At 38.8% G+C, this 144179-nt stretch overlaps 2 protein-coding genes across 4 annotated transcripts; one reads left to right on the top strand and one right to left on the bottom strand.

Annotated features, from left to right (window-relative positions):
- Positions 1-14295: 14295 nt before the first annotated feature.
- Positions 14296-22207, bottom strand: GPR65 (G protein-coupled receptor 65). Its single transcript, XM_025392342.1, has 2 exons — positions 22120-22207; positions 14296-15977 (listed from the first exon to the last, which is right to left on the bottom strand). Exon 2 carries the CDS (start codon positions 15521-15523, stop codon positions 14510-14512), a length of 1014 nt encoding a protein of 337 aa, XP_025248127.1. The 5' UTR covers positions 15524-15977; positions 22120-22207; the 3' UTR covers positions 14296-14509.
- A 10353-nt stretch (positions 22208-32560) lies between these two features.
- On the top strand, positions 32561-90241 carry GALC (galactosylceramidase). Of its 3 annotated transcripts, none has more exons than XM_025391549.1 (17): positions 32561-33304; positions 37836-37904; positions 38151-38214; positions 39771-39884; positions 41875-42014; positions 44171-44209; positions 49943-50073; positions 57869-58024; positions 61049-61173; positions 63075-63202; positions 72544-72633; positions 73361-73447; positions 75435-75585; positions 77575-77755; positions 81742-81905; positions 83314-83390; positions 88381-90241. In XM_025391549.1, the coding sequence occupies exons 1-17, from the start codon at positions 33110-33112 to the stop codon at positions 88525-88527; spliced, it is 2058 nt and encodes a 685-aa protein (XP_025247334.1). In that variant the 5' UTR covers positions 32561-33109; the 3' UTR covers positions 88528-90241. The 3 variants fall into 3 exon arrangements, with proteins under 3 accessions (XP_025247334.1, XP_025247335.1, XP_025247337.1); XM_025391552.1 differs by lacking the exon at positions 32561-33304 and adding an exon at positions 33388-33952 and having other exon boundaries at positions 89249-90241; XM_025391550.1 differs by lacking the exon at positions 37836-37904.
- The last annotated feature ends 53938 nt before the right edge of the window (positions 90242-144179 follow it).

Genomic DNA, 144179 nt, shown 5'->3' with positions numbered 1-144179 from the left:
CACACCAAATGGCCAAAGAAATATTCAATGTCTACCAGAAGTAAAATGTGGTGCTAGTATTGTGACTGTTAGCATTCCATCTTTATGTCTATCCTCCTTGAAAGGGACTCAAAAAACCCTTCCAAGCCCTCCAAGTTTCCACCAAGTAATATCTTCCTTCATGCACTGTGGCTTTTTGATACTTTCCTCTGGCATCCATTTGATGAAAATTATTTTCATCAAAGAATGCCAGAAAAACAAATGCAAATGAGTTTTAAAGTAAAGATGAAGAAAAATTTTGTAAAGTACTTAATTTCCTTGTTATTCATACATTCATTGTTCCACTATCCAATGACCAAGACACTGTTTCTGGGTTGTTCACAATAGCTCTATTTTCTGCTATTGTTTTTTAGTTGATGAAAATTCAGCTTAAGTAAACTAGGCTTATGTAAAATCAATGTAATGGTACAGTCCTGCATAATTTGCCAAGCATTTGATGAAAGGTCACATATTTGCACAGTACATTTAGATGTGGGAAAGAAACTATCGTCATAGTGCCCTGAAAACCTCATTCCCGCCAATGGTGGGGGGCGGAAAAACCCTAAATTTGTGCATAGAAGATATTTCCGTGTCTGATGGCTTAACTAGTCTTTTAAAGACTTGTTTAATATCTTCTGGATAAAGACTCAATCAAGTTTAAGGTCCACACCCCTCTTAGTACTATTTCTCATCTTGGACATCCACTCACTAGATGGCACTTACCACAAGAGGTGCCTCTCACAAGATATAGTCTTCCATAAGATGGCACCTGGATGGAGGCGAAAGCTTACCTGTCCTCTTTGCTGTGAGGATGTCCACCTGCTGTGCCTCATACTGTCTTCTGGTCCCCTCTGGCCTTTGAAAAGGTCCTGTCTGTCCATTAGGCATACCCCTGACAGAAGCTGCTGAGACCTCAGCCAGTGTAATTGCTGATCTGGTAGCCTGCTGGGGGTCTACTGTGTCCCCTCCTGTTATACTCCCTTACCTTGGTTCTTGCTAGAGCAGCATCTCCCCATGGTCTCAGTTGCCTCCTCCATGCACCCCGGGCCTTGGTTGTCCACCCAGCAGCCCGGAGACTGCTTGACCATGGGGTCAAGTTTCCCTCCCACAGGGATCCATGGGAGGCCCACTGGCCCTCATCTCTCTTCCTTACTCTTCTTCTTCTGGGAGCAAGTGACAGTGTTTGGATTCCTTCCCTATCCCACAGCAGAGGACCTATTTCCCAGTTATCTTTTCTTCTTAAGTATCACCACCATGGTATACCACCATGTCGATTTTTCTGTTCTGTTGCAATTTTACTGATGCAGGGGTTCCCTAAAAGGTGATCTCTTCCCTGAACCCCAAAAAAGGCGTGAGTTCCGTCTGCCGCTCTGCTTCTGGGTTTCCTTGCTGATCTCTCTTGATATGAATCAAGAAATATGTCTTATCCCTTGCTCTCGCTTTCTGTACCTCATGGCTTCTTCGCAGAATCAGAAGGTATATCTACTTCATCTTTCTCTTGTTAAAAGAAAAACTTTAGCCGAATTAAATTTAAGAGAGTTTGATTGAGCAAAGAAAATTTGCAAATTGAGCAGCCTCCTGAGCCAGAGTAGGCTCAGGGACTCCAGCGCAGCCACATGGTGGAAGATTTACAGATAGAAGAAAGAGACATACAGAAAATGGTGTGAGGTACAGAAACAACCAGATGGGTTACTACTTGATGTTTGCGTCGTTTGAGCACAGTTTGAACAGTTGGTCACCTTTGAATGGCCAAGACTCAGTGATGACACAAGAGTAGACTACAGTCTGAGTGCAACTCCATTGAGGTTACAGTTCATGATGTACACAGAAACCTTTAGGCTGAACTTAAAATACGTAAGGAGGCAACTTTTAGCTAAACTTGATTTAACACTGTCCAGCGGGGCATCACCAGGTAATATCTTCCTTCATGCTCTGTGGCATTTTGATACTTTCCTCCTTTTCCCTGGGCAATAAACTGGGCTTTCATGATGGAAAACCTCTGGGAGAACAATCACTTATATGGGAATGGAAAATTTAACAATTTAATATCTTCTAAACAGGATTTCTGTGACATCTAGAATACTTAAAACTCTGCTAGTTTCTAGGAAGGGAGCTGAGGATAGGCTCAAAGGGGATTAAAACGTGAATTAAACATGATTTCTGTTCTTAAATAGCTTTTAACTTGGAGGAAGAGATGGACATGAACACCATTGGCCAAGGCATGGCATAGGAACCAAATGTGGCCTGCACCACTGGGTGATGAGATCAGACAGGGGTGAAAGATCACTTAGATCCCTTAAAAAGCTGGCTGCTTTCAGTTTGCTTCTTCTAAATTCTGTAGGTTAGGGACCACAGCCTGAAACCTGATTAGCTGCAGTCTTTGAGCCTAGACATTGGCTTGAGAATTTCTGTCTCAGCAAACATCAGGTTGGGCCTGAACTTGGAGGTGGGAAGGATCCGTCTCTTTACTGGTTGGGACTGTACCTTTTTTCTGGTAGATGGCAATTAATAGGAGGTACTTAGGAAAGGGCTGCCCTCTATTTGAGAGCAGTAGTTCTCAAAGTGTGTCCCACCCACATTTGTGTTACCAGGAAACTTGTCAAAAACACAAATTCTCAGGTCCCACCCCAGGCCTGCTGAATCAAAATATCTGGGGATGAAGCCCAGCACTCTGTCTGAACAAGCTCTCCAGGTGATTCTCATCCATGCTAAAGTTTGAGAACCTCTTCTCTAGACTCTAAAATTATGTAACTCCACACCTGCACCCAGGGCCCAGCAGCACTGGCATTACATGGGAATTTCTTAGAAATGTAGACTCTCAGGCTCCACTTCAGATGTATTGAATAAGAATCTTTTCAGCTAAGATTCCTAGTTAATTCTTATAAACATTAAAGTTTGAGAAACACTGCACTAGGTGATTGGACCTATATTCAACCTGGATTCTAGATCATAGGTGGACAGTATCATTTTTTAAATTATTATTGTACTTTAAGTTCTGGGGTACATGAGCAGAATGTGCAGGTTTGTTACATAGGTATACATATGCCATGGTGGTTTACTGCACCCATCAACCCGTCATCTACATTAGGTATTTCTCCTAATGCTATCCCTCCCCTAGCCCTCCAACCCCCAACAGGCTCCAGTGTGTGATGTTCCCCTCCCTGTGTCCATGTGTTCTCATTGTTCAACTCCCACTTATGAGTGAGAACATGCGGTGTTTGTTTTTCTGTTTCTGTGTTAGTTTGCTGAGAATGATGGTTTCCAGCTTCATCCATGTCCCTGCAAAGGACATGAACTCATCCTTTTGTTAAAAGGTATGTTTTCTTCTCTCTGTTCCAGAAAGGCCACCTCCTGTCAAGGCTGGGACATCTGAGAGACAGCGGTCACACCACAACTCAACTGCGAGCACACCTAAAACAGTAGCTTATTTTCTCTGACTGTTTATTCTTCTTTCTGATTTACCAACCTACTGGGTATCGGTGCAAAAAATTATTTTATTTGCGAAATTAATGATATCACCACCTTTTCGTGCTTAAACTGTCTTTTTAGGTTAGCTCAGCTACTTTGGGCTAAATATTCAGTCTTTCAGATATACTGCACTTACCCTAGCTCCTCCCATGATGGCTCAGGGTGGGAGAGGCTTACATGACCTTGTGGTAGCAGGGCAAGGGCAGGGCTATGCTGCTTATGGGGCATTCTGTGAAAACAAGATGTGTCTTCCTTATGATACCTTCCTTCCAGATGCTGGAAAGTTGTTATACTGCTTTTATTAGAACAAGCACCTTGTTGCCATATGCTTTAAAATCGACATAACAAATGTGCAAATCTTCAATGTCTGTTAAATGAATGGTGCCCTCTGAGACATGGATTTCTTGTGCAATACTCAACCTGCACAACTGTATGCCAGTCTCTATTTTTGTACCACAGTAAAGTGCATGCACAAGGCAGAATATGGAGTTTTCCCCAGAGGCTTGCAGCTATCTTCAGGAAAAGCAGACTGTTGGCATTGACTGTCCTGGCCACTCTGAAAATTCTATTGCCCTCAGGCCATGAGGATCAACATTGGTCCCTGACATCCTCATTTTAACTATTCCTTGCCTCCCCCTTTTAGACCCCTGGGGTCGGGAGCCCAGGCTTTTTCATTTCCCTGAATAATAGAAGCTTTGTTTATGTCGTGACTACTTCTCATTACCCACTGGCATACAGAGAACTCCAAGTTTCAGTCAGCCAGGCCTGCTTCCTGAAATGATATGGGAGCCTAAGAAGTCTAAAAAATTCTTTTTTTTTTTTTTTTTTTGAGGGGGAGTCTTGCTCTGTTGACCAGGCTGGAGTGCAGTGGCCGGATCTCAGCTCACTGCAAGCTCTGCCTCCTGGGTTTACACCATTCTCCTGCCTCAGCCTCCCGAGTAGCTGGGACTACAGGCGCCCACCACCTCGCCCGGCTAGTTTTTTGTATTTTTAGTAGAGACGGGGTTTCACCATGTTAGCCAGGATGGTCTCCATCTCCTGACCTTGTGATCCGCCCGTCTCGGCCTCCCAAAGTGCTGGGATTACAGGCTTGAGCCACCGCGCCCGGCCTAAAAAATTCTTCCATTTCCCCATAATGTCTGGCTTTTGAGAGTGCACTCACTAGTGACTCACAAACAATGCTAACTTGCTTTTTCTAGCTAAAATTTACCCTTTTCCTGAAGCATAAAACACACTGTTTCTGTGTGTAGGCCCCAAAGGGCAGCAGTGTTTTCTGGATTTGAAAATTTAACAGAAAAGCTCTCACAAAAATTGTATTATGTTATCTGTCTCTTGTGCGACTTTATCGAAGGCTACAAGAAGAAGCCAAAAGCCACCAACATTTTGAATTTTTCCTTCCAGTGTGTTGATTCCAGACCCTTGGTGGACATTATCTGAGTCTCGGGATATAGCAGGCAATAGTTTAACCAGCGATGGGCTGCTAACATCACAACTAGCTCTATCTTCATTGCCCTCTCTACTGCAACTCTTTAGCTCTGCCTATTCAACAGTCTGGAGTCTGTAACATCACCCTGACTTCCATGTTCCAAATTCCATTAAGATCCTTTAGGATTCAAGGAAGAAAAATACCAGATTCACACTAAAATAATAAGGAAGTGTATTTGGTTCATGTAACTGCAATATTCAAGACTCTCCGTATCTTTAGGCTGTAGCTCCAGTGTTGTGTGATTCCCTGAGCTCTCCTTTCTCCCATGCATTGGCTATTTCATGTTAATAAAATGGCCACAAAGATTCCAGGCATCTCATTCACATACCACAACATCCAGATTAAAAGAAAGGGTCTTTGTCCCAGAATCTAAGCAGGTTCAGTAGCATGCGCACCACTGAACCAATCATTGTGGTTTTGATTGACTTATTTAGGTACTACATGTTCCATTCCTAAAGCCAAGAACCATGTAGGTCTGGAAGTCAGGCATTCCTAAAAAGAGGCAACTCTGAAGCGTCAACTGAAACATCATGAGATGTTACATTTAGAATGGAGACTTTATATCTCATAAAGGGTTACAGCCTGCAGGGTGGTCATTTTGACAGGCTGGGAAACATAGCCCCTGGTAGAAGCCAGAAGGCAGGTACTTTGAGGGAGGGGAGGATGGAACAGGCATTTATGCTGAACAGATTGGCCAAGTATACATATTTAGCAGGTTATAAAAGTAGCTATGAATATTCATGAAGGGTGTCCTAAGGCATGTGCACTGAATAAACAGGCATGTTGCATGTTCACTTTGGGGTGGAGACTTAACATACAAATGCATTACAGTTAGGCCTTGTATGTCAAAAGGTGAAGCAGAGACACAAAGGCACTCAAGTGCACAGCCTCTGCAAACCAGCCAGAGCCAGTCCATGGTTGGTGGTCTTTTATCAAGAGAAAGTTACCAAAATCAACTTCTTGTCTAATCAAAGCTGTAGTGATGGCTTGTGGAACAGAGGGGTGAAATCAGGCTGCATCTGGCAATTGGTGAGCTGTAATCGTTGCAATATTTCTTATCTTGAGGCCAGTGCTTGTTTAGCTGCTAGAGAAAAAGAAAAATTTTGTGGCAGGTGGAACATAGTTTATTCTTTAAGTACAGGGGATACATGACTTAACTCTTGCTTGGCGTGGCCTTAGGTCTTGTTCATAATTTAGTATCTATTGCCATAAAGAGTCCATTTTGTCAGTCTTATGATCTCCATTTTAACATTAATACTGGTCAGTTATTGTGTCTAAGTTGTAAAACGGAGTGGGTACAATAAGGTGTGTACAAGCTCCCATTCTGTCATGGCTAGGAACTCAGTTTTTCGGGTTTCTCTGGGGTCCCCCAGCCAAGAGGGGTCTTTTCAGTCAGTTGGGGGGCTTAGAATTTTAGGATTTTATTTTTAGTTCTCGTGAGGATATACAACATTTTGAAGGAAACTCTACCTGATGCACAAGAATCTGGGCCATTAACTGAGCTTCTACCAAGTCCTGCCCTGTGTCCCAAGAGATTCAGTAAAGGAATCAAGCAACCACTAAAAGGTTAGGCAATACTACCGTCACTGGTGACTATAAATCAAAGACCCCTTTCATTTTCTTGTTTTTTTTTCTGAGAAATTTCTTACACTTTTTTATTTATTTATTTATTTAATTTATTTTTTTTATTATACTTTAAGTTCTAGGGTACATGTGCACAACGTGCAGGTTTGTTATGTATGTATACATGTGCCATGTTGGTGTGCTGCACCCATCAACTCGTCTGCACCCATCAACTCGTCATTTACGTCAGTTATAACTCCCAATGCCATCCCTCCCCCCTCCTCTCTCCCCATAATAGGCCCTGGTATGTGATGTTCCCCTTCCCATGTCCAAGTGATCTCATTGTTCAATTCCCACCTATGAGTGAGAACATGCGGTGTTTGGTTTTCTGTTCTTGCAAAAGTTTGCTGAGAATGATGGTTTCCAGCTGCACCCATGTCCCTACAAAGGACACGAACTCATCCTTTTTTATGGCTGCATAGTATTCCATGGTGTATATGTGCCACATTTTCTCAATCCTATCTGTCACTGATGGACATTTGGGTTGATTCCAAGTCTTTGCTATTGTGAACCTCCCCGATTCTGGTGTAAACCAAAAAGAGGAAGACAATCCCATAATGCCTAAGATGGAATTTCCTATAGCTTGGTGGTATGTGGGTTGGGAGTTACAATTAAGCTGACAAAGAAAATGTAGCGATGTTTTTTTGCAGCACTGATTCCATGAACAGAGATTCATGCCACTGTGTAGTCTGCAACAAAAGTAAGTCAACTGATGAACAGCTTACTAAAAATTTAGGGAAGGGATATCCTAAACACATTTCTCGTGAGCAAGGAATGATAGCTGGAAATTAACATGACAATTCTTGTTACTACTAATTTAAGATGGATAAAATGTCAATTGCTAATGTTTGTTCCTACTATTTTAGTTCAGCAAATGTAAAAATTATTAATAATGGCTTTCCTAATGGGAGACTCTTTCTCTTTAACCTTACTTTCCAATATAATCTTAAAGTTTTTCAACCAGGAATACAAATATCCCCAAAGGTTTTAGGAACTGAATACAGTTAGGACAAACTGTAAAATTGCAGCATTTTTAGTTTGTTTGATTAATTACCTTATTATTTATTTATCCAACAAACAATTGTGATTACCAGTGGGAATACCCTTAAAAAAACATTGTCCTTTCTGGGGATCAGAACAAGAATTGTTTCTAAATTTTCATTTGAGGTTTCCAAGTTAAATTTTTTGTTAGTGTCAACAGTCTTGGAGGAAATACCAGAAATTTTAGAGTAATTCTGAAAATATTTCTTTTAGAAAGATGTTTACAAGCTCAAGCAAATATCTACGAGCTTTCAATGAAATGCTGAGAACTGAAGTTAACATTTTTAACAGCATTGGCAAACTGAGTCATTGCAGAGCAAGATTTCTTGCTTGTGTTAGATTTGAGAACACACATTTCCTAGATACAGAAATTTATACTTTTATTCTAGAGCTCACACTGAATAATAATATGGAGACCTCTCCAGCTCATTCCTTTATGGCTATGTACACGGATTGCTTTTTGAACATCGAATTGTAACATTATCTGAGGAGTCACAACCCATTTTTTAAATAAAAATGCACCGGTGCTTCATAAAGAGCTTCAGAAAATTATAGGCGGAAGAAAAGTAAATTACTGGCCATTATATTTTTAAGATACGCAAATGCTAGTAAATTAAAACATGATTGTATTACTGTTCTTTGCAGGGAACAGATTTAAACAATTCAAAATACTAGATGTAATTTTTTAAGTGCTGAGATCTAACAGTAAATTAGAAATTAAAATTATACATACGTTGAGTTACATCTTGAATTTCATAGATAATAATTTCATAATAGTAGACAAAAATGCAAACTGCATATAGCTTAAATGTTCTGTTTCTATTTATATGAAAGTTGGCCACTCTTTTCTTACATGGGTAAGATAACTATACAAAGACATATTTTTAATGCTATACCCACATTTCTGCAAGAATTAGACAACTTAGCCTATGCTCTCTTACACATGGGTGGAACAATTTTCACAAACTTTTAAGTTTGGAAAGACGGCCGGGCGCGGTGACTCAAGCCTGTAATCCCAGCACTTTGGGAGGCCGAGATAGGCGGATCACGAGGTCAGGAGATCGAGACCATCCTGGCTAACACAGTGAAACCCCGTCTCTACTCAAAAGAATACAAAAAACTAGCTGGGCGAGGTGGCGGGCGCCTGTAGTCCCAGCTACTCGGGAGGCTGAGGCAGGAGAATGGCGTGAACCCGGGAGGCGGAGCTTGCAGTGAGCCCAGATCTTGCCACTGCACTCCAGCCTGGGTGACAGAGCCAGACTCCGTCTCAAAAAAAAAAAAAAAAAAAAAAGTTTGGAAAGATATATGGAATCTAAGCCAAATGAAATGCCCTGATGATTGCTGAGCTTTCCAGAGAGAAGATAAAGAATAGTGCAAATGAGATTTCAGCATTTCCCCATTCATTTCCAGTTCCTGGGAGGTACTTCTTGTTTCTTGGTTGACAAAATATCATCCTGGGTTCCTCCTCTCTTCTAGAGTGGCTGGTGGTGAACTATTAGTAAGAGGTCCCATACAGAACACGATCGCCACCTAGTGGCCACAAACAAAACTCCTGCATGGCTTTTCCTGGCCAGCCCCAAGTGATGCAGTAAGAACAGCATCTTTGGAAGAGAAAAGAGGTGACTTAACCCCCACATCACTTCCCCCTCACCCCAGATTTGATCCGTTTTCCCATTGCAGGCTTATGCCTTCAACCTAGGTGCATAATGTAAGTAATAACACAAAACTAACGATGCTGCACTCCATCTTTAAGCTGTTTGAAACGTCAAAGAATGAAAGAGAAGACAGTGGTCAAATACGTTTTTTTTTTTTCACTTGAGTCGAATCAGGTTTTTATATTATAAATGAAAACTAATTTCAAAATAGTAAATGTCTACTTTCTTTTCTTTTCTTTTCGACAGAGTTTCACTCTTGTTGCCCAGGCTGGAGTGCAATGGCACCATCTCGGCTCACCGCAACCTCCACCTCCCAGGTTCAAGCGATTTTCCTCCCTCAGCCTCCCAGGGAGCTGGGACTACAGGTGTAGCTGGGATTACAGGCATGCGCCACCATGCCCAACTAATTTTTGTATTTTTAGTAGAGATGGGGTTTCACCGTGTTGGCCAGGCTAGTCTCAAACTCCTGACCTCAGGTGATCCACCTGCCTCAGCCTCCCAAAGTGCTGGGATTACAGGCGTGAGCCACCATGCCCGGCCCTACCTTCCTTTAAATTAAATTTCTATTATTTCTCCCCAAAGGTGTCTACCTAGTAGATGTAAATAAAACGCAGTCAGAACTGGATTTTTCCAGTACAGTAGTGTAAAAATGCAGTTAGAAGTTTTCTTACCATAACTCCCTTGGCAGACCCTTCTGGTTGCGGGAGAAAGACGGAAGGAGGGACTGAGAGAGAGAATCTTAAAAATGCCCCCCAGATGCTGATTTTGCAAACGAGAAAATAAAAGCAACCTGATGGTGCATTATTTCAGAAGTTAAGGAGGTGATGTGTGTTCTACTAGTTGGTATTAGGACACCTTAGAGGACGTGCTGAAAGGACCCAGGGATTTTTGTTTGTTTTTGTGAGATGGGCAAGTTGTTTGTAAGTATACTTTCTGTCTGTGCATCGGCTGCCGGAAGTTTTCTGATTCCATGGCCGGTCACCCCATAGACCAAGACAAAGGAGTCTATCATTACAAAAGCTTCCTGGGTTAGGGTGCTATAGTAGCCATTGTGTTTCCATAGCAACCTACGGATGGGTTTATCCACGAAAGCACAGGGGCCCGCCCATGCATAGCTAGCAGAATGATGAACATGAGGATTGGACGAAAAGAAGCATAGAGCAAGATAAACGTGTTGTAAAAAGAATGTGTGTTCTGTATTACAAATTCTATTCTAAAATCAGTGCTAATTAAAAAGAAATAAATCAACAAAGTCCACAGAGGCCTTTGGTAAGTAATTATTTATTTGATCATCACATTAAAGAATAGAAATCTAATGTCTTGGGGAGTCTCATTAGCTTAGCTTGAGACAGAAAAAGGAATAAATCAGGCTGGGTGAGCAGATTTGCTCAGGATGCTCTGGGGGAGATAACGTTACATAATTTGAACCAAATGAGTTTGTTCTTTTGGGTGTTTTTAAGTTCCTCTTCATCCATGAAGCCTCCCCGGACTAGGTAGAGAAAATGGAAGTTTTAAAAACTTATAATCAGTCCTTTCTCTGGCCTGTCCAAGAGGTTTATTTTCAGTTCATTATATTAGAAAATAACATTTTGAATGAGAAAACAAAAAGTCAACAATTTTTAAACAAGTGATAAATGGACGTCAACCTGTATATTGATGTCCACAGTGTATGTCTCCTCAGAATCACGAACTCCTAAGAGCAGGAAGGTACTAGGGGTGAGAATGGTACACAGAAAAAGAAAAATGAAGGTCTTTAAATGACCTTAATGGATGTATTTAACCCCTTGGAGAAAGTCGCTATAGCAGTGGTGCCCTACAGCCAGCTCCTGCCAGCTGCCATTGCTACATTCCTACCCCAGTGTTGCTCCAGGGACTTTTTATCTCTTGGGTTGCTGTCCATTAATCCTAATAAAGATGAGAATAACTAATAATTACGAACATTTTGACAAACTCACCACAGATCCACAGATTACAAAGTGTTTTCACATCTGTTGATTAAAAGCAGGTATTACTACTGTCCCTGCATTTTGTAAAAACTGAGTGTTGGGAAAAATCACAAAAATGTTTGGAGGTCAAACAGCTAGTAAGTGGGTGTTCTGGTCCTCTAATCCAGGTCTTCTGACAATAAATCCCAGGTAATAACAGCTAGAAGGTCTTATCCCTTCCGGAAGTACTTTCAGTTTACTGGGAAAGTTTAATAAAAAACCTAAAAAGCCTTTAAAAATTAAATAATAACTCTCGAATGCTGAAATTTTGGATAATTTTAGGTTGCTGCTAGAATGTTTTGTCTGAAATCATATAAGTATCCGGTCAACATGGATTCTCCATGATAGACTCCCATAGGAAAGATAGGCTGCTAGAAGGCATGGGAAGCTGGTTCATCTGGGAACTCATCTCACAACATCCCAAGTCCATGTATTGCTGTTAATCATGAAGTACAACGTTCTGATTAAGGGTGCCACAAATACGTATTTGCTACGTCTCTTTGTATAACCAGCTGAGGAAAAGTCCTAATAGATTCTCTATTACAGACCACTTTAATTACTATCTACATGATATATTGCCTTTCCAGACATATTAATTAAGGAAATAACTCTCCTTTTTCCTTTATCATGACCTAAACCTCATGACTACACTGAACAGCTTTCCATGCATATGTCTTTATCAAGCCTGAAGAAAGAAATGGTAGAAATGAGCAAAAAAGATCACAAAGAGGGAGAAACAACTCTGGAGGGAAGTCAGCATTCCTGGGTTCCAGGCCTGGCTCTGTTTGCAACCAACTGTGTGATCTTAGAGAAGACACTTAATCTGCACCTGAGTTTCCAGATGTGGGCAACACTGGTTTTGGATCTTTTACAAGTATGCGACTCACAGGCTGCCAGTAATGTATCAGTAACTAATCAGTCAGCCCAAACTATTTTCATTATTTTTCATTTTAATGAATATTTAGTCTTTAAACATATGTGTGTCTCAGAGTGCCCAGAGGAAATATTAACTAATTCTCTAAAAAGGTTATGATCTGAAGAATGCAAAGAACAGAGAATGTGCGTATGTCCTCGAAGTAAGGTGGTTTTCTATTATGTACACACACACCATCATGGAAGACTTTCATGGGTAATGGAGTCAGTTTGTGCACTCACTGATTTTTCAGTATGTGTCTAGATGTTAACTATTGAAAAAAATTGATCTTTCTTATTATCACTATATATTTTTGAGATGGAGTTTCACTCTTGTGCCACAGGCTGGAGTGCAGTGGTGCAATCTCGGCTCACTGCAACCTTTGCCTCCCGGGTTCAGGCGATTTTCCTGCCTCAGCCTCCCAAGCAGCTGTGATTACAGGCACATGCCGCCAGGCCTGGCTAATTTTTGAATTTTTAGTAGAGACGGGGTTTCATCATATGGGTCAACCTGGTCTTGAACTCCTGACCCAAGGTGATCTGCCCGCCTCAGCCTCCCAGAGTGCTGGGATTACAGACATGAGCCACTGTGCCCAGCCCAGTATTTTGTTTTTTAATGTGAGGGCACCACATGTTATCAAGGTATTTGCTATCTGATCATTTTGGGGGCAGTGGAAAGAACAGGCAAGAAAAGGAAAGGAAAGAAGAGGAGAAGGGTAGAAAAATCCTTAAAAATATTTTGGTGAGGAAAATGTTTGCTGAGTATCTACTTACAACTAGGCAATTTCCACAATGAGGATTCAAAAGAATATGTTGTATCAAGACTCTCTTGGCCAGGCATGGTGGCTCACGCCTGTAATCTCAGCATTTTGGGAGGCCTAGGTGGGACGATCACTTGAAGTCAGGAGTTCAATCGAGACCAGCCTGTGCAACACAGTGAAATCCCATCTCTACCAAAAATACAAAAATTAGCTGGGTGTGGTGGCAGGTGCCTGTAACCCCAGCTACTTGGGAGGCTGAGGCAGGAGAATCGCTTGAACCTGGGAGGTGGAGTTTGCAGTGAGTGGAGATTGCACCACTCCACTCCAGCCTGGACAACAGAGTGAGACTCTGACTCAAAAAAAAAAAAAGAACTCTCAAAATATTCAAATATTCTAAGATTCTAAGTCCAAAAAGAAAGATACAATAGAACTATTTATTTGTCTATACATTAAACTTCTGGTAATTTCAACTATGTTATACCCAGTTATAAATTAAAAAGAGATCAAAATAAAACTCAGAGCCTATTTCCTTTTCCTTTATATAGAAATCTTTCAAGCTCAGAGACTAGACTTTTGAACTAATGTAAACTTCGTGAGGCTTCATGAGACCATTTCCTTCATAGTTCCAGCACTTAACTCAAAACCTAGTTTATGGAATGGATTCAGTAAATATTTGTTAATGAAGCCAAGTGGATTAGATAAACAAAATGTAGTATAACCATGCAGCAGAATCCTATCAGGCCATAAAATGAAATGAAGTGCTGATACATTCTACACATGGCTAAAACTTGAAACCATTATACTAATTGACATACGTCACAATAGGCCACAAATTGTATAATTCTATTTATACGAAATGTTCAGAATATGAAAATCCTTAGAGACAGAAAGTAAATTAATAACTGGCATGGACGGGAGAACAGGGAGTGACTCCTAAGACTATAAGATTTCTTTGGTGGAGGATGAAAATTTTCTGAGTGTGGTGATGGTTGCACAGCTCTGTAAATATACTAAAAATCACCAGATTGTACACATTACAAAGTTGAATTTTAAGTTATGTAAATTTTGTGTCAATAAAGCAGCTATTTTATACAAGATAAAAAAATAAAGATTTGTTAATGAATGAGGAGATTAGAAGCAGTATTCAGTAGCTGGGGTTGTTGAAGACTGGTACAAAAAATTAGGAGAACTGATGGCTGACACCCTGGAATCCAAAGAAAGAGTGAGAAAAATCATAAAACCCAGACACAAAGGAAGAAACAGTCCTACATACTTTACTGACTCTGAGGGATTATAGCACAGATACAAAAACAATTGGCATTAGCAAATGTCCCTGAGTCATTAAGAAAATATTGAACTTTGTTCAATATATGTCATTTAATAAAACTCAGGGAGGGAGCTGTACAAGGCACTCTTAAGATATTTTTATTGGACAGGATTAAAATATCATTCTGAGAACCCTTAGTCCCCTCATATGCTAGATTTCCTTTTCAAAACATAATCTTGATGATATAATAATACGTAACTTAAACCTCCCTTCCCTTCAAAACACCCTTGGTTCTACTCAAGGACCTCTAATTCCATAGTATCTTTTGTAGACACAGAAAGTATGCGTTTTCTTTGTCTTTGTGATGTATTACACCTCTCAGTGCAGAATTTTAATATATTCCACATATCATATCTTCCTGTTTCGGTTACAAAACAGTACAGAATTGGATCAGCAACACAATTTAAACTTGTTAATGCAACCGTGATTCTATACATTGTGTAAGTTTGCTTCCCAGACTTGCTGTGGTCTTTGAAGTACACATCATGCTCTAAAATGCAGCGAATCAGCAACATCACATGAAAGGGAGTAAAGCATAAGACAAAAGTAACTGTGATGCTGACCAGTAGTTTTATGATTCTCTTCTTCTCCTTGTTTTCCGTGGCTTTATTGTGCTGCACAGCTTGGTAGACTTTCCGGTTGCAGATCAGGATGGTGACCAAGGGTACTGCATAGCCTGTACACGTCCTGAACAAGTTGAGGTTGATTTGCCATTTCTCTAAAGGGTATCTGTCATAGCATAAAGTAAAATTAGATTTTTTGTCATCGCAATATTCAACAACTGTTTCATCTTCCCACAACATGACAGCATTGAAGATGGTTTCCAGTGTCCAGATGGACAGGCTGACCATGAGTGCAAATTTTCTTGTCCTTAGGAAGAAAAACTTCAAAGGGTAGACAACAGCCAAATACCTATCAATGGCAATGCAGGTGAGGAATGCTGTGCTGCTGTAAAAATTCATGTACATGAGAAAAGCACTCCCTTTGCACAAGGCAGGAGAGAAAGTCCAGTTGTCCTTATTCCAAGTGTAATCAATCCATAAAGGGAGAGTTAATGCATAGAGCAAATCTGATAGGGACAAACTGAAGAGGTAAATTCCTAGTTCACTTTCCTTCTTTGCTTGCAGGAAAGACACACACAGAGATCCAATATTGGCCGGAATGCTGACTATAATCACAAAGATGTAAACAATGGGAAACAAATAGTGATCCAGGTCATGCTGTTCTTCAATACATGTGCTGTTCATTTTTTTTTAAGGTAGCAATTATATTAGTTCTTAGAAAGTAAACAGAAAAGTCTTGTCTCGTTATAGTTCGTTTTGAACATTGAATTCTCTTTTACGGAGAATTCTTTTTCAATTTTTCTTTGTTGTCTAAAGTTCTAATTAATTCATCGATGCTTTTAAAGGGTGGACGTAGATCAATTTTTACACAGATATCAGCAGTTGGAAGTCAAAATCCAGGCTCCTCGCAGTTGGCTAAAGAGGTCAGTTGAATTTAATAAACAGAAGTCCGTGTGTTCATTATCACAGAATGCTGACAAGCAGCCCACAAGGATCAACTGAAGCATTTGTAAGTGTACGTGGAGAGTTGTCCGCAATTTGTTTTTCTTCATAAATCTCACAGTAGATTGGTGCAAACATAATATACAAGGCTTTGTTTTCACAGAGATTGGTATTTCCTTTTAAAATTCCTTTCTTTCTGTAATGAAAGATGAATTAAAATTGTTTAGATGTTTAAGATACATAAGTTCATTACAATCATGATTTTGAAATAGTCCCTTTTTGTTTCATTTATTGAAGATATTGAAAATGCATTAAGTTACAGTGAAGGTGTTTAAAATGGGAAGATTATCTTAGTGACTTCAGTAAATAAAGTCAAGCCAAGATATTTTACTTATTTCAAATAAGAATTACCTGAGGCATGCTACATTAGAGTGAATTATGTTTCTCAATGGACATAACCCAATAACACAAAACTCAAGTTAAAAAGCCATTTTAGCAGCTAAAGATAAAAAAAATCTGTTATTGACACTTCTCAAAAGAAGACATTCATACAGCCAACAGACACATGAAAAAATGTTCATCATCACTCGCCATCAGAGAAATGCAAATCAAAACCACAATGACATACCATCTCACACCAGTTACAATGGCAATCATTTAAAAATCAGGAAACACCAGGTGCTGGAGAGGATGTGGAGAAATAGGAACATTTTTACACTGTTGGTGGGACTGTAAACTAGTTCAACCATTGTAGAAAACAGTGTGGTGATTCCTCAAGGATCTAGAACTAGAAATACCATTCGACCCAGCCATCCCATTACTGGGGATATACTCAAAGGATTATAAGTCATGCTGCTATAAAGACACATGCACATGTATGTTTATTGTGGCACTATTCACAATAGCAAAGACTTGGAATCAACCCAAATGTCCATCAGTGACAGACTGGATTAAGAAAATGTGGCACATACACACCATGGAATACTATGCAGCCATAAAAAAGGATGAGTTTGTGTCCTTTGTAGGGACATGGATGCAGCTGGAAACCATCATTCTCAGCAAACTATCGCAAGAACAGAAAACCAAACACCGGATGTTCTCACTCATAGGTGGGAATTGAACAATGAGATCACTTGGACACAGGAAGGGCAGCATCACACACTGGGTCCTATTGTGGGGAGGGGGTAGTGGGGATGGATAGCATTAGGAGATATACCTAATGTAAATGACGAGTTAATGGGTGCAGCACACCAACGTGGCACATGTATACATATGTAACAAACCTGCACGTTGTGCACATGTACCCTAGAACTTAAAGTATAATAAAAGAAAAAAAAATCTGTTATTTGTCTGTGATTGATAAATACTTTTGCATGTATGATCAACTGTATGGTTATATGATTTCAAATTTCTAATTTCATATGCAATCTAGGTGTATGGCATTTTCAAAACTCACCTTATTATCCAAAGAAATACTATAATAGAAATACAATAAAGTTTTAGAATTTTAAAATGTAGCAGTTTGTTAAATCTTAGCATATAATTAGACAATCCTACTTCTGTTTTCTTTTTGTTTCCTCTGTAGACTAACTCACTTTATTTTTCTTATACTTTTATAAATGAGAGGACAGAATGTTCACAATTCTGGGTAAAATCTTAGAATCATTAATTTCCATCTTTATATCTGATGGTTTATTAGGTTAGTGTCTTTTTTAAAGCTCTGATGTTATAGATTCACATAAAAGTAAAGGTTCTATCCTTCTCTCCATACTGGAGTAGAGAAATATTTTGTCCATATCCCTTCGCTGCTGAGGCTTACTGGTGGCTTAGATTATTCACCTGGTGAATACCTTCACAGAAAGCTTTGTAGAAACACTATTCAGGGCACTAGAATCACTCCGTCTCAACTGTTGATTAATCCTGAGCACAAAAAGACCTGCCATCACAAGTCACAAGAATCCTACTAGCAGAGTAAACCATATGGGAGAATATATCATATTTCACTCTTAAGCAGAGAACTAAAACTCCTGAAACCTTTTAGCTTTATCAATCTGAAAAACAGGAATAAAATGTGAAAAACAGCCTTCTAAATAAATAGGGAAGCTTCCAAAGGGGGGGAAAATTCATGATGGAAGAAAGGAGGTGGGAGCTGCTATCAGGGAGGTGAGTGAGCAATGGAGCTCTGGATGGCCTGAAGGCATATAAATCACCAGGGATCCAATCACTAGGGATCAGAGAAACTAGAGACAAAGCTTGGGCCTATGCAGGTAAGAAGGGGTCCTTGACCATCCCAAACACATGGGATCCAGGAACCTCTGCTGTCAGGGAAAGGGTGAACTAGAAAATAAACAAAATAACAAATTCCACAGAGATTTGCAGACAGTAGAGAAAAGATGGCAATTTCTCTGCCTGGGCTTGGTTTCTGTGAGGAGTTACAATAAAAAATTCTACCCTAAGTAGTTGTGGCCTGTGGGGTCCTCACTTGGAAACTGGGTCTGGGTCTACATTATTAGTTTGGTCCTGCAAACTTCAGGCCAACCTACATGTTCAACTTCATTAGTCATCAGAGGAATTCAAACTAAAATTAAAATGATATACCATTACACACCCAACAGAATAAATAAAATGAAAATAAGACAAAATATCAAGTGTTAGGGAGGAAATAGAACGCCTTGACTCATATGCTGTTGATTAAAAAATCATTTGGCACTTATGCACACCATATGATCCAGCATTTCCACCTCTAGGTATGTGGTCAACATAAATGCATATGTTAACCAAAAGACAGATACGAGAATTAGAATATTCACAGTAACACTACTTGTAATATCCCCTAAATAGAATGCCCATTAGCAGTATAATAGATGAGTAAATTGGGATATAGTAACACCGTTGAAATCTACACCTCAATGAATAAATTATTGCTACATGCAATCACATGGTTGAAAATCACAAATATAATGCTGAGTGATAAAAAATGACACAAAACAGTATGCGTTACCTGATACAAACCAGGCTAAGTTAATCTATGCTGTTAGGAGTCTGGGTAGTGGCTATCTTTGGGGAAAGGCTGGGTGCTGCTGGAAGAGGGCATGAGGAGGACTTCTGAGATTTGGTAATGTTCTATTTCTTGATAGGTGTGGCTGGTTCCATGAGCATGTTCAGTTTGTAGAAATGCATCAAGTTGTACACTTAGGATATGTGCATTTTGCTGCATGTGTATTGTATTGCAATGAAAACATTAAAGAGTGGAATCGAAAGGCTGTGTGAGATGGCATGTAGAGCATCTTGACAAACAAACATCTGTTTTACCTGCAGATGGAACATACGTGCCTTCCTAAGAAATTTGATTTTATTTATATCCTCATATATAAAATGTAATTGAGAGAAACAAAACAATAAATAAATAATTTACATAATTATGAAAATACATTCACCAAAAATAAAGGTTAACTGTATATGAAAAAACAAATTCTAGGCTCCTGGAAGTAGACACAGATCCCCCCTTGAACAAGTCCTCTTTAACTCAGGCCTCAAAGAATCCTACAGATAAGAGTTCCAACAAATATGACCTTATTCACACACACACACACACACACACACACACACACACACACACAGAGAAATAAGTAACTACGTGTGAGATTGAGCAGAAACAGCAAAGTAAACCAAATCCACAAAATTTTAGAGATAAAATTAATATAACACAAAATAAGTATGTTTAATAAATAGGGAAGTATGTTAAATAAATAGGGAAGCTTCCAAAGGGGGAAAAATTCGTGGTGGAAGAAAGGAGGTGGGAGCTGCTATCAGGGAGGTGAGTGAGCGCTGGAGCTCTGCATGGCCTGAAGGCATATGAAGGAACTCACTAGGGATCAGAGAAACTAGAGACTAGGTTTAAAGAAACAAAATAAGGGATTTAAAAACATGAGTAAGGAGGAAGAGATTATTAAAAAATGACATGCCATATTTTTAGAAAGACTGAAAAAGACTTTCTAAAAATGAAAAATACAATAATTTAAATTTAAAACTCAACACAGGGACTAACCAACTGATTAGATCCAGCTGAAGAGAAAATCAGTATTTTGCAGGATAGAGATAAAGAAGTAACACAAAATTATCAGCATGTTAAGGACGGGAAAACATAAAAGAGATATGGAGAAAAGGTGAAAAGGGTAACATATACACAATTGGAATTCCATAAAGATTGAAAAGAGAGAATGTTGAAAAGGCAATATTCACAAAGATGATGAGCTTTCTAGAACTGATGAAGGAATCCTGAGGATGGATGAAGAATCCTCATATATCTTCAATCCTCATGGAATCCACAGATTAATGAAGCTTAGAAAATCTCAAATAGCATTAAAAACACAAAAAATGGAAACCTATACTGAGACACATCACAATAAAATTGCAGTTCGCCAAAGACTAAGGAAAAAAGAGCCAGAGAGGAAAGATGGACTACCTATGAAGGATGGAATTGAGATGGACAAAGGACTTCTCAACCGCGATAATAGACAGCAGAAGATTAAAAGTTCCAAATTGCTAAGAAAACATATGTCATCCTATAATTATATACTCAACAGAACTAAATTTCAAGGACCAGAGGAAGAATTAGGACATTTTCAGATAAACTACCACTGAGAACATTTACATCCAAAATCCCCACTAAAGAAACTTCTAAAGGATATAATTGAAGTAGGAAAAGGACACTAGAGTAATGTCTGAGATGCAGGAAGGATTGAATCAACCCCCCGCGGATGCACACACAACACGTCCAACACTAGGCTCGTGTGTCTTGGGGAGAACACCAGGACCATGAAAACATCCTCCCTTAAGACCAGGACCGAGAAAGTCGGGTAATGGGCAGTGTGTACCTCTTCCTCCTCTGTCTGTGTTACTCAATAAATAGGCATCATTTTCTTTAAAAATGGGATGATAGATTAAATGAAAAAAATGATTTTTAGAAAAGTTTATAAGGTTTTCAATGGAATACATTTCTCTAGCTGTAAAAGCATTTCCTGCCTTGACTTAACCACAAGACAGGATGGGTTGATGAAGCAGACAGAGGCCCTCTTCTCTGTAGTGACGCAGAGGCAGTACAGGCTTGTGGTTATGAGCGTGGGCTCTGGAGACAATTCAAATGCCTCTCAAAAGCACTCTGGGCCCATTTGTGTTTCTTCACCTCTCTAAGTTCCCGTTTTCACATGCGTAAGTTAGTACCCAGTTTCTAAGATTGTTGTGAGGGTTAAATGAAATGACATATGAAGCAAAGTTCCTAGCACATGGGAAGCATTCACTGTAGGTTAGCTGGTAATATTGCTTTAATGACATTGGTAGTGTGCTCCAATCTTTGTGCTGTCCCCTACATTTCCTGAAAAGAAATAATCCTAAGCCATCTAGCCAGAGCATAGCAAAAAAGCTGGAGGTGCTCAGAGTGTAATTTGTATGGTAACATTTCACGTATAATACCAAGCTCTGCAGATAATAGTTGTTCATTTAATTTGGGTGGATCTGAGATTTTCATGGAATACTGCATATAATTCCTATCACAGTATTCATACATCTTTTCAGATCTTATTTTGGCTCCTTTAATCAAATTTTGAGAAAATTGTTTTTAGAACCAGAACTGAGAAATTTTGGTGAGTTTTTCATTTTTAAATTTTTACCAGATGTCAAAAAAGACAATCTACAGTATATTAAAGTGTATCTATTCTTGAACAGCTCTAAAAATAGTACAAATCATTGATGATGATGATCAAAAGTAAAATGTTTTCCTACAGTGTTATAGAAAATGCTTGCTTTCATTTATCAGTTTAATAGTTATTTATCAAGACTCTACTATATATTTCAGGCACTGTGGTAGTCACTTATTAACTAATAATTATTACTTGACATTTATTAATACTGGAAATATTCGTTCCTAACATCACATTTTTTTCTGATGGATATAAAAAATATTTACTGGACCATTGTACAGATGAGGGATTGGTGCCAGATAGCTCTAAAGCCAGGAGGTGGTGGTCGGCTTCTTCCTAAATACTGAATCGAGTTTGCCAAAGCACTCTTTCCTGAAAAGAAAATAAAGTATGAACAACCCCCTTTTTCTATATCTATAGTTTTACCTAATTAGTTCTAAATTTAAAGTTTGGCCCTTTACCACTGCTTAAAGTAGAGGAAAGACTGTGTCTTCCTCATTTCTTTCTCTCTTATAATAATTTGCATCACTACATTTACACAGCCTAAACCAGGTAGAATGTTGCGAACATCGCTGACAATTATGCCAAAGCATGTTATCTATTTTAAAATCTTATTTTATTTTTTAATCTTACACTTACCCATGTTTCTTCGGGTGATGCGTTTGTTGACTGAGGAGCTTGATAAATCTGTGCCTGCATCAAGTCAAGAAGAGAAACCAACACTGCTGAGGGGACAGGAAATTGCACTCATATTTCACCACAAACCAATGAGGAAGTAGCATCTCAATGAGAAGGACGTGCATTATCCAAGTTTGAAGCAAAAACTCTCTTAAATACTTTTAAAGATGTTTCTAGTTATTTTTTACCGTACTGTAATTTTTATAACTCACTTGTCTCATTGCATCTTAATTTCAAGTGTGTACAGATATAATATGCCCCTTACTTAATGGAATATATATTACATATTTTATTTCTTTATTCATTCATTAATTCAATCATTCATTCACTCACCATGCCAGCAGTGTGCGGGGAGATGTATATGGACTGGTTATCAACCAAAAGGAGTTTTTTTTTTTTTTACCTAGTAAAGGAGAAAGACATGTTTAATAGTGATTGTAATGCAATGGCAAAATGAAGAAGTACTTCAAGAGGGGAACAGATAAAATAGAATGAGCCATTTGGATGCGTGACATAGGGGAGGATATTGTAGACAGATTCAGGGTGATGAAGTTCCTGGGAGAAAAACAGAAAAGGGAGAATTGAGGTTGAGGGGTTTAATGATGGCTGTTGTGCTGTTTAAGGCTGGTGTTAAGGTAGCCAACTTCATACAGTCTTTTTTTTTTTTTTTTTTTGAGAGACTAATGGGATTGGATATATAGTATTTGATTGTAGAACTATTTTCTCCTTTGAGTCTCCTCTTGGAAACAGAGATGGCTAGGAGCAGTTGAACTAACTAGCTGAGACAAATAATTTTATGAAACTTGAAAATTTTATTTGAGAAAGATTTGTATTGTTATTACAAAAACTCTTGTACTTTAGCAAGTTAAAGTTAATGCCAAATCTATAAGCGGCTTAATATGAAGTGAAATTAGCTCCTATAACTTTCTTGCTATTGATATATTAAAAAGTCAGAAATATCACTTTTGAATCTTGTCCTCACAAACTTTTATTATAAATGAAGGGAAAATATTATTTAAAATAACATAATTGATTTGGGATGAAAATATTTAACCTAATTTTAAAGATGTAATCAGAACATTTTGCATCTGTGTTTGTAAAAGGACATTAAGGGTTGGTGGTGGTGGTGGTGGTGCTTTTTTTTTTCTTTTTTTCTCCTACCCAAGATGGAAAAGATGAGCCTGTATATAAGCAAGGCTTTTCATATTGAAGTTGATCAGGGTATATCAGGAATGTAAAGATTTTCAATACTTCCTTTGTAGGTCTTTCTTTAAGAATAATAAAACTAATACCTTACATTTATAAAGTACAGGAAAGTTTATAAAGTAATTTAGCATATAGTAAATCATAAATCAGAATGTTACTGAAATAATAAAATTTATAAAGTAAAAAATTAATAATAAGTGTCTTGAACTTTTACAAAAATGAAAGTAATGATTTCAGTTTACTCGAGACTCTAATTCAAAATTCTCATTTTTGCTTGGTTTTGTACATCTGCTTATCTGTGGTTTCTATACACGGGATATCTTTTTTTAAGTTCAGGGTGCAAGGGCATTGTTATGTAGGTATTTCATTACTCTCATGATCTCTTATTTTATCTGAATAGACTATACTTCTGCTTTTAGGGAAAGGATATTTTTTCACGTCCATATCAAATATGCATGTGGTTTGCTTTTCAAAAAAAAAAAAGGTTGTAGTTAAGAAACATAAGAAACACAAACTTTCATTTCTCCTGATTTAACAGGAGAAAAAGCTGAAGCTGAGCTATGCTAACACCTTGCCAACTCTACACAATAAGAAATTTACCAGCTTTTAAGAAATTTGCTTCTTAATATGGAAAATATGGCAATACTGTATTTTCAATGATAGGGCTATCTTTTATAATGAATGGTTACAAATTTTAAATCAATGAGTCACTGTGACATTTTAACAACGTAACGCGAGATAATAAGTAGTAGTAGATAATAAGTAGTAAGTAGTAGTAGATAATAAGACAATAAGTAGTTATTCAGAACACTGCCTTAAAGGGGTTGGCATTTCTGACCAGTCCATTATTTGGTCTTCTTGTGGTCACAAACTGGGGACCCAACACTGGCCAGTTGGGCTACTCATCGTGTAATGGGGAGGAGATTGTGGATCCAATTCTCCATGGGGCAGACAGTGCAAGAGTGTGTTCTGCTGATGAAGGCGTCCTTTGTGAGACCACACTATCTGCTAGGTGTAGTTTCACTAGTTAAAGCAGCAACTAAATATGGCAAGGTAAGATTTTAAAATAATGCTATATTTTCCCAGCCACATTTCTTTTCACTCTAGCCCTACCCTGACACTATCAGTGAACCATTTTGCCATTTATTGCCTCGAGGAAATTTCTGGCACAAGCAGGGGAAAAAAAAGAAGACAATGTGAGTTTTGAGTTTCAAAAGATTTAGGGAACTCAAGGCCATGGAAAAGACTGAGGCACAGACACTACGCTTGGGAGAATATGTGTTGAAATAAAGTAAAACTTCCCAGCCCTCAAAACTGAAAAAGATTGTCCTGCTTGGTGGGGGTTGAGTTTACCGTTGTGAGAGAGGAAGTATGTTCAAGAGCTTAGATGTGGTCAGTGCTTGAGAAAGGTGCCCTGCATCTTGATTGCTGTCCTCACTTCCAAGCAAGCCCTGAGGTAGGGGTGGGTGACAAACACCCTAGATGAGTTGTGTGATCTGGGGAGGAGTGAACCTGTTCCTCATTTCCAAGGAGAGACTCAGGAGTATGTAGCTGAGAGACCTCACTGTTGTAGTTGGGTATGGTTCGTTTGCCTTTACAAAGCTGGTGTTGATTTGATTCCCAGTGTGGCAGTAGTGGGAGGTGGGGCCCAGTGGGAGATGTTTGGGCAATGGGGGTAGATCCCTCCTTAATGGCTTGGTGCTGTTCTGAAGTAGTGAGTGAGTTCTCTCTCTGGATTAGTTATCTCAGGAATAGATTAGTTCTCGACAGAGTGGGCTGTTGTAAGTGAAGGGGTGGCCTGCCCCTCCACACCTGTGGGCGTTTCTCGTTAGGTGGAACAAGAGACTTGAGAAAAGAAATGAGACACAGAGACAAAGTATAGAGAAAGAAAAAGTGGGCCCAGGGGACGGGCGCTCAGCATACAGAGGACCCACGCTGGCACTGGTCTCTGAATTCCCTTAGTATTTATTGATAATTATCTTTACCATCTTAGAGAAAAGGGAAGTAGCAGGATAATAGGATCATCGTAGGTCAGCAGTAAGTCAGATGAATAAAGATTTCTGTGACACAAGTTTAAGGAAAAGTGCTGTGCCTTGATATGCATATGCAAACATCTCCATAAACCTTTTTAGTGCATAAAGAGCAGCATTGCGCTAGCAAGTCCCACCTTTCGCCCTAAGGCGGTTTTCTCCTTTCTCAGTAAACAGAACAAACAATCGGGTTTTACACCGAGATGTTCCATTGCCCAGGGACGGGTAGGAGACAGATGCTTTTCTCTATCTCAACTGCCAAGAGGCCTTCTTTCCTCTAATACTAGTCCTCCTCAGCACAGACCCTTCACGGGTGTCAGGCTGGGGGACGATTAGGTCTTTCTCTTCCCACGAGGCCGTATTTCAGACTATCACATGGGGAGAAACCTTGGACAATACCTAGCTTTCCTAGGCAGAGGTCCCTGCGACCTTTGGCAGTGTACGTGTCCCTGGGTACTTGAGATTAGGAGAATGGTGATGGCTTTTCACAAGCATACTGCCTTCAGGCACTTGTTTAACAAAGTACACCCTGCACAGCCCAAAATCCTTTAAACCTTGAGCCACCACAGCACATGTCTCTTGCAAGGACAGGGTTGGGGGTAGGGTCACAGATTAACAGCATCTCAAAAACAGAACAAGATGGAGTCTCTTATGTCTACTTCTTTCTATATAGACATAGTAACAGGCTGATCTCTCTTTCTTTTCCCCACAGTAAGAGCCTGGATACCTCTCTGGCCCTCTCTGCATGTGTCCACTTTCCTTTGGACTTTCTCTGCCATGCTGTCTCACACCACATGCAAAAATTAACTCAAAATGGGTTAAGACTTAAATGTAAGACCTGAAACTGTAAAGCTGGTAGAAGAAATCATAGAAGAAAACTCCATGACATTGGTCTGGGCAATGAGGTTTTGGATGTGGTCCCCAAAGCACAGGCAACAAAAGTGAAAATAGACAAATGGAATTACATTAAACTAAAAAGCTTCTGCATATCCAAAGAAACAGTCAACAGAGTAAAGAGACAACCTACAGAATGAGATAAAATATTTGCTAGTCACACATCTCAGGGGTTAATATCCAAAATAAATAAGGAACTCAGCTCAATAGCAAGAAAATAAATAACCTGATTAAAAATGGGCAAAGGAGCTGAATAGACATTTCTCAGAATACATATAAAAGGCCAACAGGTATATTAAAAAATGCTCAAAATCACTAATCATAAGGGAAATGCAAATTGAAAACATAATATCACCTCACACTTGTTAGAATTGCTGTTATCAAAAAGAGGAAAGAAGATGTTGTCAGGGATATAGAGAAAAGGGAACCCATGCACACTGTTGGTGAGAATGTAAATTAGTTTAGCCATTGTGGAAAACCTGCAGTTCCTCAAAAAATTAAAAATGGAACTACCATGTGATTCAGCAATCTCACTACGGGGTATATTTCTGTTGGAGAGCATTGTAACAGATGTTTCAAAAATATTTTGAGTGGTGAGAACCTCTTGTACAGTCATTTTCTTCATGCCTGGGGCCTGGAGCTAGGTGGATTCTAAAATTCTTTTCCTGGCAGGAGTGCAATAAAGTAGGTATTTGCAATCCAAGGAAGAGTAGAAATATCATAGGTAAAGCATAGGAGGACAATACAATTTCCTGGTATTCCTTTATTTGAGCAAATCTATGCTGTAACAATTACCAGCAAAAGGACTACAGGTGGTGAAGGCAATTTTTACAGTGGAGAAATGCAGACACAGAGACTGACACTTCTTTGCAATTATCACATCAGCTTTGGATCATAACCTGGTGTGTCCATCAGGGTTCCTTGCTGCAGGTAACAGAAACCATCTGTGGGTAACCTGAGAAGAAAATGAATGACTTAGAAAGAAAGAAATCAGGATACAGAACAAATTGATGCAGAAACTTCAGAATAAGACTTGTAAAATGGGTTAGAGTCAAAGGACCAAAAAGACAGCCAGGTCACTCTGCCTGAGCATTCAGGTGAGAATGGCACTGCTTGATCACGCTGCTTTAGGTATCTGAGGCCACCGCTGATGAAGCCTCTATGCAGCTGCCTCTTCTGGACTCTGATATGGCTCTTGTGGGATTTCTCAACTGTGCATACATCTAGTTACTCTTCCAAGGTCAAATTTGCAGGTTCAAGGAACTGATTGAGAAAGCCTGGTCGTTGTCAGAGCCTGTACTTCTAGGGACAGTAAGAGAGAGGATCTAGTTCCTTTACTTCTGAAGGAGGCAGAATTCTCCTTCACACCAAGACTCTCACTATGAGGAATCAGCCACACACGACATGGATTTGGATGACTGTAGACAACAACCCAGCAAAAAGAAAAATTGAGACCAATAGAAAGACAGGAATAATCTGTTTTTGCAGAATTAATTGTGGGGAAAGCAGTAAACTCAAAAGTTATACTATAGTTACATAGGTATGTCATTTATGTTATTATTTATATAATAAGCACTCATATAACACATAGGATGTGTGGGTCACTCTTCTAAGTGCTATATAAATATTACCTTGTCCAATGTTCACATTAATGTATTGCCATCATTATCTCTATTTTATGGATGGGTAAACTGAAGCCCAAAGAAGTTATGTAACTTAACCAAAATTACACTGCTACAAAGCCATTGGAGAAAGATTTGAAGCCAGGCAACCTGGGGCTCCAGGGCCAATATTCTAACTACTATACTACATTGCTCTTTGCTATAGAAGTTTTTATTTGTAGTTATACTTAAGAAAATGTTCAGTAAGCAATTTATAATTTATTTCATTAGGTGGATTCTGTCCTCTGAATTATTTTCATTTTGTTTATATAAAATCCTGAATTAATAGAGCCTTATAACATATTTTAGAGAGAAGTCACTGAACAGGGCAGTGTAACTAACAGTTGCAATCAAGAAACATGTCCAGAGTTGAAAGACCAGACAAATGGCAGATGTTGAATATATACTGAAAGGAATATAAGTCATTCTCCCATAAAGACACATGCAAGTGGATGGTCATTTCAGCACTATTTGCAATAGCAAAGACATGGAATCAACCTAAATCTCCATCAATGGTCTATCAGTGAATAAAGAAAATGCGTTACATATACAACATGGAATACTCTGCAGCTATAAAAAAAAAAAAAAAAAAAGAGAAGCCGGGTGCTGTGGCTCATACCTGTAATCCCAGCACTTTGGGAAGCTGAGGCGGGCAGATCATGAGGTCAGGAGTTCGAGACCAGCCTGACCAACACGGTGAAACCCCGTCTCTATTAAAAATACAAAAATTAGCCAGGCGTGGTGGCACACACCTGTAATCCCAGCTACTCAGGAGGCTGAGTCAGGAGAATTGCTTGAACCTGGGAGGTGGAGATTGCAGTGAGCCGAGATTATACCACTGCACTCCAGCCTGGATGACAGAGCAAGACTCTGTCTCAAAAAAAAAAAAAAAATAGAAAACTTAGATCACGTTCTTTGCAGTAACATGAATGGAACTGGAGGTCATTACCCTAAAGACTAACACAGGAACAGAAAATCAAATACTACATATTCTCACAAGTCAGAGCTAAACATCGAGTACATAAGGACACAAACAACAACGAAACAACAGGCACTGGGGCTGACTTAAGGGTGGAGGGTGGGGGGCAGGGGAGGATCAAAAAACTACCTATCGAGTACTATGCTTATTACTGGGTAATGAAATAATCTGTACATCAATCCTAGGACATACAATTTACCTTTGTAACAAACCTGCACATGTACCCTGAACCTAAAATAAAAGTTAAAAAATATAGCAGATGTTACAGGACAGTTCGAGAAAACACTCTACACTCTTATGTCCCAGGGGATTCCTACTTTAAGAACTCAATTATACTTGAAGGTCAAAGCTCTGGGCAATCCAATAAATATGCACATCAGGTCCTCTGATCACCCTGGGTTCTTAATGTACATTAGCTATGATTTGCCTTTAGTTCAATTCAACTAATATTTATTGAGTACTTAGCATAGTTTGGGCACTGTGCTTAAGATGTACAAATAAGAAATAAACCTGGCCTCTGCCCTAGAATTTCTGACAGCCTAATACCAAAAACATGGAATCAACCTAAATGCCCATCGATGGTAGACCGAAGGGGAGGTAGACTGATTTATAAAAGTAAAGCCTTTTCCTGAAGTGAGACAACAGACTACTATCATACTGTTTTATGACAGTCTTGGGGAAAGAAAAAAGAAAAAAAAATCCAGACTGCTATTAGAGTTTATCAATACATTTTCATTAAAAGGTAAGATCTCTGATCCCTCTCAAGAGACTATTTGATTTTGGTCACATTATTTTATTTAGAAAAAGGAGAGATGTGGGGTGGCTGAGGTGTAGTTGTGATACTTAGAAACACTTGTTATTTAAGAGAAAAATCATCGTGTTTCCTTTGGTAGACCATTTACGAACACTTGAATGGTACAGAGGTCAGTGTGGCCCCTGAGCAACGATAACATGCAAATTCTTGAAGTGTTTCAGATTAAACAGAGAGACAGAAACACTGTCATTACTTTTTAAACTCATTTAAAATCTGAAAACTGGGACCTTCCTTTCTTACCGTCTTATCTCACTGACCCTGATCCACAGACGCAAGGGAAGCTAAGCATATGATCACTTGTGGGATAACTGTCATTTTTCCTTATCTCACATCGTGAGTACATTTGAGGGCTGTGCCCAGCACTCCAAGGATCTTTGTCAGCTTGTATTTATTGGCCTTTTATTAGAAACTTTCTTGCCTCATGTCTGGTCTCATGAATATAGATCAGAAATTAGAAACAAAAAATATTTATCTGGTAAGCAATTTCTTTGGTAACTGAACTAATAGGAACTACTGGGACTTCTGGGAGTGAGGCTACCTTTTCCCTTAGAGTTTGTTTCCTCTTTTGTAGATTTCACACATTGCTCAAATATTTGTGGCATGCATTCCAACTACAAGGTGCAACTGAGGGCGGAGAAAAGGGAAAACTTAGTTGGGCAGACAGCTAAAGTTGGTCTTTGGTAAAATTCTTTTAAACAGAAAGACAGCCTGAAAAATCAAGCTACAGGCACAAATAGAGTGGCCTGGGGAAAACTCAGGCAACAGCTGCACTGATAAAGAAAGGAAGGCCCAGCATAGAAGCCTTTTGTTCTTTGGGTGATTAGCAGGTTCCTAGGAAAAAGTTTCTCCCCTTTTTCAGGCACATACATGGTGGGCTCTATGGGAACTTGCATGGGGGTGGAGAGGGTGCTTACCTAGAACCCAGAGTTACACAAAAAAGAGAAGCTGAACTTTATCCTTACCCAAGACATACCCACAGCTGCACAGATAAGGGGAGTTGCACAGATAGCTTTACAGTAAGTTACACAAACAGCTACAGAGATGAGAGGAGTTTCTTATAAAAGCTTTTGGATTCAAATGTAATAGTGGCAACCCATCTGGGACCCCTCTCCGCTGCAGACAGCTTTCTTCTTTCATATAATAAACTCTCTCTTCAACATCACTCTGGTGTCCACACTCCTTAATTCTTTTGGTTGTGAGACAAGCTTGGATAACACCTCAGACAACGAGACCACTGACCACTGACCCGTTTGACAATGATGTGCTACAGGATGGTGTATGCTGGGTATTCATACATCATCATGCAACTTCCTAACTTTATGTGTAAGGTGGTTTCCTCTGTTATCACCTTGGTATTTCCCATCTAGTCACGGTATGACATGGGTCTTACGCGCTTGTTAAGAGCTGCTAAGAGAAGCTTAACATTCACTTGATCGAATGGTTACTATGGCTTGTATCCACAGGAGCTCCAGCTCATGCTTAATATATTGTGTTAGAACAAATGGATCAGAGTGAATTCTGTAACAGTAAATCCACAGAACTGGAAAATTACTGACTTGCATCATAAACTGGTTGCAGTGGGAAGGCAGAGAGTTCAGATTGGTGTTGTACTGGGGAAAGAAGAAACCAAAGAAAATAAGTGGTTCAGACACAGGGGACTATTTAACTGATCCAAGCCAGAAGACTACTGAGGGTGAAGGGAGCATTATCAATAATTATGTTCAGACAAAAGTTGTGACTGTCCTTAGTAAACCAGGATAGATGTAATTTAAAAAGAAAGAAAGAACAAACATAGCTAATGTACATTCAGGGATATCAGAGGACCTGATGTACATATTTATTGGATTGCCCAGAGTTTTGACCTTCAAGTATAATTGAGTTCTTGAAACTTAGATTTAGGTTTGTGGTTAAGAGGCAAAACAATCAGATTCCAAATAGGGTTCTGCAGACAAATCCCACAGGTCCTAAAGTCTCTGGGTCTTTTCCTTGCCATTGTGGTATCTCAGGGGCTTGTGTAGGCAATGACAACCAGCTCCATACTTCTGCTAAGAGAAATGTGGGGATCAGAAAATCTTTCTCTGCAGCTCTTCAGAGTCTCTTTAATTTACTTCAATAACAAGGAAACCAGAAATCTCAGGACAGTGCTGGATGTGGCAGAAATTCCAGGGCAATTCACGACTTTCCTACCAATTTAGAGTTATCTGTCTGGAATCACTTCAACTGCAGGGGAAGATAGTTTATAAAATTGTAGGGGAGGCAAAATTTCACCTTCATCCCTGTAGGGTCCCAGCAGGGCCCTAGTATTAAGTCGATTTAAGATATTTATGGACTGTCAGGAGAGAACCACACGAATTTGTTTATTTTAAATGGCACGGGGGGGGTCTCACTAAAAAAACAAAAGCAAAAACAAAACCTAAAGCAGTAGTTAACAGTCAACTGCTTATAGAGTGAAATGGACAAAAAACAGTTAAGTTGTGAAACATAAGGCGAAGGGGCTTGGGCTAGAGTAATTAACTTGGTAGAGAAGTGACTAGAAAGATAGGGATTAACAAATTTTGTTTGGACAGATTTCCCTCGACTTCAACTTTCTGTCCTTGAAGATAAGAATGCTATTTTATAGGGAAGACATCTTTCACATGGGTATTTCATCTCCTCCTTTTAAGACACATAATATCCATGAGAGTGATCTTGCACCTGCTGTTTTTAAGCGCCTTTAATTTAAAATAGTCAATATGCCACAGCAGCATATTTTGAGGTGGTATATTATTAACTTCTTCAAGGCTAAAAGCCTTGAATATGCCGGGGTAGTTTCCAGACTGGAGAACCTTCTCAGCTAACATTTGCCACTTGTGGAATGCATTCCATGTACTGAGTGCTTATTAACTTTTCTCTCAGTCCGTCACTGCTGCTCTTCTCGCCTCATCTCATATAAGGGAAAGCTCAGGCTCCAAAAGCAAACTGATTCCACCAAGATAACAATGGAACTGGGACCTGGGGTCCAAGCCTGGTCCTCGCACAAGGTAGATACTCCCTGAGATGCTGGGGAAGAGCCATGGTAGGGCCACTCATTGCCCTCTTCCCTGGGCGGACCTTGGACATCCACCTTCCCTGCGTTAAAGTGCTCCACTAGGTGACGTCGGAAGAGAAGTACATGTGAAATCCCGCGGCTGACCACAAACAGGCGAGCAGTAAGAAAAAGCTCGCCGCTTCCTTCCTCAAACCTGCGCTGGCTGCGTCAGTGGCCCTTGATCCGCACTCAAAATGGCGGCGGCGGCGTCAGCGTCAGCGTCAGCAGCCTCCTGCCCGTACCTATCGTGGCGGCGACGGGACCCGCCTCCCTGGGCGCCGGAGTCATGTGACCCACACAATGGCTGAGTGGCTACTCTCGGCTTCCCGGCAACGCCGAGTGAAAGCCATGACGGCCGCCGCGGGTTCGGCGGGCCGCGCCGCAGTGCCCTTCCTGCTGTGTGCGCTGCTGGCGCCCGGCGGCGCGTACGTGCTCGACGACTCCGACGGGCTGGGCCGGGAGTTCGACGGCATCGGCGCGGTCAGCGGCGGCGGGGTGAGCGGCGAGCTGCGGGGCTACGCGGGGGGCGACAAGAGCCCGCCCCGTGAGGCCCGCCCCACAAACCCCCGCGGCGTTGCCGTGCGTTTCGACCCGCTCCACCTTCGGCCGCACTCTCCTAGGGTGCCCGTCAGCAGGCGGTTGGGGCGGGTGCGCTGCGGGGCTGGGGCGGCTGCTTTCTCGTTTAACAGGAACCACAGAGGCAGTTAGGTTTGAACGAATGAGGATCCGGAGGTCCAGAGAGTAAAGTGACAGGTCTAAGCAGTGAAGAAGCCGGGGCTGGTCCTAGTCCCAGGCAATGGGGCCCAGGCTGTCTTCATCTCGGAGATGGCAGTCGGAGAGCGTCGCTCCAGAAAGGGCCAGGGAGTGCGGGAGCGTCCGTGTGCGAAAGAGAACGCCCCAGCGGGATACTTTGGCTGTGTCTCTTCCTTTTGGGGGAGTTGGTGGGTGGTGGAGTCGTAAGTCCCGGGCAGTTGTTAGTGCGGGGTAAGAATGGGCTTCTCCAGAGAGGGGAGCGCCGAATAGGATTTTGTTTGGAGGCAGGACTGGTGCCTCAAGGTGTCTTTAAAAGGAATATAAGCGAGCGGCCTGAAACTACCAGGTACTCCCTCTGGGCCCACGGGCTTCATGGTGGCCGACCTTTGGGTGAGAAGGTTTTTGTTTTTTGGTTTTTGTACCTGAAATTACATCTAGGGCTAATTCTTTTTGAAAATGTTAACGTTGAACTCGGGTTTTTGGGATTGAGTTGGATGGAGCTTGCATCCTTACATTCAACTCAGAACAAGCTTGAATGCCTGCTGCTAGGATGACCTGGTCGGTAGTCTGACCACATGATATAACCTGCTAGGGGAAATTTTTTTCCCCCTGGAGTTAGCTGATCCTTTTTGATTTTATGTTTTTATTCCCTAATTTGCAATCTCTGCAGCAGTGCTGATGTGTGTTTCAGGGGAAACCTGTGGGTCGATGAGCTAATGCATTTATTCTTTGCTACTACTATTCTCCTTTTTATGTTTTTGGTCTAAACCTGAAACAGCCAATATTTCATGAAATGGGGCCCCATCTTTTTTATAGCTTTACTTGTGATACTAAATCTAGTGTAAGAGCTTACCGAAAAATGGAAGTCTTTGTTTCCATTAGATTTATTAAGCCCAGTTTAAAATTACTAAGGTGAGAAGAATCATTTCATAATTCAGAGTAGGAAACTCCTATCTAATCTGATAGAATATACAACAATTATTAGTATCCCTGTATAGTGCATTACTCCTCGTAGGAACTCACTAAATAATGAAAATTCTTGCAACATTATATTTGCATACCACATTAAACTTCTTTGTGGAGTCCTTGGTCCCTAGCCCAAGTTGTGGCAGTAAGTGTTTAGAATGCTGTCATTTAATCTTTATGTCAGAGAGGGAAAGCAGTATGGTACAGTAAGTAGTTAAGAATGTAGGGCTAGGCGCCACTGCACTCCAGCCTGGGCGACAGAGCGAGACTCCGTCTCAAAAAAAAAAGAAAAAAAAAAAAATGTAGGGCCAGGCGCAGTGGCTCACGCCTGTAATCCCAGCGCTTTGGGAGCCCGAGGGGGATGGATCACAAGGTCAGGAGATCAAGACTACCCTGGCTAACACGGTGAAAACCCGTCTCTACTAAAAATACAAACAATTAGCCGGTCGCGGTGGCATGCGCCTGTAGTCCCCAGCTACTTGGGAGTCTGAGGCAGGAGAATCGCTTGAACCCGGGAGGCAGAGGTTGCAGTGAGCCGAGATCGCACCATTGCACTCCAGCCTGGGCGACAGCGTGAGACTGCGTTCAAAAAACAAAACAAAACCAAACCCGAAAACCAAAACCAAACAAAACATAAAGAATATAGACTAAAGAGAAGATTGCCAAGACTGTATTCTGCGTTCTGCCACTTCACTGTATGACCTTGGCAGGTTATCTATTATAACTCCTCTCTGTCTCACTTTCTGTTTTTGGGATACAGTTATGTACCCACATGGTAGGAGCATCGTGAGGATAGACCTGAAGTACTTAGGATGATGTCTTTCACATTACTGATTTTGGTTAATAACCAGTTTCAGGCATTAGGGAGGAGGAAGTTATTTCAAGGCCACTGGATGATGAAATGTTCCCAGGGCTTTTTTTCCTGGGCCTGTAAACAGTTCCAGGCCTCATTCAGGCAGTGTGGTTGGTAATCCTATGGTTTGTTACTGCTTGATGGTGCATTTTAACATTTGGTTATATTGCCTTTGACTTATGCTGTTGTGTTAGGTGTGGCTATAGGTTTGCAATGGCATAATTGGTGTGTTTGCCTAAAGCCGATACTTTCTCTGTTAAATGTGGGAGTGCATAGAATCCAGAATAAACCCTAGACAACAAAGTGCACAGTTTTAATGGCATAGTGTAGGACAGGAAGCATTGTTTACCTAGGTCAAGGATATATTAGTGTGCCTATACAGTGTTCATTTAAAGATTGCCTATTTTGATATTGGAGCCCCTGCTAGGTTGTAAGCTCTTTGAGAAATATGTATTTAAAAAATTTCTATATATAACACTTGCCTTTATTGAGAACTTACTATGTGCCAGGTAATGTGCCAAGTCCTTTACATACATCTAATTTTAGTCTTACAACAGCTGAATGAGTAAGATAGCCCACTTTACAATAATTTGCCTATGATTACATAGCTTATTAATGATGAAATCAGGATAAAAACTCCATTTGACTTAAAGAGTCAAATGGAGTTGTTATGTTGCCTGTACCTGTGCAACAAAAGACCTATAAAATTTTTAATAAGTGTTTATTGAATAACAAAGAATGAGGATACGGACTTGAATAAGATTCAGTCCATGTCCTTAAGGAACTAAGAGCTGAGTCAGAAAAGTAAAGGAGTGATGAGGATGCAGGGTTCAAAGTGTTATAATATTGGATCTGGTGCCAAAGGAGCCCAAAGGAGAGGCACTTACATCAAGTCAGTGAGCAGGGTCAAAAGGCATCGTTCCTTGAAGAGGTGGAATTTAAGCTGAAAGGTGAATTGGAGTTGTCCAAGAGAGGATGTGGGGTGCATTCCAGGCATAAGAATAGAAAACATTGTTTGATACACCTAGATAGAAGGTGTGAGAGTGATAAGGGGTAAAGTATCAGGGTTGGGAACTGAATAATTAAGGGATTTGGGTGCAAAATTGAGCAATTTGAACTTTATCCTGAAAGCTTTTGGGGAAGGGAAGATCTTAGCACGTTTACACAGAAGAGTTTCACGATTACATTTGTGTTTTGGGAAGGTTGCTCTCGTAAGTAGCATGGGAGATAGAATAGAGGGAGAGGCGGAGGGGATGCCCTGAGACCACTTAGGCTTTTCTCATAAGTGAGGAAGGCCTAGGTAAGTCAGTGGGGTTGAAGAGTAGAGGAAGGATTTGAGAGCTATTAAGGATATCTTGGTGATTGAGGGTGCATGAGACGTTTGGACAAAAGGTGGCCCAAGTTTATGGTGGAGGCCAGTGTTCGTTACTGAGACAGCAAGCTCAGGAAAAGGAGCAGATATAGGTGCAAAAATGCTATGTTTGGTTTGGGATATATTGAGGTAGATGAGAAGAGTGACTAGAGAGCAGCTCCATGGGTCTTTGCCTCACTGGTAGGGACTGGGGATGTTTTGGGTGTGAGAACAAGTAGATATGGGCACTACCAGAATGTCAGTGGTAGCATATGTGAGAATATAAAATAGAAAGTTAAACCCCATAAAAGGGAAGTATTTTGTCCCTGTCATCATACACACACCTGGCAAAGTGTCAGCAGTTTGAACCTAGGACTGTCCGGTTTACAAGCCTGAGGATGTGCTACTATTTCGTGCCAAAAAACGGCCTCTTTTTGTTTATTTTTTGATTATATTGCCTGCCAAAGGATAGATTATAGGTCAATTATTGGTTTTGTGATTTCTTTTTTCAAATAGTTGTATGCCATGGTCCAGGCATGATCAGCTATTGGTCCCCGCACTGTCCACCCTTGTCTTTCCATGCATTCTGATGCCACTCTTGGGTTAAGTTTTCTTAGTACGGCCTGGTCTGGAGATTATTGCTAGTTATTCTTAATAGTAACAGGTAGAATTTATGAGGATGGGGAAAGTGGTGCTTCCTTTCAGCACTGCTGCTTGTGATGTTTTTCTGGAAGATGTTAAGGGGAAAAATTTCCTGACATTCATCCCTCTCATCTTAGCCCTGAGATACTGTTGCCAGTTGGTCTCAAGATAGAAAACTTGAATTTCAAGATAAGTTTGTGATCATGAGGTTAGCAAGCTTACCTCCCAGTTAACCCTCATCCCAAAAGAAGAGAACCTTTTAGCTGTTGGACAAACAGCAGCCGTACTTGCCCAGTGATTGGCACAGAAAGGGCAGATAAGCAACTTGTGAGGTGCTTTTCCACAGCCTGACCTTGCCTGAGGCTAAATATGTGTATACCAGGTGGTGTGCATGAACACTGTAGACCAATATTCATGATTGGATTTCTTTTATTCATACTTTTAAAAACTTATTTTTTTAGGCAACCTCCCGACTTCTAGTAAATTACCCAGAGCCCTATCGTTCTCAGATATTGGATTATCTCTTTAAGGTAATGAAAAAATAATTATTTCTTGATACTTGTGATATTTTAGAAACTGTAGGGTGAATTTTACCTATAATTTATTAGCCTCAAAATTCTGGTTTTTGAAAAAATGGCGCATTACTTTTGGAATAAATTGCTATTTGAAGTTTTACTTTTGTTTTTGCGTCTGTAAAACCTAAGGCAGTAATTAGTAATTGTCTTGAAGCATCATACAATACAGCACTATGTTAATACTGTTAATTCTTTTCACAGCCGAATTTTGGTGCCTCTTTGCATATTCTAAAAGTGGAAATAGGTGGTGATGGGCAGACAACAGGTAGGAGAATTTGGGAGATAGGATTTCTCCCGTCAGCATTTTAATCTATACCTCACCATACGGACTGTGATTTCAGAATATGTGTAAACAGTACCAACACTTTTGAGATTGATTGTTGCTTATTAGAGTGTTCCTCATTTTGAAACTGTAATTATTTTAAAATATTATATACAATATGGTCCAGCTAAAACAACATTCAGACTTTAAATTGCTTATTTAGTTGAAGTAATCGGTAGTAAACAAATCCACAGTTTTCTAAAATCTATATATACAGGACAGAGCATAGGAACAGTTTTGAATTTTATTGAGAAGTTAGAAAGATTTTAATTTTATGTAGAGCATATAAAGTGCTATTAACTTAAAATATGTGGTAAAAATGTATGTAACCAGTGTTTCAGAGATACAGCTTTTTTTTCTTTTGAAAACAAAACTTTAATCACTAAATCTTCAGTCTTCATTGTCACTATTTTGATTGGCTTTGTGTAGTCCATGTTACCAACTGGCAGTTTATAGGCCTTTTGTTTTTCAGGAAGAAGAAAAAAATTCTCTCTATGATTAGATACAGCTTATTGTTTATAGATCAGATTCCATTATAATGAACTCTAGTGTATCTCCTGCATACTTGTATTCCTGCTAGTGATTTGGAAGTAATTCTTTGTTGAACAGATATGTCTATGTGGTGGTATTAGTGTTTATGTTGAAATAAAAAGTACAAAGCAAAAACAAAAGAAACCCCCATAACAGAAACTTTCCCCAAGCTATTGCATTTTACTGTTAAAACCTTTTAGGCAGAATTGACAATGATGGGCTAATATCACTTGCTGAAGCTAAATTAGAGGTAGAGATACATAAACAGGCAGTTCTTGTGAATTCTGATGTTTACCTTTAAGAAGAAATGCGCAAGGGCCTCTCAGAAGGCCCAACTTAGCAGGGGCAGATATTTGTGAACTGTGGGAATATATGAGGACTTTAATAGCAGTTAACTTCCTCCGTGCTAAGATAATGTAACCTCTACTAACTGCAGATGTTAGTATAGAATTTTGTTATTCTTAGAGTGGATATGTATACTTATTCCTTTTTTTTTTTTCCCCTCAAAACTCTTCCTATATCAAGACATATTATAGGCTAAAGGTGTGGGTTCTCAGAACAGGGCTTAGGAGCCCGGGGATTCATATCCAGCACTGATAAGCTGAAAGTTGAGGTAATGAGAACTTAGAGGGATTTGAAAACCACAGAGAGATCAAAAGCCCAGAAGAATGAATACTGGGAATTTTTAGTTATATGAGGTGATAATATTTCTCTCAGTACTGCTTATAATAGAAGGTTGTGGTTTTATTAAGACTTTTACAATGCTTAAGATAATGAAAAAAGGATGAAATAATGTGCTTTTCTCATCCATCCTTAAGTTGTATAAGATTACGATTTGCCCAACTTCAGGATTAGAACTGGAATACTGCTTTTGTGAAGTGGGTGTCGTGGGTGGGGGTGGGGAGTGAGATGGTCCTAGGGAGTACCATTCATGGATCATTACTTCGTTTTTGCTCTCCTCTATTCAGATGGCACTGAGCCCTCCCACATGCACTATGCACTAGATGAGAATTATTTTCGAGGATATGAGTGGTGGTTAATGAAGGAAGCTAAGAAGAGGAATCCCAATATTACACTCATTGGTAAGAAATGAAGTTTGCAATGCTTCTTCAGTCTCTTTTCCTTTAACTTTTAAATTCTGGATCATGTTGGTGGAATCTCTATTAGTACGGAAGTGCTCATAATGTCATTAATACTACCAGTATGCTACCAGCAGCAAAGCATGTGTCAGTGTCAGGGGTGATCCTTTCTTTGCCCTTGTATATTATGTTGAATCCTTATAATACCTGTGAAGTAAGGCATGATTCTTTCCATTTGGCAGGAAGAAGCAGTAGAGGCTTAGAAAGATTATGCCACTGACCTAAGGTCATAGACAGTTAGTAAATGGCAAAATCAGTTTTAGCACATAATTCCATATTTCTATGATGCTAAACTACTTTTCTTCACAAAATCTGTCATCAGTATTCGTAAAAGGGTAATACTATTCACAAATCTGTCATCAGTATTCGTAAAAGGGTAATGCTATGCAGTAGTACACCTAACTAGTTACACAATTGTATGTTACATGTAGTAGTAAACCCATTTTTAGAAAAGGTACATACAAAAGTGTTTTTTGTTTGTTTGTTAGTTTTTGAACTTCAATAATGTGCTGGTTACTGTTCTAGGGACTCAGGAAGCCAATTACATCCCCAATCCCTGCACCTGTGGAGCTTAGGTTCTATTGGAAGGATCATTGGCTAGTTGCTTCAATGGGACTATATATATTTCACAGTTCTGTGAGAATGCGTACAGAGCCTGTGAAGTATTTCAAACATCAGAGTGATGGGATACTTTCATCACTTGAAATGAATTTGATTTTTTGAAACAGGCTTAAATTCAAACTAAGTTAAATGAAATTAATGATTCCTTCTAAAGGCCTGATTTCTAGTTATTTAAAAAATAATTTTCTCAGCAATCAAATTAAAGGATAAGAGCAATATTTTCTATGTTAAAAGAAATTAGGAGTAAGTATGTTCTTTATAAATGGGCTTTTGTAAGATTCCAGAAATGCTGTTTGCAGTAAAAGCATCACTGAATTTAGCAAATATCCGCTAGACTGCTTCCAAGGTCAGACCTCATTTAAATGTAGAAAATATGGCAGGGAAAACTATGTCCTAACAAAGACTTACACATGGTAGGCCTTCAGATTGCATTTAGCATGTCATTGTTTTCAAGAATTCTATTACTTTAATGTCACATTTCTTATGTAATACACTTGGGTGCTCCTCCTGAGTTTAGAAAATAAACATTTTGTCATTTTTATTTTTATTTTTTTCAGTGGTGAACTAGTTTGGTAATATATTTATTGCTGAGGAACTTAACTGTTGAGCTTATTTAAAATTAGTAGCAATTTAAATTTAGAATTATAATATGTACTTTTGTACTCTTCTCACTTTTTTACTTAAACATAATCAGGGTTATTGGAAGAATATGGACTTATTTGATGTGTATCACTTAACAAGGGTATATTTCTCTATGGATTCATTGTCATTTATATTGATATAAGAACAAACTAGTTTTGCTACATTACATTGCCTGACTGATTAATATTTTAAGGACCCTTAAATTATAAGAAGATGTACAAGTGAATGATAAATTTGTGTTATACATAACTCAAAGGAGTGAGTAGTTTGGAATAAGCCTTTTAGAATTCTTTGGTTTGACCTCAAAGAACAGAAGTTGAATATTGAACATTCCAACAGTGAGTGGAAATGTTAAGTTAAAACATATGGTACATTTATTTCTATTGGTAAGGGTCTTGGATAGAGGTGTTTGTATTTGTTATTTTTCTTTTGCCTGGAAAGAACATTTGAAATTATGGGACCTGACTCTAGGGATCAATAAGGAATTATAGTGTCTATAGATTGGAAAGGATTTCAATAATTTTTATATGGTATATAAACTTTCCTTTAGTCAGATCTGTGTTGGTGTTTTGCAAGTTGAATGCTTTTCTTAAAAAAAATTTGTTTTATTTTCAATAGCGCCAGCACTGTTATACCTCCTCTACCTTTGCCTCCTCCCTTCTCTCTGCAGGGTTGCCATGGTCATTCCCTGGATGGCTGGGAAAAGGTTTTGACTGGCCTTATGTCAATCTTCAGCTGACTGCCTATTATGTCGTGACCTGGATTGTGGGTGCCAAGCGTTATCATGATTTGGACATTGATTATATTGGAGTTAGTAATACATTTAAAATATGATTCAGTTTTGGACATTTATTTGTAATTTAAAATATAATTTGGTTCTAAGGTACTTTTTGACTAACTATTTTATGTCATGAGACTAATTTGTTCTACTGGTATCTGATAATAACACAAGCTAAGTACATGTGACCTTTAATTGCTCCCCTTTGCCCATCCCAATGTCACTGCTTTTGAAAACTGTGCTAAGTGTATACCTTCTTCCTCTGAGCTGGTTTTTTTTTTGTATCAACCCAACTCAAATTCTCCTTCAAAGCTTTCCTTGCTTTCTCTGGTTCCTACAACAATGTTGTGTTTCCTAGACAGCTTATGGGTTAGTCTTATTCTATTGTTGTCTTAAGCCAAAGATTGGCAAACTTTTTATTAAAGGGCCAGAGCATAGATAGTTTTGGGTTTGTGGGCCAAAAGGCAATATTGAGGATCTTGAGGTAAATATATAGCCATTTAAAATGTAACTATTTAAAACTAAAAGCACTTTTAGCTCTCAAGTTGTAAAATTACAGATGATGGGCCAGATTTGGCAGGCTGGCTGAAATCTGTGTCCACCTGTCACAAACTGTTACTTAACACCTTAACACCTTTTAAGGATTTAAAAAGTATGGAAAATGATATCATCTCCAGCTTGTCTGTTGGCTGGGTGGAGGCATGCCTTAGGCTGCATCATACCCCACAGAGCCTTAACATACACATACTGGGTCTCCATAATCAGTTGCTTATTAATATACCATCAGTTAAAACTAATACTTAAACATTTTCATGCAACCATGACTTAGATTATCAGCAAACAATTATTGAGCCCTATTTTAGGGCTACTAAGATTAATAAGCTCTTGTATTCCGTAAGAGAAGTAGACACTGGAACATATTAACTGCGATACTACATGGTGATACAGGGCATGAGGATGAGCCAAGGGCATGAGGATGAGCCAAGGGCTGGAGGAAGTCAGAAGAAAGAATATATTAGTTTTTGCTATCCTTTTCCAAATTATGACTGAAAATTAGTTTATATTTGAGAACTTTCCTCTTTTTTTTTTTTTTTTTTTGGCAATGTCGCCCGGACTGGAGTGCAGTGTTGTGATCTCGGCTGGCTGCAACCTCTGCCTCCTGGGTTCAAGTGATTCTCCTGCCTCAAGTAGTTGGGATTACAGGCACCTGCCACTATGCCGAGCTATTTTTCTTTTCTTTTTATTAGAGACGGGGTTTCACTGTGTTGGCCAGGCTGGTCTCAAACTCCTGACCTCGTGATCCGCCCACCTCAGCCTCCCAAAGTGCTGGGATTACAGGAATGAGCAACCACACCTGGCCAGAGAACTTTCTTAAATGTCAGGACATTTATAACCCATAGTGAGACTAAATGTAGGTTTGGTCTAATAGCTTTCTCTTATGGTACAATCACAAGTAATGGGTGATTCACATCTTGTTTAGACTCATGATAACACATGCTATGGTGAGGAGCTTCATTGATAAACTCTTTCCTGTATTGTTGGAGTAAAAAGACCTGCACCTGGATTCTAGAATCATCTCTTGTTATTAACAGTTTTCTCAACTGTGGAGTTACAGAAGTTCTTTCAATTCTAAAACCCCAGGCTTCATGACTCTAAACCTAATAGATGTATATATGTTCCTTTTATCCATCCTCATTCAGAGTTTGCTTTTGTGACTAGTGTATTACTGTGATTCTCTGTGTATGCTTAAAAATATGCCTTCTATACAGTATACATATTAATACTTGGCTTTCAGGTGTGCCTATAGGGATCTTGTCATAATTGGTGTAACAGTCTCCTTATCTATTAGTTCGCCAATGCCTAGTATAGTCTCTGGCACACATTGCACTGTCAACATGTGTTAAATGAATTAATGAATATTCCATTGTTGAAAATCTTTGGAATAAATTACTTTTTGAAAAATACCCACGAAATATTTTAAGGTTCTTAAAAATAATATTTTAATTTTAAAAAAGTTATGCTATCTTACAAGTATCTGTAAATTCTATGGCAGGATATCCCATAAAGTTAAAAAAATGGCTTATCAGATAATATGAAAGATGATGACAGAAATGGTATCTTAATGATAATCTACTTTCTGACATTTCATAACTTTCATTTCATACTTTTTTGACTTTTTGTTTTGCAGATTTGGAATGAGAGGTCATATAATGCCAATTATATTAAGGTGTGTACAACTTTAGTATCTTTCTGTCTCTAACTTTTTAGTGAATAATTCCTTGTAGTTCCAAACACAGAAATTAGTAGGAAATTTGTGTTGGAAACACCATATTTTTTATACTACAGTTATTTATTTTGCTGGTTGTGACATAAAATTCAAGCAAAATCTTAACAATGTTTATATTCCTGATATTAAAGCATGTGTAATTCTTTGTGAGTCCTTAATTACCTTTGTCTAAAGAATTGTGTTGAATTTTTTTGTTTTAAAACTCATTAGTTTTGGAATTCTGATAAATTTTGTGAAACAATTATATCATTTTAGACTTTTAGGACTTCAAGAAATGTACCTGTTTTTTCTTTGTCTTTTATCAAAATTTATGGCATATATTCTAATTCTTGTTTTCTATTGGAGTGTGTTATGGTACATGTTTCTTTTTGTGATTAGCAAAGAGGTGGCAATAACATCTGCCAATTGTGTTATTTTTGGGGAACTCTTCCTAACTATTTATCTCCATTTAATTCTCACATCCTTACCTATGAGGTAACTACTATAATTGTTATTTTCCAGGAAAGGAAAAACAGCATAATAACTTCTGCCATTGGGAAAAAATGGCAGTTTTACTTTTCAGGTGGAGCTATTCTCTGGTTTACTTTTCACTTCCTTTTGTCTTGTTTTATATATCTTTTCTCCAAGAAATATAATTTTCGGGCAATATTTAATTTCAGGTTTTTAAAATTTTTTATATTAAAAAAATTTTGTTTTTATTTCCATAGGTCTTTGGAGAATAGGTGGTATTTGGTTACATGAGTAAGTTCCTTAGTGGTTATTTTTGAGATTTTGGTGCACCCATCCCTGGAGCAGTACACACTGAACCAAATTTGTAGTCTTTTATCCCTCATCTCCTTCCCATCCTTTACCCCTGAGTCCTTAAAGTTCATTTTATCATTCTTATGCCTTTGCATCCTCATAACTTAGCTCCCACTTATGAGTGAGAACATACGATGTTTGGTTTTCCATTCCTGAGTTGCTTCTCTTAGAATAATAGTCTCCAATCCCATCCATCTTGCTGCAGATGCCATTAATGCATTGCTTTTTGTGACCCAGTAGTATTCCATTGTATACATATACTGCAGTTTCTTTATCCACTCATTGATTGATGGGCATTTGGGGCTAGTTCCAAATTTTCACAAATCTATCAATCCTGCTACTGGGTATCTACCCAGAGGAAAAGAAGTCATTATACAAAAAAGATACTTGCACATGCGTGTTTATAGGAAAAAATTTCTTTACATTGGGTGTTTTATGTTCTTAAGTAGATAAGGTTCAATACATTTCTTTCATATCTTCGTTCAGTTAATCATAGAGCATTTATTTGCTCAACACTAGTTTGTCAGGCATTGTGCATACGGTTGTAATATAAGGATAGAGAATGTGATTTTCTGCCCAAAAGGATTTTTTGTATTGGGGAGGGTGGTATAGAGTCAGATATACACCTACAGGTCTTAGAAGACACAGAGGAGATGACAACTCTACCTGGGTTGATTGGGAAGTCTTTTAGAGGAGGTGATGTGTAATTTGAATGTTCAAGAAGGGATGGATGGGAACTCTCCACGTTGCTAAGGAGGGGCATAGCATGTGTAAAGAACTGAAGATTGAGAGGTAAAGGGATATGGGAGAAAAACAAGTCATGAAAGATGGTTTAAACAACGGAGGAAGAGTGGGGGCACTGACCTCCATCAGTAAGCTGAAGTATTCACTGGAATAATGGCTTTTTTTTTTGAGACGGAGTCTCGCTCTGTCACCCAGGCTGGAGTGCAGTGGCGCCATCTTGGCTCACTGCAACTTCTGCATCCCGGGTTCAAGCAATTCTCTGCCTCAGTCTGCTGAGTAGCTGGGATTACAGGCACCTGGCACCACGCCCGGCTAATTTTTTTTTGTATTTTTAGTAGAGATGGGAATTCACCATCTTGGCCAGGCTGGTCTTGAATTCCTGACCTTGTGATCCACCTGCCTCAGCCTCCCAAAGCGGTGGGATTACAGGCATGAGCCACCGCACCCAGCCAGTAATGGCATATTTTAATTAATCTGTAGTTGTAGGGATGGAGAGGGCATAGATTGAGAAGATCTATTGCAGCCAGAACTAGGTAACTCAAGGTCAATTCCAGGCTGAAGTATGCTGGTGAGAGTGTGCTGGTGGGAGCAGAATGGGTTGGGGAGGTGGGGCAGTGGAGCTATTAATAAGATTGGAGCACAGGGATTGTAAGTGGAAAGTCATGTCTGCTATGAGCACAGGTCTGATAAGAGCAGTAAGTGGACAGAGCAGAAGCCAGGTTGGTGCATGTATAGTGGATAACTCTGTCATCAGGTGGATGGCATTGCTACAGTATCTTCATAGTGAAAGGTGATGAACTTTTTAAATACCCAAATTTGACATTTCAAAGCTTATGTTTTATTTTCTTGTGATTATACATGTGTCTCTCTTGTGTTCATTTGAAGGAAGCATTAAAAGTATTAGTTTCCATTTTCTTTTAAACTAGTGAAATAAGCCAGGGCTATATTTTATTTTATTTTAACTTTTTTACTATTAAGAATCTGTTGCTGACTCCAGTGCATTCTAATTCAACTAACCTGGTTTGAAAGACTAATTGTTGCTCTAAGACACATTTTCAGTGTTTCAGACAGTTCAGACTTCATTTCCTTTTCTCTGAACCTTTAGTTTTCCTGCAGTAAAATCTCTCAGGATACAAAAACTTTTTACTTTGTGTTTGCCATTTTTTTCCAGCAAGATTTTATTGGGATCTGTGTTCCGTTTGTTGAAATGCCCATCGCAGGCCAGGTACAGTGGCTCACGCCTGTAATCCCAGCACTTTGGGAGGCTGAAGCGGCTGAATCACCTGAGGTCAGGAGTTTGAGACCAGCCTGACCAACATAGTGGTGAAACCCTGTCTCCACTAAAAATTCAAAAACATTAGCCAGGCGTGGTGGCAGATGCTTGTAATCCCAGCTACTTGGGAGGCTGAGGCAGAAAAATCGCTTGAAGCTGGGAGGCAGAGGTTTCAGTGAGCCGAGGTCGCGCCATTGCACTCCAGCCAGGGCAAAAAGAGTGAGACTCTGTCTAAAAAAAAAAGAAATGCCTATCACAAAGAGTTCAATAATGACAGATGAATGTAGGTGCTCAGATTGGATAATTTTAATGAATATACATTCTTTTTGGGATAATAAGATGACCCTTGGAAAGAATAAAGATTTTTTTTTTTTTTTTTTTTTTTTTGAGATGGAGGCTTGCTCAGTCACCCAGACTGGAGTGCGGTGGCGTGATCTGGGCTCACTGCAAGCTCCACCCATTTGTTTTTAATAGCAGAAATAAATATAATACAAAGGAGGAATTTATATAAAGATGACAAGGGTATTGTTTCTTTACAGTTTTTTTTTTTTTGCTACTGATATTTATGATTTATCGTGGTTTTCAGTGGTGTTCTTAAGTTTTCTAAGTTGTGTCTGGAAAATCTCATCTAGGATCTGAGGATAGTGGATGGAAATGGAAGTATGGGTCTTTGGACCTTCATTCAGTTCAACCAGAACAAGTTCCTTTCCATTTATCTTATAGAGCTTCTATTTAAGCTTTTTCTGGAGGAGAAAGTTCCAAAACAAAAACATAATCTGAAAATATGTTAGATAAAACTGCTCAAAAGAATGCTGCTATTCATAATGACTTTGGGATGGAAACTTATTTAGAAATCATAGCATAAGACTTGCAAATTTTGGAATGTTATTCAAATACACTGTATAAAAAAGTAAGCAGTCTTACTGGGATTTTCTAGGACTAGGACTAGAAAGACTAGATCCATCCATAGTGAAAAATGCAAATTTGACTAAGTTGCTCTTCCTCTTCTCTGTAAGAAGAAAGAGGCCGGGCTTAGTGGCTCACGCCTGTAATGCCAGCACTTTAGGGGGCCAAGGCGGGCAGATCACCTGGGGTCGGGAGTTCGAGACCAGCCTGACCAACACGGAGAAACTCCCATCTCTACTAAAAATACAAAATTATCCAGGCACGGTGCCTGGCTGGGATTCCAGCTACTCAAGAGGCTGAGGCAGGAGAATTGCTGAACCTGGGAGGCAGAGGTTGCAATGAGCCAGGATCGCGCCATCATACTCCAGCCTGGGCAACAAGAGCGAAACGCCATCTCAAAGAAAAGGAAGAACTTCAGGGTGATGAAATTCAGGATTGATCTCCTGCTGGAGGGATAGGGATTCTCAGTCCTACTGAATCTTGAGAGTTGGTCTTGGTTTGCTATGAAGGATCTGTTCATGCTGCTTCTAGGGTGTCCTAGGACTCAGCTGATCTGGTTTGAAAGATGAAATTAGATTGCCACCTCTAATTTTCACCACGTTTTCTAAAATCCTGTAATATATCTGTTTTAAGAAACCATCTGTTGAAAAGTAGACCATGGATTTAATTGGAGCTTTTATTATTTGCGTCCTAAAAGAGCACATTAATTGGAAATTCCCCTAGTTCAGAGAAGTTGGAATGTGAAGAGAGAGCTTGTGAAATTCTTTGTTCTTTCTTAATTTCTTCAGCCAGTAGTATTGGGCATCTGCTGCTATGTGCCAGAGATTTCCGAGTCCTTGGGGGTATAGTGGTGGGTTTATTTGTATCCATTCATCAAGAACTGCTTTATGGTATGAAATCTGATCTTCCTGATCCTGAGTAAAATGATGTCTCCTTTTCTCTGCTCTTGATTTACATGTAGGCAATCCATACGTTTTGGTATGTTACTTTCCCTTTGATTTTCTAGTATGTCCTGTTAGTGTTGGTGTCCTGTTGAGTGTGTTTGCCACCTAAGGGTGAGAACTCCATCTCATACTTCTTTTAGAGTCTTCATGGGGACCAAGTATTGAGTACTAAAATAGGTGCTGTTTGTTTGATTTATTTCCCATTAGAATTTATCTTGTTACTTTTAATTTTGTGGCTGGACAGTCCTACAGGTAAATTTTATGTTCTCTCCTGTTTAATAATGCAGAATATTTGAAGACGTTGGAAAATACTTAAAATGATAAGTTAAAGCATTTTGCCGAATGGTATGATTAATATGTTACCCATTTTATTATTGTGTCTGCATAGGAAACTTCCTGGAAGAATGCATAGCAAAATAATAGTGGTTATTTCAGGGTAGTACTACTTGATTATTTTTGTTTCTTTTCCCCCACATATTTCTATGGTTAAATGTAATTTTAAAGTTAAAGTGAGAATCCTCTAAAACGTTTTACCCCTTGTGTTTTTTTTCTTTTTACATTCCTAGTGAAGTAGGTTATCTTAATGATAATGCTTTTATTTTCCGTAGGAGGCATATTTCTATTGAGAAAATATAGTATTGAAATGATCATCCATGAGGTCAGGAGTTCAAGAGCAACCTGGCCAACATAGTGAAACTCCGTCTCTGCTAAAAAATACCAAAATTAGCTGGGTGTGGTGGCGCGTGCCTGTAATCCCTGCTACTCAGGAGGCTGAGGCAGGAGAATCATTGGAGCCTGAGAGACAGAGGTTGCAGTGAGCTGAGATCCTGCTACTCCAGCCTGGGCGACAGAGTGAGCCTCTGTCTGAGAAAAACAAAAACAACAACAAAAAAGCTATTATCCAGAATGCTGATTTGTAAAGATACTTTATCTATCTTGATCATAAATTCAACAGCTAAAAATTCATTTGTATCCTTTCATATTTTCTGTTTATTACTCCAAAAGATATTAAGAAAAATGCTGAATTCTCAAGGTCTCCAGCGAGTGAAAATCATAGCAAGTGATAATCTCTGGGAGTCCATCTCTGCAGCCATGCTACTTGATGCCGAACTCTTCAAGGTGGTTGATGTTATAGGGTAAGGCATGTTTTACTTGGAAAACTAACAGTTTCTGATTGCTTGCTCTGTGTATTAACTGTTTCTTGCCTTCTCCCCTTTTGATTACATTCTCAGAAGGTAGCTGTCCTGTATTTACTTATCTGAAGCGTGCATGGCTCATGGTTCATTACTTTCTCTTTTAAATGTATTTTAGGATCTTTCTGTGACAAACATGTATTGATAACTTTTAAAAAACATACTGATGTTTGGGATCATAAAACAGAGCTTTGTTTTAGATTAAGGGGCAGAGTAATACCTGTATTTAATTTTAGAAATTATAAAGGCAAAGTCGTGAAATTAGTTTCTAACTCTCAGATATTCTGTGGCTGGAAGTTCTTGCATGAACACTTTTGTAAGTGGTTCATTATGGTCACTGACGGTAACTTTTGTCATGCCTCCTTAGTAGTATAGTTTTGACCCCTACTCCTTATTCCATTTCTGCCTTTTAGCCCTCTGGGCCCTGACCTCATTGAGTTCATTTTTTTAAAAAAGTGAATTTACGTTTTTCCTACTGTGCCACAGGATATAAACATTTGAAAAATAGAATATGTGTGTGTGTGTGTGTGTGTGTGTGTATGTATGTGTGTAGAATTTGTTCTTTATCCAGTGTGAACACTGATTGATCTCTCCATGTGCTTTATTTTTTTAATGAAGAATTTTGAATGTCCACAAAAATAGGCAGAATGATACAGTAAATATCTTTGTTCTTACCACTCAGCCTCCTGAACTGTGAACCCATGGCCAATTCTTCATCCATGCATCTATCTACTCCTCTTCCCTTCCTGCCCACATTACTTTGAAAGAAATCCCAGACATTATTTCTTCCATAAAAATATTACTGTGTGTCTCCAAAGATAAGGATTATTTTTCTACTTACCATAAACAATACCATTATTATACCTAAAATGTAATAGTTTTTTATATTAAATATCCATTATTATTATTTTATAGTTTTATTTGATTGAATCTGGATCCATTTAAAATTCATACCTTGTGATTGGTTGATATTTAAATCTGTTCTAATCTTTAGGTTCTTGCTCTTCTTTCTTTTTAATATGTTGAAGAATAGGGCTGTTTGTCTTATAAACTTTGTGTCAGTCTGGATTTTACTGATTTCACCCCTACAGTTTAATAACTTGCTCATCTCTCCTTTTTCAATGGTTTTTGAAATTGGTGAAGGTGTGATTAGGTTAGATTTAGGCTTAATTTTTTTTTGCAAGATAAAATTTCTTCATTATATTTAAACATTTTATACATTGAAATTAAAATTAAAGTTTTGCTGTTGTTAAAGCTTTCATAAATAGTTGAAGTCTTGAAGGAAAACACAGTTGTGTTCATCTAAATGTATTTTCTTAATTTTTTTTTTTTGAGACGGAGTCTCACTCTGTCGCCCAGGCTGGAGTGCAGTGGCGTGATCTCGGCTCACTGCAAGCTCCGCCTCCAGGGTTCACGCCATTCTCCTGCCTCAGCCTCCCAAGTAGCTGGGACTACAGGTGCCTGCCGCCATGCCCGGCTAATTTTTTGCATTTTTAGTAGAGACAGGGTTTCACCGTGTTAGCCAGGATGGTCTCGATCTCCTGACCTTGTGATCCACCCACCTCGGCCTCCCAAAGTGCTGGGATTACAGGCGTGAGCCACCGCGCCCGGCCGTATTTTCTTAATATTAAATGAAAGTATGGGTTTTACTGTATCTTCATGAAGGACTTGGATATGTACTTCATTTTTTATTGATATAGGTATTTTAATGTAATGAATTTTCCTCTGAGTACTGCCTTAGTTTTATCTCGTAGGGCTGTTTTATCATTAATTTCTAATTTTATTGCATTGTGGCCATTTAATACCAAATGTATTATTTACAATTTTGGGGGAAATTTCTCAGGAGCTTATTTTTAAAAATCTGAAAAAAACCTTCGCATTTTTCTTGACTATCTCAAGAGCATATTTTGACTTATTAAGATGTATTCTTTATTAGGATACAGAATTGAGTTTATAACATCTGCCTTTTTGATTATATTGTTCAGGTGTTTGGATCTTAACTATTTCGTCCACTTGAACTGTTCAGGGCTACCAGGTGTGTTTGTTTCCTTGTGTTAGGTCTGTTTCTCCTTTCAATCTTAGGCAGTTTTTGCTGTGTGGAAGCTTCTGCTTTGTTATTTGGTACATAAATACTGATGAATGTTTTATCTTCATTATGATTTATTTCTTATCATTAGAAAATGCCATTCTTTGTCTCGTTTAAAGCTTCTTGGCCTGAATTCTGCTTTCTGTGTGATTAAGAGATCCCTGCTTTCTTTTCATTAGGATTTGCCTAATATATTTTTGCCCTTTTATTCTTTACCTTTCAAGGCCATTTTCTTTTATGTGCATTGCTTGCAAATAGCATAGAGTTCGATTTTGCTTTTTTAAAGCTCCTCTGAAAATCTTTATATTTTAATCAATGAGTTAAACTCATTTTTAAATATAACTGATGTTTGTGTTTTCTATGCTATTACATTGTCTCTTGTTATTGAATAATTTATACTATCCATGTACTAATACAAGCTATTCTGCTATATGATTTGTTTACTTTGCACTTATTTAAGGAGGTGTTTCTTTTGTTATTTAGCAAGTTTTGTTTTTTGTTCTATCAATTATATTTATACTGATTTATACAAGTATTTTCAACTGAGAATAATTTTGCCTCCCGGGGGACATTTGGCAATGCCTGGAAATATTTTTAATTGCCACAAATAGGTAGGGTGATGCCACTGGAATCCGATGGATGGAGGCCACGAATGTTTCTAAATATCCTTTAGTACACTGGATAGTTTTCCCATAACACAAAATGATCCAGCCCAAAATATTAATAGTGCTGAGATTGAGGAACTGCTTCATACTAATACTCGTGGTTTCCTCTTCATTTAGTTATTGTCCATTGGTTTACTATAAGCAATACTACAATTATTTGATAACTTCTTCCTCCCCTTTTCTCCCCTACCATGGAATTTTAATTACTAGAATTATCTTACTTTTAATTTTTGTACTCTTAAATGAACTTACATGAACTTAAGCTTCTACTATATTGATTTGACAGCTACAAGTTTTAACTGTTTACTCCCAGATAATCTGCAAACTTAGTTTACATTTCACCTTCTTTCCCTCTTGTCCTATTTCATGTAGCTATATTAGTTGTACTTTAGCCAAGTGTGTAATATTTATATATAATTTAATTACTATTTCTTTTAATCTAGCTCTACCATTAAACATATTAAATGCTCACCTTCAAGTCTTTTGCCGAAGTTTCTCCCTCAGTTTCTTGGATGTCAGAAGTGTAATTATCTATTAAATGTCTCAGAAAGTGCTAATGGAAACAATATTTCTTGATGTGTTTAGATGTTTATTGATGTTTATCTATGACCTTTATACCTGAAGGACAGTTTGACTGGATATAATCCTTTTTTAATCCTTGAGTATCATAAAATTTGCTCCATTGGTTATTTACATAAAATGTTGCTATTGAGAATTTCGACTCCAGAGATATTTCCTTTTCCTTATAAGTAACTTGACACAATTCCTTTATGCCCAAAGAATATTTTTATTCATCTTTAAAGTTTAGTTGTTGTATACACCTTACCATTTCCAGATATATAGTATATGCATCTCTTAATGTCTATATTTAAGTATTTTCTTAGTAAGGTTTACTTAAGTTATAAGCTAAATCATTATTCCACTCCATTACTTTGGTTTTCTTTTTTGATGTCCCAGTTATACATCTTGCTCTTATTTGCGTAGCCTTTATTTTGTATTTCTCTGAATTTTTCTCTACCTCTTTATTTACGTTTTCTATTATTTTATCCTTACTATTCTGTATTCCTTACTGTGTTTTCCACAGTGTCTGTTCTGTCTAATGTTCCTTCTAGTTTAGCCTTCATTTCTAAAATGTGATTTTTAAAATAATTCTTCTATAATTCTCTCATTTTAATTTCCTATATAACTAAAAATTCATCTTTAAAAAATTTTTAATTGAAGTATAGCATACAAACATACATATATAAAAGTACAAAAATCATCGGATTATAGCTTAATGAATTATCATAAAGCGAACGTACCTATGTAACCACTACCCAGAAAATTATCAGTGCCCAAGAAGCTTGGTTATTGATATCTCCTCTTGGAAAGATTTTTCCTTGGAAATCTTTCTAATCATTAACCTCTGTTTTTGCCTTAAAGGTAACTACTAATCTGACCTCTAACACCATGGACTAATTTTGCTGGTTTAAAAACCTTATTTAAATGGCATCTTATAGTAGCTGTTATTTCAGTCAATATTATATAAATGAGATGAATGCATGTTGTTATATATAGAGGTAGTTCATATTTATTGTTTAGCATCCAACTGTTGGATGCTAAGTGTAGTATACCACAACTTATCTGTGTATTATTTTTTAATGGTCATTTAGACTGTTTCCAATTTTTGGCTGTTGGAATTTTGTTCAGGAGATATTTCTTGGCTCACATCTTCACAGGAAGACTATTCCTTCCTGCCTCATTCATGTTGTGCTTGGCCTGTGCTATATCTGAAGATTTTTGTTTTACAGTTACGGTACTTTCTAGAGTCTGTTTCTGCTGGGCCCCATTCTTACTGACTGAAAGTTGTTCTCCTTTACACGAAGTGTTCCTGTCTTATTCAACTTGGATTCTACTTCAAACAGCTTATTTTCATGTTGAAGCTCTGTCATTCCTGATTATTTGCTACCTTCTCCTGAAATTGTTATTGCTTAAACCTGTGTTGTTCAATACAGTAGCCACTAGACACATATGTTTAGGAAGCACTTGAAATGTGGCTAGTTTGAGTTTAGGTGTGTTATAAGTATAAAATACACACTGGGTTTTGAAAATTGAATATAAAAATATTATTTACAATTGTTTTACACTGATTACATGTTACATGATAATATTTTGGGTATATTGGGTGAAATATATCATTAAAATTATGTTCTCCATGTTTTTCTGCTTTGTAAATTAAATTAAATTTTTTTCATTTATGTGTTTTATTGTGGTAAAGACCTTTGCTGGTTTTTAATGTGGCTGCTAGACAATTTAAAATTATAATGTATGTGTGGTTCATATTATATTTCTACTGGAGAAATCTAGTTTGAACTCTTATGGTATTGGGTTTGATCTCCTATTGAATTCACGGTTTTGAGCATTCTCCCCTAACTTCAAGCCTGTGAAGATGTTCCCATCTTCCTGAGTCGGTCTTCTATTCTCCCACTTAGGATAGGGTCTACTCCTTTTGTGTGAGTGCCAGCCAGTCCCCTTTCACTTCCAGTTTCCATATACCATCTGCTGATCCTGGGCCATTTCTGATGCTGTGAGGCTCCTGGGGAGAGTCTCTATCACCTGGTTTGATGGCAGTGTTATCTGTTTTTCCTTTCCCTTATCTGGTTGGTCTGTTTGGTTTCAGGAGGAGTACTGAGGAGCTTCAGAAACTGGGCTGCTGTCATGTTCTGCCTTGGCCAAAAATTCTAATTTTTTAAAGTACAAATATGTTCCTCTGTTAGGATAAACTATGAAGTTGGTTCACTTTCAATTATGTTAATTTTGTCTGTAATTGAAGTTTGAAAAATAATGCTGTGAAATGATAGAGAATGTTTGCCTGCTTATGTACATTAAAAATTTATATTCTTAAAGAGCCTTCACATTTTGTTGCACTAGGAATAAATATATACGTAGAGAAAGACCCAGATTTTAGTATTAGTTCTGCCTTTCTTTGCTCAGATCATGTAATAAATCATTTGGGTTTTGAATGTAGTAACAGTTTCATTTTCTGAATGAAGGATATACCCCCTATTCCTATAACTTCAGTAAAGTTACTTTTTCATTTTATAAATATAATATGCTCATTATAGAGACTTTGGAAAATGTAGAAAAGTATTAAGATAGAATATACTCATAATCCTAACATCTACTGCTTATTGGTAACATGCTAGCATATTACTTTCCAGGGTTTTCTTTAATATAGAAATATATTTTAACCAAATACACCAAACATGCATTTGGCAACTAGACAACTGGATGACAACTAGATGGGGTATTAAAAATTAACATTTGGCTGAGGTAACAAAGCTGAATTTCATGGAGACAGAATGAAGTTGTGGGATAGAAGAGTAAATCTAAAAATGTAGTTTTTTGAATTTATATTAGTTAAAAGACTAGTAGCCAGATTTTTCAGGTTGGGTGTTATAGTGCCACAACGATGATTGCTTAACCCTGTTAGATGCTAGATTTCTTTGTAGTGTAGATTTGCAATACTGAATAGATGCCTGCTTTCACCTGAGTTTAGTGACTCAGTAAAATCTTAGTGGAACCTCGTTTTTCTCTAATACTTCTTTTTTTGTTCTCCAGTATATATTGTATATTATTTTCTTACTCATGAAATCCTGGAATGCCAAATTGATATTGTGCCCTAATTCATCCTCACTAGGTATAAAGAATTACCAAATAGGATTTTTTTCCTAAAAGATTTGTGACCTAAAATGGAATTAAATAACTAAAAAATAACACAAGTATTCACAATCATTTTTTGATGTTATAAATACTACTATACCAAACTACAAAGATTAGAATTATGGTATAACTTAATCTCCATTATTTTGCTTGTATTATTTTTTTGTAAATAATTGCTAAACTAAAAAGTAGATGCCCTTATTCCTACAGTTATTTAGCTAGTGTGCTCTCTTATTGGATTGTCAATCTATTTTCTATTTAAAATTTATTGTCTTTATTCTTATAATCAGTACTTCCACAGTCATCATTATGGGAGTATTTTACTCTTGCAGTAATGAATATGTATTTATACTTCCACTGACTGACTCCCCTCCCATCGAATGATAGGATGAAGGAGGCATTCATTTTCTGGGGCAGTTTCTCACCTGCTGCACTATTGATATTTTTAATGGCCAATTTTTTTGTTGTAGGGGTTGGTCCTATGCATTGTAGGATGTTTAGCAGCATTTTTGGCCTCTCTTCACTAGATGCCAGTAACAAATATCCTCAACCCCAGGTGAGACAGTTGAAAAAATATCTCCCTATAGTGCCAAATATTCCCTCCAGGGACAAAAATCATCTGGGTTGAGAACCACCTCTGCTCTGATACAGTAATTTCTAGTTTTCCCAAGGTAGTTTATTCTTTTTATTCAAGAAATAACCATTTGTGGGTATTGTTTTTTGTTTTGTTTTGTTTTGTTTTTGGCCTGGGAGTAAATGCCAAGCTATCTTTCTGTGTTCTAAGGACAGGAGTAGAGGGGAGAGTACTACTTTATGTAAAGGTTTCACTAATCTTATTTTTGGCCTCCTCACTCATTTACTATTGCCCCAAGCTCCTTAGCTTCCCCTGGGAAGTCTGAATCTTATCTTTACTTCATTCTCCTCTTGGGGTGTTCTAGGCTGTGGCCCTCTCTGCTACCTCCATCCTTCAACATGCTTCCATCCATTTTGTGAGTTCCAGAAATAGACTGAAATTTCCTATCTATTGATGATTTTCCTTCCTATCCGGTATGCTGTTGTAGGTTTATCCCCTTTTGTTTTATTTGCTGTCATTTTAATGGCATGCTGAGACAGAAGGGCGTAAAGCAGATGCTTACATTCATTATCTACCTGGAAGCTACCCAACTGTTTTAAAATAGAAAACCTTGGAGAAGACTTGTGTTTTTATACACTCAACAAATATATATGTATATAAGTGCCACATTGTGACCTTTTGTCATTGACTCCCACCCTTTTTTTTTCCTAGGGCTCATTATCCTGGAACCCATTCAGTAAAAGATGCAAGGTTGACTGGGAAGAAGCTTTGGTCTTCTGAAGACTTTAGCACTTTAAATAGTGACACGGGTGCAGGCTGCTGGGGTCGCATTTTAAATCAGAATTATGTCAATGGCTATATGACTTCGTAAGTTATTAAAAACCTTTTAGAGTTTTTATTATAAAAAATTTTAAAACACAAGAGTTAGAAAAAAGTGGACTTCCTTATTCTTCCAGCCTAGATTCAATGATTGTAAACATTTTGCCTTATTAGCATTTTCTATTTTTTTTTTTTTTTTTGAGACGGAGTCTCACTGTGTCGCCCAGGCTGGAGTGCAGTGGCCGGATCTCAGCTCATTGCAAGCTCCGCCTCCCGGGTTTTTACGCCATTCTCCTGCCTCAGCCTCCCGAGTAGCTGGGACTACAGGTGCCCGCCACATCGCCCGGCTAGTTTTTTGTATTTTTTAGTAGAGACGGGGTTTCACCGGGTTAGCCAGGATGGTCTCGATCTCCTGACCTCGTGATCCGCCCGTCTCGGCCTCCCAAAGTGCTGGGATTACAGGCTTGAGCCACCGCGCCCGGCCAGCATTTTCTATTTTTATACCTATACTTAATCTACATCTAATTTTCTATATTTGAATATGGTCTATATTAAATAAAGTCTGGTTTATTAAGGTATAATTTATATGTAGCAAAATACATGCAGCTCTCTGATTTTTGACAAGCTACATGTATTTTTAATAATTATATAGTAAATAGTACATGTAAGGACACTTTATCTCTAAATGTTTTAGCATGTGTCTCCAAAACACAAGGATATTCTTCTACATATCACAGTATCATTTTTTCATACATGAGAGTGTTTTTAATACTCAGTCTATATTCAGATTTTCCTAATTGTTCCCCCAGAATGTCATTTGTAGCTTTTTTTAAGAAAAGGAATAGTCAAACACACACATATTGCATTTAAAAGTTACGCCCCTCAAGTCTCCTTTAATCTAGAGTAGCTTCCTTATTCCTCATTTTTGATGACAGTGATCTGTTGAAAAGACCAGGCTGATTGTCTTGTGGACTGTCTGCTTCCCAGCCTGTCTGATTGATTCCTCATGGCATCACTTAATGTGTGTAATCTGTTGTTTAAAAACAGATGTTCTTAAGGGAGAATGCTTTGAAAAACACTTTAATTGTGAATAGATTGCAATTAGCTTTCTAAACAATGAACCACATTTTGTTCCTAAATTTTGTTCTTTTTTGTTCTGAAACATAGAACAAAAACAAACCAATATTTATATATTTATTGTGATATTAATGTGGGTTGCTATATATTGTATTTGTTCTTTTTCTTCTCTTTGTGAAAGAAAAGATACTTAAGGAAAGTTTGGTTATAACTTAATTTGGTCTTAAGGTAAGGCATCTTCATGGCAGAGAATTTAGAAAACTGAAGATAGGTACAAAGAAAGAAGCAAAATCACCTACAGTCTTATGATCCAGAGCTAACTATCCTTAACAGTTTTAGTGAATGTCCTCCTATTTTATATTGGCATGTATACATTTTTAATACAAAATTGAGACCATACTATAGAATCTGTTTAAAAAACTGCTTCTCACTTGACATGACATTAGGAACTTTTTCTCACATTTACCTATATTTCTACTTCATCATGTTTAATGCTGTAAATGCATTTTAAAACATTCTGTTACATAAAGCACCATTTCCCAAACTTGCCTTAAGAAGCACCCGAGACACTTGTTGTTATACCTTCTCCTTGGCAGCTGCCCAGACATTGTGAATGAGAATCTACAGGGAAGGCTCCTGGGGTTCTGTCCATCTAGTCAGTGCCCCCTAGTGATTCTGATGCTACACAAGTTGGGAAACACTGATGTGGAAAATATATTATTCCTTATTGAATATTCTCCTCTTTTTAGAATTGGAAGTTGTCTCTGTTTTAATTAATAGCTTTGTACAAACTGAAATGATCAATTGTATACCAGTATCTTTGTACATACCCATGACTATTTTCTTAGGCTGTATTCTTAGAAATGGAATGGTCAGAGATATATAGATTTTGAAGGGTTTTGTATGTATTTTACAAAATGCCCTCCAGAAAGCTTGTCTTGAGTGATACATCTATCACTAGCCAGAAAGGATACCACACATCTTGCAAACCATGGGCAAAATTACAAGAACTTAAAATATTCACTAATAGTAAGGTGTTTTGAAAATTAGGACTATTATTTCTACTTCGTATTGATAGAATTAGAAGGCTTTGATTTGCTAAGAATGTCAGTCTGTTTTTTAATGCTGGATGAGGACTTGATAAAAGAAATAAAATTCTGTGGGTAAGCTCTGTGCTTTTTTAATCTGTGAGAGACTCAACAATACCAAGTTGAAGAACTTCCATTTTGCCCTTGGATTTCCTGAGAACCAGAGAGTCAAAGTTTTAGGGGTTAGCACCTGCTCTGACTGTTAGGGCCTGATCATCTGAGAAAGAATGGGCCACAAAGCAGACCAGCAGTCGGATCCAACTACTACTTGTAGATGAAGTGGAATCATATTTAATAGCAATACTACAGCCCAGACCTTGTTCCGTACTCTTCCTATGCATTAGTATATTTAATCCTTACAAACTCACATGAGAGAGATGTAATTATTATCCTCATTTTACAGAGAGGTTAAGTGGTGAAACCATGGTTTAAACCCAGGCAGTCTGACTCTAAGAATTCTCAATTGTAAAACTTTGGAACAGTTCAGAGTCAAGTTCATAAAAATTATGTCATGAAACTGGGGCATTAAGAAGGCTGACTGTTGAAAGTAGGTATGCACAAAGCCTTTATTTGTATTTGACTCAAATTTGTGATGTGTCGGGTACTAGTAAGGCATGATTTGTCTTCTGGCTATACCACTTTTCAGTAAAAATCTTGCACATAATACATTTGTATTTTTTATCATGTGATTCACCGTTAAAAATATTAAAATGTACCCAACACTGGATTTTTCAAAATGTGAATAAATTTAGACAACTTATATTTTCTTATTTTGGGTGATCCTTTTATTGTCATTTACATAGATGCGTATTACTGTGATAAAGTCTTTTTACTCCAGGTTTTTAGACATTTATATTTTTATCACAAGTTGTCTTGGTGTTTCTTTTTTATCAAACACATCTTTTAGCACAATCGCATGGAATTTAGTGGCTAGTTACTATGAACAGTTGCCTTATGGGAGATGCGGGTTGATGACAGCCCAGGAGCCATGGAGTGGTCACTACGTGGTAGAATCTCCTGTCTGGGTGTCAGGTATGGTTCAGTTCCATCTCTCACTCCCTAAATTCTTCTCTAAGAGACAACAGAAAAACACTTAGAGAAGATTATATAAACTGTGTGTCTATGCGTGTTTTAAGTATGTGATCTAAGCAAGATTTGCCAGTGTTTTATAAGAATATTTTGGGTAACTAGACTACTCTCTGATTATTGTAAGACCAGGCTTTTAGAAAAGTGTAGGACAGGAGGAGACAGAGAGGGAAAGGAAGAGCTGAAATTAATAATCATCTAAGGATATAATTACAAATGATGATAATTGCTAATAAAATTATGTATTTGTAAATAGAGTATCTAGAAGTCTTAAGCTTAGCTTTGGAGACACTTTGTTCTTTTATATTAATATAGTTTCAATTAGAATAATATGCTAGCAAAATCAAAGGTAGATGATTAAAAATACTATATTTATTGAATCATCAAATGAATAAGTAAATATGAAAGTTATGTGAAATATGGCTTTATACTGTCCCCTAAATCTGTGAAATGTGGGTTGTGAAAAGGTAAATTTCAAAATAGGTAACAATGTAAAGCTTATAAAGATTTAAAATGAGCGTATACTGAAGATTTTATGTTACCCATATGATACGAAGGATCCTGGCACATGGCAGATGTTAGAAACAGTTCAAATAAAAAGTCAGCATAGCACACATTTTTGTAGTGTAAGGGAACTGGAGATGAATTGTCAATGGAGGTAAGTTGGGTTTCCCACAACAGGGAAGAAATTAATTAAATTTCTACCAGACAAGACATAATTTATATAGCTCAGAGACAATGAGCAGGGCTATAGATAATACATCCATTTTTTATTGAAATACAAAAGTTTCGGTACAGTATCATTCCTTAGTCACAAGGGAAGTTGAGATTATGCAGGGATGCATGGCATAGTGTCACTTTTTCATGAAGAGATATAACCATACTAATAGTGAATATAATCTAAACAAAATAACAAAATCTGTTGCTGAATAATGTTGAAATTTTTTCTGCAATTTTTTTTTGTAAAATATTAAACATTTATGACCATTTTGTTTAAAAATCCTAACAATCTTTCTAAAAAGCTAATTTCTTTAAAGGTAAAATCCTTTCAGAAGAAAATTATGAATTTGGAGTGAATTTGTTTTTATTTTAAACTTAAATTTGGTGGTTTTCCCTTTTAGTTGTGCTCTCCTAAGACAGATTTGTAATCATATTAATCATGTAATCATGATGTTATTCTAAACTCCTTAAATTGTCCTCCCAAAAATATGAGAAAATTAAGGTTAGACTTGTATATTAAACTTGTATATTCTAATATTGAGAATCATATGAGAAAATTAAGGTTAGACTTATATATCAGCCCCTTGAATGTTGAAATTGTTGGCCCCACATTATCTAGATGAACTAATGCTCTTAATTTTGTGACTTTTCCAGGGGTTGGGACATAGTATATTGCTCAGTGCATTTTCAGGACGAGCTTAGGAGGTGACCAATAAGTGTACATGTGGTGGAAATAAATATGTTTGAAACCATAAAGTTAGTTTCTGAAATTCGTTATTAACTTTTTAAACCTTTTTATTGGTAGCTATTTAGGATGGGTTAAATAGTGAGGAACTAAGGTTGCGGGGGAATAACTGTTGTGTTCTTGAAAAAAAGACTGATCATATTCTTGAACTGACAGGTTCATTTATTTTTACCTATCATTCCGGGAATCTTCTTGCAATTATTTCATTTATCTAGATTAATTATTTAAAAATTTAAACACAAGGTTGACAGATACATTCCTCCAAAATAGAAAATAGCTTGTTTGAATCAATCAGACCTAAACTGATATACAGCTTTATTTTTTCCAAAAGAAATACTATTATTGCCATTTTTATCTTATTTCAAACTTTGTTTTTCTATAGCTCATACCACTCAGTTTACTCAACCTGGCTGGTATTACCTGAAGACAGTTGGCCATTTAGAGAAAGGAGGAAGCTATGTAGCTCTGACTGATGGCTTAGGGAACCTCACCATCATCATTGAAACCATGGTAAACTTTTGTTGTTGCTATTGGGTTAACTCACTTCTTTACTATTGGAAAAATAACATTATATAAAACTGAATACTTTTTTAACGTGTAAATACATAAGCATACAGACAGATGCCAAGATCTTATGGCTTTTATTAAAAAAATTTTAGCCATGAGTCGTAAAATGTAGCACACAACTCACTGATTTATACAAAATAGTCAGCTCTCATCTTTTCTCCACTTTGTTTCTGGCAATTGGGACAAAATTAAGGTTACCTATTTACCAATATTTGTGGAGAAGACCTTCACGACCTTCCCTTGCCCTGATATGTCATCTTATGGAGGCTGTGACTTTTTCCTTTTTCATCCTCAGGTTGTTTTGGGTTGTTTTGGGGAGACCTTAAGTCTGTTGAGAGCAAGGAGCTTAAAATTCAGGTGACTGAGGGGCTTGAGTAGGAAGGGAATAGGTCTGACAGGTGGACAGAGGCATGGGAAGAGGTAGGAGCTTGAAGGCGGACATATCAAGGATTCAAGAGAACTGAATGAAAGAATGAAGGTGAAAAAAGGTGGATGGAGAAGCAGAACCAAATGGAGAGGAGAAGTCTTAGAGGTACCAGTTTGGGGAGATCTCAAGCTTCCCAAAGAGGTCAATGAAGTTCCAACAAGAAGGAGGTAAACAGAATGGGAAGTGCATATAGTCAGCAGGGCTTATGTGAAGAAGGATTTTTAGCAATTAAGTTCCCATGGGAGAAGTAAGATCCAAAACAGAGAACAGAGTAACCTTTAAAAAAGTGTAAGAGTGTGTGTGTGTGTGTGTGTGTGTTTATGTGTATCAGGTTCTGAATGTCAGCCTACAGTTTGTCCGACTCCTGACCATAGACTCTTAAAAAAAATTCTTTCAAATAGCCTACCATCAGGTTTGAGCCAGGACAAACAGTAAATATTCCTGGCAGTATTGATTTTTTAAACCAAAGGTATCTATTAAGTGACTCACAACGCAAAACAATAAGCCTTTTATGTCTTACCCTGGGTGAAGAGGATTCTCAAAAGAGGGTGTAAAAAGATGCAGCCCCCCAAAAATCTACACTTGATCACCGAGAAAGGATGAGAGCCGAATATTTTGTATAAATCAGTGAGTTGTGTGTTATGTTTTATGACTCCTGGCTAAAATTTTAAAAATAAAAGCCATAAGATCTTGGCGTCTGTCTGTATGCTTATGTATTTCCATGTAAATACAAGTTGTGTGCTATGTTTTGTGACTCATGGCTAAAATTTTTTAAATAAAAGGCTGAGAAGTGATCCTCCAAAGACCTAGAACCACTCCCAAGGATAGTCAAAAGAAGGACCCAGATAACCTCCCTACTCCCCACTCCCTGTCAGAGCTGGCAGTAGTTGGTAAACTAGCTGCCAATGGAGTGCAAATCACATTTTTGTCCGGTTGTACTCTTGGGGCCCCCACCTTGAAGTTGGCTGCCTGCATACGCAAAACTGACAGCTCACACATCCCTGACGGGTGTGAAGTCAAGCCAGGTTCTCAGTGCACAAAATGAGACAAATAGGAAAGCAATAGCTGACTCTGGGAGGGAAGGGATCTACAGGTAATGAGTACCCAAAACTAAATTTATATAAGAGTCACAAACCAAACAAATATTTTTCTTCTGCTAATCTGAATTTGGAGAGGAAAGGATGAAAAGTTTTTTTTGTTGTTTGTTTGTTTTTAATTGTCTTCTCTTAATCAAGTACTTCAGGCAGAGATCTAGAAGAGCAGGACTTGGTCAGAATTCTTACCTTTCTGTCAGCTTTTTGTCAGTGTCTCAGGATCTCATCTGCAGGCTCGTAGAGTGAGTAGGCATCTCATCTTTCACCAGAAACTGTCTTCAGAGATAAGGAATATAGGGAGAGCACCTGTTGAATGAGAGTCTTACGACCTGCTTCAGAGGAGAAAGGAGAAGGTCAGAGAGTAAACTTCCTGCTTCTGCATTTTTCTCAGATTACTTCACTTTAAAATATTTGGGGGCAGTGTGTCTTGAACCCCTTCATGGCTGTTATGACTAATGATGTGGATTAGCATGTGTGTACAAGTTTTTCCGTGGATGTGTTTTCAGTTCTCTTGGGTATATATGTAGGAGTGGAATTGCTAGGTCACATGGTAACTCTGTCTTTGGGATTTTGAGGAACTACCAAATTGTTTTCCAAAGTTACTACACCATTTTACATTGCCACCAGTAGTTTATGAAGCTTACAATTTTCCACATCCTCCCCAACAGTTCTTATTGTCTGTGCCTTTGATTATAGCCATCCTAGTGGATATGAAGTGCTGTTATTGTAGTTCGATTTGCATTTTCCTAGGGACTAATGATGTGGGGATCTTTTCATGTGCTTATTGGCAAGTAGTATATCTTCTTTGGAGAAATGTCTGTTTAAACTCTCCCCATTTTTAGATTGGAATATTTGTGTTTTTATTATTGAGTCATAAGTGTTCTTTATTCTATATAAAAATTCCTTATCAGAAATCAGAAATATAATTTGCAGATATTTTCTCCCTTTGTATGGGTTGTCTTTCATTTTCTTAATGGTACCCTTTGAATTAAAAAAAGTTTTAAATTGTGATGAAGTCCACTTTGTTTTCTCTTTTGTTTCTTGTGCTTTTGGTGTCATATCTAAGAAATTATTGCCTAATTCAAGGTTCTGAAGATTTATGTTTATGTATTCCTTTAAGAGTTTTAGAGTTTTAATTCTTAAATTTAGATTTTTGGTCCATTTTCTTTCTTAACTGGGGTTATATGTGTGTCCAACTTGATTCTTTTGCATTTTGATATCCAGTTGTCCCTGCACTATTTTTTGAAAAGACTATTCCTTTTTCATTGAATTGTCGTGGCACCCTTGTTGAAAATCAATTGGCAATAAATTTGAGGGTTTATTTCTGGAACCTCAGTTTTATTCTGTTGGCCTATATATCTATCCTAATGTGAGCACCACACTGTCTTAAGTACTGTAGCTATCTGGTAACTTTTGAAATCAGGAAATTTTTGTTTTTTATTGACACACGGTACAATTTGATGTTTTGATACATACATGTGGGATAATGATCAACTCAGGGTATGCCTATCACCTCATGAATTTATCATTTCTTTGTAATGAAAGCATTCAAAAGCCTCTCTTCTAGCTGTTTTGTAATACACAAAACCTTACTGTTAACCGTCTTCACCCTAGTGTGCAATAAAACACCAGAGCTTATACCTCCTGTGCAATAGGTACTTTGGACCCATCGACCGACCTCTTCCTGTCCTTCCCTCCCCAGCCCTACCCAAGTGTCTGGTAACCACTGTTCTACTCTCTGCATCTGTGATGTCAACTCTTCTTTTTTAAAATTCCACATGTAAGTGTGATGAGGTGTTTGTCTTATTGTGTCTAGCTTATTTCACTTAACATGATATCCTCCATATTCCTCCATGTTGTTGCAAATATCAGGATTTCATTCTATGACTAATAATACTCCACTGTGTATATATATCACACTTTCTTTATTCATGCATTCATTGTTGAACACTCAGGTTGGCTATTATAAATAGTGTTTTAACAAACATGGGAGTGCAGATACTTCTTCAACAATACATATTTTATTTTGGGGGATATATACACAGTAGTGGGATTACTGGATCATATGGTAGTTCTTTTAATTTTTTTTTTTTTTTTGAGGCAGATGTCACTCTGCACTTCCAGGCTGGAGTGCAGTGGTACAATCTCAGCTCCCTGCAACCTCTGCCTCCTGGGTTCAAGCGATTCTTCTGCCTCAGCCTCCTGAGTGATTGGGATTACAGGCGCCTGCTACCATACCTGGCTCATTTTTGTATTTTTAGTGGAGACGGGGTTTTACCATTTGCCAGGCTGGTCTCGAAGTCCTGACATCAAGTGATCTGCCCACCTCAGCCTCCCAAAGTGCTGGGATTATGGGCGTGAGCTACCACATGCCCTGCCTATTTTTAATTTTGTAGGAATCTTTCATAGTGGCTGTACCAATTTACAACCCCACCAACATTAAGTAAGTATTTCTTTTTTTCCACATCCTCACCAATACTTGTTTTATTTTTGTCTTTTTGGTGATAGCCATTCTAAGTAGAGGGAAGTGGTATCCCATTGTGGTTTTGATTTGCATTTCCCTGATGATTAGTGATGTGAGTATTTTTTCATGTACCCGTTAACCATTTATATGTCTTCTTCTGAGAAATGTCTGAACAGTCTTTTGCCCAATTTCAAATCGGACTGTTTTGTTGTTGTTCTTGTTGTTTAAGTTCTTTATATAATCTAGATATTAACCCCTTGTCTCATGTATAATTTGCAAATATTTCCTCCTATTTTGTAGGCTGTTTTACTTTGTTTCTTTTGCGACCTGCTTCAGAGGAGAAAGGAGAAGGTCAGAGAGTAAACTTCCTGCTTCTGCATTTTTCTCAGATTACTTCACTGTAAAATATTTGGGGGCAGTGTGTCTCGAACCCCTTCATGGCTGTTATGACTAATGATGTGGATTAGCATATGTGTACAAGTTTTTCTGTGGATGTGTTTTCAGTTCTCTTGGGTATATATGTAGGAGTGGAATTGCTGGATCACATGGTAACTATGTGCAAAAGCTTTTCACTTTGATGTAATCCCTTTGTCTGTTGTTGCTTTGTCTGTGCTTTTGAGGTCTTATTTAAAAAAATTCTTGCCCAGCTCATTGTCATAAAGCACTTTCCCTTTGTTTTTTTCTAGTTTCATAGTTTCGGGTTTTATATTTAAGTATGTAATCAATTTTGAGTTGACTTGTGTATATTGTGAGAGGTAGGGGTCCAGTTTCATGCTTCTGCCTGTGGCTGTCCATTTTTCCCAGTGCTGTTTATTGATGAGACTGTCCTTTTTCCCAGTGTGTATTCTTGACACCTTTGTTGAAAATTAGTTGGTCATAGGGCATGAATTTATTTCTGGACTTTCTATTCTGTTCCATTTGTCTGTGTATCTGCTTTTATGCCAAAACCATGCTGTTTTATTAATAGTTACTATAGCCTTTTAGTATATTTTGAAGTCAGGTAGTGTGATGCCTTCAGCTTTGTTCTTTTTGCTCAGGGTTGCATTGGCTGTTTGTGGTCTTCTGTGTTCCTATATAAATTTTATGGTTGTGTTTTCTATTTATGTGAAGAATGTCCTTGACATTTTGATACAGATTGCATTAAATCTATAGATTGCTTTGGGTAGTACGGCCATGTTGACAATATTAATTATTCACTATATTTTTGTGAGTTATTTTTTAGTGATTATTCTAGGGCTTACCATATACATCTTAACTTACTGGACTCACTTCAGATTTAAACTAACCGAATTCCAGTAGATTATGCTGAATTCCCTTGTTGATCTGTTCCCTTTCCCCTTTTTTTCTATTATTAGCACACATATCACAACACTGCATGATGCAAACTCAGTAGGACATTGTTACTTTATATATAAATATATGTTTTTAAACCAATAACATGCTGTTTTGGTTACTATAGCCTTGTAGTATAATTTGAAGTTAGATAATGTGATGCCTCCAGATTGTTCTTTTTGTTTAGGATTGCTTTGGCTGTTTGGATTCTTTTTTTGGTTCCATATGAATTTTAGGATTGTTTTTTCTAATTCTGTGAAAGATGATGTTGGTATTTTGATAGGAATTACACAGAATATGTAGATTGCTTTGGGCATTGTGGTAACATTTTCACAATATTGATTTTTCTAATCCATGAGCATAGGGATGTATTTCCATTTGTTTGCATCATCTATTATTTCTTTCAGTAGTGTTTTGTATAATAGTTCTCCTTTTAGAACTATTGGTTCTTGGTTAAGTATATTCTTATATATTTTTTGTAGCTATTCTAAAAGAGATTGAATTATTGATTTGATTCTCAGCTTTGTCATTATTGGTATATAGCAGTGCTGCTGATTTATGCACATTGTTTGTGTACATTGATTTTGTAGCCTGAAACTTTCCTGAATTCGTTTATTAGGTCTAGCAGTCATATATCAATAGAGCAGAATAGAGAACCCAAAGATAAAGCCAAATACTTAAAACCAACTGATCTTTGACAAAGCATTCAAACATATAAATTTGGGGAAAGGACGTCGTATTTAATAAATGGTGCTGGGAAAATTGGATAGCAACATATAGAATAAGGAAACTGCATCCCTACCTCTCACCTCAACATATACAGAAATTCACTCAAGATGGATTAAAGGCTTCAATCTAAGACCTGAAACCATGAAAATTCTAGAAGAAAATCTAGGAAAAATTATTCTGTACGTTGACCTAGGCAAATAATTTATGACTAAGACCGCAAAAGCAAATGCAGCAAAACAAAAATAAATAAATGGGACCTTATTAAACTAAAAAGCTTCTGCAAAGCAAAGAATCATTGGAGTAAACAGACAACCTACAGAATGGGAGAAGACATTTACAAATTATGCATCTGACAAAAGACTAGCATCCAGAATCTATAAGGAACTCAAACCAGCAAGAAAAGCACAAATCCCATTAAAATGTGGCAGGTGACATGAATAGACATTTCTCAAAAGAAGATATACAAATAGCCAAAAAACAGATGAAAAAAATGCTCAACATCACTAATCATCAGGGAAATGCAAATTAGAACCACAATGAGATACCACCTTACACCAGCCAGAATGGCCATTAAGAAACGTCAAACAATAGATGTTGGCATGCATGTGGTGAAAAGAGAGTGCTTATCCACTGCTGCTGAGAATGTAAGTTAGTACAACCTATATGGAAAACAGTGTGGAGATTTATCAAAGAACTAAAGTAGATTGATCTACTACCATTCATTCCTGCAAACCCACTACTGGGTATCTACCCAAAAGAAAACAAGTCATTGTATCAAAAAGTCGCCTGCACACATATGTTTGTTGTAGCACAGTTCACAATTGAAAGATATGGAATCAACCTAAGTGCCCATCAACTGATGAGTGGATAAGGAAATATATATATATATATATTCATGGTATATATATATACCATAAAATACTCTTCAGCCATAGAAAAGAATGAAATAATGCCTATTTCTTTGAATGTCTTACTTTTTTGTGTGTTGTTGGAAACTGGACCTTATATATAATATATGGTACCAACTCATGTATAATACATGCTAGCAACTCTGGGCATTGATCCTCTCCCGCTTAAGGCTAGTTGTTGTTTGTTTATTTATTTAGTGATTTGCTGGAGTATTTTAGTTAAGTCTGTTCCCTCCCTCTACCCCCATACACACTGTAAAGCCTGAAATGTTGCTCCTTGGAGAATGTGGCTTTCGGCATATCCACAGTCACCCTGGGATGACATTGGTTTTTCCAGGACTCCTTGATCACACCTCACTGTAAGTTACACTAACTGCTGGTGGATTTCTGTATTGTTTTAAACAATGCCCTGGCGGCTTAAGTTGTTGCAAAGACTGATCCAATTAAATTCCAGCTCATTTTCAGGGGTGGTTTGAGGTTAGTATTTCAGTTTTCTTCTGACCACAGGAGATTTTTTTTTTTTTTAACTGTCACTTTTTTTTTCTTTTCTTTTGTTTTTTTTTTTTTTTGGTTCTCAACAGGATGCTAGGCTGGGCTGTGGTTTAGCTTATGCCTATGGTGAAGCTACTGGTCTCTTATTTTCTTTTCACCAAAACCTCCATTATATTTTAGAGCAACATTAGTCTTAAACGTCTCTATGCTCTGTGTCAAATATCAATTCCTTTAAGAAAAGGTTTGAAGCTATTTCATGCCTTGCCTGTCCCCTTAGGTAAATCTCTAATCTCTAGTGATGTCACCTTTCTTATTGTTGAAATGCATGTTTTCTGTCAACCTGATCTTTTATTAGTCTGGCTAGAAGTTTTTCAACTGTATTGATCTTCTCAAAGGATCAGCTTTTGGTTTTATTATTTTCTTGTGGTTTTTAAATTTGTTTTTGTTTAATTGATTCTTCTTCGCTCATTATTATTTTCCTTGCTTATTTTGTTTTTTTTATTTTTATTTTTACTTTTTAAAAAAAATTTATTTCCACAGTGTTTTGGGGAACAAGTGGTATTTGGTTACATAAGTTCTTTAGTGGTGATTTGTGAGATTTTGGTGCACCCATCACCCGAGCAGTATACACTGACCCCAATTTATAATCTTTTAAAATTTGCTCCTATTTTTCTAGTATCTCAAGACAGAAGCTGAACTCTCAAATCCTTTCTTGATTTCTAATCTAGGTATTTAGTACTGTAAATGTCCTCCTAAGTATTGCTTTAGTGGCATATCACAAATTGTGATATGTTGTGTTTTCATTTTCATAAAGCTGAAAATTCTAATTTCTCTTTTTATTTTGCCTTTGATCTATTGATTATTTAGAAATTTGATAGTTTGTAAATATTTTTGACTTTTCCAGAAGGTTTTCAATTATTCATTTCTGATTTAATTCTGTTGTGGTTTAAAAAGTACTTTTTGTGACTTGAATCTTCCTGTATTTATGAGGACTTGCTTCATGGATCAGAGTATGGTGAGTTTGGTCAATGTTCCATGTGCACTTGAAAAGAATTTGCACCCTGCTATTTCTAGATGTAGTCATTTATAGATGTCAAGGCACTTTGTTTGGTAGTGTTGTTCAAATCTCTTATATCCTTGCTGATTGTCCATCTAGTTGTACTATCAATTACTAAGAGATGGGTATTGAAATCTCTGATTATGAAAGTAGTTTTTTAATTGTCTGCAAAGCCTGAAATAAAACTGTACTGTAAGTATTCTGTGACTGTGGAATCTCTTAAAGTAGGGATTATATCTCATACTTCTTTTGATCCCAGCCCATAGTAGTGACTATTTAGTAAAAAATGATGGCAGTGTGAGAACTGTTACATATATTTAGCTGACCTTAGTGTGTATTTGATATCTATGTATACTATATATATACACATCCATTATATATATATATTTTACTTCTTACATGAGAACGAAAGTTATATGTAGATGAGATATCTTTTCAGTGAAAACAGTCTTACTTTTGCTTTTTATTTGATGTATTTTAGTTGGAAAACAGTTATAACAAAAAATTAATCTGCGTGCCATATGTTTCTACAGTTTAGCTATGAATTCAAAATTTGATCCAGTTGAAATGCCACTGACCTTTGCATTTGACTAGGAACATACAATACACATTCAGTAAAGATAATAATATAAGAAAGTCTTTAAAAATGTGAAATAAACTCATATTTGTTATCTAGTATATGTTAATTTCTGTTAATCTTGGGCATTAACTATTGGACTTTTTTTCCCCTAAGGTAGCTTATACATCATTTGGATAATGTATGTGATTTTTTTTTTTTCAGAGTCATAAACATTCTAAGTGCATACGGCCATTTCTTCCTTATTTCAATGTGTCACAACAATTTGCTACCTTTGTTCTTAAGGGATCTTTTGTAAGTAAATATGTTTAACTTTATTTTGGTTTTGATTTAAGAATTTGTATATTCTATCACAGGCCAGTAGTTCTTAAGTGGAGCCTCATATTATGAACTATTAACAGTTTGTATATGAATTGACAGAGGCCTTGGTGTCTTCTGTCTTCTGACTTGCTTTAATCTAACAGGACAGAAGCCAGTAGGAGGTAAAATGCTCAGTGACTTTGAGGAACACTTACAAAAGTCACTTGCCAGAAAGTTGTTCTTGGTGGTAGAAGCATTGTATGGTCTAGGGAACTTTCAAGCATTGATATTTACAGTATACTATGCCAAAAATATTTTTAAAAAGTACTGGATACTTGCTATTTCTGTGAATTGTTAGGTTTGAATTGAGAAACTGCAGTACCCTTTCTGATTACTAATGGCATAAGAATTGTTTTTTAATATCAGAAAGTTATTTTAATTTAAAGGTTTTTACACAGGTACAGTAATGAATGTTTTTGAAGCAAAGACACTGTGATTTTTTAATCATTTGCCAAAATTCTTTAGTGTTTAGAGAATAAAGTATTTGCTTGAACAGTGTTTTCCTATTTTTAAAAATATTATTATTTAATATTTGAGGTGATTCTCCTGATAAATAGAGATAATATTGTCATTGGTACATTCTTGCTGGTACTGAGTTTGGAAATCCTCAAAGAGGATGTGATGAATTACTCAGCCATGCTTTTTTGTCTTTTCTTTACAGAGTGAAATACCAGAGCTACAGGTGTGGTATACCAAACTTGGAAAAACATCTGAAAGATTTCTTTTTAAGCAGCTGGATTCTCTATGGGTAATTTTAAAGTAAATTGTTATATTTTGGGTATTACAACAGTAAAACAGTAAAAGGGAACAGAAATTTCATTAATTAATAATTTTTATTTTTATGTTTGTATGTTTATAGATGTGTTCAGCTCTTAGACATTTAGTTTGTCTTGGTGGATGGTGATGCCATCACCTGACTGCCCAGGTCAGAAATTTAAGTCCCATTTGAGACTCTCTGTCTTTCCCATTCACCCTCTGTATCCCACCAGTGGTCAAATATAGATGATTGTATCCACAAATTTCTCTTACCCACTCCTTATTCTCCATTACCACTGTTACTTCTGTTACTTCTTGTTTCAGTTCTTCATTATCTCTCTCCTGGATTTCAGAAACTGCCTCTTGTTTTTCCAGTCTGAATTTCCAGGTCACCCATCACTGCTACAGAGTGAAATGTCAAAAATGCAGATCTGATTTTTGTGACCACTGTGCTCAGACGAGCTCAGTGATTATTTTCTTAGAAGTTCACATTCCTTAGTGTAGCACATGACCCTCATTATCCTCCCAGGAGGTAGAAGACTGGTCTTCTTCCTAGATGTGTGTCCTACTAAACTGGCCTCTCTTCACAGACTAAACTTACATTTTTGAAAGCGTAGCATGCCTGTTTATTTACTTCTGTGACTTTGTGCATACTGTTTTTTTTGCAGAGAATGACTTCTCATCTTTATCATCTTTTGAGACTCAATTCAAGTGTCTCTTGCTCTGAAGCTTCCTCACCAGTCTTAGCTCATATTCACCTGGGGCCATGTGCTTACCTAGTTAAACACTTGTCCTGCTCCACCAGACACCTTGAAGACTGAGCCTTGCCTTATTTAGCTTTATATCTCAAGTGCTTCCCACAGTGCTTCATCCATGGTGGTTTCTGGGGAAAGGTTTCGAAGAACGAATTGACCCAAACAAGCACATTATTTCACTTAATTGACACAAATCTACCACTTTTTCTGGTTATTATTAATGTTCTGATAACCAACTAGTCACTAATAGTGATAAAACACCTTATTATATATTAAGTTCTGAAAAAAAGGTTCCTACTTTTTGTGTAACAAAATTGCTAGGAATAGCATAATAGAATTGATTTTCCCCATAAGAAAAATAATGTCATTTGGGGTTATTCTTCAACCTGAATATAACATCAGGTATTTCATAGATCTGATCATCAACCTACTGTTAAAACAAGGATAATAACTCCTTTAATTCAAAGTAGAAAAAACAGGTTCAAATTTCATAAAATGGCCATAGATTTAATGCCTTCAGTGATTATGCAAAGGATTCCAGTGTCTTCAGAGGTCTACATTTAGCATAGAGCAGCTTTGATATTGGGAGTGTTTCCCATTGGTCGCACACTGGGCTTAGCACTTTAAAAGCATTATCTGGTTTAATCATCACAACAGCTCTATGAGGTATGTATTTTTTCCTCATTTTGTAGATGAGGAGATTGTGGCTTAAAGAGATTAAGTTGCCAAGATTTTAAGTGTGACATGAGCCTAACTTGCTAGTTTAAATATATATTGAACATAAAATGAGCAGGATTTTCCTCTCTTAATTGTAAAAGGATTTCTGTGATTAACAACTGGATCAACAGTGATATTTTATGGCGTTTTCTACCTTAGTAAAACTACTGAGAGGGAAAAAAGCAGGTCTCTTAGTTGCATGTATTGAATATATCCAAGCTTTAAGGAGCTTACTGTGTAGTGGAAAAGAATAGGCTAATAGAAATAGATTTTGAGATTGTTTAGTCCTTCCTTCCATGAATTAAGGTTGTTTAAAATTATAAAGCATAATTTTATGAAGTTTTCTAAAATACTTAGGAAAAAAAGATTCCAAGGGCCTTGGTATTGGTGAGTTTTCCACAAATGTTTAGGAAGTTCTAACAGAAATGATTTGGACTTTTCTTTAAGCTAATTTTTTACAAAAGCTATTTTGTCCAGTCTTGAATACAGTAGTGTCTTCTTTTTCAGCTCCTCGACAGCAATGGCAGTTTCACACTGAAACTGCAAGAAGATGAGCTGTTCACACTCACCACTCTCACCACTGGTCGCAAAGGCAGCTACCTGCCTCCTCCAAAATCCCAGCGCTTCCCAAGTACCTATAAGGATGATTTCAATGTTGGTGAGTATTTTTCACTAAAACTTAACTTTGTCTCTATAGTGTGTTGATTTCTACCTGTCATACTGGGGGCATGATGGAGTGGCTGTCAAAAGCACATTCATTTAGCTCCTACATCTCATATGTGGCAAAAGGAGGGCTAATTTTTTATATTACTTTATGGTAAATCTAAATTTGAGGACCCTGTATTTTTCAGTTTCAGAAAAAATATAGAGTTCATTGTTAGAATGAAAGTTATAATTCTAATTTGCTTTTGGTGAAACTTAAACTTTGTAACTTTGCTACTGCCCCGTTAGCCATTACTGACATCTTCCTTCTGTGTGGAGTTTAAGACACATTTATATGTGTCTTTCCGCAGTGCTAGTGAACTGAGTGCTTATGGGCAGTTATGTTGTCATTGGGTGATCTAACTCATATACTATCCTGTGCCTCCGAGATTCTTATTGAGCTCTCTTGATTTTCTAGGAAAATCTATCCTAAAGTTCTTAGAAAAGTTTTTGGTTATAGGTGATTTAGGAAAACCACTTGGAAAACAGTTAGAAGATATGGTCACTGTAGTTATATTCCTAGTCAGTAAGTAACAAAATTTGTTGACTAGTTGATAGTGTTCTATAGGTTTATGGGTCTCACAGACAGGGTCAGGTGGCTTTGTAATCTGCTCCTACAGTCTGTAGCAGGAGAGTAATAGGGAGGGAACTGGCATTGCTGGAGCATCACTTGAACCTCCTGTTTGCTGCAGAGCTGCTTGTTCCACCAAAGGTGGACACTCCTATCACCCTTTCCCAGTCACTGCTGCAGGGTCTCACCTTTCTTTCTCGGGAAATGATCTAGTTGGCTGGAGTAGAAGGCCTTTTGGACTGTGTAGTGGAGTCCTCTCAACTATAATACAGACAACAGTGACCCTCAGGGGGAGCTTGGTGGTTTGTTTTTCTCCAGCTCTTTGAAATGGCCTCTTAGATAAACCCATTAATTTTGTGAAACATAGGTCTTTAAAATCTGTTGCTTGGTTGGTTCTCTGTTAGCAAAGGTGACTTCTGCCTTCAGTAAGTGAGGAATTTGTGTGGGATATGGCCTAGTTAATGAGATTGAAGAACTGCCAGCACCAAGACCAATATTTTGTGACCCTGAAGACCAAGAGGCAATTCCATACCTTCAGATATAAAATGTAATACTTTATGAGCTACAATATAAATTTAAAACTAAAGTTAAATATTATAAACTAGGCTCTGGAGATACTTGTTAGGGTTCTAAATGTTTCAAATGAGGTAATGAATGCAAAAACATTTAGAAAAGCATGAGGTATAAGAGCTATAAGATATTACAACTAAAATTTCTCCTCTACAGCATTCATTATTGTTAAGACTAAAATTTAATTTAGTAAAACTAAAAAGGGATTGATAACTTAGGCCCCAAACTGGTTTTTGCTGCAGTTTAGAAGTAGAAGAAAATTTGTAAATTTTATGCTTCATTTAGTAAGCTTTTCTTATGCTCTTTTGGCAGGTGATTGTGACCCATGATTTGGAACCTTGCTTGACAGATATTAGAAATAATAAAGCTATCCCTTATTGAGCCCTTGCCAGATGCTGGCTTATGTACACTTTATCTTTTCTTTAATTCTCTTGTCCTCCTGCAAACCTAGAAATGAAGAAACTTTAGATGCAGGGCAGTTAAATAACTTGTTCAGGGCAACATACTGAGCTGGAATTTGAACCTAGGTCATACTTACTTCAGAACTCATGACTTTTCCTCTACACCAGATGCCTGGATTAAGTATTATGCAGCATCTATATGTCAAATTCATCATCTTGATATTTAGTAATGATGATACAAAAATTAATATATCTTTATAGATGTAGGGTCCTAAACTTTGGTTTAGATGTTATTTATTTATTAAAAACTTTCAGAAGTGTTTCAGACATACTGTAAAATATCAGCAAGGAGAACTTCTGAAGGATTTGATACTAAACAGAGAATTTCTTATGTTCTGAACAGATTACCCATTTTTTAGTGAAGCTCCAAACTTTGCTGATCAAACTGGTGTATTTGAATATTTTACAAATATGGAAGACCCTGGTGAGCATCACTTCACGCTACGCCAAGTTCTCAACCAGAGACCCATTACGTGGGCTGCCGATGCATCCAACACAATCAGTATTATAGGAGACTACAACTGGTAAGATTGATGTTCTCAATGTGGATCTGGCTGAAATACCCTTGTAATATTGTCAGGTACATTTTGAAGTGAAGAGCTTTCAATAGTCCTCCTTGTTCAAGAACCTAATAGTTGTGTAATATGTAATATTAAGGGTTGTTGAATATTATGGTGATAACCACAAAGCTGCACATTGTTTTGCTGCCTCAGTGTCCTTCCCTCATCTTTGCCCTATTTAATAGTGATTATTACAAGAACAATTTTATTTCAGTATAAAAACTGAGGACTTTTGGACCCAATTATAATTTAATATTTATTTATAAACAGACGGATTTGTGAGGTGTTTTTAAGTTTTTGTTTTGCTGGAGAGTTGATTTGTTGATCTGGTGTTGCCATCTGGTGGACCAATCATAGAATTACACCATCTTAGTCACTAAAAAATCTATTTACTAGGTGACCCTAGATGGCAATAGTAAAAAGCAAATCAGCTTTAGTTGCCTACTGAATTTAACTTTTTATTTAGTCATCTGGTAAAGAGACAAGTTATACTATTCACATAAAATATAATGCCAAACTAAAACTTTCCCTTCCTCTTTAGTTTAGTTACAGAATTTCTATGTGCTGACTTATTATACCTGTCTTACGTGTTTCTTTTTCATTTTTTCCTATAACTAGTATGATTCCACTGCGGGATAAAAACAAACAAACATTCCAGGTTTAGAGCTAGTACTAAGAATACCAAGCCACCAAAAAGCCATATCCAAAGCTTGGAAACTGGAGAGGGAAGAGAAAAGAATTCTGAAAAGGGCCTTGAATTGCTTGTCTGTGGAGTGTGCAGGAAGTGTTTATCCCTCCTGAAGTGCCTTACTCCCTGTTAGAAATCCTGATTCTAGTTCCAAGCTCTGACATAAGTCTCAAGAAACTTTCAGTTGTCCAGAGCCCCTGGAACTCTTATAACACTAGGAAGAGTTATTGAGGTGCAGTGAAGCATTCTTTCCTAATTTAGGATGACATTTGTGGCTTGTGTTTTTACACAGCAGAATTTCTGCTTGTGCCATTGTCTCTGAGGAGGAAACTTTACCTAGATTTTCCGATTATGGCAGTGGAGTTCGTGGCATTCTCATTTGTGACGATGGTCTTATTGTAAGTCCAGTGGCTGGGTTTAAGTATCCAAGGCATGGGTCCCATTGTTTTGATCTCCAGTTTTGAAGTCACCATATAGGAAACTTTTTTTTTTCTGTGGTGTCCCCTATACCCTATGCACTTGAATACTATAGAGGGCTCTTTCTAAACTCAAACTCAATCTTATTTCTGGCTGGGACTCCAGAAAGATTGAGAAGCCCCTTAATTGTAGTATAGAAATGAGATATAGCACCGTTCAAAGATTTACTCCCCCACATCTTCATATATTTGAAAATTTTACACAATTTAAGTAGCAATACTCAATTTTTACTAGGATCTATTGCAGTGGATAAGGAGGTAGGGGCGAGGGATTGAGAAGCATGTAGAAGAGGAAGAGAGTGACACATTCTGAAAGGAAAGGAACCAGGAAGTCACAATTATGCGTGTCAAGAAAGGACTGCCCTCATCTTTCTGAATCCCTGTTTTCATCATGTTATTCCCCTGCTCAGGAAGATGCAGTGACTCTCCCCTGCTACCTGTGTTTTCCACTTCTAGGCCTGATTTCCAAGACCCTTTATAATTTGGTCTCATCTATTATGGGTTATTTTCCAGTATTCTACCCTCTATTTGAGGCAGCCAGATCTGCTCAGAGATCCACACAAATCCCTTGTTCATTTCTGTTGTCTGGCTGCTGTGCCCACTTATTGTAGGAAAAGGAGGGAATAAAAATTGGATAATAGTAGGCACTTTGATGGATTTCCCACATAACCACTTTATGGTGGAGATATCATCGCCCCCATCTTGCAGACTGAGAAACCGCATCTTTGGAGTAAGATTTACCCAAGATATCACTGGTAAGTGGCAGAACCAGGGCTAGAAGCGGGTCTGTATGACTCACTAGCCCATTCTCTTTGGAGTATATCTCACAGCCTCATTTTAATCGTCTTCTTCCTAAAGGTAGGAAATGGGAAATTTGTCTAGTTTATCTGTAGTGCTATTTTAGTAAATCTGCTCTCAATGTGTGCACATTACTCACAGTTTTTAGAGTTGTGTTTTGAGTAGAACTTCCTCTCTTATACCTAGATTTAGTTATTTACCAGCACAATAATTTGATTATACTGGGTGGATTGTAGTGTAACTGGCTACTTCTATCTTGATAGTGAGCATTGGTTGGAATTCTTTAAAGACAATCACAAAAATACCTTTACCTGCACACGGCTGAACTCTCTCTTTGATCAGATTTGCCTTATATATTGGCTAGTTTTTGTTCTTTCAGCACTACTGAGAGATTGTGGCTGTGGAAGAATAAACCACACTTTTATTCTGTTTCGTTCATTATCTATGAAATTGCCTGGCAAGTTCTGATACAAGAATCACTTTTTCTGGAATGTTGTATATAAAAAAGGAAAAAGTTTGATCTTCTCTCATTCCAACTCTAAATGGAATAATTTTATGGTGCTGATAGTATTTGTAGCACTTTCAAACTTATGATGAACCGGAAAGCAGGTAAGGGATAGAAGAACCAGTGTTGATTGCTAGTGGTTTCATGCTGGTGATAATCTATGGAGAGAAAACTCCCTCTGATGTCAGAGGACATGCAAGAGAGACTGGGCTTGAGTTACTCAGCATTTGATCTTCCTGTAAAGTAGCCCAGCTCTGCTTAGATAATTAAGTGTGGATTGTCCTCCCTGTGTACCTGATGTAGGTACTTTTGTAATATTTTCCTTGACATAGTAAAATTTCACTGTGCAAAATTCACTGATAAGATACAAATGTAAAAGCCATATAATTCTAGATCTCATTCCCCTCAACCCATTTCTGGAATAGATTTACTGGTGTTTCCAGTCTTATGTGAGATATGTTGCTTGATTTGTGTGCAGGCTTTCTTTTTTCCTCCTACTTGCAGATAGATACTGAGTAGGAAGTAAAATATTTTCAGAGATCATGTTGGTTTGGGGTGGTTGTAGCATCCCAGAAGGAAAGTGTTGTACCTGGTAGCGTTTGTAAGAGGAAACCTGGAGAAGAGCTCACTGTAAAAGCTCAGTCCCTGGACAGCTGAATCTTTTTCCCATCTTTGATAGACTGCTGTGGATCAGTGAGCCTAGAACCAGGATTTTATTGCTTCCTTATAGACAGATACTTCATAGGGGAAAATGGTCCTCAAAGTGGCATTCCTGGGTAAGCAGCATCAGCATCACCTGGGAATTTGTTAGACATGCAAATTCAAGGGGCTGCCCCAGATTTACTGACTCACGCTGTGGGGTAGGACCAGTGAACTGAGTTTAAGAAGCCCTCCTGGTGATTTCCGTGCTGTTCAGGTGCAAACAGCCCTCCTAGAGAGTCAACTCTGCAGTCTTTGCAGAGAAATAATTTTAGATCTTTTCTTCTGGAGTTTTAAAGTTTTGTTGGATTTAAATGTAAAAATTGGCCCTGGAATAGCTTATGTTCTCCCAGAGGCTCCTAGCATTGTCTTAATTACCTCTCTTTGTTGCTGGAAATTTGAATAAACATTTTCCCTCAGAATTGTGTGGAACTTTTTACTTTTTATTTGTTCATAGACAATAGTGGCTTTTAAAAATATTGTATTGTTAAGATGAGAAGTTGTTTTATTGTAGAAAAAAATATTTTCTCAGGAAACTTAAAAATCATAACTATTATTGTCCAGTAATCATTTAAATAGGCAATGAAATGACTTAAGTCATGTAACATTTAAAACTGTTGTCAATAAAGATTCTTGAAGCCCATCTCTGCTACAGGCTCAGACTTAGCAAATCACATTCTCACCTCAATTAGAAGTTTGGAGGCATGTGCTGTGAAATGACATATCTGTACTATGTTACAAAGGGCATATTTTAAGAGTATTAGTCAACCGTTTTATTTTGCAGGACGAATCTGACTATAAAATGTGATGTTTACATAGAGACCCCTGACACAGGAGGTGTGTTCATTGCAGGAAGAGTAAATAAAGGTGGTATTTTGATTAGAAGTGCCAGAGGAATTTTCTTCTGGATTTTTGCAAATGGATCTTACAGGGTTACAGGGGATTTAGGTAAGTGACTTTTTTTTTTTAATACCATATGACTTATAGGCTATGTTACTTTGAGCACCTACTTGTTATTTGTGGGAGTGATAAAAAAGTTCATCCCAAGGTGTTTGGACAGCTAATTGGGAAGAGATGTAAGCAAATACCAAATAGTTTACAATTATAGAAAGTTATTTAATTCCTAGAGATGGGGGCAACTCTGTGGAAGGGAAAATAATTGTACAAAGCTTTTTAGGGTATTGTGAGGTTGAACTGGGCTGTGAGGATAGGATTTGCATAGATAGTATCAAAACCATCTGAGGTAGTGGTGGCAGGGGGAGAATGCTCAGGAGGCACCATAAATAAAAGCAGGAGTATAAGAATGTTGCTGCTGTACTTATAGAAATATAGGGAGAGGGATTGATCTGCTTAAAATGGAAAAATCTCATTTTTGAATTTAGTTAATACTTGAAAATAGCTTGATTTTTCTCAGTCATCTTTACAGCCCTTGTGTTAGGTAGGATGATATTTTATCCAGAATAGGTGCTTCAAATATGTTCAGATTGAACTGTGTCCACTTCAGATTGGTTTTGGTACACACCACTCCTTTGAAACTAGACCTTACTAGTGGTGACTTTTCTTGATTCTCAGTCTCTTGATTTTCCTCTTACCTTAATTTAAAAATATCTCTTTTATAGTTTGCTGCTCTTTGCTTTGACTCCATAAATAAAATAAAAATTAAAGAGGAAGTAGGTAGTAAGGATATTAGAACAAGAGTTATATATTCATAACATTACCAATCTGAAGTTACCTCAGTGATATTGAAATAAAAAACAGAGAACCAGTGAGGTTAATTGACTTGCCTAATGACTCAAAGCTAGTTAGTGGCAAAACTGGAAGTAGGAATTTAAATCTGTGTCTGCAGTCCCCACTATCTGTTTTAAACTGTCTACTTGAAATTTTATCCTGGGGTTCTCATGGGCATTCAAATAACAGTAATTCTAGAAATTAACTTATTATTTTCTCCCTCTGAGTGAATACTATTACCATGTAACCAATTTGACTGGTTGGAAATTTTATATTATCTCTCTCTTGTCTTCCGTATTCAATCCAGTCATGTATAAATGTGTACTTGAACTATAGATGCTAACACCTCATACTGTCACTGGCTTTTAAGTTTATTTCACTGGTTCTGTTGTGAGCTCACATATAATATACAGCTTAGAGTAGGATCTCAGTATATGCTATTAAATGCATGGCTAAATGAAAAATGTTTTGGCTTAACTCAGTTGTAGATCTGGGAATGAAGGGACAGCTCTCTATTGAGGCTGACTTTACCACATACAGATGACACTTGAGAACCCCACTGAATTAAATGACTCTGTGATTGAGATCTCAAAATTATATCTATTAGGATAATCTTTTTGTGTTACAGCTGGATGGATTATATATGCTTTAGGACATGTTGAAGTTACAGCAAAAACATGGTATACACTCACATTAACTATTAAGGTAGGTATTGCTGATTGGAGGATCTGGAGGTAAAATATTCTTTTGTTGTGCCTTTCTAGAATTTTCTGTTATAAAATAGGAGGGGGAAATTGTGACATATAATGAAGAGAGACAAGGAATCTGCCTTGATGCTGGGAAGCCACTCATCCCTAGGGTGGTTATGTGTGTGAGGGTAACCTATGTGAGAACCATCAGCAGTTGACTTTATCAGGTCACTATTTTTTTAAAAATTTGATTTTGTTTTTTAAACTGAGGCATAATTGATAAAGTCAATAATTGAACTATTTTTTCAAGTTTGCTTGAACCAAGACTATACATGGAGCTTATAGATGTAAGCAAAGTCATATACATTTATGTTTGATGGTTAAGAATAATTTGCTTTTCAATTATAAGCATAGTTTTTTAGAAATTGGTTTCCATGAATATTTTTTGTCAGAGAAAATACCAGATTAATTTTAATATAATAGAAATATAAAAATATTCCTCAGAATCACTGGGTGATCATGAGTTACTGCTTGACAGTGCTTCCAAGGGATGCTGTGCAGAGAAATTTTTGTGTATAATGTGCTGGTCTCTCCCAAGATAGCTCCCTCACAGTTTTGTTTAGGGTGCAATAGAAATTAAAAATCAGATTCCAATAACTTTGGAATTTGTTCTCTCCTCTCAACCACCAAAATGACAGCACTAATTTTTTTAGCATTAATAATAATGTATATTGAAGATTTGTTTGGATGTAGCATAGATTATTTAACTATACTACACTAGCCAAATTATAGCCATTTTATAGCAATTATAATAATATTCACTATTATTGAATTTGAAGATTTTTTCCAAACTCATAGATATGATTTATATTTCCTTGATAATTAGGGAGCTTGCACATGTAATGTTTATTGGCTATTTGTATTTTCTCTTCTCTGAATTGCCTGTTCACTTTCTTTCTTCATTTTTCTATCGTGTTGTCTTTTTCTGGCAAATTTGTGTGAATTTAATAAGTATTCTGGATAGTAACCCATTGTCTGTTACATATGTCACAACTATGCTCTCCCATCTTGTGTAGTTTAATTTTGCTTATGGTATTTTTGATGACTATAAGTTTTATATTTTGATACTGTCAAATGTTTCACTTTTTATTCATTGCCTTTATGTTTCATGTTTTAAATAAGGCCTTCTTGTTTCTCAAGGTTAGGAACATTTTTACCCCAAACTAAAAAAAGTTTAGGATTTATTTTTATGTGTAAGTTTTTAATACATCAGAAATTTATTTGTGAATTTTAAGGGGAAGTATTGAATATAATTTTTTAAAAAATGGATAGCCATCATTTATTACAATAGACTATCCTTTTGCCCATAATTTCAAGGCTACCTTTTTGATGTAACAAATCAGCACATATGCATATACTTGTTTCTGAGCTTTTTTCTGTTCTCCTTATTGTTTGTCTATTATTATCCGAAATCACACTTTTAATTGGTGTTAACATTCTAAAGGCTTTGATGATACAGTTACTCCCTTGCTTCCTTCAGAGTTTTCTTACCTGACCACTTGATAGAAAACATAGCCCCATCTCACTCTCTAACTCCTTTCTGTTGCTTTTTTTTTCTCTAAAGGTTTTATCCCAAGTGACGTCACACATATTCTGTTGATTGTTAATGTGTTTTCCTACTCCCTTCACTAGCACATAGCTCCTTTAGTGACAGGCCTTTCTCCTTATTCCTCACTGCTGGCTCTGTAGCACCTAGAAAAGTGCCTGACAGCCAGGCAGAGCAAGAGTCCAAATAATACTTGGTAAATGCATGAATGGATATCTGGTGGGGCAACTTCCTCATTGTTTCTTTTTCAAAATTATCTTTGCTATTTCACTATATATATTATTCGATTTGACTTTAAAAAAACAAACTTTCAATTACTTGAAAAATGGTGCTGGTATTACATTAAATTTATACATCAATTTGGGAAAAAATTACATTTTTTAAAAATAATAATGTGTTTCCCCATGAGAGAACATAGGAACAAAAGCATGCTGTATTTCACCATTTATTAAGATTTGCCATTAGGTCCTTCAGTTTTATTTTTGCACACCTTTGATTAAGTTTGTTTTAGTAACTTTATGAGTTTTTTTGAAATCGTGAATGAGATTTAAAAGATTTTCTTAATTTTCTTCAGGTACTTTGCATACCTGGTTAAAATGTCAACAGGACTTACTGAAAACAGCTGCCTCACATCCTGTTCCTTCTTCTTGACCCCCATTCTGTGTTCTGTACTTCTGATACAGCCACTCCTCACTATTCTGGCTGTTTTTTCTGGTGTGTCTTTAATATAATGTGATTCACTACTTTTAGAAATTGGCTCTTGTCTTGCTACTAGGATGGATAGGACTTTGCCGGTTTGCACCCACCTCATTCCCCTACTCCTATAATTTTGTGTTTCTTCAACTATGGGCATTCTGCTTCCTCTTGAATCTCAACTTTTGCCACATACTCTGAGGGTCTTCTCCAACTATCGGCAGTAAAGTAGTCTGTCAGGCACCCATTGTCACTTTGACCTAGCTTAATTTTTACATGCTGCTTATCCTTTAGCTCTCATTTTGTGTGTGTGTGCGTGTCTGTCCATCTCCTCCTACTAGAATATAAGCTCCATAAGAGCAGGGACCTTGTCTTCTTGTTCGTCTTAAATTCCCAGTGCATTAAACAGTATTTGACATATAAATCTTCTTTGCATAAATGAAAAAAAACAAAACATCATCTTCTATGTTGCCCATATTCCAAATTTCAGCTAATGTGAGGATTTTGTCACTGTCAGCCACCTGTTGAATTCTTCTCAGCACTTGTCAGGTGACGTGTCCCAGCTCTGTTGCACAATGGACTTTGAAGTGTACTGTATTCTACTTGCAAGTATTTTATATTGGGCAGCTTCAATTTTCCCATCCATTGTATCATGAAGAACACTTTTCTTATGAAGATTCAATGAGAAAAAAAAAATATATATATATATAGTACCTGATATGTGGTAAGCACTTAATGAGTCAAGTTAATATTCTTACGAGTAAGAGTGTTTGGAACCAGAAGAACAGCATTAATATTTCCTCACTAACACATACTGAGACTTCTAGCAAGTTATTCCACCTCTTTGAGTATCCGTTTCCTTATCTGTAAAATGCAGATAACTTCTGTGAGGTTGTCTTGAGGGTTAAATGTGTTACATTCTTACATTCAACACATTTTTTTAAGCCCCTACTATATGCACTCTACAAAGTCCTAGGGATACAGCAGTGAATGAAATAGACAAGATTCCTGCTCTCTTAGAGCATATATTCTTCTAGGACAGGAGTTGGCAACTTTTTCTGTAAAGGGCCAGAGAGTAAATATTTTAGACTTTGTGGGCCATGTGGTCTCTGCTGGCACCACCCAGGTCTGCTGCTGTTGTGAGAAAAAAGCTGTAGACAATATGTAGATGAATGGATGTGGTTGTGTTTCAATAAGATTTTGTTTATGAAAAAAAAAAGGTCATTGGCATGTAGGTCATAGTTTGCTGAGCCCTATCCTGAGATAGTAAGCTTGTAAATAAGTTTATGATTATGAAGAAAAAATAGAGTCATAAGATAAAGTAGCTCTGTTACCCTGATTCTCTAACCAGGGAGGTGAGGAAAGACCTCACTGAGTGGGTGGTACTTGAGTACAGACCTGAATGATGGGAAGAACAATTTGAGCAGACCACATGGCTGGTTCAAAAGGCAGGTGTAGCTGACATTGTGTGAAGAGCAGCCTGGAGGCTGGGGTGGCTGAAGCCTGGGGAGGCAGGAGAGATGAGGTCCTCTTAGACAGGTTTTGTGCTTAATGGGATTTGTGATATGAGTCCCTTGGCTCAATGTTAATACTGAGTGTTTGATGGCAGCCGCAGATGTTCAGTAAGCACTTCTAGAGCTGAAGATAGCTGTGCAAGTCTGTAGTAACAGGAATGTGGCTCTGAATTTGGAGCTAAGTGACTTGGAGCAAAAATCTGTGACTTTGAGTTTTAATCTATTAAGCCTCAGTGTTTCCATGCATAAAATAAAAAGAACTACATTAAGGTCCATTACATTATCCTTCCAAGACTTAAAAGCAGATTTATTCTGGTTCTTGGCCCAATGCTTTGAATTTTGAGCTCTTTACCTTTTGAGAGTAGCTAGTTTTAAATGATTGGCTATAGTTAGTATGCTGTGAATATATGCTCATAAATGTATTATCATAAAGATAGTAAGACCTGAGATTTATTGTTTACCATGTGCCAGGCACTGAGCTAAGTAGAATGGCAAGCTTCTGAGGAAGGTGTAATTTTTTCTTTCACTGTCAGTAACCAGTAAGTAACACCTTATAGATGCCTCCCTTCTTCTACCCACTGCACCCTACTCCATCATCACTTTAACTGATGGTTACTGTTTTTTCAGCTTAAGGGTAGGAGCTTCATATGGCTTTGAAGTGATATTCTGTTCATGGCAACACAACACAAAAGCAAAGGCTAATTATTTTTCTTCTGGCTGGGCAGAGGCTGCTTAATGAAAACCTTAGAGAAGCAATGAGGTAGAAGCAGATGTTTTGGCTCCAGCACAGTCATGTCTGAAGAGTTGGTGACTGTTAGCCACAACACTTGTACATGTGACTACTTATAAATAATGTTTTTTTAATTTTAATGAGCTTTTGTCTAAAACTTTATAATAATGCATGAAAAGTTTTGCATTTTTGTTGGTTTTACATTTTCATGGAGCACAGGAAATATTGAGGTATTCCTTGTACGTTGGGAACAATTTAAGTAGGTAGGTAAGAATTTCTTCCCGGAGTTTTCTTCTTTATTTTAAACTTTTGCTCAAACTTGTGGATTTGTGTTTTGCTGTGGTTAAGTCTTGAGTGAGAAGTACATTTGCTCCACTAAGTAGTGGGCCATACATGATCAAGAAACAGACTTCAGAGGACCATTTTCATATGGTTTCAAGGAATGTGTTTCTTTCTACTCTAGGGTCGTTTTGCCTCTGGCATGCTGAATGACAAGTCTCTGTGGACAGACATCCCTGTGAATTTTCCGAAGAATGGCTGGGCTGCAATTGGAACTCACTCCTTTGAATTTGCACAGTTTGACAACTTTCATGTGGAAGCCACACACTAATACTTACAGGGCATCATAGAATACTCTGGATTTTCTTCCCTTCTTTTTGGTTTTGGTTCAGAGCCAATTCTTGTTTCATTGGAACAGTATATGAGCCTTTCGAGGCTAAAAATAATGAAGAGTAAATGGGGAGAGAAATTTATTTTTAATTTATCCTGGAAGATTTTGTTAGAATTAATTCCAAGGGGAAAACTGGTGAATCTTTAACATTACCTGGTATGTTCAAACTGTGCATTGGCCCTACCCTTAGGAGTGGTTTGAGTAGTACAGACCTCGAAGCCTTGCTGCTAACACTAAGGTAGCTCTCTTCATCTTACTTGCAAGCGGTCCTGCACATGGCAGTAACTTGATCATCATGGAGATGTATTTATGCATGCTGACCGTGTGTCCAAATGAGCCAGTGTCTTCAGCACAAGATGATGCTGCCATAATAGAAAGCTGAAGAACACTGGAAGTAGCTTTTTGAAAACCACTTCAACCTGTTATGTTTTATGCTCTAAAAAGTATTTTTTTTAATTTTCCTTTTTAAGATAATACTTTTGAAATGCAGGATATGATGAGTGGAATGATTGAAAAAATGCCTCTTTAATAAACTACCTCTAACGCTATTTCTGCAGTAATAGATATTATCAGATTAATTGGGTTATTTGCATTATTTAATTCTTTTGATTCCAAGTTTTGGTCTTGTAACCACTATAACTCTCTGTGAACATTTTTCCAGGTGGCTGGAAGAAGGAAGAAAACCTGATCTAGCCAATGCTGTTGTAGGCATTTCCTCTGCCTCATCTCACTGTGCTGTGGTCTGTCCTCACATGTGGCACTGGTAACAGACTCACACAGCTGATGAATGATTTCTCTCCTTATGTGTGGAAGGAGGGGAGCACTTAGCCATTTGCTAACTCCCAGAATTGGATCATCTCCTAAGATGTACTTACTTTTTAAAGTCCAAATATGTTTATATTTAAATATATGTGAGCATGTTTATCATGTAGTATGATTTATACTAAGCATTAATGTGGCTCTAAGTAGCAAATCCGTTATTCATGTGGGTAAAGTAAATCTAGAATTATTTGTAAGAATTACTCATTGAACTAATTCTACTCTTTAGGAATTTGTAAGAGTCTAACATAGGCTTAGCTACAGTGAAGTTTTACATTGCTTTTGAAGACAAGAAGCTAAGTACTAGAATAAATAAGGTTACAGAGAACATTTTTCAGTTAAAACCAAGTGATTTCCAGCTGATATATCTAATATTTTTAAAACTAACATTGTAGAGTCATAATTTATTTACAATAAAATGTTCCCACTTTAAGTATACAATTCAGTGAGTTTTGATAAATGGATATACCCATGTAACCAACACTCCAGTCAAGTTTCAGAATATTTCCATCACCCTCTAGAAAGTTCTCTTGTATACCTGCTCAGTCAGTTCCTTTCACTCCCAATTGTTGGCAGTCATTGATACGAATTCTATCACTATAGGTTAGTTTTCTTTGTTCCAGAACATCATGAAAGTGGCATCATGTACTATGTATTCTTATGAATGGTTTCTTTCTGTCAGCATAATGATTTGAGATTTGTCCTCATGTTGTGTGATTCAGTGGTTTATTCCTTCTTATTTCTGAAGAGTTTTCACACATTGTATGAATATACCACAATTTGTTTCCTCCCCACCAGTTTCTGCTATTACAATTAAAACTGTCCACATTTACAATCTTTGTGTCAAATATATTTCTATTTAAGATGAATACAGAGGAGTGAAATTTCTGGGTCTTATGTTAATTGTATGTTTAACTTTATAAGAAGCTACCTAACTGTTTTCCAAAATGATTGTATGGTTTTACACTTCCATCAGCAATGTTTAAAAGTTCCAGTTACTCTGCATTCTTGTCAGTGCCTTGTGTTGTCGTTCTTTTTAATTTTAACCCTTAATTGTGGGTGTATAGTATGTACATTTCTCTGATGACTCAAGCTGTTGAGCAGATGTCATGGACTTAATAGACATTTATATACTTTGTTTTATGTAATATCTATTCAAATCTTTTGCTCATCTAAAAAAATTCTGTTGTCTTTTCTATTGAGTTATAAGAGCTCTTTACATATTCCAGATACATGTTTGTTTTTTTTTTAAATGTTTTGAAAATTATTTTCTCTTTTTCTACAAAGAACCTGATGGAATTTTCATTTTGATTACATTTAAATTATAGATATATCTGGAAAGAACTGATATCTGACTAATATGGACCCTTCAAATCCATGAGCAGTTACACCTTTTTAAAAAATTTTATTTTACTTTAAGTTCTGGGATACATGTGCAGAAGGTGCAGGTTTGTTACATAGGTATACATGTGCCATGCTGGTTTGCTGCACCTACTGACCCATGCTTTAAGTTCCCTCCCCTCACCTCCCACCCCACACCCCCCAACAGGCGCTGGTATGTGTTGTTCCCCTCCCTGTGTCCATGTGTTCTCATTGTTCAACTCCCACTTATGAGTGAGAACATGCAATGTTTGGTTTTCTCTTTCCGTGTTTGTTTGCTGAGGATGATGGCTTCCAGCTTCATCCATGTCCCTGCAAAGTACATGATCTCATTCTTTTTTATGGCTGCGTAGTATTCCATGGTGTATATGTATCACGTTTCCTTTATTCAGTCTATTGTTGATGGACATTTGGGTTGGTTCCATAACTTTGCTATTGTAAATGGTGCTGCAATAAACTTAACATGTGCATGTGTCTTTATAGTAGAATGATTTATATTCCTCTGGGTGTATACCCAGTAATGGCATTGCTGGGTCAAATGGTATTTCTGGTTCTAGATCCTTGAGGAATCACCACACTGCCTTCCACTTTGGTTGAACTAATTTACATTCACACCAACAGTGTAAAAGCGCTTCTATTTCTCCACAGCCTTTCCTGCATCTATTTTTTCTTGACTTTTTAATATTTTTATTTTGACTGACACAAGATGGTATCTCATTGTGGTTTTGATTTGCATTTCTCTAATGATCAGTGATGTTGAGCTTTTGTTCATGTTTGTTGGGTGCATAAATGTCTTCTTTTGAGTAGTGTCTGTTCATATTCTTTGCCCACTTTTTGATGGAGTTGTTTGTTTGTTTCTTGTATATTTGTTTAAGTTCTTTGTAAATTCTGGATATTAGACCTTTGTCAGATGGGTAGACCGCAAAAATGTTCTCTTATTCTGTAGGTTGCCTGTTCACTGTGATGATAATTTCTTTTGCTGTGCAGAAGCTCTTTAGTTTAATTAGATCCCATTAGTCAATTTTGGCTTTTTTGCAATTGCTTTTGGCATTTTCATCATGCAGTCTTTGTCCATGCATATGTCCTCAGTGGTATTGCCTAGATTTTCTTCTAGGGTTTTTATGGTTTGGGTTTTCCTTTTAAGTCTTTAATTCATCTTGAGTTAATTTTTGTATAAGGTGTAAGGAAGGGGTCCAGTTTCAGTTTTCTGCATATGGCTAGTCAGTTTTCCCAGCACCATTTATTGAGTAGGAGATCCTTTTCCCACTGCTTGTTTTTGTCAGGTTTGTTGAAGATCAGATGGTTGTAGATGTGTGGTGCTATTTCTGAGGTCTCTGTTCTGTTCCATTGGTCTATATGTCTGTTTTGGTACCAGTACCATGCTGTTTTGGTTACTGTAGCCTTGTAGTATAATTTGATGTCAGCTAGCCTGATGCTTCCAGCTTTGTTCTTTTTGCTTAGGATTTTCTTGGCTATACGGGGTCTTCTTTGATTTCAGACTAAATTTAAAGTAGTTTTTTCTAATTCTGTGAAAAGTGTCAATGGTAGTTTGGTGGGAATAGCATTGAATGTATAAATTACTTTGGGCAGTATGGGCATTTCACGATATTGAGTCTTCCTATCCATGAGGATGGAATGTTTTTCCATTTGTTTGTGTCCTCTCTTATTTCCTCGAGCAGTGGTTTGTAGTTCTCCTTGAAGAGATCCTTCTCATCCCTTGTTAGCTGTATTCCTAGGTATTTTATTCTCTGTGTAGCGATTGTGAATGAGAGTTCATTCATGATTTGGCTCTCTGCCTGTCTGTTGTTGGTGTAAAGGAATGCTTGTGATTTTTGCGCATTGATTTTGTATCCTGAGACTTTGCTGAAGTTGCTTATCAGCTTAAGGAGTTTTTGGGCTGAGATGATGGGTTTTCTAAATTTAGAATCATGTTATCTGCAAACAGAGACAATTAGACTTCCTCTCCTCCTATCTGAATACCGTTTATTTCTTTCTCTTGCATGATTGCCCTGGCCAGAACTTCTGATACTATGTTGAATGGGAGTGTTGAGAGAGGGTATCCTTGCCTTGGTGTCGGTTTTCAAAGGGAATGCTTCCAGCTTTTTCCCATTCAATATGATATTGGCTGTGAGTTTGTCATAAATAGCTATTCTTATTTTGAGATATGTTCCAGCAATACCTAGTTTATTGAGAGTTTTTAACATGAAGGGATGTTGAATTTTATCAAAGCCCCTTTCTGCATCTATTATCATGTGGTTTTTGTCTTTGGTTCTGTTTATGTGAGGATTATGTTTATTGATTTGCATATGTTGAACCAGCCTCGCATCCCAGGGATGAAGCCGACTTTATCGTGGTGGATAAGTTTTTTGATGTGCTGCTGGTTTCGGTTTGCCAGTATTTTATTGATGATTTTCCTGTTGATGTTCATCAGGGATATTGGCCTGAAGTTTTCTTTTTTTGTTGTGTCTCTTCCCAGTTTTTGGTATCAGGATGACGCATCATACAGTGAGTTAGGGAGGAGTCTCTCCTTTTCAATTATTTGGAATAGTTTCAGAAGGAATGATACCAGCTCCTCTTTGTACCTCTGGTAGAATTTGACTGTGAATCCATCTGGTCCTGGGCTTTTTTTGTTGGTAGGCTATTAATTAGTGCCTCAATTTCAAAACTTGTTATTGGTCTATTCAGGGATTCGACTTCCTCCTAGTTTAGTGTTGGGAGGGTATATGTGTCCAGAAATTTATCCATTTGTTCTGGATTTTCTAGTTTATTTGCCTAGAAGTGTTTATAGTATTCTGTGATGGTAGTTTGTATTTCTATGGGGTCAGTGGTGATATCCCTTTATCATTTTTTATTGTGTCTGTTTGATTCTTCCCTCTTTTCTTCTTTATTAGTCTAGCTAGTGGTCTATGTATTTTGTTAATTTTTTCAAAAAACTAGCTCCTTGATTTATTGATTTTTTGGAGGGCTTTTCGTGTATCTTCTTCAATTCTTCTCTGATCTTAGTTATTTCTTGTCTTCTGCTAGTTTTTGGATTAGTTTGCTCGTTTCTCTGGCTCCTTTAATTGTGATGTTAGGTTGTCAGTTTGAGATCTTTCTCACTTTCTGATGTGGGCATTTAGTGGTATAAATTTCCCTCTTAATACTGCTTTAGCTGTGTCCCAGAGATTCTGGTATGTTCTCTTTGTTCTCATTGGTTTCAAAGAACTTCTTGATTTCTGCCTTAATTACATTATTTACTTAGGAGTCATTCAGGAACAGGTTGTTCAATTTCCATGTAATTGTGTGGTTTTGAGTGAGTTTCTTAATCCTGAGTTCTAATTTGATTGGACTATGGTCTGAGAGACTGTTACGATTTCAGTTATTTGGCATTTGCTGAGGAGCAGTTACACCTTTTCATGTATTAAGTCTATAATTTCTCTCAGCAGTTTCTGTAGTTTTCAGCATACAGATCTTGAAGATGTTTTTTATTAAATGTATCCTTAAATATTTTATGTCTTTGATGCTATTGTAAATGGTGTTTATTATTTGTTACTCATACATAGAAACACAGCTGGTTTTTTGCATATTGACCTGCAGTCCTGCTCCCTTGCTAAATTCACTTATTAGTTTAGCTTTTTTTGGGTAAATTCTTTAGAATTTTCTACATATATAATTATGTAATCTGTGAATATAGACAATTCTGCTTTTTCCTTTTCAATATTTCTGCTGTATTTCTGATGCTTTTGTTGCCTTATTGCACTGACCAGGACTTCAAGTACAATGTTGAGAAGTGGTAAGAGCAGATGTATCAGCCTTGCCTTGCTCCTCATCTTAGGAAGCGTCTCTTTCACCATTAAGTGTGAGTACTGAATTTGTTAAATGCTTTTTCTCTACATCTAACGAGATAGTTATACTGTCTGTCTTCTTTATTCTGTTAATGTGATATATCACATGGTTTGATTTTCAAATATTAAAGCAACTTTGCATTCGTGAGATATGTCATGACCAAGTGGGGTTTATTACCCTGTTTATGTACTGGTGAATTTAATCTGTCAACATTTGGCTAAAAGTGTTTGTGTCTGTGTTCCTGTGGAATATTGATCTAGTTTTATTTTCTCCTAATGTCTTTATCTGGTTTGGTGGCAGGGTGATACCTCATAAATTCAGTTTGGAAATGCTGCCTCCTTCTTTATTCTCTGAAAGTTTGTGAGGTTCTTAAACCTTAGAATTCATCAGTTATGTCAGTCAGGGTCTGATCAGGAGACAGAAACCATGCCAGGACCAATCTAATGTTAAGAATTATTAATTAGTAATGAGATTAGCCACTAAGGGGTAGAGAGAACTCCAAAGAATACAGGAAGAGCAGATGTAGAGACCAGCCACTTCCTAGGCTGGGGCAGGGTACTTACAGGGCAACAAACTCGGAAGAGATCCTCCTTACATGACTGAGGCTCAGATCTCACTGCAGATGATATAGTGTTGATATAGTGTGACCCTGGAATGGCCTAGAGTTTGCTGAGATGCTGTGTGCTGGGGCTGGCAGTGGGAAACTGTCTTCTGGGGTATGTGTCAGACTCATTGGGAAGCTTCTCCTGGAGTGCTGCTGAAACTCACTAGGAAGCCACCCTTTGTGGTGCTGGTGAAACTTTCAGGAAACTACCTGCAGGGTTGTTGGTGAAAATCCCTGCAGAGTAAGTGCCACTGGTTGTTCCAGCTCCTACTGGAAGAGGTGCTTCACTGAGTGTCCCAAATGCTGCTTGCTAGTAGCCACATGCCACAGAAGCAAGAAGGAAAAAGCACACCGGGACAGAGAAGAGAAGCTCCTTCCTCCTGCAGTGTCCCTTTAGTAACCTCTGTTGATAAAACTTAAGTATGCCGCCTGACACAGGAGAAATGTTGACAAGACCCAGCTCCACTATCATAAAGCAGGTCAAATGAGTGGGTTTGAGGCTGAGAAGCTTTAACAGATACAAGGCTGTTCCAATTTTTCTATTTTTTTTTTTTTTTTTTTTTAGATGGAATCTCACTCTGTCACCAGGCTGGATTGCAATGGCACAATTTCAGCTCACTGCAACCTCTGCCTCCCGGGTTCAAATGATTCTCCTGCCTCAGCCTCCCAAGTAACTGGGATTACAGGCGCACACCACCATGCCCAGCTAATTTTTGTATTTTTAGTAGAGTCGGGGTTTCACCATGTTGGCCAGGGTGGTCTTGATTTCCTGACCTCGTGATCCACCCACCTTGGGCTCCCAAAGAGCTGGGATTACAGGCGTGAGCCACTGCACCTGGCCAATTTTTCTATTTCTTATGTCCGTTTTGACAATTTGTCTTTTAAGGAATTTGTCAACTTCATCTAAATTGTCTAATTTATTGGCATAACATTGTTTAAAATATTCCCTTATTTTAATGTCTATAAGACATTCCTGATATGGCCGATTTGTGCTTTCTTTTTATCTTACTTGGTCTAATTAGAATTTTGTCAATTTTATTTATCTTTCAAAGAACCAGTTCTAAATTTCTTAGACTTTTTTCTGTTTCACTGATTGCTGCTTGTACCTTTATTATTTAGTCTACTTTTGGATTAAATTTACTCTTATTCTAGCTTCTTCAGATGCAAGCTTAGATCTTCAATTTTAGATCATCTTTTTAAAAATATGTTAGCATTAACACTAAAATTTAAACATTTATTTAGTTACATCTCACATATTTTAATATCCACGTTCTAATTTTCATTCAGTTCAGAATATTTTCTAAATTATCTTGTACTTTTTTGAACTTTGTGCTAATTATTGTAGAAGTTCAATGTTTAATTTCTAAGTATTTGAAGATTTTCCAGATAACTTTTTGCCATTGATATTTAAACTTAATTCTGTTGTGATTAGAAAATATGTTGTGTTTCCTTTCAGCTATCTTAAATGTATTTAGACTTGTTTTATGACCCAATTTATCTTAGTCAGTGTATCCTTAAAAATAATTTGCCTTCTGCAGTGATTCGCTGTAATGTTTTACAAATATTAATTAGATCATGTTAGCTGATGGTGTTGATGTCTGTGACTTACTGATTTTCTCTCTACGTTTACTGTTAATTACTGAGTGAGAAGAGTTAAGATCTCCAAATACAGAAAATGTATGTTTTCTATTTCCCTGTTCAGGTTCAGTCTGAGAGGTTGATTTTCCTGGGGCATTCTAGCTCTAGTCCAGCCCTGTTCTTAAGGCATGGAATTCCCTGGGAGCTGAATGAGTTCTCTCCACTATATTTGTTCACATCTTAGATATCTTCTAGCCCTGTGATAATTTTGATAGTTGTTCAGCTAACACTTTCCTGATTATTCTTTGGCCCAAGGGCTTTCACACTGTGAATGCTTAGTTTAGAGCTAAAGACACAAATAGACCCCCTCTGAGATTTCTGAACCTCTTTTTCTACATAGCAGCCTTGTCTCAGATACTCTGCACTGCAAATTTCAGGTGCTGCAGCCTCTTTGAACTCTGATCTTTATCTCCACAGCTCCACAAGACCCATATACTCTGCATTTCCCCTCCCTGCACTGAAATCTGGTAAATGGCTCTAGACAGAAATGGGGGATCACAAAATTCACCTCATTGATTTCTCCGTTTTTCTCTGATCACAGTACTGGGCTTCCTGCTGTCTACTCTCTGAAACTGTTGTTTACAGTGGGCTGATCCAGTTGTAGTTTTTATTCTCTCAAGGCTGGAAATGGAACTCTTCATTTACTTGAATACCTGGCCATCCTGAGCCTTTTTTGATTTTTTTTTTTTTTTTTTGAGACAGAGTCTCACTCTGTCACCTAGGCTGGAGTGGAATGGGACCATCATAGCTCACTGCAGCCTCGAACCCCTTGGCTCAAGCAGTTATCCTGCCTCAGCCTCCTGAGTAGCTAGGAATTACATGCGTGTGCCACCACACCTGGCTAATTTTTGATATATATATATATATATATACATACACATATATATATATATTTTTTTTTTTTGTAGAGATGGTGTCCTTTTCTGAAATATTTTGACACTAAGACAGTCCCCAACTTATGATGGTTCAACTTAATGATTTTTCTGTTTCTTTTTCCTTTTTTTTTTTTTTTTCTTTTTTGAGATGGAGTCTCGCTCGTCCCCCAGGCTGGAGTGCAGTAGTGCGATCTCGGCTCACTGCAAGCTCCGCCTCCCGGGTTCATGCTAGTCTCCTGCCTCAGCCTCACGAGTAGCTGGGACTACAGGTGCCCGCCACCATGCCTGGATATTTTTTTTTGTAATTTTAGTAGCGACGAGGTTTCGCCGTGTTAGCCAGGATGGTCTCGATCTCCTGACATTGTGATCCGTCCGCCTCGGCCTCCCAAAGTGCTGGGATTATAGGTGTGAGCCACTGCGCCCAGCCAACTTTTTAACTTCATGATGCTGCAAAAATGATACACATTCAGTAGAAACCGTACTTCAAATTTTGACCTTTTCCTGGGCTAGTGATATACGGTACAATACTTTCCTGACACTGGGCAGTGGCAGCAAGCAGTATCTCCTATCAGCCATGTCATCCTGAGGGTAAACAACAGATATTCTATAGTGTACTGTGTTGCCTGTGTTTTTTGAAATAATTTTGCCCAACTACAGGCTAATGTAACTATTCTTAGTACATTTAAGGTAGGCTAGGCTAAGCTATGATGTTCATTCAGTAGGTTAGTTGTATTAAATGCATTTCAACTTGATATTTCAACTTATAATGGATTTTTCTGGATATAGCCCCATGGTATGTCGAGGAGCATCTGTGATTTGCACCACATATTCATCATCATGATTTAGACACTGTTTCAGCTGGTAGCTTTATTTCAAGTAGCTTTGAAGTATTTGGATATAAAGCATGTCTTATGCTTCTACATTCCTTGTGTTGCTGCCCACATATTAATAGGTGGTCATCAAGGACTTGATTTTTGATCAGGTTTGATTAGATAGGCTGTACTGGTAGATGGCTACCAGTAACCATGAATTGTATTAATTAAGTAGACTCATCAGAGCCTCTAAGTGAAACCACTTTGTAAGTGGCCAAAGTTACTTTACGCACTAACAACAACACCTGGAAAAGCACCATGGTAAAATTACTGAACTTGAGTCCTAAAATCTGGGTTGAATGCCAGACCTGCTGCTTATTTATCTGACTTTGGTTGAATTACTGAAACTGCTCTTTCTGTAAAACAAAGAAATTAGGCTGGATAGTCACTGAGACACCTTCCAGCTCTTACTCTGTAATGCTGATTTAAACATGTGTATTTTTAAAATTTAATTCAAATATTTAACTAGGCTCAAGTTGCTTACCAAAAGAGGTTTTTTTTTCTTAGTAAGATTTGCCATGTATTGTTTCCCACACTGAAAGATGACCAGACAGTGCCTTGTATGTTTAAACTTGGCCAAATGGCTTCATCAAATGAAATTATTTTGCAAATGGATTTAACTTCATTAAATATATATATATTTAATATATATGTAATATATATGTATATATATTTAATGAAGTTAAATATATATACACACACACACACAGACACATAAGCTTTATAGCAGATTCCATTCTCTAAACATGTGACCTGCTTAAAAAGGACCATCTTTTATTATCCTCACAGGTCTACTGGTAGTATTTTAAACTATGGGGGCCGGGGGGTCCAAGCATTGTGATGTGATTTATACCACTCCAAATCATGAAAGCAGGATTTAAAAATCATAGTGTTCTACAGCCTTTGCTCATAGGTAGATTTCGTCCTTACACTTGATTTTTCTTCTGCTTTGTTAGTGCTTTACATTCACTTGAAAGAAAGCCTGGCTTTCTTTGTTTGGAATATTATAGTTGGATCATATTATACTGAAAATAGCACCTCTATTTAAGTCCATAGATAATTTGAAATTGTTCTGAAGTGTTTCCTCCCACTCTTTCTCCCACTCCTCCTCCTCTGTCTCCTCCTCCGTCTCCTTCCTTCTCCAATAAAACTGAACTTGATGCTCCATGGAATTGGTAATTGCTATTCAACTAGGAAAAATGCAAACACTTTGAGGGATTGTGATTGATTGTTGAACAAGATACTTGAAGTGATTTTTTTCCACCAGGTTATTTATAGTTTTCACATTCACTGGGGGAGAGAAATATAGAATTACGTGATTTGAAAATTATATTGAAGAGACAGTTTATTACTTTCTGCATCTGTTTAACAGAATATACTAAGTATTGTTTTTGCATTGTATGGTATATATTTAACAGGATGTGGGTAGTAGTTAAGACCATGTTAATGATTTTATATGTGAGGTGATCCCTTGTCTTTTGGAAATCAGCATAGGCTTTGGCATCTCTGAGTTCATTACAATCCATTTACTACTCTATTTGATAAACAGGCTGTCTGCCACTCAATTAGAGACCCTACTAGACACAGGGAGAGGATACAAGTTCCTTAAATGTAGGTAAATAATAACTTACCAGTATATAGATGGCACTTCAATGTGGGGATCCCAGTGGCATCCCCCTAAGCAGCATTGCACAATATCTGGCCCTGAGGCTCACAGGGTTCTTAGCTACCTATGATACTATCTGGTGGCGGTGGGAATATGGTCAGGAACTTTGCAAATGGAAGGTCTCAAGGTGTCTCTCCTCACTTGCCTGTTTCTAATGACTCTGGAGACTAGCTATATGCTTGACTACTCCTTAGGTGGAACTAGTAACAATCCCAGAATAATTTGAAAATTTACTGCAAGACTGAGTGAGTTGAAGGTCACTTTCTCAGGTGAAGCCCCTGCTATAGTTTTGGGTATGGTTTATTTGTCCTCACCAAAGCTCATGTTGAAATTTGACCACCAGTGTGGCGGTGTTGGGAGGTGAGGCCTAGTGGGGAGGTATTTGGATCATGAGTGGGGGACCCATCAGGAATGGCTTGGTGCTGTTCTTGCAGTAGTGAGTGAGTTATTGCTCATATGAGACTGGATTGGTTCCCAAGAAATGGATTCATTTGGGTTTTTATAAAGTGAGGATGCCCCTCAGGTTTGGTCTCTCTTCACATGTACCCACTTCCCCTTAGACCTTGTCCACCATCTTTTCACACATCATGAAAGTCCTTACTAGAAGCAGAGTGGATGACCATGCCATGATTCTTGTACAGCCTGCAGAACCATGGGCCAAATCTCTTTTCTTTCTAAATTATCCAGCCTCACATATTCCTTTATAGTAACACAAAACTGACTGAGAGTCTTCTTTCCCTCTTGTAGGTTCAGGCCACAGACCCTCCAGAAGTGTCTTTCCTCTTATATAGCTTGTGATTATCTTTGCAAATAATTAAGGTTTGCAAATAAAACTAAGATGATGTGATGGTTAATCTTGTGTGTCAACTTGCCTAAGCCACAGTACTCAGATACTTGGACAAATACCATTTTAGATGTTTCTGTGAAGGTGTTTTTTTAAGATGAATATTTAAATCAGTAGACTTTGGGTAAAGGAGATTACCCTTCATATTGTGGATGGACCTCCTCCAATCAGTTGGAAGCTTTAATAGAAAAAGACTGACCTCTCTATGGAGGAATTCTGCAAGCAGATGGTTTTTGGACTTGGACTGCAATTTGGTGTCCAGCCTGCTGGCCTACCCTGTAGATTTTGGATTTGCTACATGCATTAGTCTGTTTTCACACTGCTAATAAAGACATACCCGAGACCAGGTAATTTGTAAAGGAAAGGGGTTTAATTGACTCACAGTTCCACGTGGCTGGAGAGGCCTTACAATTATGGCAGAACGCAAAGGTGAAGCAAAGTCACATCTTACATGGCGGCAGGCCAGAGAGCGTATGCAGGGGAACTCCTATTTATAAAACCATCAGATCTCAAGAGACTTACTCACTATTATGAGAACCGCATGGGAAATACCCACCCCCATGATTCTATTACCTTCCACCGGGCCCCTCCCACGATGTGGGAATTATGGGAGCTACAGTTCAAGATGAGATTTGGGTGGGGATACAGCCAAACCATATCACTACACCTCTACAATTCCACGAGCCAATTTCTTAAAGTAAATCTCTCTTTCTCTCTACACACACACACACAGACACACACAGACACACACACACACACACACACACACACCCTGTTGGTTCTGTTTTCTCTGGCGAACCCTGACTACTACAGATGCTTTTCTCCTAGAACTCTACTACAGATGCATCTTGAAATTATTAAATGAAAGGTAAAATCTATTTGGAGCACTGCATTACATTTTATGATAAAAATATAACTATCTTAGAGCACAGGAATTTTTGGCTGTTTTTGTAGAGGGTAGAAGAATGCCTGGGAAATATTCAAATCATAAATACTTGTTGAATGAATGTTGAATAAAAAACTCGCAATTAGTTTAACTGTGATGACATTTTATCCCCAGCAGTGTAAAAGGTGTAAAGATCCATTAATTTAGTTGTCTAAAGAAGATGTTTATGGCTTGCTGGGTTATAGTGATATTTAACTAAATTTTTAAAACAAATAGTGACTTTTGAAAATTTCTCTTTTTCATGTTTCAATAGCATTTTACCTTCAACATATTTCTTTTTAAAATTGCTGCTCATTAGGGGGAAAGGACTTGACCCTTCCCATTTAAGGAGACTTGCTGGGAAAGACCAATGTATATGTCATTGATCAGAACTTAGTAGAATTCTAGCCAGAAATTCACACGAGAGGCTGAGACATATGGCTTTTCAGCTGGGCACATCAACACTTCGAATAAAACTTGGGCTCAGTTACTAAGGAGGGAGTGGAAAATGGATGTCGGGGTTTTTTGTTAATGTTATTTAAAATCTCAATCAGTGGACAAGCATTTTACCTAGTTGTTGTCAGTATTAATATACTAAAGCTGGCAGACCTGAATCATCATTGTTTTTAGGGAACAAACAAAAACCACACAGTTTAAATTATTGAGAAGTGTGAGAGCTGGCAGAGATCTTAGAACACATTGGGCACAGCTACTTCATTTTGCAGAGGAGAAACTAAAGCCCAGAGAGGTAAAGTGACTGAAGGGGTAATGAAATGACCTGGGAAGACTTCCTGAGAGCAGAAAGATAGTCTTCTGAGGCTGTCTCTACACACTTGTAGGCCCTGTTATTTCAAGTTTAATCAAAGAAAGTTATCCAGTCCTTCAGTGCTGTGTGGTTTCTGCCCGTGAAACGTCACTGTACTAATACCTGCCATTTGGGAATCAGCATGCTCAAGTAAAAGTTCATGAATTCTTGCTGTACCACTTAAACTATGTATTTTTAGCAGTGAATGGATTGTTCCCATTCTTAGCATCTGGAAATAATAACAGCGGGAATTTATTGAGAATTGGGTTTATAAGCTCCATGAATGCAGGGATCAAGTTTGATTTCACGCGCCACTGTATCTGTAGTGCCTAACACAGCCCTTGATGCGTAATGCATAATCCAACAAATAAATAGCTGTTGGTTGGGTAGATGTAGTGTTTATGAGGTGGCAGACATGGTGTTAAGCACTCTTCATGAGTCATCTCATTTCATCCTTGTAACAGCCCTCTGAGGTAGATAATATTTGAAACTAAAATTTGAAAACATGCCCATGGATAAAAACATAGTGAGTGTTGGGACTTGGGCTAGTCTGTCTGACTCCATCCTAAATTACTAGGGAAGCTGGAGGTTTTGGGGTTGAATATCATATGAAACAAATAAAACTTCTCTTAGATTAATTATGAAGAATTTAAAAAGCCTGACTAGTTGATGTGTTATCTAGCACCGAAGATAATTAGCTTAACAAAAAAATGGAAGAAAAAAATAGGAAAAGGCTGACCTGTTAGGTTAGTGAAAGATTCTTGGGTGTTTTGGGGAGGAGTGGGATAAGGTTGAGTGGAGAAGTGTTATTCAATAAAGTTTTCACCCTCTCTTGTTTGAGAGACTTTCTTTTGAGCCATGCATTAAATTTGAAAATGCTGTCCTGAAGTGTTACCAAATCTAGATCATGGATGAGAGACATTGAGTCTTACTCCCAGGATCCCAGGATCCCAGGATTTATTTCCATGGTTCTAAGTGTCTTTTTTTTTTTTTTTTTAAAGGAAATGGTGACTCTGTGTAGAATAGAGGAGAGCAGTGAGCTGCAGGGATTTCCTTTCTGTGGTTTCTGGGCCCTGACCTTGCTTTTCTATGTCTACTGGGAGAGAGCTTGTCTATTTCTGTGTACATGTTTTAGTTATTTGCTGCTGTTGTTCCTAAGGTATTTCTAATGTCATAAGCCTGTCTTAGGAGGTGATGACGGTGTGACCCTGCATCTTAGACCCCTACAGAGAGATCCAAGTCCTTGTATCTGGGATAGAATCCCCAAAGCAGGCCTGTGGGTCAGGCATAGCTTAGGACCCTTGTCTTTGATTGGTGGATGTGGGCTGGAGACCATGTGGCCATATTCCTCTGAAGGCTGTTTTTTCCCCTCCTGTTGTATTTCCAGAACCTAGTTGTTCTAAACTCTGGATGTATGTTAGAATAATCTGAGGAGGCTTAAAATATGGATTCCTGGGTTCTACCAAAGAGTCTGAGTTGATTAGTTTGGTGAAGGGTCAAGGCATTCGTATTTAATTTTAGAAGCACCCCAGGTGAATTTAATTGTATAGTCAGAGTTGGGAGCCATTCTTGTAGCCTAACAAGCCCCCTGTCCCAAAACCATGATTTTTATTTGCCTTTTTCTCCTGTTCCGTATCTTGTGTCATCTAGCATTAGGGCTTCTGCTTCTGCTGGATGGCATTTCTAATGACCATTAAAGGCTGTGCATTAGATTGAAGTCAGGAGGACAGGTAAGGTAAAGTTTCTATGATGAGCACAGAGTGAGATGTATATAATAATGATTTGTCTTTTTAATTAAAAATCAATGAATAAACAAGGAAAGAAATAATAAAAATGAAACAATTATGAGCTAGAAAAGGTTTATAGATTTTCTGTAACCAGTAGATCCAAATACAGATAATCTGTCAAGAAATAGAGAAATTAGGATAAATGAATGCTTTTCCTTTAAAAGGCTTTAATAAAATAAAAAGGTCTCAAAAAGAACTGAAAAAAATGAATCTGACCAATTGTTACAGAAGAAATTGAGCCAGTTATCATAAAAAATCAGGCACAAACAGTTTCCAGTTGGAGAATTTCAAATTTTTAAGGATCAGATGGCTCTTAGGCAGTTTGAAAGTGTTTCGGAACAGAGAAAGTGAACCTTCTGAATTATCTTTATGAAGCAAGCATAACATTAGTATAAAAAATGAGTGAGAATGGCACTTAAAAACAATTAGCTATGCAATGTAATCTTTTATGAGAATATTGATATGAAAATCTCAAATAAAGTATAAGCAGAAACAACCTAGCAATGAATAAAAGGATAGCACCACAGCCAAGTGAGGTTCATTTTAACAAATCAGAGATGGATCAATTGTGGAAATCTGCTTGTGGAATTCTCTAGGTTGATGGGTAAAGGAGGGAAGAAAGTGCCACAACAGATGTGGCAAAGGCATTTTATAAAAGTCAATACATATACTAGATAAGCAGTAAAATAGTAACACATCATATTTGGGTAATTTCTATGAATTATTTCCATTGTACCTAATGGTGAAGCACTAGAACCATTTTTTAGTGTTAGAGAAGAGGATACTCTCAGCAATAACCACTATTATCTACCATATGTAACAAGAGATTTAGAGCACCAAGTGAACAGTGCTTTCCATGTGCCGTGCAAATCATTTAATCCTCCCCAAACCCTGCAAGAGAGATACTATTATTCCCATTTACTGATGAGAAAAATAATAGCACAGAGAAGTAACTTGCCCAAACTCACACTACTCAGAAGTGGCAGAGCTCGGATTTGAGTCCACCTACACTGCCCCTCTAGGAAGAAAATTAATGGTGATAGGATATTTGAATAAATGAAGATTTGATGATAATTTTGAAAGGATGGTATTTTTTTCTAAATTTATTTATGGATTACATTATATTGCAATTATAATTCCAATAAGATTTTCTTAACTTAAAAATAATTTTAAAGTTCCTCTAGATGAATAGACATTAAAGGATAGCCAGAAAAATTCTATAAAAAAGTATAATAAGAAAGGACTTAAAGTTGTGGCAATGCAGTGAGCATGGAAATGGCCCAGGAATAAACCAAAAATGGAGGATATAGAACAGATGTCAACAGACCAAGGTTAGCAGAGGCGAAACTAAGGCCCGCAGAGATACAGCCCCAGTCAACATTTACATATGATCTACGGCTACTTTCACACTACAACAGCAGAGTTAAGTAGTGACAGGGATCATATGGCTGGCAAAACCAAAAATATTTACTCTGGTCCTTCACAGAAAGTTTGCCAATCCCTAGCATAGAATAAAGTCCCAACTTAAGTGGATTTAGAAGGCACTTAAAAATCAATCAGCGGGCTCTTGGGGCAAGATGGCTGGCTAGATGCAGCCAGGTGGAACAGCTGCCACCGAGGAAACTGGAAGACTGGTGCACTCCTACCATCTTCAGAGGGAAGGCACTGAGCGTGGATCCAGAGAAGACACAGAAACCAGCTGAAGTGGGAGGGAGCTGGGAACCCTGCATGGGTCTACTGCACAAGGGGAGGGACTGGTTCCTGGCGCTAGATGACTCAGGGAGAACGGGGTGGGTGAGTTGAACTGGTAAGGAGCAAGTTACTCTTGCCACAGGCCTCTGGAATCCCTGCATGAGGAGACCTCTCGATAGCCACGGACACTTGAGCTGGCAAGGAGAGCTACTCGGAGAAATGGTAGGGGCAGCACTCCAGCCAGTGAAGCGCCCAAAGGGTTTGGTGTGGAAGCGTCTGTAGTGGAGCGCGGCTGATGCCCATCCCCTAGGCTCCACTTGCTACCATAGTTGACTTTAGCTCCAGGGGAACTGTCGGACCTGAACTCTGCAGGGCAGTGCTGCCCATCAGGTGTGGCTGCTCCAACCTAAGCAACCCTCGGTCTGCTGGCCGCTCCCAGGGCCCCAGCCTGGCTGTGTCTGCTGGCAGTGCAGCCTCAGGTGCCTTGAGGGCCTGCATCCTGGCTCCTGTACTGGCAGACAGCGCCTGACGAGACCTCCAGCAGGGCGGCCCCGTGGACCCGCATCAGCCCGCCTGCTCCTTCCTTCACTGCAGCTCACCCGGCCCACGACCACCCGCCACACCGCTTTGCTGGTGCTGTGTGCCCCGGCGGATCTTACCTTCCCTCCCTACCCCACCAGTGCGCATGTGCGACTGCACCCTGCCCTGCCACTGCTGCCACAGTGAATGCCTCCGCTCCCCCATCGCCCCCGCCTCCGGTCTCCCGCTGTACCTCCACTGCAGTCTGAGCCTTGGCAGGCACACAACCCTCCAGCCCCGCCTCTACCAGCATCTCATTCCTGTACCAACACTGCCCTCAGAGTGAAACTAAGGATGGAGAACAGCAGACCCTCTCCTGCCCTGTGCGGCCGCCTTCGCCTGCGTGAACACACCCTGCGCCCAAGCCCCGTGCTACCACCATCGCCAGTGCAGCTGTGTGCACAGTCACCCGCAGAGACCCCATCCCCGGAGTCGTGCTGTCTCCATCGCTGCTGTGAATGCCCGCATAGAGGCTGGCACCCTGGCACCTGCTAGCACTCTATTGCAGTCCATGAGTGTGTGCTCTGCCGGGCTGCTGCTGCCTGCTACTGGCACATGCAAACGAGGACGGGATGGCTGCTACCGTCCTAGGAAAAGCTTTGGCTGGCACCATCCATCAGAGTGCTGGGACCAGCAGTCAGGGAGCCCTTCAGCAACTCCCTCTACCCCCCAACACACACCAGTGCAGTGGGGTCCTAACCTCCAGGAACCAGAGAACAAAGTTGAAGCCCTGTTTTGGTTTCCCAGAGTTAGAGCGTGCAGTACAGGAGTTGTGAACTGAGCCTTGGCTCCCTAAAATACTCCAGAAATGAAGCCAGTCAACTGAACACACCTATACCACAATCAAACCCTCAAGATCATCAAATAGGATAAAAGAAAAAAGAAACCCATTGAAAGGACAGCAGCTTCAAAAATGGAAGGAACATCAGCCCACAACGATGAGAAAGAACCAGTGCAAGGACTCTGACAATTCAAAAAGCTAGAGTGTCTTTTTTCCTCCAAAAGACTGCACTAGTTCTCCAGCAAGGGTTCTGAACTGAGCTGAGATGGCTGAAATGACAGAAATAGAATTCAGAATATGGATAAGACTGAAAAGCATCAAGATGCAGTACACTGAAACCCAATCCACCAAAGCTAAGAATCACAACAAAATGATACAGCAGCTGACAGACAAAATAGTCAATATAGTAAAGAACAAAGATACAGCATACCAGAATCTCTGGAACACAGCCAAGGCAGTGTTAAGAGGGACATTTACAGCACTAAATGCCTACATCAGAAAGTTAGCAAAATCTCAATTTAATAACCTAACATCACAACTAAAAGAACTAGAGAACCAAGAGTAAACCAAGCCCAAAGCTAGCAGAACACAAGAAATAACCAAAACCAGAGCTGAACTGAAGGAGACTGAGACAAGAAAAATCATTTGAAAGGTCAACAATTCAAGGAGTTGGTTTTTTAAAAAAAATTAATAAAATACACCACTAACTAGACTAATAAGGAAGAAAAGAGAGAAGATCCAAATAAACACAATTAGAAACAATACAGGGGATATTACCACTGACCCCAAAGAAATACAAATAACCATCGGAATATTATGAAAACCTCTATGCACATAAACCAGAAGATCTAGAAGAAATGGATAAATTTCTGCATGCATACATCCTCACAAGACTGAACTAGGAAGAAATTGAATCCCTAAACAGACCAGTAGCAAGCTCTGAAATTGAATCAGTAATAAACAGCCTGCCAACCAAAAACAGCCAAGTACCAGATAGATTCAAAGTCAAATTCTACCAGATGTACGGAGAGGAGCTGGTACCATTCCTATTGAAACTATTCCAAAAAATTAAGGAGCAGGGACTCCTCCCAAATCCATTCTGTGAGGCCAGCATCATCTTGATACAAAAACCTGGAAGAGACACAACAAAGAAAACTTCAGGCCAATATTTTTGATAAACATTGATGCAAAAATCTTCAACAAAATACTGGCAAGCCAAATTCAGCAGCACATCACAAAAAGCTTATCCACCACCATCAAGTAAGCTTTAGCCTTAGGATGCAAGGTTGGTTCAACATATGCAAATCAATAAATGTGACTCATCACATAAATAGAACTAAAGACAAAAGCCACATGATTATCTTAGTAGATGCAGAAAAGGCTTTAGATAAAATCCAACACCCTTCATGTTAAAAACGTTCAATAAACTAAGTATTGAAGAAACAGTCCTGAAAATAATAAGAGCCATCTATTAAAAACCCACAGCCAACATTACAATAAATAGGCAAAAGCTGCAAGCATCCCCCTTGAAAACTGGCACAAGACAAGGATGCCCTTTCTCACCACTACTATTCAATATAGTATTGGAAGTCCTGGCCAGAGAAATCAGGCAAGAGAAAGAAATAAAGGGCATCCAAATAGAAGGAGAGGAAGTCAAATTATTACTATTTGCAGATGACATGATTCTATCTAGAAAACCCCATAGTCCTGGCCCAAAACTCCTTAACCTGATAAACAATTTCAGCAAAGTCTCACAATACAAAATCAACATAAAAAATTGCTAGCATTTTTATACATCAACAACAGCCAAGGTGAGAGCAAAATCAGGAATGCAATCTCATTCAGAATTGCCACGAAAAGAATAAAATACCTAGGAATACAGCTAACCAGGGAGGTGAAAGATGTCTATGATGAGAATTACAGAACACTGCTCAAAGAAATCAGAAATGACACAAACAAATGGAAAAACATTCCAGACTCATGGATAGGAAGAATCAACATCATTAAAATGCCCAAAGCAATTTATTGATTCAATGCTACTCCTATCAAACCACCACTGACATTCTTCACAGGACTAGAAAAAGTATTTTAGAATTCACATGGAACCAAAAAAGAGCCTGAATAGACAAGGCGATCCTAAGAAAAAGAACAAATCATGCTACCCAACTTCAAACTGTACTACAGAGCTACAGTAACCAAAATAGCATGGTACTGGTACAAAAACAGACACATAGACCAATGGAACAGAATAGAAAGTCCAGAAATAAGGCTGCACACCTACAACCATCTGATCATCAACAAACTTGACCAAAAAAAACGATGAGGAAAGGACTCCCTCTTCAATAAATGGTGCTGGGATAACTGGCTAGCCATATACAGAAGATTGAAACTGGACCCCTCCCTTACACCATATACAAAAATCAGCTCAAGATGGATTAAAGACTAAAATGTAAAACCCAAAACTATAAAAACCCTGGAAGACAAACTCTGGAAGGCAATAACATTCTGGAATAGGAATAGGCAAATATTTTATGATGAAGATGCCACAGGCAATTGCAACAAAAGCAAAAATTGACAGTTGGGATCTAATAAAACTAAACAGCTTCTGCACTTTAGCAAAAGAAACTGTCAACACGGTAAACAGACAATCTGCCAGATGGAAGAAAATTTTTGCAAACTATCCATCTGACAAAGGTCTAACATCTAGCATTTTTATGAGGAGCTTAAGCAAATTTACAAGAAAAAACAACCCCATTAAAAAGTGGGTGAGGGACATGAACAGATACTTTTCAAAAGAAGACACATATGCAGCCAAGAAGTGTATGAAAAAATGCTCAAGATCACTGATCATTAGAGAAATGCAAATCAAAACCACAAAGAGCTACCATCTCACACCAGTCAGAATGGCTATTATTAAAAAGTCAAAAAATAACAGATGCTGGAGAGGTTGTAGTGAAACAGGAACACTTATACACTGTTGGTGGGAGTATAAATTGGTTCAGCCACTGTGGATGCCACAGCAGTGTGGCAATTCCTCACAGAGCTAAAAACAGAACTACTATTTGATCTAGCAATCCCATTCCTGGGTACATACCCAAAGGAATATAAATCATTCTATCATAAAGACACATGTACACGTATGTTTATTGCAGCACATGATTCCATGTCTTTGCTATTCACAAAGCGATATTCACAATAGCAAAGACATGGAATTAACCTAAATGCCCATCAATGGTAGACTGGATTAAAAATTGTGGTACATACACACCACAGAATACTATGCAGCCATAAAAAGAACAGTATCCATACCTGCTCGGGATCGATGTGCAGTGGAGGACATGCCTGGTTTTCTATCTGGCTGTGCTGGGAGAGAAGAGGAAGGCACATTTGGAAGGCGGATATTTGTCATCTTCTTATTTAATTCCTCCTGTTCCAATTCTTCAAGTTCTGCCATCAACTCATCCTGAACACAGGAGAAAGGAAGAATTACGAAGTTAACGTTTCAAGACGTGGGTTTCCTCAAACACAATAACAAGAACATCTGCTACCCAATTGATATGTGAGAACCCAGTGAAATGGAATATTTATTTTAAAACTAAGTCTTTTTTGCAACACTGAGCAATGATTAAAAAATGAATATTTAAAAAAAAAAAGAACAGTATCATGATCTTTGCAGGAACATGAATGGAGCTGGAGACCATTATCCTTAGCAATCTAATGCAGGGACAGAAAACCAAATACCACATGTTTTCACTTATAAGTGGGAGGTAAATGATGAGAACACAGGGACATCTAGTGGCGAACAATAAACACTGGGGCCTACCTGAGGGTAGAGGGAGGGAGGAGGAAGTGGATCAGGAAAAGTAACTAATGGATACTAGGTTTAATACCTGGGTGATGAAACAAACCCCCATGACACGAGTTTACCTATATAACAAACCTGCACATGTAACACTAAACTTAAAAGTTTAAATAAATAAATAAAAAATAAGCAGGACTGTTGATTATGGCAGTTGTCTTATTCTCCAACTCATGCAGATTGCAATTAGTAAGTAATAGTAATAAGAGAAAACATTGCTTTTGTAAACTTGGGAATTACAAGTGTTTTCAGGAATGCTATAAACCAGGAATCACAAAGAAAGAATTTCAAAATATTACTACAAACATTATTTAAATGGCAGAGAAGCAGTGAAAACAGTATTGATAGACAAATGACAAACCTGGAAAGTATTCATAAGATATGTTTAGCATGGTTTAACATTTAGTGTTCAGTGTTCAGTTATGGATTATGGAACCCACTCTGGTTCTTTATGTAGGAAATAATTTAATGTACAGAATTAGGTGATTATTAAATAATTGTAAGGGCCAAAGGAGAAAATTTTCGAACTAGCCTGCCAAGCCAACTGCTGCTCTGGTTCACCTAGGAGGCTGCTGCGGAGGCTGTGATCTCTTCTGCTGGTCATTGTCACAGGGCCACAGCTGTAAGCCACAGATCAGGAAGCTGTGGCCAGAACTGTTGGATCATGGGCCACACCAAGCCCTTTGACTCCACAGCAGCAAAAGTGAGTAACATATGTGCCTCATGGACTGACTTTCTCTCTCAAGGCTCCTGCCATTATGTCCAAGTGGTGGAATAACATCACATTTGAAGTGTTAGCTGCAAGGGAGTCTGGAAAATGTGGGTTTTACCTCTTCTGGAATGGGAGGTTAGGACAGGTGCTGAAGGAGCTAATTTTCTCTACTTCCCATAATTATGCACACTAGCATGTACATAGAGCTGTGAAAAGTGAATCAGGAAAATATGAACACCCTTATATAAAAAGCAGGCAAAGGAAAAGACAGGTAACTCAAAGAAAATCAAGATGTCAATAGAAAGGAAAGGCTGTGCAACCTTATTATGGCAAGAACTGCAACTGAAATCGGCAATGACACATCTGGTATTGTCCAAGATGCGGCAGATGAGGCACTTTTATACCACTGTAAACAACCTTTGTAAACCTTTGTAAAGGGCAGAGAAAATCATCTGATTGAATAATCCCACTACAAGGAGTGTCTGCTAAGGAAGGAGGTAACCCAGGAGGTTGAGAGGTGGTATATGCAAGCATGTCTATGAGAGTATTGATTGTAGTTGCAAAGTTTTGCAAACAATCTAATTGCTCATCAAAAAGGGACTGAGTAAATAAATTATAGCACATGTACACCACAAAATATTATACTGCCTTTGAAGAAGAGTAGCATTGCTCAGAGATGGTATCACGGGTCAACTAAGTACATAAACTTTGGAAGCAGAGTGCAGTTGATTCTACCACTTAGTAGCTGTGTGATCTTGGGAATTAATCTTTTAATGCATCACTTTTGCTACTTGTAAACCAGAGATAGTAACAGTAAAATAGGCATAATCATAACAGATAGTAACTTACTTGGCTGGAGTATTATGATAATTAAATGAAGTTATACAATATTTTCTTTTTCATTTTCAATGAATATTAATTTTTGTTATGTTTATTGCTAAAGATTAATGACCATAGCAATTTTGAGTAATGTGGTTTCAGAAGATCAAATACAGTATGATCCCATTTGATATAGAAAGCAGTGTTGTATGAGCACGCACACGTAAATAAGTGTGTTCAAAATCCTAACAGAGGTCCTCTTTGAATGGAATTTCAGGTGATTTTACATTATTTGCACTGTCCTGTATTTGTGTATGTATAAGTACATGTGTTTACGATGTGTCATGTAGCATTTCTAAAAAGCTATTTTAAAAGTTATTTAAAAGACAAAAGGCCGGGGTTGGAATTCTCTCCTTTTATTATTTGGACTAAAGTAAGACACAGCCTCCACTGGCAGACAGGGCTCCCAGGTCCCTGAAGAGAAGCGGAGAGTGTCAGCCAAGCCTGGAAACTCACTGCACTGCAGCAGGGAGCCTGGGCTCTCCTAGCAGGAGTCAGGCACCAGCTCAGATCACCATGGCAACCATATGGAAAGTTAAGAAGTTTTGAAGAAAGAAAATGCCTCTCTTTATCATTAATCACATAAAAATAAGAAGCTTTTAATTTTAATTTTATATTTTTTGACAGCAACCCTCTTAACTCCATCCCCAGAGTCCCAGAGCAAGAATTCCAATCCTTTGACCATAGGTCCAAACAACAAATGGATGATTTGGCATATGAGATCCTTTTATAAACAGTCCTCTTTGGCAGGCTTTTCTTGTTCTGATGACCTGTGGGCTCTACGGAGATTATTGTTTAATAAGCACGTTGGAAATGAGCAATCCATATGAGTGGTCCCTTCTTCAAAACAGAATTAGGAAACCTTTGAGTAATTTGAAAGTTGACTTGGAGGCTGGATGAAGGGAACCCGTGCTTCTGCATCTCTCATGGGTGATGATTTAGCTCCTGTCTGACTGCTGTCCTGATAGGTGTCTGTCCTCATCCAGAAGACGAAGGAGGCATCCTTCAGACAGAAGCTAAAGAGAGATAACAAATGCTTCCTAATGATTATAACTATATAGAAAGCAGGCTATATAGCTACAATCATTAGGAAGTGTTTGTTTTGAGCCCAAAATATGCTTTTCTAAAACTTTCATCAACTAATTCTGATTCCAGATCAGAATCAACTCTGAGAAGGTCTAATTTTTATCCCACTCCAAAGTCCTTTGAATAGATAAAGGCCACTTCTCAGGACTGTTTGGGAAGAAGTATGTATTCTCTCTGACAGGGGATTTTAGGAGTTCTTTGGTACTAGTGGTGTAAAAATAAATCGGACACTTCCATTTATAGTCTTGTTTGAAGAACTAATGTAGTCTCTCCTCACCTCTCCCCTAACATTGTCCTTTTGATCTAATTTGTCTTCGAAAGTCAGGACAAATGTCATGCCTATGTGTTTCCGGTTCTCTGAAGAGAGCTGTTTTGCTCTGTTGCTGCTCATTCCCCCTGTGGTGTGAGGATTTGTTTCCAAATCCACCTCCTTCCTTAAACCAACAGTCACTCAAGGGGGGATGGGCACAGCATCCACCTCAGATTCTCCAGTGCCTGGCCTGCTCTGGGATGTCAAATGTACAGTGCTACTGGTACAAAAGGCAGGGAGACAAGACCCTCATATCTGGCACCTCTGCCAGTGCAGCCCAAGATGACATTCGTTTCCTGATCTGCTAGTGTCTTAGTCCGTTTTGGCTGCTATAACAAAATGCCATACACAGGTGGCTTAAACCAGAGACATTTACTTCTTACAGCACTGGAGACTGGGAAGTCCTCTATTGAGGCACGGGCAGCTCCTGTGTCTGATGTGGGCTGTCTTGCCGGCTTGTAGACAGCTGCCTTCTCACTGCATCCTCACCAGCTGAACAGAGAGCAAGCTCTCTGGTGTCTCTTCTTATAAGGGCACTAGTCCCACCATGAGGTCCTACCCACCATGAGGACTGACTGGCCTCAGCTAGTCCTAATCGCCTCTTAAAGGCCCTGCTTCCAAATACCATCACACTGGGGGTTAGGGCTTCAGTATAAGAATTGGGGGAGGGGGCTGGGTGTGGTGGCTCATGCCTGTAATCCCAGCACTTTGGGAGCCTGAGGCAGGTGGATCATGAGGTTAAGAGATCGAGACCATCCTGGCCAACATGGTGAAACCCCGTTTCTACTAAAAATACAAAAATTAACCAGGCATGGTGGCGGGCGCCTGTAGTCCCAGCTACTTGGGAGGCTGAGGCAGGAGAATCGCTTGAACCCAAGAGGCAGAAGTTGCAGTGAGCCAAGATTGTGCCACTGCACTCCAGCCTGGCAACAGAGCAAGACTACATCTGAAAAAAAAAAAAAAAAAAAAGGAATTGGAGGAGGGGCACTTTCATTTTATCACAGTGAGAATGTGGTTCAGCTACTGACAGACCTGAGTTGTCCTCTATTATTAACCAGTGAAATGTCATGGACTTTTGAGAGCTCCAACCAGAGACACACAGGGGCCTCCTGTTGGCTTTACCCAGATTTTCAGTGCAATGTTTTTGAATTTTAATACTCCTATCCGGTTTGGTCTTAAGCTGTTAAGAACAGTGTAACAAAGCCAGGCACGGTGGCTTACGCCTGTAATCCCAACACTTTGGGAGGCCAAGGAGGGCAGATCACCTGAGGTCAGGAGTTTGAGACTTGCCGGGCCAGCATGGTGAAACCCTCTCTCTACTAAAATACAAAAATTAGCCAGGCATGGTGGCATGCACCTGTAATCCCAGCTACTTGGGAGGCTGAGGCAGGAGAATTGTTTGAACCCGGGAGGCAGAGGTTTCAGTAAGCAGAGATCATGCCATTGCACTCCAGCCTGGAAAACTCCTTCTAAACAACAACAAAAAAAGAATAGTGTAACAGGCTGGGGTAACGTGTGAAGTGGGGCTATTTGCCCCTAGAATTGCCTGCAAAGCCCCACAGCTGAGACCCAAAGGTGCTAAACACCCCATGTCCTGAGTTCAAAGAAGTGTCAGCAGCTGGACCTGTCCCATTTAAGCGTGTTTTTATGAGAGACACCAGTTAGAGAACTGGCCCTATCCCTGTTGCTCCAGTTCTCTCCAGGTGAAAGATGGCTGATCTCCCTCATGGAGAGAAAAGTAGCCTCTAATGGGGAAGGTATTGTTGATTGTTGAATAGAGTGACTATTACTTTTCTCTCCTCCTCAAAATAAGGGTGGGAGGCTCCAAATCCACAGAGGGTGCGTGAACTATTCTCAGCTACCCTCGCTTGAGAACTAGTGGTCAACTGTTGTCTCCTCTCCCAAGCATGGAAGCTTCTGGAGTGTAGAGGCAGGGACTGGAGAGAGAAGATGGAGCCCAGACATGGCCCTGGAGAAGCTGCTCACATTGCACGCAGGCGTGGTTGGGACCTGTGAGCATCCTGTGGTTCTAGTGGATGCCCAGGAGGTAGAGCTCTCTGTCTTATAGGTCTCCCCAAAAAAAGAGTTGCCTCCTGGGAGAGGGGTCCCTGAGGTCTCTGGGGGTGCTGAGGAGGTAGGGAAAGCACAAACCCAGCAGGGTTTATGTCAGGGGTGCTCTGCAGCAAGGAGGCTCTGCAGACCCTCCTCCCTCTGAGAATCCACAAATGTGTTCCCGAGGGCCCCTTACACATAAAGTGGACTGCTGTCCAGGCAGGGGTAAACAAACAAATAGAGGCAACCAACGAAATGGAGCTGGCAGACTGACCAGAGGCAGCTCAGGAGTTGGCATCCAGGCCAACTCTCTCTATCCTTCTGCCCCAGCACCACAGCAGTGGGAACCAGAAAGAGAAAGAGAGAGAGAGAGTGAGCCAAGTCCCTCTGTCCCAAGTCTCGTCTGCCTGTGGGGAGGGATTTGAATAAAACATGAGTTTGCAAAGCTACAATGAAGACAAGTCTTTAAGAACTGGAATTACACTGTTTTAATAATTGAAAGTGACCAAGAAGTGATGGAACTGGGTTGAGATATTACTAAAATCCCCTTTCTTCCAGTAGGGAGGTGTTTGCAGAGCAGACTCTTTGCTGCAGGAAAGTTACTGGGGAAAGTAAGACCATTTTATTTTTATAACAATGAGTGAAACCACCGGGGAATCAGCCTCTTTGGGTATTGTATTATGCCATTCTTATGCTGCTATAAAGAAATACCTGAGGTTGGGTAATTTATACAGAAAAAAAGGTTTAGTTGACTCACAGTTCTGCAGGACTTATAGAAAGTATTGTGCTGGCATTTGTTCCTGGTGAGACCTCAGGAAGCTCCTAATCATAGTCAAAGGTGATGGGGGAGCCAGCATGTCACATGGTGAGAGGTGGAGCAAGAGGGGGTGGGGAGAGGTGCCAGGGTCTTTTAAATAACATGTTTCACATGAACTCAGAGCAAGAACTCACTCATTACCATCAGGGTGGCACCAAGCCATGACCCTAACACCTCCCACTAGGCCCACCTCCAACACTGGGGATCACAGTTCAGCATGAGATTTGGAGGTAGCAAACATCCAAACCGTATCAGGTATGTCTATAAACAATCCAGGAGCCCACAGAACGGTGCCCTCATGGAAGGCTGCCGGGAGGCTGGTCACCTCCCCATTTTTAGAAAGTTACCTGGGAGTCATCAGTCTGGTGAATGAGGCTGAGAAGTGACAGCTCCCTCCTTACTGCAGGTATGAGGCATAGCGATGGTGTGGAAGAGGCAAGATCTGACTAAGGGAAGGAGATTCATCAAGAGTGTACAATGGAGTTACCCAGCCAAGCAGCTAGAATGAGACATGTCCCTGAAACAATAACCATTTGGAAGAACTTAGGATTATAGGAAAGTTGGAAAGCCTGTTCATTCATCCATCCATCCACCCATGTGCCTCCCACCCTGTGTTTCTCTTTTGCAGCATTTATCACACACGCATAAATATTTGTGTAACTCTGGTTTACTGTCTGCCTCCTGCACTAGACGATATGCTCCCAAGAACACAGCCATGTCTCTTGGGCTCCACACTAGATCTCCATCCCCAGCCCAATAATGGGTGTGTGGCAGGCACTCAATCAATATTTATTAATTGAATGGATAAATGAACACTTAATCGTGGTCATTAAAATAATGTTCTTTAAATTGCCAGCTTTATTGTAAGCTAAATGTCATAGTCTCAGTAGGCTATGATCCAAAATAAGATCACGTTTCTAAGTATCCATATTGTAAGCTCTACACTGTCTTGACCGTAGAATTCCAGTCCCCAGAGTAATTCTAAGAGTTGTCTGAAGGGCTGTCTCTCAACTGTGCTCAAGACTGGTTCTCTCCATTGTTCTCCAGCCTGCCTGTGACATGCCCACACTGCTGCCCCACTTCCTGGTGGGCCTTAGGGGGTGCCTCTCCAGGAGCAAGGCTGCCCTGTGCTCATGTCCCTCTCCAGTACCCCCATTCTGGCTTTGGGGTGAGCATGAGCTTCTTTCTCCCCTTTGCCCTTTCATCTCTAGCTTGGACCAAGTTTGTCCTCTAATTCCTGGTAGCACTTTACAGACCCCAAAACCACAGAGAACAACTTAAAGCCTCCACTAGTCACTATATACAAACTCCCAAGCTTAGGACTATCTCATACAGTCTCTCTTAGGTCCACTTCCCTGACTACCTCTAGACGAGACACCACAAGTGAAGGACAGCTCCTCCTCCAGCACTGGGAAGACCCCAGGCACCTTCCTTCCTTAGGCTCAGAACACATTTCCCTTAGCACTCAGAGAGAAGCGAGAGTTTGTGGGTGGTTTTGTTCTTATTTTTTTCCTTTCCTTAACTTAGAGCCCATAGCTCTGCTGAAAGAAACCCCCGATGTGCATTATTTACTGAAACAGTCTGGAACGTCAGCATTCCAGTTCCTCCACACAGCTCTTCCCCAGTGGTAACATGTGGAAACTGCTTATGTGGGGTAGTTTTCCTAAACCAAAATATGGTCTTCCCTGCAAATAAATTCAAACCTCCCCCCTTCGAAGGCAGAAATCATTTGCAGCATCAAAAGTGTTTAATCCATTTTCAACGAAAACCATCCCATTACCTTATTATTATTACAATCCTTGTCTTTTGCAAGACATTCACTTGGATGTCAAATTCTAACACTTCTGTTAGAAATCCAGTCACTGTTTTGTACTTTTATCTCATATTTATTGTTTGTTTAACAAACATTTATTGAACATTTTCGAAGTCCCTGTTTTCAAGGAATTTACATTTGAGAACAGAGATCAATTGGCCAACTTTTTCTATAAATACAGGACAGTAAATATTTTAGACTTTACTGGCCATACAATGTGTTGCAACTACTCAACTCTGCCATTATAGCCCTAATGTAGCCAGAGACAATCTGCAATGAGTGGTGCAAGAGAAAAATCTTGCAAGGCATGCTTGTTAAAAATGGCAAGACAGATTTTATTCAAGCTACTGTAGTAAGTAAGAGGGACTTCAGTATAGAATTGCTCAGTTCCAAACATAGCACAATGAGGGGGTTAGGGGATGGAAAATTGCTAAGAGAAACTTGATTAGATATCAGGGGAAGAAGGATTCTTGCCAAACGAACCTAACAACAGAATTCTTAGGACTTAGATATCAAGGGTGAAGGGTGAGGAATTTGATCAGGTATCAAGGATGGGAGGATTTTTGTTAAACTGACTTAGCAGAATTCTTACTAAAACTGGGCTCTGGGGGCTGAGGGCAGGAAGGCAGGCTAAGATCAAGCCCTGGTTGAGAAGTGGGCTCAGAAGAAACTGAAGTTTGGCCAGGGAGACAGTCTTTGTGAAGGGGCATGCATGCCTTCCAATAGAATTTTGTTTATAACACAGGTGGTGAGCCTATGGGCTGCAGTGTGCTGTCTCCTGTTCTGGACTATACAACCAATACATAATATGGCAGTATGACTAAGTGCTAAGAATTAAAAAAAAAGAAAAGAAAATGATAAATGGCAAGGGCCAGATCGTATAGCAATTTATGCTGAGTAAGATAAGAAATCCTTGGAAGGTTTGAACAGGGAAATGGCTTGATTTGACTCACAGAAGATGTGGCTATTGTGTGCAGCACACTGCAGAAGGTATGGACACTTGGAGGCCAGCTGGGAGGTGACTGCAATGATCCAGTTGCCAAGACATGGTGGTTGGTACCGAAATGGTGGTGATGAATGAGGTGGTAAAAAGTGGTTGGATTCTAGACACAATTTAGATGGTAGAACCAGCAGGCTTTGCTGATGGTCCAGATATAAGGTATATGAGAAAGAGCTAAGTTCAAGGATGACTCTAAGATTTTAGCCTGAGCAGTTGGAAAAATGGCTTTTCCATCTACTGAGATGAACAAGAGCAAGGAGGAGCATGCTTTGGGCAGAGACCAAGGGTTCTGTTTGGGACATGTGAAGTCTAAGATGCCTATCAGACATCCAAATAATATGCTGAGTAGGCAGTTGGATATCCTAATTTGAGATTAAGGTGAGGGGTCTATTTGGTGTTACAAATTTGAGTGCTATCAGCCTATGGATGGTTCTTGGAAGTATGAATGAGATTTGATGTAGAAGAGAGCCCCAAGGATTGAGCCCTGGGATGTTCTGGTGTTTAGAGGTCAGGGAGAGGAGACAGATGGTAGGAGAGAGACAAGGGAGAAGGAATCGAGGGGAAGAGCTTCTTGGGGCATCTAATGCTGCCCATGAGGTGACCAGGATGAGGGCTGAGAATGTCTACTTCTCAGACCTTGCACCAGGCTTTCTATGAGTGGATGCTAGAGCAGCAGGAGAGCTCTGAAGATTTCCTCCAGGAATGTGCATTTCATTTCCCTCTGCAGTTTCCAGCCACTGCTTTCAGAGATCTCCCAAGCCATCACTCTTTGCAAACGCCTTGTCACTAGACAAGTTGAATTTCCTTCGTGACTTGGCAACTTGGCAGGGAAATGATACCTCCCAAATTGCTCATAATCCTTGGCTAAGCTTCTCCCTTCGTACTGAAAAAGGAAGCCGGCAAAGTCACAGAATGATTTTCAGAATGAACAGGAACATTTACTGAGAAAAACGTGGGCACATCATAAACCCGCACACCCCTTTACCCTATTCCCTGGGCAGGAGGGATGAAATCTTGAAGTCTCTGCCAATATGGCATTTTTTCTCTCACAGGGTAAAAGCACAACTACGCCTGAGAGGTGTAGGAAGCCACCTGGCTTTCATATGGAGGTAAAAGTTACAGGACTGGTCTTCCATGAGTGTGTGAGTGTGTGTCTTTATGGGCAAATGTGGGGTGACAGGAGAGTGGGCAGAGGCGAGAGAGAATGACCTGGTCAAGGAAAGCAAGGAAAGACCAAAGCAGAAGACGCTGGTGACGGAGGCAGCAGGCTTTTTTGGTGCATCACCTTGAGTGTTTTTGACCCAGAATTGGCCCCATGTTTAAGATTATGGATCCAGGAAATCCATCCCCTCCTTCCTCTCTTCTCTTTTTGCAACAGCAAAGATGACATTTAGCTCTTTGGGCTTGCATCTGCTGATGCCTTTGTTCTATTTTTTTCCTGCCCTATTCAATTTGGGTATTGGTGTGAGAGATGAAGGTTTGAAAGTGACACTCCAGCTGTTCCCTCCATGCCACTTCTGCTGAATTATCTTGCAGTCCCCACCACTTGGCATGGCTTTCTCCAGTTCCCGCCAAGGACAGTCTTCGGCAGGCCCCTGTTTTGACACGGACTCATGCTCTTGGCACCTCCTGTCAACAGTCTTCTTGGATTATTGAACCTCTGTCTGTCTTCTAGGCTTCAAATCTTGTGGTTGGTGGAGCATCGGCTGTCCCTGAGTACAGCTGAGAGCCACAGAATTGATGGGGCCTCTAGATGGTTTGGGTTCCAAACCAAACAATATACAGGTATGCCCTGTGTGTGTTCAACACAGCTCAGGCCAGCAAAGTATTTAGATTAGGGAGATGCTCATAAAGATGGATTGTTTTTTGAATTATTTAATGATTATTTTTGTTACTGAGCTTTATCAAATCAGAGTATAGCATTTGTTGATTGTCCTGGCTACTAGATATCTAGTCGCAAAAAAGTAGGTAGGGAAGAAAGAGTTTTGTAGGTGGTAGAATAATGTATTATTTTCACATCTGCTACCAGAATTATTCTCAAGATGGAAACTATTTTAGGAAAGTATCTTGACAAGTCATTTGGGGATGTGACGGGGAGCACTGAGGGCTTGCAGGAGTTAAGACAACCAAAGGAATTTCAAAATTGTTGTGCATTAGATATTGAGGCTTAGGAACAAGGAGAAAAGAGAGAGGAGCTAGTGCGGTGGCCAGAGGCCAGTGAAGTGCTCCTGTTAGTGGAAAGGAGGGCTAAGGAATGTGCCCGGAGATGATAAATGGTCAGTTTGAAGGGGCTGCATTTTAGTCATGTAACTCTTCCACCTCTTGCAGTTCTCTGAAATTCTCAGTCAAGTACATTGCTCACCCAAATGCACAGCTTCTGTTAGTGATGTGCATGTGTATGTGTGCCCATATGTGTGCATGCATGTGTGTGAATTTAAGCATGTGTGTGTACATGTGGTGAATATGTATATGTGTGTGTGAGAGAGGGAGACACACAGAAAGAGACAGAGACAGAAACAGAGAGACAGAGAATGGTTTGTGTAGATGGAGAGACCTGAGCTGCTCCTTAGGAGGGTGGTTGCAGTGCAGAACAGGGAATGGATGAGGAGATAATACAGAAATAGAGTGAATTTCACAGAAGCAAGATTCTAAATCAGAGGCGGCAGAAAGGCATGCATACACAGATATCTTGTGGTGGGGGGGCGTTGGGATGAAATGGGAGTTACAGCCAATCTTATCTAGATCATAAAGGGCATGGTGATGCTGGTTACGCATTCTGCAAGCTCCATTAACTCTTGGTAAAACACACATGCCTGAGGCTAATAGATTTATATCCAACCATAGCTGTCCTCCACTCTCAACAAAGCAAATAATCCAGATTGTTCCTTTGCCTTTATTCCTCTCCAGTTGCCATTTTATGGCAACTTTTCATCTCTTCCTTTGTCAGAGACACTGTAATCTCATTTTAGCAGACAAAATGGTAAGAGGTAAGTGTGTGATTTTATGCAATGGCTTGGGATATCTAACCCTTTCAATAGGATTTTCATTTAGGGCATTGAAAGTGTAATTTAATAAAGCAATTTGGTTTACATAGAAGTACTAGGACACTAGTTGTATACGACATATTCTATGTTCATGTAAGTTTCTGAAATGGCAAACAACAAAACACTAGTACAGTGTTTTCCTGAGTCTTAAAAGGCTCTGTAGAAGTGAATTAATCTTATCACACCCCACATTCTCTTTGGAGGGGATCGACACTATCTGTTCCCTAGTCCGCTGTAGTATATATCATCATTAGTATGTATCAGCTGCAGAGACTGAGCCATGAAATACAAATCAGGTAAGAAATATATTAGGGAGGAATCATATAAATTGTATTTCCAGAGTAAAAAGAAATGCAGTGCAAATTTAAAATTCACAGTGAAGCTATCACAGCTATTTAGAATGCACTAAAAGTATATTTTAATAAGTATCACAGTTTACCTGTGGCCTATTAAATGCATTTTAGAGATAGGCAAAGTGAAAAGTGTAATCTGGTTTTAAGCACTTTCCACTAATATAAATTACCCAGATGAAGTATTCGGGCATGCTTGCACTGCAAAACGAGGAAGAAAACTTTACCAAACTTTTGTGTTACTGATATTCCTTATGGGCTTGGCCGTGTTAGAAATGAGTCATGTAATATAAGGGAAAATTCCTCCATGGGCTTTGAAGGCTGAACAGGCCCTCGGCTCTGTTTCTTGTTAGCTCTCTGATCTTGGGCAAATTACTTCTCTGGGCTGCAGATTGCCTGTGTGTAAAAGTAGATAGGTTAATTAATCCTATGAGTATTATTGTTTGGGTTAAATGAGATAATGCATACAAAGTGCTTAGCTCAAGTCTGGTATCTAGTACGTTCTCAAAAAATGATAGCTATTTTGTAAGCTTGTAGTCTTCTGGTCTCACCTGGCCATCCATGACCTGTGGGAGCAGGACTTTGCATGTACAGAGGAGCTGGAAGGGCCTAGGTTCAGGTTCAGGTTTCAAGTTACCAATGTTGGCTTAATCTCACAAAATCTCCACATGGTTGTAAAATGACCATCTTGTAAGACTATAGTGAAGAGTTAATGATATCATGTACATAGAAGTGGTAGCAAGGAGTCCTGGTTATACGGAGCACATTATAGCCTATATCCAGCTATTGATCTTTCCTGGTTTATGTGTTTGCCTGTCAAATCAAGGACTTGGAATAGATGATCTCTAAATTCCCTTTTCTCTTTAAAATATATATGGCACTTAAAAAGCCTTGAGCAAGGAGAATTTAATATTCCCTTTAGTTTCTATTTTTCCTCCTTTAGCAAAAAAAAAAAAAAAAAAAAAAAAAAAAAGAATTATTGGAGCACATGCAGATAGATTAAGAAACCAAGTAACAGTGTTTGAAATTTACCAGTGGGAGCAAAAGGGTTCAAGGAAGCCAGAAGTGGGTCATATGAGGATGAGCAACATGGTGCAGGTGCCTTGCTCTCCTGCTCTTCCCTGGAAAGGTTTATTTCACTATCCAATGCCTCTGTGTTTTATTTTCTCTAGACCAGTGGGCCTCAAGCTTTACTGCGAATTGCAGTCACTTGGAGAGCTTTCAGACTACTTCAAAGTCCCAGAAGCACCTCCTACCAATTAAATCTGGGTGGATCCCAAATGTCAGTATTGTAAAAGCTCTCTAGGTGATTCCAATGTGCACCCCAAAATTAAGATCCATGCCCTCCAGTAAATGAAGGGCTCAGATTTATGAATCCCATGTGTCAGCTCCCCACTGAGTAGACAGAGGCAACCCTTCTCTCCAAGACTTTTCAGATAGCACTAAGGACCTGATACCAACAGAGGAGGGTAAAATGAGGGAAATCTTGCAATTGTATTTTGTTTGCAATCCAGGCACAGTACTTGCTTTGTTCATAGGGTGATTAGCTCACATGCAATATATCTTAATGTGCTTTTGGGCAAGGAGGTGCTTTAAGGATTGCCTAATGCCACTATTCATTGAGCAGAGGGAGAAACCGAGGTCAGAGAGAAGAAATGACTCATTCAGGCTTCACAGCTGAGAAAGAAGCCAGATTCTTTGCTTTGTCCTTCATTTCCTCTGTCGCAATTGCTGGTGAAGGAGTAAAGTAAAATGTCCCTGTCCAAATAGGAGTGTGTTTGTCACATAGCAGTGTTCATAATTGTCTCAGGAAAACAACAAAAAGAAAAAAATAAAAGGAAGTGACCTGTCAGTGTGTTTGTTTGAGGCCTCGTCGCTCAAAGATAAACACCATGGATCTAAAAAAAGGAGGCAGGTTGTTGCTCGTCTGATGGCACTTCTTTCCAGGGGGACACATTTTCTCTTGTCACACTCTTCTCATTTTTAGACAAAAGCAGAAAAACAAATTCTCTTCCAGCTCACTGAGTGTGACTGACACATTTGAAAATATCTTTCTACTAAGACGGGAGGGATAGTGTGAAAAATACTCTGATATAAGCTAAGATAAATCTATAGAGGTATTCAAAAAATTAGTCTCTTACAGAAAAATAAATGTCAGACATGAACCTTCAAACTTCGAATTCTTTCCTGACAATTTCCAGAAGACAGAAGACCCTCAGGTCTAAGAGATGTCCACTAGATGGCAGCATGACTACGGTTAAAGTATCCGGCATTCTCCGGCACAGAAAAGAGGATTTATTATACTGAATGGAGATTGGAACTCAAAAGATTTTATGGATACAAATCTATTATTAAAGAATTCTAAACTATAGAATATATATCTCTCTATATATAGGTGTATATAAAACTAATATAGAATTCTGAATACTATTGTGTACAGTATCATACTGTCATTCTTACTATAATTCTTACTGTCATTACTTAAATCGTATGTGATTTAAACAGGTTTGACATATAGCTAAAAGTCCTTTGTTGCCTACCATAACCTTTTCTTGGCCCATCTCAGCTTTTGCCTGGCTAAACTAAAACTACATTCTTCAAAGGGCAGGGAATGTTTACTTATTAAATGGCTCTAGTCTAAATCATCAGCCACACAGCTGTGTTCCTGCTAATTCTTCTTCTATCATGATTTTCACTCAGTTATAGGCAGTGGGCAGTTTCTTCTTCTATAATTTAATATTAATGATAACTCCCAATTTTTGATATTTCATGGGTGCAATATGTTAAATAATTACGTTTTTACAGAGTGCAGGTCATGTGTGAGTTGTTGGGAAGGCAGAACAAGACTTTAACGGAGGTTGCACTCTAGTGGAATATATCATGACTCATATATGAAGTGCACACCTTAGTAAAAAGTAAATTCTTTCTTCACAACTCCTTTTAAGTTGAGATATCTATCCTATTGATTATGGAAAATTCTTTTGAAAATAGCTCGGTGATCTACAAACAGCCAAAAAGTTTGGACTGGAAAGGAAGTGTTGACTTTCCAAGTTTAAGGATTATTCAAAGAAGACTGAAGCCAGCCATGTTCACAGGGGAACCAGGTCCCCACCGCAGCTGTCTACTGTTGTCACCATCTGTCATGTTTAGGACACATCCACATAGCCAAGACAGAGTAAATTAGAAATTGTAGACAGTCAATCTGGTTAATTTATTAGTTAGATAACTGAATATACACACAGACTGGTCAACCAGCAGCACAAGTTACCCTCCTAGATTTGGCAAGGTAATTCTTTCCTTTTTAAAGTACTTGGTTAATAAAGCATGTTCAGATATATCACATGTGAATTTCACAACCCTATTTTCAAAAAAGAGGCAATCTGCCCCAGCTTACATAGCTAGTCAGTAAAAAGAGAATCCAGAGGTAGAGTGGTAAAGCATATATCAAGTGCACATCAGAGGTCCAGTAAATTGCCATTTTACTGTGGCTACTGTTTACTAGAAGCCTGATTTGGTACCCAGACAGTAGTCTCGTATCATGCTGTTTCCAGTTCAGTCATTTATGACTCGAGGTTTTCAGATGCTTCTATAAGCTCCTGCTTGGACTGTTTGTGCCTGATCTTCAAATTCTGCTCCCGGAGCCTTTGTACACCGAGTATCTTCTCAACTTGTGTTTTAGCGAGTTGAGGAAGGAGGGGGCATGCCTTGTCAATCTGTGGTTGGCAAGATCATAATCGAAACCACCATTGTTAGTGCACAGAGTGTAAATTAAGCAACAGGTGTGTCCAAGGATAAAATGTGAGAAGACTATGCCTCATGCTATTTGCCTGGAAAAGGCCTTTCTTGCTGCCATGAGTGGGTTTGGAGTGTGATGCTTGTTTATAACCTGGACAACGGGTGCTCTCACTGGTGCAGTGACTGTGAAAGAACACTGAAATGTTAAAGGGAATAGCTGTTGTCCACAACCTTATAAAATGGGCTTTCTGTTTCCAACAACAACAGAAATAGACAAAGAACAACAAAAAACCGTAAAGAGTAAACACAGCACAATGATGGAAAAGTGTGAGCCAACGTGGAGGAAAGGTGCCAGGGTTTCTAGGGCCTGAATTTTCCACCAAGAAGCAAATATATTTAGAAAGACGCAGCACCTTTTGACATTTGCTAAGTGACTTTGATGATTGCCTTTTCAACTGAGTTTCTGTAGTGAGCAAAAGAGGGGTGTGAAGAAAAAGCAATTTTCCCAATGGGAGTATAAAATCCTTCAGACTAATGAAATGCTTTTTCTGGTTTAGAGATAACAACCCACTTTTGGGTTTTATGCCTAATATTGATTCTTTGTGTATTTTTTTATAGAAGCCTTCACGAAATTCAGTTAATTGTATTTTATTAGACTGAGAGATTGTCTTTTTAAATATTCTCCAAACCTCCTCACTCATCGCTCCCCATCCCTTCTCCATTCTCCCTATCAATATTTTAACATTGATGGATGGTTTGTGGTCGTTTTTTTAAAAAAACAAAACTTGCTCTGCCTTTTCAATCTCCTCCTAGTTCGAATGATTGCAAAAATGCTGAAAAAGCCAAGTTCCTTTAAGGAATAAGACACTGAAATATGGTCATTAAATCCTGATGGGTTTTTTGTTCTGCATCTCATAATTTTAAGGAGAACCACTTTCCGAGATGGTTGGATAAATGCAACAAATATAATGAGGCGGAAGTGAGGTCCCAAGGCAGCTTTGCAATCTACAGGGCACTCAGTTTATTTAGTTGCAAACAGTGTAAGCTATTAGGGTCTGTCTCACTAAGCAAAGATAACCCAGGAACAAAACACAGTAGACTTGGGGGAGTCAGCAGTTTGGTGGCTGCTGGTGGGGGCTGCTGTGTCTTCTATCTTTAAATGTCCTTGGTGTTTTATTTAGGGAAAGCATTATCTTGACAGAACTGCTTTGCTGTTAGGCAGTAAGATGAGTTACTTCTTGGGATAAAAGTTCTCATAAAAGAATTTGGACAAGAAGACTTTGTGGTTTATAGAAACTGTAATCTTTACTGAATGACTGGGGTGGGCATGGCAAGAGGAATTACATTTATGATTGCTTAAAGGACAAAAAGGTTCAGTTTGATTTAAACCCAGAACACGAAAGAATCATGATCATGAAAGGAAAGGGAGAGACAAGATATTATAGTGAAGAGTGCTGTCCTGGGATTTAGAAGACTTGGGTTTTAGTCCTGGTTGTGCTTAGTAGTCGTATGTCCTTGGGCAAATCACTTAACTTCTCTGAACTTCAGTTTTTCTATCTATAAAATAGGGTCTTCTGCAGGCATACAATAGACGAGGCTAAGCACTTCACACGTGCTACCAATTTTTGTTTCTTTTTTTTGGGACAGAGTCTCGCTCTGTCACCCAGGCTGGAGTGCGTTGGCTCGATCTTGGCTCACTGCAATCTCCGCCTCCTCGGTTCAAGTGATTCTCCTGCCTCAGCCTCCCAAGTAGCTGGGATTACAGGTGTGCTTCACTACGCCTGGCGAATTTTTGTATTTTTAGTAGAGACGGGGTTTCACCATGTTGGTCAGGCTGGTCTCGAACTTCTGACCTCGTGATCCGCCCGCCTCGGCCTCCTGAAGTGCTGGGATTACAGGCATGAACCACCGTACCTAGCCAATGCTATCTAATGTAACTCTCTCAATTATTAGGTAGATTAAATTATGAGGTAGGTACTATTATTATTATTACTCTTATTACACAGATGAAGAAACTGAAGAATGTAGAAGGTTGGTAACTTTCCTGAGTCACTGATGGGGGCAGAATTTGGACCTAGACAGTCTAAGACCGGTGTGTGAAACCACTATATATATATCACAGGACTACCATACCACAGGACCACTCTAGAGAGATGATCCTTGGCTTGTTTACCTGATTGTGGTATGAATAAGATAAGTTAATATTTGGGAAAAGTGTTCTATAAAATAAAAACTCACATGGATGTAAGAGAATATAATTTTTAATTTATTACTAAAAGCCTCCTGTTATGGTTTGAATGATGGCATCTCTTTCTAAACTCATATTGAAAATTAACACCCACTGTGGTGGTATTAAGCTTTTGGGATGTGATTAAATCAAATCCCTCATGAATGATTTGGTGCCTTATAAAAGGGCTGGAGGGAAGTAGCACAGGCCCTTTTTGCCCTTCCATCTGTTTGCCATGTGAGGACACAGTGTTCAAGGTGCCATCTTGGAGGCAGAGACCAGGCCCTCAACAGACACTAAATTTGCAACTTCTTGATCTTGGACTTCCCAGCCTCGAGGACTGTGAGAAATACATTTCTATTACTTATAAATTACTCAGTCTCAGGTATTTTGTTACAGTAGCAAAAACGAACTAAGACATCTTAACGTTAGATGTGGAGAGTGTCCATCCAAGATTGTAGACTCAAGCAGCTATAAGGCTACTTCACCGGATGGGTATATTAGTTTGCTAGGGCTTTTGCAACAAACCACCACCAACTGGGTAACTTAAAACAACTGAATTTTATTGTGTCTGTTCTGGAGGCCAGAAATTTGAAATCAAGGAGTTGGCGGGGCCGTGCTCCCTCTGAAGGCTGAGGATATAATCAGACATCTTTCCTAACTTTCTGGGAGCCTCAGGCATTCCCTGGCTGTAGATGGCCACCTTCTCCCTGTGTCTCATCACAATGTCTTCTCGTTGTGCCAGTCTGTGTCCAAATTTCCCCCTTTTATAATGGCACCAATCACGCTGGATTAGGATATACCTCATCTTATCTTGATAATCTGTGAAGACTCTATTTCCAAATAAGATCACATTTACAGATATTGGGGATTAAGGGGTCAATACTTAATGGTGGCACAATTCAACCCAAAACTCTGGTAAACACGGGATGCAATTTGGAGTCAGACACACCAGTGTTCAAATCCAACCTCCACCATTTACTAATGCAAAGTGACTGTTAGTTTCCTATTGCAACTGTAACAAATTATACACATATAGTGACTTAAAACATCAAGAAATTTAGTGTCTTATAGTTCTAGGTGTTCTACTGGGCTGAAATCAAGGTGTCAGAAGAGATATATTCCTTATGGAGGTTCTAACGGAGAATCTTGTTTCCTTGCCTTTTTCAGTTTTTTGAGGCCACCTGCATTTCTTGGCTCATGGTCCCTTTCTCTATCTTCAGAGCCAGCAGTGTAATGCCTTCAAGTCTCTCTCTGAATTTGACTCTGACCTTCTTCCATCTTTTGTCTCTCGTCCTCCCTCTTCTATCTTTTAAGGATCCTTATGATTAACATTGGGCCCACCTGTATAATACAGTATAATATTCCCATGTCAAGAGGCTAAATATAATCACATCTGCAAAGTCTTTTTGCCATGTAAGAGACATATTTATAGGTTCCAGGGATTAGGACTTGGACATCTTTGGGGGGAATTATTCTTCCTACCACAGTGACTGTTCTAAGCCCCCTCTGTAAATCAGAAAACTTAGTGTTGTTATTTCAAAGTGTTGTTGAGAGGCCGGGTGCAGTGGCTTGTGCCTGTAATCCCAGCATTTTGGGAGGCCTAGGAAGGCGGATCACTTGAGGTCAGGAGTTTGAGACTAGCCTGGTCAACATGGTGAAACCCTGTCTCTCCTGAAGATACAAAAATTAGCCAGGCATGGTGGCATGTGCCTATAGTCCCAGCTATTGGGAAGGCTGAGACAGGCAAATTGCTTGAACCTGGGAGATGAAGTCTGCAGTGAGCCCAGATAGTGCCACTGCACTCCAATCTGGGCGACAGAGTCGGACTCTGTCTCAAAAAAAAAAAAAAAAAAAAAGTTGTTAAAATAAGTTATTATAGGCCGGGCGTGGTGGCTCATACCTGTAATCCCAGCACTTTGGGAGGCCAAGGTGGGTGGATCACCTGAGGTCAGGAGTTTGACACCAGCCTGACCAACAAGGTGAAACCCTGTCTCTACTAAAAATACAAAAATTAGCTGGGCATGGTGGCAGGCAACTGTAGTCCCAGCTACTCAGGAGGTTGAGACAAGTGAATTGCTTGAACCTGGGAGGCGGAGGTTGCAGTGAGCTGAGATCGTGCCACTGCACTCCAGCCTGGGCAACGGAGTGAGACTCCATCTCAAAACAGTAAATAAATAAAATAAAATACGTCATTCTTGTGGAGTACTCAACCCAGTGTCTGGCACAGAGTAACATTTCATTACATGTTACTTGTTAATAATATGACTGGTTTCATCCATGTTATGTTCTTACGGAAAAGTTTCTTTTTAAATCCTTGTAAGTGGTGGGGAAACGTATGCAAAAATTCCTGATGTTTGTATGACTCTAAAGCAAAGCATGGATGTTCTGTTTTCTGAGCAATTGGTAAAGCTACTTGTACCTAATGAGGGTGATGGCAGGTAGCGGGAGGGCTTGAACATCATTGCGTTGTCTACAATTCTGTCCGTTTGGTTCCCTATTCAATCAAGCAGCAATTACTAGGGATCACGCTTGGGAAAACAGCCAATTTAATTTGGTGATCTTAATACAGTTAAATATTCCATTTTTAGGTACCTTAATGTTTAAAACATTTTAATGACCACTGTAACACTTACTCTGTCACCTCCCAATCCCCAGCCTCAATTTAAATCTTTTTAGCGTGTTTAATGTATCTTATATAAGCAGCCTAAAGCCATACCAATAGAATGGAATAATAAAAATCATTGTTTTTTTATAACTACAATAACAATATAAATAATTGAAGAATACTTTATAGTTTTACAAAAGGCTTTTTCATAGCCTATCAAATAAATGACTGATTTGATGGTTGCACAAGCATTCTGGCGTGTGGACAGAGATTCTGACACTGGCCCTAGAATCAGACTGACCTACTTTCTAATCCTACTATTGCCCCTTGTGAAGTCTGTGACCGAAGCCTAGTCAAGACCTTCCCTGAGCCTCAGTTTCCTCCTGTGTTAAATGCAAACATCAGAGTTTCCTCACAGGATTGCAGTGAGGATTCAATAAGAAAATGCCCATAAACCACCACTCAGTACAGTGCCCGATGCGTCTCAGTGACAAACACTCGCTGCCACTATTATCATGGCTACTATTATGGTAAAGAGATATTAACGCGAAGCTCTTCCAGTTCCCTAAAGTATGTTTAGGGGACTTTGTGTGAGGGACATGTCTTTCTGTTGTGCTATCTTTCCTAGGAAAGGGCATTAGTCATTTATTATTTTATAATTTCACAGTTTCAGCTGTGCACTCAAGTTAACAGAGCCTACAGTCCAAAGTGAGGTGCACAACCACAAATGAGACTTGCAAAAAGAGCCGAGCCCAAACTGGATATTGCCCCACACGCGAGCACTGACCTCCAGCCTCTAATGGGTTAGAAAGATGGACAAAAGGGTGGGACTTGTATGGCAAATCTCTCCAGTAAGTTGAAGGGTGAGTTCTTTCACCTCAGGTCCATGTTGAGGGGTGTGAGGAAACTACCCAGAGAACCTAGCATGTGTGTCTGGCTGTGTGGTGGGCTCCACAGACCAGCCCTTGACTCAGCTCCAGAAATCCAGAGTGAAAGAGGCTGTGTGGTTGCTAAGAGAATGGCGTGAAGAAGAGATGTTGCTGCCTTGGGATGGGCTACACTCCCAGCGTTTCTCCAGGCAAAGCAAGTGGGTCCCATGGAGAAGATGGAGGCCATGTCTGAGCCAGTGCTGGACATCTTAGATCCTGAGCAAGATGGCAGCCTCCTTGGAGGGGGCGGGGTTCCAGGTTTACAGAGGTGAAGAAGGATCCCAAAGTATCAGGCAGAAGAGAAATATTTGCCCAAGTCAGTGAAACTACAGGAAAAAAAAAAAAAAAAAGGCCCAGCGACGGGGCGAGGGAGCACGTCTCAGAGACTCAAGAAGCCAGGGAGAGAACCTGAGGGCGCATGCCTCATCATCCTGAGCGGAGACCCCTTTTCTTCTCTCGTCTCCGTACTTTCTGATCCTGAAGGGTAAGAAGCCACGATTAACAAGTTTGAGGAGAAAGGACGAATGTGCAAGGTGGAGAAAGAGAGGTCAAACACCACTTTCTCCTGGGCAGGCAGCCAGCCTGCTTGGGCCAGCGGTGAACATGGAGAGGTTGTGAGTGAGAACGGAAAAACGGAAAGTTTTATTTATTCCATTGGATAGAAGATAGGAATTTCCGAATCAAGCCTTCTTTGATTACTTGAAAGTATCCAGAAGAGTTATAAAACTTGCTCTAATCGGATCCAGGGACAAGAAAAAGCCAGCCCTGTGGAATGAACTGGAAGGGCCCGTGGGGGAGAGAGAGCGGAAGCAGCTCCTTGGTCCTGTTTCACAAGTTATGCTGTGCGTCCTAGTGGTTACCTCATTATTCTCACAACAGCCCCAGGAGGTAACTATTATCCTGAGGAATAATAATCATCCTTCCACAGATGAGGTCATCAAAGCTCAGAAGGGTAAAGAGTTTGTGCCAAATCCCAGACTGAAAATAAGCAGAGGCTCACTCTGAACCCTGCTTTCTTGACTCTACTTGCTCCACCGGAGCACAGAGCGCCTTCATGTGGTCGGAAGGGGTAAGTGCACCAAAATCCACCAGGAACCCAAGGCATATTCTCAGAAGTCCTGAATTTCTCGTCAAGACCCTTGTGACTGACTTGAAGAGTGTTACTCTTCATCCTAGGCCCAGATGTGTTTAACTAGGCTATTTTGCGGTAAAATACAGAGCCATAGAATGGCCTTTTCTCCCTTTTCTTTTAGTACAAATATGTTTTACGGGACTTTGTTTGAGGGGGATGACTTTCTCTGGTGCTATCTTTCCTAGGAAAGGGTGTGCCATTAGTCATTTATTGTTTTATAATAAATATATTGACTTTGTTGCTTTTGTGATCAGGCCATTCTAAGTGGAATTAACTAGAGGAGAACCAAGATGGTGAAGACAGAAATGGCTACAGTGGGTCATAGATCAGATTCCTTTGGGAGGCCTGAAGGCCCTACTGAGGCTCAATAAAAATGAATGATCTTTCCTTTTTCATGGGAACAGATTGTTTAACTGAGTATGACCATTGTCTGTGTGCTTAGGGGACTCATGATGAGGTTTGTGTGCCTTTTCCTGCAGGAAGGTTATGGCAGTCCCATGCTAAGTAGCACTTGTTTGCCTGGGTACTGTGCTTGCTGGCTTCTGTGGAGTTTGTGAAGATCTGCCCCTTAACCCTTTATGCCTGAAGTTGCAATTTTTTGAATTTTTGCAATCAGACCTTGGCCATGACCTTGAGCATTAGGATATAAATAACTCCCACATACTTAGCATTCGGAACACTAGACATAAATGTTAATGACTTAAATGACGTAGAAACGTTTCTGCCCCAGCGGAGGAAATAAAAGGTACTCCTCCTTACATTGAATCTGTTTCCTGGTCATGCCCACTAAATTGGCTGTGGGGTGTGACACCCCTCTGTGTCATCCCCTATGTGTAAGTGATCAGTGTCAGTTTAGGAGGCCATGACTCCCCTTCAATCCTTTGGCCAAGGGCTGGAAGCAGGGGCTGGGAGAGCTAAATATTACATTGCACTATCTTGAATAGTATAACTAAAGGAAAAATAAAGCCAAAAACAAGATCTCTGACCTGTCTCCTTCTCACTCCCTCCATGTCCTGAGGCTTTCGTCTTGCCGAGATGACACAACTAAAATCAGTTGGGGAGACATCTCTGATTTTGGCATATCCTAAAACAAACCTTGTCACATTAAGGGCGACTGAAGAACAGGAATACGTTTAGCTCAGAAACAAACATAAACTTGGGAAGACATAAAAGGCCTGTTGGATGAAAGAAGAGTACACTTGTTCTCTGTGACCCCAGAGGACAGATCCAAGGAAGGGAGTTGAGGTCACATGTAAACACACTTGGGTTCAATACAATTGGACAACATTTTATCCCAGGGTATCTCATATCTAGAAGATACCGTGTTCTTTGCACAACACCACAAAATTTAATCAAATGGTTCTCTCCTTTTGCCTCTTTATGGAGAGCCTTTCTCCATGCTCTCCATAAAATAGGTTATGTTACTTCAAAAGGGGTCATAAAGGTTGTGCATGGATGGAATGGAATATTCTGCATGATGCTTTGGTGGGGGTCGGGGGTTAAAGTTTGGGCATCCTCCTTTCAGTGGGGTGCAGAAAAGCATAGTTTTTGAAATCGGGCTGCCGTTAGTTCCAGCCCTGTCTCTGATGTTCATAAACTGGGTGACCTTAAGCAAATTATTTAAAACATTTTAAGCCTTAATTTTTTTATTTGTAAAATGCAAAAATAAAAATTACCAGTATCACAGGATAGTTGTGAAAATTAAATGCTTATCATGGCCTGGCATCTGATAATAACAGACACATATATAAGAGGCAACCTCAAAAGACACTCTATATTTAATTCTTTCAAGTTTACTACCCTTAGAAATATGAATATAACTAAATGGTATGTTCTACAAAACAATGTAACATCAGAATTACAAATCCAAATCCTGAGTGTTTTTAAAGAAGGGGTTTGATCGTAGGCATTGACAATTTTGAATTTTTCTGATAATATTGTTTGTTCTTATTCATTTCTATGGCTACTAGCCTATGCTGGCAAACAAATGATAGTAGACCCTTCCAAATATAAGAAAAACCACTGGGAGAAAACTCAAATTTTATATATTTTTATATGTTAAATTCAGTGCCATTATTTTTGGACTCAAATTGGGACTGAACCCCCGTTTGGCTACTTAGTTAGCTTTATGACTTTGGGCAAATTATTCAGCCTCTTTAAACCTGTCTGCTCAACTATCATAAGAGAATTGTTGTGAGGATTAAATTTAATGAAACAATACATGGAAAAGCATAGTGGTAATATGTTCTCAAAAACTGATAGCTACTATATTTTTTTCCTACAATAACTTTATTCATGATTCAAATTTAGCTATTGAATATCTAGGTTTTGAGGCATAAGCATTTCTAAGGTGCAAAGTTGGAGGACCACTGTGTCAACAGTAATCACAACGGAGTTTTGGTGTGTATGAATTTCCTCTTGCTGCAGTAATGCATTACCACAAACTTAGTGATTAGGTGCAGATTTATTCTCCTGAAGTCCTGGAGGCTAGAAGTTTAAAATTGGTCTCACTGTACTAAATTCAAGACGTCGATAGGGATCATTCCTTCTGGAGGCTCTAGTTTCCTTGCCCTTGCTAACTTCTGGAGCCTGCACTCCTTGGCTTGTGACCCCATTCTCTCATCACACCAGCTTGTTGCTTCCATCATCATGTCTCTTATTTCTGTAGTTAAATCTCCCTCTCCCTCCCTGTTGTGAGAACACTTGTCTATATGCTTTGGCTGTGTCCCCACCCAAATCTCATCTTGAACTGTAGTTCCCATAATCTCCACGTGTCATGGGAGGGACTAGGTGGAGATAATTGAATCATTGAGATGGTTTCCCCCATCCTGTTCTCATGATAGTGAGTTCTCATGCGATCTGATGGTTTTATAAGGAGCTTCCTCTTTCACTGGGCACTCATTTCTCTCTCTTGCCACCATGTGAAGAAGGACATGTTTGCTTCCCTTTCCATCATGATTGTTTCCTGAGTCCTCCCCAGCCCTGTGGAACTGTGAGTTAATTAAACTTCTTTCCTTTATAAATTACCCAGTCTCGGGTATGTCCTTATATCAACGTGAAACAGACTAATACACTTGTAATTCCATTTAGGCTCACATGTGTAATCCAGGCTATTCTCTGTCTCTAAAATTCTTAATTTAATTGCATTTACAAAGTGCCTTTTGCCATATGAGCAGCATTCACAGGTTCTGGAGATTAGGACATGCACTTTAGGAGGGCCCATTATTCACCCTACCACATAGCCCGGTTGTTCAAGCAAAGGCTGGGACCTTGTGTCAGCCGTGGTAGAGCGTAATTCCTGTATCAGCTATATGCTTAATAGCAATAACCTATGGACACTTAGAATCCATGATTGTAAATGGGAGACAATAGGAATATTGTACCACCTCAAAATGAAAATGCTGTACTTCCCTTTCTCTGTGACCTGCACTGTGATGTTTCATTTCAACTAGGCAAATATTTTTATCTATAAATGCATTTTTTTTTCACAGCATCTCACTGTGTCACCTAGGCTGGAGTGCAGTTGTGCAATCTCGGCTCACTGCAACCCCTGCCTCCCAGGTTCAAGCAATTCTCCTGCCTCAGCCTCCTGAGTAGCTGGGACTACACCATGCCTGGCTATAAATGCATTTTCTTAGGATTATGTTTCATACACTTTGTACTAGTCCAGAGGTTAATTGAACCCCTCTCTCAGTACAATTATTTTGACACCCCCTCTTCTGGCATCCCCTTTTTTGCAATCTCTTGCCCCAACCTGGCAGAGCCATCACATTTATATAATATTTTTATGCCAGCACTGTTCTAAACAGTATATATGTGTATATATTTATACTCATTTAATATTCAAATATTCTAGTATGAATGTATCTTTATTTTGCAGATGAGGAAGCCGAGGCACTGAGAGGAGAAGTAACAAGCTCAAGGTCTCAAGTGAGTGTTCAAAGTATGTCTGTCTCCAGAGCACATAGTTTTAACCACTACACTATACTGTATCTCTTCAAGAAGTCCTTAATAAGTGCTATTTATTATTATTTGTATAAAGCTCAGAAATAAATGTTTTGGAGCCCACCTCCTGCAGTTCTGCCCCTGTCTCCCCTTCATGTCTTTAAAAAAAAAAAAAAAAAAAGAAGAGGAAAGAAAGGACAAAGAAAGCAAGAGAAGTTCATGTCGACTTGGTACAGAAGTCATATCCCATGGGTGAGCAACACATGTGTGAATGATTCCACAAGTAAGCAATTAGCAGATTTTGTAGTCTAGCATTTAAGCCAGTGCCAAGCAGATGTTGATAGAGATATTTCAGAGAAACATCATAAAATGATGATTAAGCTAAAAGGAATTTGAATGGTAAAAATTTAGAGTCTTAAATTTATAGATTTATGACTACTCGGTGCATTTATGTAAAAATTCAGTCTTAAATCTGTAGCTTTGCAGCAAATTTGTAAAGGCAGGGAGAGGGTAGAGTGGTAAGAGGTGATTATGCCTGGGTAATTAGAGACAGTGGGCTTTCCACTGGCAGAACCTCTGCTCTGCTCAGAGAGTGTTGGAAATACAAGATGGTAGGCTACCTGGTGGTTATGAGTCCAGGTTCTGAGGCAAGACAGTCTGTGTTCAAATTCTGATGCCACAACTTACTCACTATATGACCTTGGCCTAGTTTACTTAATCTTTTTTGTGCCTTAGTTTTCTCAGGAGAAAATGGGCATCATAATATCTTCTTGGTAGGGCTGTGTTAAATGGGATCATTATGCCTCTCATGTAAGTACTCAGTATATGTTAATGGTTATAATTATCATCTTATCATATCTAATATGCTTAGGAGATGACTACATATTTGAGAAGGAGCTTTTCTTCAGATAGATATTATAGAGGATGCACTCATTGTTTGGGGGAGAAAAAGAGACAGATAATGATCTGCTTAGTCAGCTCAGGCTGTTATAATAAAATACCAAAGACTGGGTGGCTTAAAAACCAGACATTTATTTCTCAAAATTCTGGAGCCTGGGAATTCCATCAAGGCACCAGCAGATTTAGCTCGTGGTGAGGTCTCTTTTTCAGGCTTGTAGATTGTAGACAGCTACCTGCTTGCTATGGTCTCACATGGCAGGTGGAGAGAGAGAAAGCTCTCACCTTTCTTCCTCTACTCTTTATAAGGACACTAATCCCATTATAAGGGCCCCACCATCATGAGCTCATAGAACCTTAATTACCTCCCAAAGGCTGTTCCTCAGAATACCATCATACTGGTGGTTAGGGCTTCAACATATGAATTTGAAGGAGACATAACCATTCAGTCCATAACATTAGCAAACAGAAAAATTGAGAAAATGTTTCAGATTATGATACATGCTATGAAGAGAATGTTTCATAAGAATGAGGTTGTGTGTACCTGGGATTGGGGTGAGGCATCAAAATATATTCCAGTTGGGTGGTCAGGTTGGACCTCTCTGGGCTGGGATCTAAGTGAGAGCAGAGATCAGGGAGGAGTGTTTAAGTGAGTGGGAGCACGGAGGGCAAAGACCCGGAGATGGGAAAGAGCTTGAGGTGTTGGAGAAATAACAGTATAAAAAGCCCAATGATGTTAAAGGAAATACAGGAAAAAGTGAGTGGTAGGAGAAGTGGGCAGGGGCCAGGGTGAGAATGAAGGGGAGGAGATTTTCATTCTAAGTGCAGTGGGAAGCCATTGGAGGACTTTAAGCAAGGAGAAGACATGCCCTGATTAGTGTTTAAAACTTGACATTATTATGCTTTCTTTTTTTTTTTTTTTGAGATGGAGTCTCGCTCTGTCACCCAGGCTCACTGCAGGCTCCGCCTCACGGGTTCACGCCATTCTCCTGCCTCAGCCTCCCAAGTAGCTGGGACTACAGGCGCCCACCGCCACACCCGGCTAATTTTTTGCATTTTTAGTAGAGACAGGGCTTTACCGTGTTAGCCAGGATGGTCTCGATCTCCTGACCTCGTGATCCACCTGCCTTGGCCTCCCAAAGTGTTGGGATTACAGGCGTGAGCCACCGTGCCTGGCCTGACATTATTATGCTTTCTATGTACTGTCAGTTAGTATTGGCATTATTACTCTGGATTTATTAATACTATTTAAAAATAGTCTTTTTAAACTAAGTACTCATGGATTTACTAATATTATTTTAATAATAGTTATAACTCTGGGATTTATTAGAAGCTTACTGTATGCCAGACATGTGCTAATTACTCTGTGCACATGTGATAGGAGGTAAACTGAAAATTTCAACAGCAGTACCAGAATACTGTAGATATGAAATCCTAAAGGAGATCCCAGAACAAATGGAAGATTTTCAAAGGAACAGGGGTTACAAGGCATGAAAAGCCACAAAGAGGATATAAAATAATAGAAAGAATGGATTTGTGAAAAGGATTTCTTTGTGAAGAGCCACTGCCAAATTCCTTCCCCTCCTCTCCTCCAATGAGGGACTTCAGTGACACTACTTGGAGGGTGGTGTGTGCTGGCATTTTGAGGGCACATTAAGATTGGGCCTGAAAAGGAAGAGTGGGAAGGAGAGTAGTGAGGGAGGAGGAAGTGGGGAAACAGGTCAGAGTGTATTAACGTTGAGTTAGAAGTGTGTATTGTGGCTGGAATGTTGTGTCTGGGGTCATTTTGAAAGGGCTCTGCCCAAGAGGATCTTCTAGAAAAATCAGATTCCCTATGGAATGGATCCTGGCTTGGGGAAGGGAGAAGATTTGAAGTCAAGTCATATGTGATTATTTGCTGGAACTGGTCCTTTACATTTCTGAGTTGAGGCTGCATTTGAGGTGTGACTGGAGGACTTTTTATTATCTGAGGCCCTTAAGTTGTGAGCCATACAGCCATACAGCCAGACAGGACTTCTACCAAGTGCAAAGCAAAAATTTCTCCCACTGAATCGATTTTAAAGTGAAGCATTGAATTTTGGTTATAAATCCTGAGTCACTCTTGTTCCAACATTGCCACTTATATATAGTATTTTATTTAATCCTCTATGAAGTGGGTACTATTCTTAACCTCATTGTAAGGATGAAGAAGCTAAGGCTTAGAGAGTTGACACTAATCAGCATGAGGTCACAAGGCTTGTAGGGAATAGAAGTGGGTTTGGACCCAGAACTTCTCCTAGCCACTGTGTTATGCTGCTAAAGAAGCAGTGAAGGACCCCACCATTGGTCAGGCTGATGGTGGAAATAGCTCATGGATGGTAGATTTTGATTTTTGTAAAAAAGAAGGATATCACTCAATGTATCAAGCCCAATTCCTAATTTCTCAATATAGAACAAGTTGAAAATATCCCCAGAATGAAGTTGAACTTCAGCTTTGTGGTTCATAGCATTGTCTCTGGCATATTTCAGGAGTGGGGATCTGGGTCTTCATGGAGACAGGGCACCCATAGATGCTGATCTCTTCCTCCCTTCCTGTGACCTTCTTTCCCCCACTGGTGGAGGTAGCTTCAGAGAGGACCCAGAATCGTCAGTTCAGTTCAGTCCTGTGGGCTGTGATTTTTCTCCAGGGCCTTCATCTTATGTCCAATTTGCTGAGCTTTGTAGGGCTGGGGCAGTTCTTAAGGCTGCGGAGCTATGCTGGAGAGGTGAGGAATTATATTTTCAGAGGGCCTCTCAGGTACCCCTGAAACACAGCCTCTCAATCTCTCCTGCCTCCTGCTGTGTTACCTTTCTTGGGGAGCATCCTGAAACCAGTTTCATTTGTGTGTGCCACCATCTCAGTCTAAAGCCATTGTTAAACACCCATTGTTAGGATCACGACTATTAGATAAATAAAATACTCCTGTATATTCAAGCATGGCCTTTACAGCATTATATTAAAACAATAAATCAAGTATCACAGACTCAGCGTTTGAGCCAGCTTTTATTGCGTTATTCCATTCTCTCCATGATCCAGCTTTAAAACCCCTCCTCCTGCATTTATGATTTTGAAACATTACATCAGTTATGTCCCCACAGCACTTTAATCTAATTCAACACTTTAAGGGGTAGGTAAGTGTTTAGGACACTGGGCCAGGCTCTGATCATTTTATGAAACCGTTGTTTTATAGAAGAACATTACATTTATTACCAGATTCTATGGTGTGTTTGGTGGGGGACAATCTGGTTACAATTACAAATACTGTTTTTTAAGAGCTGCAGTAGAAAGCTCAGTCATTTGAAGATGAGGTACGGCTTCCTCAATTGGTCGTAGCATATTGGTACAAGATGTCAAGAGGAAGCACATCTATGCCTCGGCCTGGTGCTTCCCCTTCAGAATTTTATGTTGACTATTGGTGCAGGTGGTTCCAATGGAAAAACTTGATGTGTGCTCTGAAGTGATGTTACTCATCCATTGCATAACCATCACCTATATCAAAGGAGAGCCTTTACGTACTGGCTAATACAGTGTGTTAAATTCACCCCAAACGAACTGGATGCCATTAAACCTTTAGAGCAATGGGACCGTTCTTACAAGATGGAAGGTCAGACTTCTGGAAGAGCAGTTCCCTTCTGCAGTGCTGCTTCTCTGTCTCACAAGGAAGAAATGCGTATTTGTCTCCATCAATCCTCAAGCACTTGCCAAAATCCAGGTGTGTAGTTCCTCCATATCCATTTCTTTTATTTGACTTGCATTGGGGGGATAGGACATGGCTAAAACTATTTTTAAGCAATAACTCAAACTATGTCAATAGGATACTGTTTCAAATTCAGGTGGCCTGCCTTTCATATACTGTAAGCCTCTGGGAAGCCAATACCATGTCAAAGAAGTATAAAATTATTTACTGGGTCCATCGTGCATTTTTGAGGAAGTCTGTGGCATTTGCTCATTGCATTCTTTGAAGGCATCACACAAGTAGGTGCCATAAATATATCAAACAAATTTCTGCACAATCAACCATCCAGCATTTGAGAGTGCGCAGGAAACTTCCCTCTTGGGAGGTCCTTTGCCAGATGATTATTTTGGTTATGATGTCAGAAATAGGTGGGCAGGCGTGTCTATCCCGGTAATCAGCAGAGGCTCAAGTATACATGGTCGTTAACGTTCTTAGCTCCCTTGCTGGAAGTCTTTTAGTGTTACATGGTACTGAGTTGCTAGGGCTCTTTAGCAATCCCCTGTGGAGTGAAGGAGCATCAGTTAAAGTAGAGAGGTGGGTGCCGAGAAAGAAAATTGTGAAGAACTGAGCCTTGGCTGCCAGCATTAACAGGGATCTCCAAGATCCCTCTGTCCTCTGCCTGGGAGAACATATGCATCTTTCTCCCTGCTCCTTGTGCAGAAAGCCCCCTGAGGTGCTCTGGCCTTTCTGAGTCATCATGGCTGGGGCTAAGCTAAGCAGAGCTGAATCCATGGGCATGTAGTCTAAATAGTCATTTTTCTCCTCTCTATTAAAACTGGAAGTGCATGTGTTAAATTTCTTATGATAAAGCTGTGTCTATATGGGAAATAAATTATTTATTTTCTTTTTGATATCTAGACCTATAGTCATTGTTTCAAACTATCTCAACTCTATAGCCAACCTACTTTCTTTTTCTCATATTTAGAAGCCAGCGTTTACAGAGTGCCTACTATGTGGTGGCCACTGTGCTCAGTGACTTGTTTACATTACTTCTAGTTATGTCTTCGAGGCATGTGGAATTAGTTATCCCTATTTTACAAGTGAGGAAACTGAGGCTCCAGTTTGCTTAAGAAACCTTGTCTGGGCTGGGCATGGTAGCTCATGTCTGTAATCCCAGCATTTTGGGAGGCTGAGGTGGGTGGATCACCTGAGGTCAGGAGTTCAAGACCAGCCTGGCCAACATGGCAAAACCCCGTCTCTACTTAAAAAAAAATTAGCCAGGTGTGGTGGCAGGCACCTGTAATCCCAGCTACTTGGGAGGCTGAGGCAGGAGAATTGCTTGAACCTGGGAGGCGGAGGTTTCAGTGAGCAGAGATCACGCCACTGCACTCCAGCCTGGGCAACAGAGCG

The sequence above is a fragment of the Theropithecus gelada genome, chromosome 7b (assembly GCF_003255815.1).
Source record: "Theropithecus gelada isolate Dixy chromosome 7b, Tgel_1.0, whole genome shotgun sequence".
Classification (NCBI taxonomy): domain Eukaryota; kingdom Metazoa; phylum Chordata; class Mammalia; order Primates; family Cercopithecidae; genus Theropithecus; species Theropithecus gelada.
This window is presented reverse-complemented; position numbering and strand designations above follow the sequence as displayed.

Bases quoted from the DNA above. Each gene is read 5' to 3' on its own strand.
- GPR65 (XM_025392342.1), bottom strand. From the start codon at position 15,523: ATGAACAGCACATGTATTGAAGAACAGCATGACCTGGATCACTATTTG.
- GALC (XM_025391549.1), top strand. From the start codon at position 33,110: ATGGCTGAGTGGCTACTCTCGGCTTCCCGGCAACGCCGAGTGAAAGCC. The intron at 50,074-57,868 runs GTAAGGCATGTT...TTTTTTTCCTAG, and splicing joins AAGGTGGTTGATGTTATAGG to GGCTCATTATCCTGGAACCC. The intron at 83,391-88,380 runs GTAGGTATTGCT...TTTCTACTCTAG, and splicing joins CACTCACATTAACTATTAAG to GGTCGTTTTGCCTCTGGCAT.